General features: G+C 36.7%; 3 protein-coding genes, 1 non-coding gene and 2 pseudogenes across 5 annotated transcripts; all 6 read left to right on the top strand.

Moving 5' to 3' along the window:
• Nucleotides 1-562: 562 nt before the first annotated feature.
• On the top strand, nucleotides 563-8,208 carry LOC142643993 (increased DNA methylation 3). Of its 2 annotated transcripts, none has more exons than XM_075818692.1 (3): nucleotides 563-834; nucleotides 7,214-7,446; nucleotides 7,744-8,208. In XM_075818692.1, exons 2-3 carry the CDS (start codon nucleotides 7,278-7,280, stop codon nucleotides 8,013-8,015), a joined length of 441 nt encoding a protein of 146 aa, XP_075674807.1. In that variant the 5' UTR covers nucleotides 563-834; nucleotides 7,214-7,277; the 3' UTR covers nucleotides 8,016-8,208. The 2 variants fall into 2 exon arrangements, with proteins under 2 accessions (XP_075674807.1, XP_075674810.1); XM_075818695.1 differs by having other exon boundaries at nucleotides 565-834; nucleotides 7,747-8,208.
• Nucleotides 8,209-12,230: 4,022 nt separating this feature from the next.
• LOC142622969 (U2 spliceosomal RNA) lies at nucleotides 12,231-12,426 on the top strand. Its single transcript, XR_012842004.1, has one exon. It is a non-coding gene; the product is annotated as a U2 spliceosomal RNA (small nuclear RNA).
• A 15,756-nt stretch (nucleotides 12,427-28,182) lies between these two features.
• On the top strand, nucleotides 28,183-28,947 carry LOC142619660 (uncharacterized). Its single transcript, XM_075792906.1, has 2 exons — nucleotides 28,183-28,588; nucleotides 28,682-28,947. Exons 1-2 carry the CDS (start codon nucleotides 28,183-28,185, stop codon nucleotides 28,945-28,947), a joined length of 672 nt encoding a protein of 223 aa, XP_075649021.1.
• A 6,841-nt stretch (nucleotides 28,948-35,788) lies between these two features.
• LOC142639586 (putative inorganic phosphate transporter 1-9) lies at nucleotides 35,789-39,456 on the top strand. The gene is made up of 2 exons (XM_075813746.1): nucleotides 35,789-36,676; nucleotides 38,320-39,456. The coding sequence occupies exons 1-2, from the start codon at nucleotides 35,973-35,975 to the stop codon at nucleotides 39,155-39,157; spliced, it is 1,542 nt and encodes a 513-aa protein (XP_075669861.1). The 5' UTR covers nucleotides 35,789-35,972; the 3' UTR covers nucleotides 39,158-39,456.
• A 4,746-nt stretch (nucleotides 39,457-44,202) lies between these two features.
• LOC142619596 (putative inorganic phosphate transporter 1-8) lies at nucleotides 44,203-87,979 on the top strand (annotated as a pseudogene).
• Nucleotides 87,980-90,953: 2,974 nt separating this feature from the next.
• On the top strand, nucleotides 90,954-98,452 carry LOC142619517 (protein FAR1-RELATED SEQUENCE 5-like; annotated as a pseudogene).
• The last annotated feature ends 14,989 nt before the right edge of the window (nucleotides 98,453-113,441 follow it).

Here is a 113,441-nt window from a genome sequence, read left to right as displayed (position 1 = left end):
ATACTATACTTTACAATAGTGAGGCTATCTATAAATGTATAGCATTGATTTGGTTTAGTGACTTTAGTCTCTATGAGCTCTAACTAATTCAAGCTATTAATAAAATAAACTGTAAATCAGATTACAACAATGTTTCTAACTAACTTAGTTCTTATCTTATCCAATCAACTTGTTACAAAAAGAATAATTGTTACAATTACAAATAGTAAGCTAAAAGCTACTACATCACATTGATTTATATTATTACTCGCTAAAAATAATGAATTATATATTAGAGTATAATTGTTTTAAGTTGGGTGCAAGACAAGACAAGATAATTCTTATTTAGTGTGAGTACGGGACAATTATAATCCGACCCTATTCCACCCGTCCTGTCTCGTTGTCATGGTTATAAGCCATGATTTAAAAAAGTTTTTAAGTGCTGTTATGAAAACGTCAAGCCATAGATTATATGGGGTGTCTAAACGGCAGCCGTTTAAGCAAAATAGAACCTTTTTATTTTTATTTTTATTTAAAGTTTTTACCCACAACAATGAATCAAATCAGCAAGCCGTTACACAAAGAAAATCAAAATCCTAATCAGTCATTGCCATAAAAGGGAGTCCTCGAGAAACTCACATATTTGGACTCACTCGCTCACTCTCTTCCCGCCCAAATGGCAGAGAAGAGACGAACGTTGACGTGGCACTCTCCGATTTGCTAATGGCTGTTCTTCACTAACCCCCTGCATTTTTTCTCTCCTCTATAAAGAACCAAACACACTCCCCTCGCAGTGTGAAAGAAAGAGAGGCACTGCTCCGAAACGCCGTCGTTTCCCTCCCGGCAAATTTTCCGGTAATTTATTTTCCCGTTTATTACAATCCTTCATATCTGGTTCTTCGATCTTACTATTTACTTATATATCATGTCCTGCTTTATATTTTGGTTTTTGATTTTTTAAATTAAACTTAGGGTTTCGGTTAAAGCAAGCTAACTCTAATATATTTGGGGGGTAAGTTTGGATGGTAAGATTTAGGTGCATGTATTTGGATTTGAATTTGGGTGATTAAAATCTAAATACCTTGTTTGGATAGTTTGCAAACGGTCAAGGATTTGTTTTTGACAAATCCGTTAAGGTCCTTGAATTTGAAATAACTTCCTAATCCGTAGAATTTTAGAAATCCATATGACGTACTTAAATATTTGGATTTAGAATTAAGACATTTCAAATCCATCACTTTAAAAATCAAATCCAAATTCAAGTATCCAAATGCAACCTTAATAATTGTAAGGGCTAATGTGTCAGTGTTGTTAAAACCGTTAACTGCCCGATCTTGAAGGAATTGGTGTTGATATTTTTGACATTGATTCATAATACAAACACTATTCTTAAATTGTATCACACAAATAATTTTTTGCTTACATAACATTGAATTAGGATAATTTAATATTCTCTGTACTTTTGTACATCTGCCTTTTGGATATATTTTAATTGAAGCATATACTCGGTTATGAATTTTTATAAAACACTGTATAATTATGTCAAAATGATATGTTTAAACTTTTACGTCGACTTTAAAAAAAAAAGTTTCTATGACTAGATTATTACCATATTTTCCAATAATAATTGTTTTCAAATTTACTATTTAAAAAATTTTAAGAAATCGAAACAATTTAGTTAAAATTTGAACTTACAAACTTTGTGCAATTGCAATATTCATTTTAGCTAATAGGAAAAAAAAAATATTACTAACTTTTTTTTTTCCCTTATATGCTGTGCTACTGACACCGAAATTTTCACATAAAATTTTACTTGCTCTCTCACACACTCTCACATTGGGCCCACCACAAAACAAAGGGTGAAAGAAATTATGTGAAGAAGTCAGTGACAATTTTAGTGGTTATAGAATTATTTTTTGAGAATGTGCACTTCAATCAAGCACGTGCTTGTGCTTCGCGCTTTGCACCTAGGCTTTAAAAGGCTTTCACGCTTAAGTGCACTCGATGCTTTTACCAAAGCTATAATGAATTCTACCTCAAAATTACTCCCCCTCCCTTTTAAGAAAGAAATGTGTACATGTGTAACTTATTGATTTAAGCAAAAAAATTTGGTATCTTAATTATTAATTCTGTCAGTTCGGTAGCTTAACTATTGAGATGTCAATTTTGTCTTTCAACTTTTAGAGGTAATCAGAGAAGATCTTAACATTACATATGTAACTAGAGAAGAACTTAATTTAGGATTTCTTGGGCCTTTTTTTTAGAGTTATAAGAAGTGATCATGTTAGTAATGATATAAAAATGATTGTTACTCTCTGTACATTTAATGCCGAACCAAACCTCCCTGTCATGCAATCAATGAGGAAATTGGCTTGATTTCTTTTTATCTTCTTTGGTAAATAAGGAAGCAATTATGGATGTACCTTTTGCTCTATAGCAGCCACATGTCAGTAGAAAAATGACATAAAATTTATGTAATTTAAGTACCAAAACGTGACTTTGCTAGAGTTCAGCACTGCCTGAATGATGTGAGATTTGGTCATTGGGACTCATTCTGTACCCCTCTCCTCTCGGTGCTGCTCTCTTTGGCCCAATTCAGGGAAAGAAAAATGACATGAAATTTATGTAATTTAAGTACCAAAACATGATTTTGCTAGAGTTCGGCACTGCCTGAATGATGTGAGATTTGGTCATTGGGACTCATTCTGTACCCCTCTCCTTTCAATGCTGCTCTCTTTGGCCCAATTTAGGGAGAGAGAGAGAACTATAACACAATTAACTTGGGATATTTGTATTTGTGGGACGTCTATAGCTTATCAATCAAGCCTAATAGCAAGAATATTCTTGACCTCACTTTTGGTGATATATCACAGTGGTTTATGTATCTGATAGCTGGAATCCTCTTGACCTCACCAGTGTTGGTAAAAGCGTCAAGCACACTTGAGTGTACAGGCCTCTTGGATGCTAGCACCAAGTGCATCGGCACATCTTATTAATATAGAGTAACCTCTAATTTATATATATATATAAAACTCTAATAAAAAGATACATAGAGAAGATGGACCCCTATTATAGGGACATCTTTCAAATTGACATTGATATGGAACCCTATTATAGAGAGGATGGTGCATTGGTTAGTTGGTTGGAAGAGACTTACTTGTTGAAAGGGGGGAGGAGGATGATGCTTTTGGAATAGCACTTTGCTGACTTTACGTACTTATTATTTATCCTTACTTATTATTCCAACTAGGGTGGCAAAAAGGATTGCGAGATTATAGAGGAACTTCTTGTTGGGAGATGTGGCAGAGGAATTAAAACATCATTTGGTAGGATGGGATACAGTGTGTACTCTTGTTGCTCAGGGAAGGTTGATTATTAGGAAGCTTGCAACTTTTAACCAAGCTTTGTTGGAGAAGTGGCTTTGGTGCCCTGGGGGTGGAGGAAACAAGTTTATGGATGCTTGTGGTTGAGTAGTTTGGTTGGAGTTCAAAACCTGTTTGAGGAACTCATGGATGTGGTTTTTGGAAGAGCACTAGAGTGGGGTGGGATAAATTTATACAGTACATATATTTTGATGTAGGCATTGGTAGTCAGATTCAGTCTTAGCATGACTGTTGATGGGTTGTTAATACTGAAGATAGGGATCATTTGTTGTTGGTGTAGTGAAGAGATGGTGGATCATCTGACTTATCCAAAAAAAAAAAAAAAGAGATGGTGGTTCATCTGTTATTACATTGCACTGCCATGTTTGAGTTGTGGAATTTTGTTGTTTGATCATTTGGGATTCAATGGGTGTTACTGAATGAGGTCATTGATTTGGTGTTTGGATGGAGAAACTAGCTAGTAAGTGTTCATCAAAGATTTGGAACTTAACTCCATTATGCTTGATGTGGGTTATTTGATGTGGATGTAATTGGCATATATTTGAGGATGCGGAAAGTACTGGGGCCTTTATTTGAGATTTTACTACTTCTTTATGTCCATGGTTTCTGAACTAGTATTTTTCATTAAATTATCAATATCAATTATATATATATTTAAAAAAAAAAGAAGATACATAACATATAATAATAAAGTTTATAAACTCAATATAGTAATAACAGTTGTTAATGGACGATAGTATAATAATCTAGTCAGAGAAAATATAAACATAACATTTCTATATAATCCTCTTTTGTTTTATAATAATATATGACCGTGATAGATACGATCAAATAAAGTATTTGATTTGATTTGATCAAAGTATATTCAAAAGGGAAAGACCAAAAAGCATAAGAATAGTAAATTATCCTTGTTCATGTCCCTTGATATGTAAACAGTAAATTGTTTGTGTAATATAACACCAAGAATAGTTTATGTATATTACATCAATGTCCATGTCATATCCTTCAAGATCGAGCAGTTATTTTAATGGTCCACATATTTTTCAGCAAAAAAATAGAAAAACACACGTAGGTGTGACTTTTGGCTTCTTCAAAAAGTTTCGGAAAAGCGGTTGAGGTCTTGAATTTTGAGCTTTTACAACACTGGACCTTACTGCTGGCGAATTTTATATCTGAAATGTTTAGGTGCTTTCTTTATTAGCTATTTAACAAGATGCAGGCATGCAGAGTTTCTAAAACTAGATTTTCTTCCTTGATATTCTAATATTTCATATATTTGGAAAGTCTATGGTTGAGCTGTCTTTGGCACCCATACACGATGGGTTCAAATGTTTTAGCATCTTGTGATTTGTCTAAGGCTAGTTATTTCTTTACATGGTATCTTCTTCTAGTTACTTATGAGATGAATTGCAAAGCTGTACTCTCTATTTGTTTGTTTTTTTTAATGAGCTAGTACTTTTCCACTTTTCATTAACGAATAACATAAGTATAAGTGCCAAGAGTCTTATAGCTTAGTGGCATTACTTGGTTTCCTTTATAAGGAGACAAGGGCTTGAATTCAACAAACCCCCCCCCCCACACACACACACACACACAAACAAACACTTGTTGTAACAGTTGGATTGAAAAAAAAAAAAAAAGAACACAATTACATGCAAGTCATGCAGCTTAATTGGCTACTAACACAAGCACTGAAAAGACATCAGACAGACCTGCACCACTTAGAACAAAAGAAAAAATCCTCTCAATGTGAGCAACTAAAGAAAAAACTAAATTACTTTTTTTCCGGAGGCTTTTTTGCTAAGGATTGACAAAGGACTATCCCGCTAACAACATAAGGCTCAATTCTTGACTAAATTGCTGAAGTTCTCTCTTGTTTTTACTTGAGCTTTGACTTCCAACTTGATAGCAGAATTTGGGCGTGTGGATATGGATTTGAATGATTAAAATTCAAATACTTTGTTTGGATAGTTTTGAAAGATCAAGGAGTTGGATTTGACGAAATCCACCAAGGATTTTAAACCTTTAAAATCCTTGGAGTTGAAATGTCATCTAAAATCAATGGGTTTGAAATCAATGCATTCCAAATCTTTTGATTTAAAATTTTAATCCAAATCCAAATTCAAGTTTCCAAACGCAACCTAACCTAAGATCAATTGTGATTTTACTTGACCCCCAGAGTCCTTGCATTTCTTTGATACCGAACAGGGTACAGAGTAGCTCCTCAAGCAAGCTTGTAAAGAACAGATTTTAGGCTTTTTCCTTTCAAGATCTTCAAAAATCATTTAACAAATTTCTCCCATCCAGTTTCAAGCCTGCTAATCAGACGCATCTCATAGCCTCCTTCCATAATCTTTTTGCGAATGCACATTTAAAATACAGATGATTCCTGCTTTCCAGACTTCTTCGATAAGCACTTGCTGTATAACCATTGTACCCCCATTGGAGTAATCTATCTTTTGTAGTCAATGCATCATCAAACATGCTGTCTAGGAAGTGCAGTATTTCCAAATGATCTTCCACCATTTTTCCTCAGGAAGTTGGAATCTGATAGCATATCCAGTGTCTGTACTAGAATAATCACCTGACTTGGAAGGGATCCAAATGGGCTTATCTTTTTCATCAATTTCAACTATAGGAAGCTTGCTTTGGATGGATACCAGAACTTCTAATCTTGCAGGCTTCCAGTGCCAGTCCTTACCTTGCAGAACACTCAAGACAATGGTCTCCAAACTATTTGCTACATCATAAACAGCCCTGTAACCTGTTCTCTCTATTTGTTAGCGTTTATTATGGGCACATCTTTTGGACTTTGCAAGTGTTTACTAGAATAACTCATCCTTATAAAAAGGAAAACAATATTCTTTTTATCCTTACATGTTCCATATTTGCCTGGAAATTTTAGAATTTTCTATTTTCGTCATTGAAAATTTAAGATGTTACTCATTTTACTATTTTTTTTTGTCAACATGTAACGATATATATACTTTAGGGATGAAAATAAAACCTAAACAATATTTCAGGGACGAAAAAGATATAGTTTAGGTTGTATTTTTATCCATAGAATATCATCTAGGTTTTATTTTTATCCCTGAAACTTAAACAAGAGTAAACGGAAGGGTAGAATGTGGAACATTTTTATATTATGTTTATTGAAAGGGCAGTGATACAAAACAAAACAAGCCCACAACAGAGGTTTCTTCTTCCTCCAAAACCACCAACAACTTAGGGAGAGGAGAAAGGGGGTGGGGGGGGGGGGGGGGGGGCAAGAAAGAATACAAAAAAGCCCATCTGCCCAACACATGGGCAGCTCTGTTACCCATGATCCAACCAAAAGAACAACTTACAAAATCTTTGGCTAACATTTTCAGGGACAGAAATAGAACTTTTAAAATTTAAGGACGAAAATACAGCTTGAGCTATTTAGGGATGAAAAAAACCAGGGGGGGCAAATCCTTATTGCTACTTTCAACAGGCTTCTTTCCTTTTTTTTTTCAGCCTATAAATTTTGGCCTCGCCATTTCAGAGGTGAGGTAAGATATTCTCCATATAGGCGGCGGACAGTTTTTCTGTTTATATTGTTTATAAATTATTTTTAGCCCAGAAGAAAAAAGAATAAATTTTTTGTTCATGTCATATTTTTTATTGGCGAATAATTTCTTGTACATATATTTGTCAAAATTAATATGTATTCACATAGTTCCCTCTGGACTTGTTTTTCTTAAGCACATAGTAACCTGGGATTGGTAGCAGAAGCAACGTTTTGCCATTTAACATATATCACATGCTTATCTCTTCCTGTTTTTTTCATCGTGATTGTGCACATAATTCACTATAAGTTTCGTTGGCAGCTTTTGTATAGTCTGAAGGTGGGCCTTGAGAAGAGCTCAAAACAGAGCAGCTACAACAGGCAGCATGGATGGGCAAGATTTTGCAGATCGTTCACAACTGAAGCCAGCTGTTGTTTTAACTGGAACAGCAAAGGAAGGTAGTGCTGCACCTCCTATTGGTCTTGTTGACATTGGTGTTAGTGATGGTGCCTACCTATTTCGAGTTGCACTTCCTGGTGTCCGAAAGGATCAATGTAAGTTTGCTCCATTTTCATTATTTATGCATGGCATTCGTGCTTTGTTTTTTTTTTTTGTTGCAATGGAAGTGAGCCAGGTGCACAAATGACACTCGTAGATTTAATCCCTCATCAATTTCTTTTTTCTTTTTTTTGTGGGGTGGGGTGGGGTGGTGAGGGTGGTTGTAAGTTCCTCAGCAGAAGCAAAATCAAAACTCACTGGTGTTTATTATAACTGCTGCATGGCATGAACTTGGGTTTCCTTTTAAAATAGTGAAAAGATAGAGGAGACCAACTGAATTATGTTTACTCTAGCAGGTAAGGTAAAATGTGAGATCCAACGTGACGGGAAGGTTCACATAGAAGGAGTGATAACAGGTGTAGGAGTTCCAAAAGACTCGTCAGCTGTATTCCAGATGAAAGTCCAGCAACTATGCCCACCTGGACCGTTTTCTATTTCCTTTAATCTGCCTGGACCTGTAGACCCCCGATTGTCTTCTCCAACTTTTCGGCCTGATGGCATCCTAGAAGTGGTAGTTATGAAACGCAGAACACCTCCAACAGATGGTGGGTTACCTCCTCAATGAGCTTTATACAAAGAGCTTTTTTCTAAGAATGCCAGAGGAAGATATATAATATTGTTTTTTGTGTGTGTACAATATCAAATATTGAAGAATTGCAAATGTAGACACCTAATTTTGTATTGATTAATTGTCCTTTAATCCTCAAATTCATTATGATGATTATTGAGAAATGTTGGCTGCAAATATTGCAAATTTTGGTAATAATGCATTCTCTAATCCAACATAATTGAAGTTTGGTTTTTAAGAAAGATGGCAAAAATGGAATTTGCTCTAAGAAAGCTTTTTTTTTTTTTTGGGGGGCGGGGGGTAGAATTTGGCCCATGTTTTCTTTTCTTTTCATCAGAAATTGTGGAATTTTGAGATGAAACTAATGTAGTTGTATAATTTTGAAGCAGACATAGGAGTATTTGTATGGATACTAAGCTGTGGTATTTTATACGTAAAATATGTGCTAAGCTGACATAAGTGTAGTTTCGTTTTTAAGGAAGATGCCAGAAATGAAATTTACTCTAAGAAGGCGATTTTTGTAGAAATTGACCTATGTGTTTTCTTTTCATCATGTACTCAGAAAGTGTGGAATTTATCTTTTCATCATCTTTCGTTTTTAAGAAAGATTCCACACTTTTTTTAAGTGGAATTTTGAGATGAAACTAATATATTATCATTTTGAAACATGCATACCAGGCTTTGTATGGGTACTAATTTGACCTGTTTTACAAATAAAATATGTGAAATATGAGCCTTTGAAAGTTATTTTGCACATTAAGAGTTTTTTGGTTTAACATACACTTTTTGATATTTTAAACCAATATTTTTAGGATTTAAATCTCTCCTCTTTTATTGTTGTAAGAATTGAATTCTAAAAAAAAAAAGATGCTTTGCACAAAAATGGACAGATGTTCAACCCATGAATTTTTTTTTTTGATAGTATTTAACTTTAGCACAAGCCCATATTTGTAGACTTTTCTACCCAAATTGAATTATATCACTTGATTCATTAAATTTTTTAAATATGTCACATAGCATTTAGAGTATACTCTAAATCGAGTATGCTTAGATTGAGTTGTCACATAAAATGTTGGAAGAACATTTCTCTAAATCGATTCCAATGAAAACTTTGTCATTTTGTAGCTACCCATCAAAAAATAGTTTTAAATTTTTTTTAGTTGTGCTATTTTTGGAAAATAATTAAAGCCATTATATAATATATTATTCTCAAATAATCTAAACCATCTATTTTATGATTTTTTGTGAGCAAGGAGAAACCTTAAAATTATTTGTTGAAAAATGTATGATTGTATTTAAAGGAAAGTGATATTTTAAAAAACTGTACATAAGCAAATAAGTGAAAAATACTATTAAAAAAAAAAAACTGGTGTCAAACAAGTGCATTGGGTGCATGGGTTAATGAACTAAGTTATTATGGTAATATAATGGTGGAATGCTTAAAATTTATAATTTAAATATCGTATCATATTAGAGAAAATTTTTGATTTAATTTAAGGATGAAATATCTTGGTACAAATTAGTGTCAACATCTTGTTTCAAAGTTAGTGCTTAATTTAACACATTACATGTATGTGTGTCTATATATATATATGTATATATTAAATTAGATTCATAAAATCTTATTCCGAAGAAATTTGTACATGCATGATATGGAGGCCCAGTCCATTGTACGAGCGTGATATAGAAACCCGGCCCATCCGTTTCAATATACCAAGAACCCTGACCCAATTATAGGTAGTAGGCCACACCGATCTAGAAATCTACTACATATCGGGGACATGAATGTTTGGCAATAGTAGTGCCTTGGGGGAAATTGTGCGCCGAGAACCAATTGGTAGCGGGTGCATTCAAGATAGTAAGTGGGTCCCATATGGTCAAGTATAGATCCCAGAAGGGCCTCACCCGCCTAAAAAGCTTCCCTATCATCATAATGATCCCACTAAGGGAAGTTTATAAATAGGGGCCGAAGGAGTGAGAAAGGGGGTTGGAAAAATTCAGGGTGATACACACGAAAGAAAATAGTGAGGAATAAGTTGAGAGGAGTAACTCACCATCAAATAGGGGACCCCTCGGGGGATACACAAAAATGGGTAGGAGGATACAAGCTGGACCATAAACTCTTTCGTTTGGGACGCTAGATTGGCCTCAGGAGGTCTTCCCATTGTAGGAATTTCATCACCCACTACATACAAGTATATTGGGGGCCTGACCTTAGTCCTAGCCAGTCACATTGGGTAACAAGGCCTGCATAATATTATTCTTCCATATTAAAAAAAAATGACAAAAATACGTATTGTGGGGAATGAATTGAGTACAAGAGGCCCATGGGCCCAAAGGCTGTAAGAATAAGAATAAGAAAAGGGAAGCAATAGGTCTAGCCTAAGAGAGTTGCAGAAGGAACAATCCAAGCACCGAGGGAGGGGAAAGCAAAGGGACCTTTAGGGGTAATAAGGTCTGGTCGACTAAAGGATCCCTCTTTCTTTAGGCATATGGCTGAGGAGAATCTTATTCTCGGCCCGTGATTCAGAATATTATCTAATTGAGGGACAATTAAGAAGTACTTGAAAACAAAGAAATACAGTTGACGAACTAGGGAAGGTCATGCCTAAAAACCCAACAACTTTCACATTTGCATTAAATGATTGTACTTATCATTTAGATTGCACTTATCATTCAGATTGCATTTTACACCAAATGACCCATCAAAATAGTGTCCTCCACCCACTTACATCCTCAAAAGAAGGGAGGATACCTCTACTGGGATAAGTATCATTTTTCTCATTCCCCCATCACACAAATGATTGGAGAGAGAAAATTCAACTAGTATAAGAGCATCCACATCAGTGGATGCATAGTCTTCTAAAATACAAAAATCCTTTCATTTTACACATTTTGGCAAAAAGAAAAACCCACATCAGTGGGTGCAAAATTGTGTATTTATACATAATTGTTATAGTAACCGTGCATATGTGCATGCTTATTGTAGCTTGTGTATTTGATATTTTATTTTATTTTTTCTCTCTCCTACCTCTGACTCTCATCTCAACTCTCTTTTTCTCATTTCATCACAGCTCTCTCTTTCTCTCATCTCAACTCTGCACTGCAAGGCCGATTAGCCTTTCCGATCCAACAATCCGATCAGCCTCTTCGATCATCTCAACTTGCTGTTGAACTCGTCGGAGGCATAGCACGCACATGAAAACGACCAGTTTACTCGGCGGACCATGATCTGGCGATCCAAGGCCTTGATGGTTCCAAATCCGGCAAGTTCTAGCCAGAGCTCCGCTACCTTCTTGCTGTTCGGATCTATGGCTTTTAGGTTTTGATCCATTTTTTATTATTTGTTTGATTAGTGGGTTTTGAGATTTCATATGGCTGGATTGGATGGGTTGATGATGGTGGTTGCTTGATGATGGTGGTTGATGATGATGGTTGTGTGGTTGTGTTGGGTCTGTGAGAAAGATGATAGTGTTAAAGAAATAAATATTTTATTTGAATAAATGTGTATAAGAGACAAATTGATGTGGGTTTTTTGTAAAAATGAGAGTGTAAAATAGAAAAAGTAGGTTTTAGATGTGTAAAATGAAAATTTTTTTGCATCAACTGATGCAGTTGCTCTAAATAGAAATATTAGAAAGAGAAAAAAGCCTAAAGTGTAAATCCTAATGAATCTTCATTAGCCAGGCCAAAGAGAGTATAAGGATCTTTGCACAATCTTATTAGTCTTTAATTTAATCTTTTGTGTGGTTCTTACATTGTGAATTCCCCCTCTTACAACTTAGAAATTAGTTGTAACAATCATTTTACTTTTCTTTCATATTTTGACTCATATACATATGATTTTGTTTTGGTTGAAACAATCTGAAAGCCATAAAGCATAGCAGGGTCAAAAAAACCTAATATTCTAACTGATATGTTTTAAGTGGTCAAATGTATTGAATTATTGACTGATGGTAAATCTTTTGGCCGGTTTGGTAAGCAAAAATATTTGATGCTCAAAAACCTCGATTTGAGTCTTTTCTTGTAGTTGAAAGCCACAGATGTTAGCTTGATCACGTTGACAACGGCTTTTGCTCTCGATATTGATGAAAAGTTACATTTCGTATAGCAGGATATCAGTGAAAGTTTTTGTAGTCCCACACCGAAGAAGGGGAGAAGCGGGGAGCAAAGGTGGAGATATAAAACAAGAACTGTGACTCTAAACAACTCATACCTTTCTCAGCCTTTTGGCTAAGATCAAGTGTAGTATCTGTTCTTATCAGTTTAATATATGATATGTGGCCCACCGGGTAACACGATATTAAATTTATTTCTTGAGGGGGAAGGCCCACCACAGTAGCTTGCTATTGAGGTCCTCAAGCGTCGCCCATGTGTTGCACTACTGCATGGGCCTGGCGCACCCCACCAAGTCTAACTCAAAGTTTGTTCTTTTCTTGGTGTTTTATGGAACATTTTAGGGGGAATCTAAAGTTGGGCAATGGAAAATAAGAACAAAAATCCTCATCACTACCAAATATAAATATATAATATATATTTGTGTCGAATACATCATTCATTATTAGTTATTTATGAATGACATGATGTATGGCTGGGTACCTGGGTACAATAATAGTATGACAAGACTAATAATGGTTGGGCCAGGACAAGACTAAAAGCGAAGTCAAACCTAAATTGATTTTAGAAACCTTAAATAATGTGTAAAAAAAATAAATATGAGGGAAAATTATCAAAAGATGTTGAGGTTTGACAAAGTGTTAGTGTACACTAACACGCTAGCATATGTTTAATGGAAAACTAGAAACCACAAATTACCCTCCATAGTAACGATTTGAAATTTGTAAGCAAATAATGGACTGTAAAACAAGTAATTAATAGTCAGTTGGCCAAAAGAAAGGCCATTCAACACTTGATATTGCATTCCTTATCATTTATCCATTTTCATACAAAAATGGTTCTAGCAGGGCTCACGATGGCGTAGTGATCCAATAGAAGGATTTGGAAATGGGTTTAATGGTAGTTTAGATTGTGTATTTCAGCTAAGATAAGGGTCACCAAATCTCCCACAAGCCAACCCGCTAGCCCACCAGGCTAATTTATGGCCCAATCCAATATTGTTGAGGGTCGTGCATAGCTCAGAAACCTAATGGGGCTGGCCATGATTTTTTTTTTTCCGCCCATGATCATCCACTGGGCGGGCATATTAGCCTAACCCGTAATAAAAAAAATTTAACAAAATAATTGGGGTGAGGGGGTTGAACCCGAGGTATGAGAGTAATAGTTTAAGATTACAAACCTAACCACTAGGACAACCTATTTGACTAAACCTGCTAAAAACAAAATAGACATTGCCTATGGGTTTGGATTTTCCCTTGTAGCCCAGTCTGGCTATTCATTGGTTAGAGACTCAATTGGTTTGGCCCACTAAGCCCATGGATCAAGTAAAAAGGGATGGGATGATCTGCCCAACCTATTGATGACCCTTTTTATCCTTGGTTTATTAGAGACAGTGGGAGTTTGGGTATAAATTTGTGCTTGAATGTTGAGAAAAATTCTACAACTATTTGTTTGTTTGTTTTTGTTTTTTGAGCCATGTAATCTTTGTTAGTAATTAGAGCATCTCCAACATGCTCCTTTTAGACAAAACTACTAAGACAAGGGTTTATTTGGTATATTATCAAAATTCATATATCAATTGGTGAGAAAAAAGTTAAGGGGATCCCAGTGAAAGTGTGCAGCAATATTAATGTTCAAGAGGGTATTACTGCAATGTACCTAATTTAAAATTTAGAGTTTATATTTAAGCCACCACAAATTATAGGAGAATTATATAATTTACCAAAGTATTTAATAAAAGATAACCATGTAGTACAATGTTTTATGTGTATTATATAGATAACCAAAGTATTGTGTAGGTGTATATATTTTTGTGCGAACATATATGTTTTATGTGTATTATATATATATATTTATACTTAAGTATTATCCATTCTAAACTTAGATTCCTTCAATTTCAATTCATTACTTCACTTGGGGTCACATATAATATGGTCTTTCTTTTTTTTGTTTGATAAATACGATATAATTTTAACTTATGGAGTTCGTTTCATGATAATTGATTTTTATTATCAAACTAAGATATCAATAAGTTTTAAGTGTAGATGATATTCAAACTTCAAATTTCTTATTTGACAATAATAAACTTTATCAATTGAACTAATTGGAATCTACTAATATAATAGTTTCCTAAATATACACACAAGTGTGGGTAGCCTAATCTCCCGGTCTTACCAACAATGGAGCTACATATAAATGACCCCTTATAAGTTAAAATTGTTTAAATATTATATTAAGATATATAATAAATTTATTTAATTATGTCTTGACATTAAAAAAAAAAAACGCGCACACAAAAAAGAGAGGATAATACAAAAATACACTGTAATTTCCACCAAAAGCTATAGCAAAAGGCAACAAGATTTAAAATTTTAGGCTAAACAAATTATGTCCCCCAAAATTGAATGTTGGCGTAAAAGATTCAAAAAGATAAAATAATCATCTAGGCCATTCCTATGGTCAGTGGTCTCTCCCAAAAGATAAATGCATAGAACCCATTTTAACTAATTTCTGGTGTTACTAGTATAAACTTATTAGTCGGCTTGGTTACCAAAAAAAAAAAAGCTTATTTGTCAACTTTTTCTATTTTTTCAATATTCAAATTACTTGATTTGTTTTAAAAAAATTGTAAGTTTGGCACTTCAACTCTTTGGATTTTTGGATCTAACGTTAACAGTCTGAAATTTTGGGATTTAGATGTTGTTCTAGTATTATCTAGATTACACCTAAATGATTCATTTGGTATTTTTTTGCTTTTTTTAATTTATTTAAATCTTTACATGGAAACATGTTAGTTAGAAAGATATGGAAGTTCTGAACTTTATTTTTACGTGGCAAAACATAACTAAGTTTTTTTTTTAGCTAAAAGAATGAATATATATATATATTTTTTGATAATCAGCTAAAAGAATATTGGGCATGTAATAAAACAATAAAAATGATCTTTATTTGATTTACAGATGATGAGAAAGCGAACTATAATATTTGACTTTTGCAATTATGAATATTGTTCAAATTAGGTTTCACAATATAATGAAAGAAGGTTTTTATATTTTTTAATGGGATAGTGCTGCAAAACCGGGTGACAAATTCTTTTCTTCCATAATTCTTGAAGTTTAGGACCCATCTATGGACTTAATCTTAATTTTAATTTTTTTAAAGAATCAAATACGATGAACCTTTATTTTTTTGCTAAACCAAATACGATGAACCTAATTAATCTGGATGACTTATACCCTTTTTTTTCTTCTCTTTTTTTTTTTGAGAATGTATGTTCACGACATTTTAAATATGCATATGGTTTTCGTTGGATGTTCAATTATTAACTATTAAGAGCTAAGTGGACATCATTATCAAAAAGATCTAATTGGAGTCATTGGACATCGAAAAAGAAGAAGCGCTAATTGAATGAATCTGGCAAGTGGCATAGGCTGCGTATATAGCTCAACCATTGTTCCTTTAACGCCATGGATATCAGGCTTGTGGTTGCGATGTCAAAGACAATCATTACGTTAAATTCGTAAATTACAATGTCATTTTGAGGTCCATTTTTTTACACAGAGGAGATAATATTAATTACACCCATTCAGGTACTAGTTGCATAAAATCAACATCCACTATCATTTCATTTGCCTATCTTTCAAAACGTCATTGAAAATGTTACTATTTTTGTAAAGAAGTTGAAAATTGTTTTAATTAACACACACAATTGAGAAAGTTTAGTCAACTTGGAGTTAAAAATTGGGCAGTTGAAGATAGCGTCAAGGTCGCAAGCTCCACATGACTTCAAAGAATAGGAAATTTCAGGCATGTGGCATCAGACGAATTGGTCCGTTAACTCAACTGCAGACATGGTTCTCTCTTGCTGTCAAATCTCATTGTTTCATGATCATCTAGGAAAATACCTCATTGACAATTCAACAAAGACGGCACTCATAAGGATCTCGTTGTCTTAGAAAAAAAGAAGATGCGCCTTCTGATCGACCTGAACAACATATACGGATCCCCTCAACCCCTTTTTTCATTACGAATGGAAAAATACTATAAATTAACCACCGTCGAATTTCCTCTTTCATAATTTAGATATGTAAAATACTACAAATTACCGTCCACTTTTCTCTTTCATCCTTTGGATACATAAAGAAATTTTTTTTAAAAGAAATGAAATGAATATTATCAGTATAAATTTATATGATTAGTGTAATAAATTTGTAAATTTACATAATAGTACACTTATTGATATGGGTTACTTTTAGGTAAAAATGTGTAAAATTTATGCATTTTTCTATTATACACTAATAGATGTGAGTACTCTTAGTCCCCTAAATTTTAAAGAGCTCATTTTTTATCTTTAAATTTTGTAAATAGTTTTAAAAAAAAAAATTTAAAGGCAAAAATAAGGATCAAAAAAGAATTTTTTTAGTTCAATAGTTTAGGAATGATTTAAAAAAAAATATATACAAGGACAGAAAGTAAAATATTTTCAATAGTTTAGAGATAAAAGTTAAATTTTTAAATAGTTTAGGTATGAATTTTTTTTTTAAAAAAAATTTAAGACGATAGAAAGTAAAATATTTTTAATAGTTTAGGAATGAAAGACGATTTTTCATAAGTTTAGGGGTGAAAAACAATTTTTTTTTTTTAGTTTAGGAATGAAAAAAAAAAATTAAATACAGTTTAGAAATCAAAATAGTATTTTACCAAAATTAAAATTAGGCATAAAGATCACATTGTCAACGAGAAGTAGGTTGGTATCAACATTGGTCAATTTTGAAATAGAAGTAGACAAATTAATAACAGTTATTACAAGCAGACAATCATAGTCAATAAAATGCACAGCCTGATCTCTAACTAAATTCACATTCATCCAAGGAGCTCATCCATAATAGTTAGCAAAAAACATTGAAATTTTTATCAGTGGCCCCGATCCTTCAACCAAACTTTTCCAACGTCTCTCCAATGTGGATCTTTTCTTTTGGGCCACACCCTAAGTAGGTTGCATAAAGGTTAACATGGATGACAGTTCCTTAGGTAACCTTGGACTGACAGAAGTGAAGATCTTTTGAGGGATTTCCATGGGAATAGGAATTGATTGTGGGGGTTTTGTGATGTAATCAAGTCAAATATGATGACCGGAGGGGAATCCCCAAGATGATCAAAACTCATTGCTTTATACCCATGTTCGCTTTTTAGGCAAATACTTTCGATTAGGCTTCTATTTTGAGTTTAATCAATTTTTCTATTTATGGTAATTAACATTTTTGTTATAATTTTAAATTTAAGAGTCATAATAAGGTTTTTTATATTCTAACTTTGTTTCAACAATGATATTTTCTAGAAAATGAGTTATTTTCTATAAAGTATTTTCTAGAAAAATATCTCATTTTCCAATGTTTGGTAGCAACTTTAAATGAGTTGAAAAACAACCTCTTAACTTTCTTTATTTAGCTGGTTGTGAGATAAAGTTGTTTTCCAAAAGAATTTAATGGAAAACAATCTCTAAAAATAAGCCATACTTTTTATGTTGACCAAAGATAGTTTTCCTTTTACTCATCTTTTTTTATGCTACCAAACACTAGAAAATAAGGAAAACTATCTTTACACAATATTTTCCATTGAAACAAACAGAGCGTAAGAGGTTTCTTAGAGTCCACAAGATTTGATTTCATAATTTTCTCAAAATTTTCTATTAAAGATTTTCTAGGGTTTTCTAATTGTCCAATGAGTTCTTTAGAGCTTGTTTGGATTACATTGATTTTATTTTGAGTGATATCACTCAGTTTTCATTATTGAGTTTCCAAAATGCGTGAGTCACACAAAAAATCTTGTGTTTGGCTTGGTTTTGAGTACTTGTTCCATCACTCAAAACTAAAAAAATTTGAGTTTGAGTGATGGAATTTGGAAACAACATTTGAGTGTTTTCAAAAACTGAGACTGATTTTCAGTGGGTGGGGTCCACAGTTTTGGCAAAAAGTTGAGTTATTAGAATGTGATATGTAACTAAGTTTTTAAACCAAACAAGTGTTTTGCATTTTTTGAGTGAAGGTGAGGTTTGAGTTAAGAGTTATCAGTTTTGGATTTGAGTTAAGAGTTTTGAAAACTGAGTTATGAAAATTGAGTTATTTCTAAACCAAACGAGCCCTTAGTATTTATATTGTGTTTTTAGGCTACTTGAATTCTCAAAATTTAATTAATGATGTTAAATATTAGTATTGATACATCATGTTGAATATACTAGTATGGATGCGGAAGCAAAAACATAAAGTATACCTAACGGCCTACATCCACGGAGGAAACCCTAAAGGGCTACATCAATAATATATTAGAGTGTAGTACAAATCCTTTGTTACAATGAACCATAACATGTGTATATATAGTAGACTAAACCCTAAACTAATAGACTTCTAGTACAAGTAGGAAACTTGGCTTGCACACAAAGTAGAATTAGGCTTGGACTTATGCTAGTGAGCTGATATATCTCTAACAAATGAAATTTCAAAGAGATTTCTGTTTTTCTTTTTGGTGGATTCTAAGAATTCTTCTTATTAATTTAATAGTTATATATTTTCTTGAAATATATGTAAATATTTCTTGTGACTTTTTGTCTGTCATTTCATCATTCGGTTAGGGAATACAAAATTATTGCTAGTTTAATGGTAGGGTTATGAGCTGCTCGTCAAGGGCTAATATTGGGTAATTCTATATTTCAAACGTCATTTTTATTAGTAATTCTATATTTCAAACGTCATTTTTATTAGTAGATTCTTCCGTTGGAGGGTTATCGATAAACCCTCGGAGGTTTTTTTTTTTGTTAGGATTTTTTTTTATAACCATATTGACGTGTATTTTATATTTTTATACTTTATTTACATTCCATATTGGTTGCGTATTGATGCTAATCACATATCCATCCAAATCATAATTGGTTAAATAATCAAATCAGACTAATTTGATTAAAAGTAATCAACACCGGTCTAAAACGGTAAAACCCCTCTCTCTCTCTGTTTAAAATATCAATTTTTTTTGAAGTGAGTAAACTAACACCATATAAATATTCTTGATTTAATATTCTCTTTTGAACTTCCTAATTTTTTTTTTGAAAAGTTGAACTTCCTAATTTTATATTCTTTTATTATTGATAGTTTCTTAACATTATGATCAATTAGATAGATTCTTTCATATAAGATTACACAAAACTTAATACGAAAATTGTTATAGAATAAAAAATGTGAATAAAAATGAGACATTTGTATTGTCTTTTAAAATCTTATAATTTTTTTCTTATTTATTTATGAGACTAATTTTGCTTCTTTAAAAATTTGAATCTTTTCAACATTAGAATTTAATAGATCTAATACAAATTTTTGGAGGAACAAGAAAAAGAGTAATTATTTTTCTTAAGAGAAAGATTCATTTTTTCAAAATTTTGGACACATCTGGACTGTATAATTAATATAGTCTTCAACTCCACATAATTAATATAGCTTTCTATTTAGGGTAAAATAAAAGAAAGACCTGAGTCACTGAGTCAATGCAGGGAAGTCTCCAGTCTCCTGCTACCCCCAAAAAAACAATGGCTGTATTATGACATTAACTATTAACTTGTGCCCAAAGACCACGTCGCTGACTTAACTGTAGCATTGTCTCTACTGCTACTGCCAAAAAGAGAAGGCTCCACCGTACAAAACGACTGCATATTCTAAAATGATGGTTTTGTCAAATTTAAATAGGTGAGGTGAATTGGTGATGTTATAATATGTTACGTTCCCTTGAGGTTACGTTATTGCAATGTGCCTATCGCCAACATGTTCCTATACATCTTGTTTTTGGCTGCGGCGTCTTCAAGAATTTTCACATATAAAAATATGAAATTTTACAATTTATATTTCTACGAATTTTTATATTTCGAATTTTTTACATGGTAATTTATTATCAGTATATAGCTATACTCATCCATACATGATAATTTTTATATGGCTGTACTCATCCATACATGAAATTCAGTAGCTTTACCTTTTTTTAATCACTAACTTTATAACAAAATAAACATGATAACAATAGTATACACATACATATAACAAACTCTTTGTATTTCTTAGGTATTAAATCATATAAAGTTATACATGTACACATTCACAACAACAACAACAACAACAACAACAACAAGAACACATACAATCAATATATGACACACACATTCACACATATATAATATAATTTTATAATAAAGAGTGAGAAAAAATATTCACAGTTCATAGATACTCACTCTATACTCTTAAAGTTAGAAATACCAAGATAGTTTTTTATTTTTTATTTTATTTTGAGTAAATAGTAATATTTATTAGAATACATACAAAAATAGCAATATTAGTATTTTAAATCGGGTTTATAATACATTACATAATCAGAGTACAATTACAAAAATACCTAACATTTGTAGTTGTAGATAGAAAAGAGAGATGAGATTTATAAAAATAAGACAATAGATTAGATTAGAGAGAGATATGTGATCTTAGTTGTTGTTTGGTTTTAGGATGGGTTAATTTGTGTTGTTGTTTGGTTTTGTGCTAGGCTGATATGTGATAATAGCATGCAAAAATATTTTAAAGGTAAATATTATATATATATATATATATATATATATATATATATATATATATATATATATATATATATATTAAGGGGATTCATTTGAACCACTAGAGCAACATGCATAGCCTTCCTTGCTTGTTGAGTAGATAAAGTCTATAAACACACAAAATTTGATAAATTTTTTTACAACTGATTTAGCATATTGTCAATGATAAATAAGAAAATAATATTAGCGGTAAGCTTAGATGAGAACTAACAAAAACTTATTGATTTAATTGTTATGACTAATATTGTGAAATCTTTTATATATGTCACATTTGTTTGTGTGAGTATTAACGTGGCAATCATCATATTACGTGTAAAGCAATTGCATCAAACGTGAATACATGATATTTATGAATTGACCAAGCTTAATATATAAGATGTACCCAAATAGTTTTATCATTCGTTTTGATTTTGATGGATATCGGTTTAAAAGAGTTAACCCTCAATTGTACGATTATTTAATAGTCACTAATCACTGTCATCACCTTTTATGCATTAATCACACATTGTGAAAAGTTTTATGCAGAGAGGGTTACTTAACATTCAAGACTTTCTAGTGTGAATGGAGGAAACCCCATCACAAGTTTTTCATGTACTTTAGGCTGATTTAGCCGGTTTATTTCAATGAATTTATAGATTTTCCCCTCAAAAAAAGAAAAAAGAAAAAAAGAAAAACAGAGAGGGTTACTTAAATTCAAACAAACCTGATTCTCAAAAAAAGAAAAAAAAAAGTACAAACAAACCTTTGATAATTCCTTTCATATTTCATATTATAACTTCTGATATATATATATATATATATATATATATATATATATATATATATATATATATTAATAGACAAAACTCAAAAAATGTTTAATTAGAATTTGAAATTAGTATTCAATTTTGTGTCATGTGTTTAAATTTATGTAGAGACCACATTGTAATTATCCACTTAAGTTTGTGCCATATGTCTACTTAAGTTTTTAAATATTTGTACCAAGTGAGTTAATGAATGCAAAATACTAAGAATCTATTATTAATGAACTATAAAATATAAAATAAACAAAAATTAATCACATGTATTTAATAAAAATCACTACACAACAAAGATTACCACGCATTCTATCTTATTAAAAATTAGAGAAAAAAATGATCATAAGTAATATTAAATTTGAGTAAAAATTTTCATATGTGGCTAATTACGTTTACTTTTTTTAAAAAAAATTTGACTAATTATTTATATTTTTATGATAAAAATTGTGTTTAATTTAAAATATATTCATAAGTATACATGAGTTACATGCTATTTTTTTTAATATGCAAATTCTTGTATATACATTAAAAGGAAAGTATGCAAAATGGCATACAATTGATAAGAATATTCATTGTGTTTATATAAGAATATTTATTTAAACTAATCAAATTACAAATGACTATTTTCAATATATATAATCATAAGCTTATATAATCTATGGGAGAGTCGAGGGCCGAGGAGCCCAATCCAAGGACGAATTTGTCCAATCCAAGTGAAGAAAGATAGGCAAACTCAAAGGGTTGCGCCTACTAGAGGAGAGCAAGAGAGCCAAAGGATGATTGACACCTCTTTGAAGCTCAAGGATAAGGGAAATGATAGCAACGGGAGGAAACGAGACCTACAAGGGAGGTAGGAGGAAGCAACCTGAAGAAGACACCTTCCACCTCCGCATTTGATACTTTGCACCAACCTAACTAGTTGCATTAATGAGGAAATGACCCATAAATAGCAACATTACAGCTAACAACTCTCTCTACCACCTTCGAAAGGGTCCTGAAGGGACAAGTCTCTTAAGGAATCACCTAACTAGTACATGTGGAGGGCTGGGATGCTAAGGAAGGGACTATAAAAGAAAGGAAACCCCCCAAAAAAAAGGGATAAATAGTTTCCAAGAAAAAAGAAACAAGTGAGAAAATTAAGGATTACCTTCTAAAGGGACATGAGCTTAACTTATTAATAAGAGATTTATCCTTGGACTCGCCCGAGGAGAGTATTATTTGCAATTGTTGTTCTAAATACACTATTTTAAGTGGGCTTGAGCTTTTATTTTTAGTGCCCCTACATAATCCACACACACACACACACGCACATATATATATTAATTGGCAAAACTCAAATAAAGTTCAATTAAATTTGAAATTAGAGTCCAATTTTGCTCCATGTGTCGAAATTTATGTGACAACCACATTATAATTATTTACTTAAGTTTGTGCTATGTGTCTATTTAAGTTTTTTAATATTTGTGTCAAGTGAGTTAATGCGTGCAAAATATTAAGAATCTACTATTAATGAACTATATATAAAAAAATTTAATCACATATATTTAATAAAAATCACCACACAACCAAGTTTACCATACATTCTATCTTATTAAAAATTAGAAAAAAAAATGATCATAAGTAGTATTAAATTTAGATAAGAATTTTAATATGCGACTAATTACATTTACTTTTTTATAAAAAAGACTAATTATTTATATTTTTATGATAAAAGTTGTGTTTAATTTTAAATATATTCATATGTATACGTGTGTTACATGTTATTTTTTTTTTATACGCAAATCCTTCTATATACATTACATGGAAAGTATGCAAAATGGCGTACAATTGATAAGACTATTTATTTAAGGATATTTATTGTGCTTATATAAGAATAATTATTTAAACTAGTCAAATTACAAATGACTCTTTTCAATATATATAATCATAAGTTAATAAAATCCAAACACACACACACACACACACACATATATATATATATATATATATATTAATAGGCAAAACTTAGAGAAAGTTCAAATAGATTTGAAATTAAAATCCAAATTTGTGCCATGTATCGAAATTTATGTAGGGACCACATCATAACTATCTACTTAAGTTTGTGTCATGTGTCTATTTAAATTTTTAAATATTTGTACCAAGTGAGCTAATGAGTTCAAAATATTAAGAATCTACTATTAATGAATTATAAAATAAAAAAATAAAAAATCACATATATTTAATAAAAATCACCACACAACAAAGATTACCATACATTCTATCTTATTAAAAATTAGAAAAAAATATGATCATAGGTAGTATTAAATTTGGGTAAGAATTTTAATATGTGACTAATCACGTTTACTTTAAAAAAAAAAATTATTTGACTAATTATTTATATTTTTATGATAAAAATTGTTTAATTTCGAATATATCCATACATATACATGTGTTACATGCTATTTTTCTTAATATGCAAATTCTTGTATATACATTACATGGAAAGTATGCAAAATGACATACAATTGATAAGAATATTTATTTAAGAATGTTTATTGTGTTTATATAATTATATTTATTTAAACTAATCAAATTAAAAAAAACTCTTTTCAATATATACAATCACTAGTGTTTTATTAGTCTTGAGAACCCAACCTTGTTCTATTATTTAGAATGCGTATCTCTAATATTAATTAATATGTTAAACCATTTTTTTTTTTGAAAAATCTTTTATAATATATGAATGATATCAATGTTGCATAATCTAACCGGATATAAATATATACACCCACAATAACAAATATAATAATATATACAATTTGCATATTACCATAGCTTTTTTACTTATAAAATAATATTTCTTATAGATAATCTTACCTTGCAATTAATATTTTTCTTCTACCAATTATATTTGTGGGTGGAAGCACCCTCGCCCAAGCATGCCCGAGGAGTAATTGGACTCAATTTACCGTCAAAACTAGGCCCAACCTAGCTAAGATGATGTGCTCATACTAGCTCGACAACTCGAGGAGTATTTTTTCACCCGTGGAGGCCCCATAAAGTGCACCTCATGGGAACGAGGAGGAAGAGAGATAGATAACCATAGAAAGGCATGGTGACAAGTGCAGGCAGAGGAAACTTCCAAGTAAAGCAACCATCACCTCTACATTAAATACACCACAACAACCCAGCTTGCCGCATTAATGATCGAATGACCCCCTGAGCAGTATCAAGCATAACTTGTACCCTAGTCTACCATCACCAGCCATGTAAGGATGGGACAGGTATCAAGGAGAAGATTATTAGCAGCCCTCCAAGTGGAAGGCTGAGATGTAAATCGAAGGGCTATAAAAGGGGGAAGATCCTACATGAACAAGGATTAGAGAAAAAAAAGCAAGAAAGAGGTTTAGGATAGAAATTATAGCTCAAAGTTGTATAAAAAAGATCCTCGGCTTGGTCGAGGAGGAAGATAGATAAGAACTTTGTTTTCATTTAGTTCTCATTATTGTTAACCAAGTCCTGGACTCAAATTTTCTCTTTAATCACCAAGTTGGTAATCCTAGGAACCAAAGTGTTGACCTGCACATCCATCTTTAAGAAATTAATTGTATTAGGATCAAAATCCAACCCAAGCTTGCTACCGAAGGGCCCATCTCGGCTTTTTGCTCCCTACAATATTTATTAGGAGATCAATGGTAATGCTAACAATTAGACATGGTAAAATGGGCTGAAATTTGCTGACCTAACTTGAACTCTCCCGTTTTGGCCCAATCCGAACTCCATTTTTTTGCATGAATTAAATATGGGCCAACCCATGGCCCAATCGTTTTTATTTTGTGGGCCAACCCGACCTAACCCGTGGCCCACCCGTTTTTTTTTTACCTAAAAAATATTTAAAAACTACATGGCAGGGTGTGCTAGACTACTCCTAGGTGCATAACATTATCATAAAAGGCATAATGAACTTGTGTGTTGTGCCCCTATTTATTAACAAAAAAAAGAGTCAAATGAAAGGGAAAAAAATACAGAAGAAAAGCTAACTCCTAAAGCATCTACTGTTTAGTGTCTACACAAACTACACTACTAAGTAAGCAACACTAACTACTAACTAGTACGCTCTATTTCTAGTTGTAACATTTATTAACTAAGACTACTAAATGCTAAGTAAGTTCTACTTCAAAGACTACTAACTATTACTAACAACATGTCCAATTTTGTCTAGCTAATATAGTAATATCTATCTAAATAGCACAAACCCGGCCACAAAGTGACAAAACAGTAAAAAAAAAAAAAAAATTAAAAGAATTCAATAGTGACCGATCAAAAGTCAAAACAAAAAAAATCTCAATTGGACTTATATTTAGAAGAGCTTAGACTTAGCAAAAGGCAAAATCCAAAGTTGTAAGTTCTCTCTTGGTGGAAAGAACATTATAATCAGTTTCCGAAAGCTCTCTTTAATGGCACGAGATCCCATGAGCATTCCAGTAACTATTGTTGCATTTGAATCAAGTTCATTGGAAAAAAATTTCTTACTTCATATTGATAACATCTTTTGCCTGAGAATGTGAAGGTACATTGTGCACTAAAAATTTGGCATTTATATATTTTTTAATGTGAAAAATATGGGCAAACTTGACCCGACTTGACCTAACCATTTGCCATGTATAGGGTCAACACGACCCGAAACCTATATATATATATATATATATATATATATATATATATATATATATATTTTTTTTTTCTTCTAAAAGATATTTAGACTACATGCGAAGGTGCTAGGTGCATAGAGATAAAGACACAAAGCACTGCACTAACACTATAGCCATTTAGTAGCCACGTCTACACTACTAAACGTCTAACACTAATTTAAATGCTCCCTTTGTCCCAGTTTGTTTGTTCTCTATTTCATTTTGGGATGTTTTAAAATATTGTCCTGTTTCTAAAAATAAAAGTTATTAATTCACTAATGTTACTATTATACCCCTACTTTATTTTCAAAAATATTTGAAAAGAAAACTAACAAATATTTAAATAAATCAATTTAATTGGGGCACCGTCTTAGTTGCCTCATTAAGAATAATTATGTTTTTTTTAAAAAGTTGATAAATTTATTTAAGGGTAATTTTGGAAACTTATATATTTTTTTAAGGCAAATAAGATAATAAATGATGTTTTTTTAAAAAGTTTGACGTTTCAAACAGGGCAAACAAATTGGAACGGAGGGAGTGCTAAGTAGTAGAGGAAAGAAATACTATTCAAACCTGCATGCAACCCGGTTGGCCTGTCCCATTTAATATGGCTCGTTTTTTAACCCAGCTTGTTTGACTTGCAACCCGATCAACCTGACTCAAATCCGACTTGACTTGACCATTTGCCATGGCTGTTAATAGTTAAGATACTTCTTTCATGTTTTTATTTTTATTATAAACTTTTTTTTTTTTTGGTGTTAAAATGTAAGGAAATGTAAACCTACTCATCTTCTTTAACATACTCGTACAATGTTTGGAAGTTTATAAAATACGAAATGGAATGAAAAGGGATGCGATTTTATATTCTCTAAGGGTTTATAAAAGAAGGAAAATTGAAAAAAATTTCTTGTTTATTAAATATGCATGAAATTATTATTAATAAATTATCGATTTGCCTCAATTACATGATCCGCAAGATTAGTTTTATATATATACCGCAATTCAACAATTCACAAAATAATAGAAAATAAGAAATATAAATAAACAAACATATGAGTTGGCGTAGAAATGGAGAACAAATGAACAATTTATTCAAAGGAAAAACTACTATGCCGTAATTTGCCCCAAGTAAGGCAAACAAACTAAAAAAAGAGTTTCTAAACTACTTGCAAAAAAGAGTTTTTGGCTTATTCTAAATCCACTAACTTAGAGCATTTACACCCAGCATGCCATATGTCATATGTTGATCCATTTTACTTAAAAGCACCAAAAAAAAAAAAAAAAAACCATTACCTAGTATTGTAATTGTAATTTTTTTTAATAATTGTGTTAAAGTAGCATTTTATCTACAATTGTGTAACAGTAGCATCTTATTTAGAATTTTTGGCTTACGTTGCATTACGTCACATAATTTCTTCCCCTTCTCAAATTGTACCTCATTTACATATCAGTTTTTTTTTGGTTGAGAATTAAGTTACCTCACATCTTTTATGTTTTAATGTGAACCACAAGTTGAGCGTGATCATGAAATAAAGCCATTTAAAATAAGAGATTCATTTGTTTAAAGTATGAAATTTGACACCGTGGGCACAAGCAAGGAAATCTGGAACAAAAATTAAAACTCCAAAGGTAAAAAGCATTTGTAATAGATTAAAGTTTGTAGATTCTTGGTGCGTTGATTCAGTTGGGAAATCTGGTGGTCTTGCTCTTTTTTGGAGAATGGGTGTGGAGTTAGAAGTGGTTTTCTCTGATAAGAATATGATAGTTGCTTTGGTGTATTCGGACCCCCCTGAAGCCCCTTGGCTTCTTTTTGCCATCTATGGTCCGTACCAGAGGTCTAAAAAGAAGAATTTTTGGGTTTTGCTTGACAGCATGGTGGCTGCCTTTTCAGGCCTCTGGGTTGTGATTGGGGATTTTAATTGCATAAAGCGGGCTAGGGAAAAATGTGGTGGAGAATAGTTGCAGAGTGCCCAAATAATTGCCTCAGCGATTTCATGATGAATTCGAGTGCCATTGATTTAGGATTCATTGGCCCTTCCTTCACATGGTCATATAGAAGAGAAGGTTTGGCCAACATAAGAGAAAGACTGGATCAGTGTTTATGTGATCAAGGTCGGCAGACCTTATTCCCCAAGGCAGGGGTTAGACATCTCTGTAACTCTAATTCGAACCATAATCCGATTATGCTGGATACCAATTTGGAAACTGAGAGGGGCTCTCGACCTTTCTGGTTTGAAGCAATGTGGACCAAAGAAGAAGAGAGCAAAATGGTGGTGGAAAATACCTGGCAAACTAGGGTGGAAGGTTCCCATGGTTTTAGGCTAGCAAAAAAACTATCAGTAACTAGTGGTGAGTTAGTGAGGTGGAACAAAAACTCCTTTGGGAATACAAAGGAAAAAATTAAAGACCTCTAAGACAAGCTATTGAAGATTCAACAAGCAGCGCCCACAAAAGAGAACTTGAACCTTGAAGCATCTTTAAATTTAGAGCTTGATGAATGGCTAGCCAGGGAAGAATTGCGATTACGGCAAACTTCTAGAGAGCTGTGGGTTAAGGAAGGAGATTGCAATTCTAGATTCTTCGACCTTTCAACCATCATTAGAAGGAGAATGAACTACATTTCGGAAATCAAGCTGGAAAACGAGTCTTGGATCAGAGATCGGGAGGATATTCATAGATATTTTTTGGATAATACCTTGTGTAACTGACCAAGATAATTTGAAGCTTTGTAGAGTCCCCTTTAGAGATGAGATTAAAAAGGTAGTGTTTGGAATGAAGGCTCTTAAAGCCTCGGGGCCAGATGGCTTCCTAGTGCTCTTCTATGAGCACTACTAGGATATAGTTGGTGATCAACTAGTGTTTGCTGTCCAGGGCTTTTTCTGCAATGGCTGGCTATTGAAGGAATTCAACAAGACCTTTATCTTCCCTATTCCCAAAAAGAAAGGTGCGCACAATTTTAACCATTTTCGCCTTATCAGTCTTTGAAATGTGTGCTATCAAAATTTATTGTAAATAGACTGAGACCTTTGCTAAATAATGATAGATCTAGCTTAAGTGGCCTTTGTGCTGAATAGGTGGATAAATGAGAATGTGGTACTAGCCCATGAGATTGTGCATACTTTCAAACATACGGGGAAGAAAAAAGGTTACCTTGGTATCAAATTAGATTTCCAAAAAGCTTACAATAAAATGGAATGGAGTTTCTTGATAGCAGTTCTTAAAGCCTTTGGGTTTAGCAGCAATTTTACCAAGCTCATCCACCAATGCTTATCGTCAGTAGAGTTTATCTTGTTGTTAAATGGAGCCCAATGTCCAAGCTTCTTCCATTCTTGGGGTCTTAGACAGGGCGATCCTTTATCGCCTTATCTCTTCATCCTTGGAGGTGAGGTGCTCTTGAGGCTCTTAAACAGGGAAGTATCTCAAAAAAGGCTTTCGGGAGTTAAAGTTTCAAGCACTGCCTTGCCCATCTCCAAGCTATGCAACACGGATGACATTATTTTGTTCTGTAAAGCTAAATCTACCAAGATTGCCATCCTTAAAGCTTGCTTGGAGAAATTTTGCTCTTGGTCGAGTCAGCTTATTAGCGTGGAGAATCAATACATTGCCTCAAAACTTGTTGTTTCCCTTCTAAAGGGGTAATTCCCAGTTCATTAGTTAGGTTAAGCATACTTGGGGAATCAATATGTTGCCTCAAAACTCCACCTATCTTGGGGTCCTCCTCTTTCTTTCCAAGAGCAGAATTAAAGGTTTCAAATTCATTAAAGAGAAGCTGGATAACAAGCTGTGTGGCTGGAAAAGCAAAAATTTATCTTGGTCAAGTAGAGCTACTCTCATCAAATCAATTGCTCAATCAATTTTGGTCTATGCCATGTCTGCCATTTTGCTCCCTAAAGGCTTGTGTGACCAACTTGATGCTTCAATTCGTAGATTTTGGTGGAATCCAAACTCAAAATCAAGTCCATATTGGACTCCGATGTCATGGTCGTCTTTATGTTGACCCAAAAGGAGGGAAGTTTGGGTTTTAGAAACTTCTGGGACTTCAACCAAGCTCTCATCTCTAAATTTGGCTGGTGGATTGTTTCAGGAAAGGATTGCCTCGGTGGATTGTTTCAGGAAAGGATTGCCTCTGTGTTTAGGTGTTGAAAGAAAAATACAAGGTTCAAAATAATTGGCTTTCCCTCTCCTTCTAGGGTAAAGCTTCGCCTTTTTGGAAAAGTTTAATGGGCATTAGACATCTTGTAGCTAAGGCAGCTTATTTTCAAGTTGGGAATGGTGCTTCAATTCGAATCTGGTTTGATCCTTGGATTCTCAACCTCCCAGGCTTTATTCCTTCCCCTAAAGAGGGCGCTAACTCAGATTTGGCCTTGGTGGTTTTGCAACTATTAATGCCAGAGCAAAGGAATTGGGACATGGCCAAATTAATTTTTTTTTTTTGAAGAACTAGTGGTTGAGCTATTTCTAAGCATTCCTATCCCTGTTTTCCAAAAGGAAGATTGTTGGGTTTGGATAGTTTCAAACTCCGGATTGTTCTCTGTTAGATCTGCTTATTGGCTCTCAAGAATGGTATCTCCTCCCTCCAATATTGATGCTGTTAGAGGTCAGATTTGGAAGAAAAAATACATGAATTTTTCAAGATGCTTCTTTGGAAAATTGCCGCTAACTTGCTGCCCTCTAAATAGATAATTAGCAGATTTAATGAGAGTATGGATTTATGCTGCCCTCTTTGCAGTTTGGCTGTAGAGACAACCTTGCATCTATTCACGGTATGTCTCTTTTCTAAATCATTATGGTTCCAAAGCTAGTGGGGGTTGAGAATGGATGTTTTAAACTTTGATTCCCCTTCGGAGTTTGTTAGGTTCCTTTTATCTCCGAATTTTGCGAATAATTTGTGCCTAGCCAAAGAAAGGACTTTTTGTTATTTGGTGCCATCCTCTGTGATGTTATTTGGAAGCAAAGAAACTGTTCCATGTTTGAGAACATGGACATAAATTTGGAAGGAGTTGCAGCCAGAATTTTTAGCCTTTTTGTTGAGCATAAAAGTGCTAGACCCCCCCCCCCCCCCTTGTTAGACCTTAAGTTTCTGTATCAGCCTTGGGTTGGAGTTCTCCACCGAGGCATGGCTTAAAAATAAATGTAGATGTTGCAGTTGATCCAAGATTCTCTTTCATTGCTGCGGTCACAAGAGATTGGAAAGGGAAAGTGGTATTTGTTGGTTCAAGGAAAGTGAACACCACCATCCTTCTTCAAGCTGAAGCGAAAGCAATGAGATGGGTGCTCTCTTTAGTTCTGGACTTGAGGTGTGATTCTGTCTCAGTGGAAACAGATTCTCAAGTTGTGGCCAATCTCATTTCGAACACAATAGTGCCTCCCCTTTGGAGAATCAAGGTTCTATGCTCTGATTTGAAGTCCTTTTTGTCTAGTTATAGTAATGTAGTTGTTAGTTGGGTGCCTAGGATCTATAATGAGGCTGCCCACATTTTAGCCAAGTGGTCTTTATTTTGCAAGTTTTATGGCTCTTTTGATGTTAGCTTTAGCCCGGACTGTTTCTCCTTTGTTGTGTTGAGAGAGTCCAGTGGTTTGGTGTAGTTTGTTTCTTTCCTAATAAAAATTTCTGATTATAAAAAAAAAGGAAAATACATATTTTACAATATTTTTATAATTAGATAATAAGATTCGATTATCTAAAACATAGGCTCATCACTATCATTGCTTTTTATTTATTTATAAAAAATTATGAAAAGTTTTATGGAGGGTTACTCTGAAGTTGCTAAACAACTTTAATAATGCCTTTCATATTTCATATTATAATTTCTAATGTTTTATAAGTTTTGACGACCCAACCTTATTCTAGTAATGAGATTACATATCTCTAATATTATTAATATGTTAATCCATAATTTTTTGAAAAATATATAGACCCGCATAACGAATATTATATAAAATTTACATAGTTACATAGTTTTATACTTATGATCAGATGATACTTTTTTTTTTTGAAGGTTATGATCAAATGATACTTGGTTATAGATAATACTAAAGTAGTTAATATTTTTCTTCAACCAATTATATTTATTAGGATACCAATGGTAATGTTAAATTATTGTACAGTTACGATACTTCTTTATATTTGTCCAAGTAGTCAAGGCCCAAGCCTAGACATAATTGGTGTGCAAGCCAAGACATTTACTTGTATTACAAATCCATTAACTATAGTTAATGTAGGGTTAAGCCTATTATAATTACTTATATTGGGTTCACTATAATATATGAATTATACTTCACTCATATATTAAATATGTAGTCCTTAAGAGTTTTGTTTGTGGACATAGATTGTTAGACAGAATACATATTTAAGGATTTCAGTCGAGTGAAAATACAAGATTAGTAATGAAATTGAGTGCTTAGACAGAAACTTTTGGCAAACATTCACAATATGTTTAGTTGAGCCAAAGTTTGGGGATAACAATGGGGCGTGGCAGGATTAGAAGATGGGGTCTTCACCCCATCCGCATGATTTTTTTCTTGCCTTGTCTTGCATGACGGGCAAACTACTTTGCCCCATTTTCGCCCCTTGTGACTCAGCAGGCCTTGCCCCATAAAACTATACTTCATGTTAATCCATCCAGCCCCACACATCTTACAATTTATAAAACTTTTTATTAATATAAATATATTTGAAATTATAATTAAATTAATCACATAGAATCAAACTAATTTTTAGCTTGAACCGGATAAATTGATGTTAATGTGATCTTGGCAACTGGTTTGAAGCTCTCGCAATATTTATTTGGGAGAATGAATGTTTAACTGATAAAGAGAAAAGAAGATAAGAAAAAAAATATAATAATTAAATGAAATATTAAAGATTAAAAATAATCTTGGGATGTGTATTTGAAAATATGGATATATAAATTAAAATAAAAAATGATTTTTAGTGGGAAAAAAGGCAAAAAAATGCAGAAGGATTGTACTAGTAGAAACTCTCAAAATAGAAGAGAACTCACTAAAAAAAAGGTGTTTCTGGGGAAAAAGTTATTACACGCATGCTCTTAGGCACACTTACACACTAACAAAATAACTAAAATTGTGAAGTTTAATAAACACTTGTTACAAATACAAGTCTCTCACAACCCACATGTATGAAATCCATTGATTGTGAAACATCTCGCTGCTTATATGATTATGGAAAATTCTTAGTTTAATTACATTGTACTAACAATATAAACTTATATTGTAAACAAACACTATATATATATATATATATATATATATAAGTCCTATGATAATTATTCCACCCAAAGATCTTTCTTTTCCAGATTGTTTTGAGCATTCGCATTGGGTATTAGAGCATCAACATTCATTTTTTTTCCAATTTTATCATATTTTACCATCTAAAAACCTACTTTATTATTTATATCATACCAATTTTCAACATACACAACATCCAAACTTTTATTCTCTTATTCTACTCTTTAAAATAATATATCTACCCAATAAATTAATATATCCCATTCTTTCCCATTAATCTCCTCTCTCTCATTTTTAACTCTCTTCCTGTGTCTCTCTTCCACTGAAACCACCACCACCTCCACCTCCACCTGCTTCACTACCCATCACCCACCACTGCCAAAACAAAACCCATAAATGACCAACAAAAACCCAACAAAATCTCCATGCCCACGATCCCATGATCAACAAAAACGCCGATCTCCATGACCAACAAAATCTCCATGACCAACAAAAATCCAGTAAAAACGCCAATCTCCACATCCCACGCCCAACGCCGATCACCACACCACACCAAACCCACTTCCACCGTCGACCCAATTGCCACAACAACTCCATCAATCTCTAAAGAAATCTACGAAATCGTGGCCCACTCAGCGAAAAAACCCAGCCACCACCACACAAAACCACCACGACATCGGCTAGCAACCACTACCCAATCACAGTACCCACCACCATGCCACCACCATTCCAACCACCAAAACCCACGCTGATCCGAACCCATGCAACCCACGGCAAACCCAAACAAAACCCACGACAAACCCACAACCCAACGCCGATCTCCACCACACCCAAACACCGATCTCTGCGCCAAACCCCAAACGCCGATCTCCACGCCACCACATTGATCTGCAACTAGAGAGGGAAGAGAAATAATGAGTGCGTGGTGGCTTGCCATGGCCGGTGACAGTGGGTCAGGCCATGGTGTGGTGGCAATGGGGTTGAGTTTGAAGAGAGGAGAGCAGAATGAGAGAGAGAAGGAAGAAAGAGAAAAGAAAAGAAATGATGAGGGAGAGAGGAGAGAGACAATTAAAAACTAATTTTTAAAAATACAATTGAGCTACAGTATCATCTTATTAATAAGATGCTACTGTAGCTCAATTGTAAATTTTTTTACAATTCTAATTGTTTACAAGTTTCATTGCTGGGTGTTTTGGGCTCTAAATGGAAAAAGAGCCTTACATTTGACATATCCCACTTTTGGTGCTGATGCTCTTATATATGCCATTTAGCATCAGTGCCTCAAAACTCCCCATTACCCGGTTTTGCAAATTCTTGCAATTGCAAACAAATTTGTAATTGCGCTACAGTGCTATCTTTATTTTTATAATGGCAGTGTAGCAACTTGTATACATTTATATATTATTTTTTTCCTTAGTGATAGTGGGTAGGTATATTTAATTATTTTTTTATGAAGAGGAAGAGAGAGAAAGAGTTGGTGAAATTAATATTTAAATGAATAGATGAAATAAATAAGAAATAGGACGTTGAGTATATTGTAAAATGATATAGTATAATTAATAAAATAGTTTTTAAGACGTCAAAATAAAATAGTTCAAATGTTCCAAACGTTTTGTTCGGCTTAGATATTGGCCTATAAGAAATCCATAGATATCATATAACGAGGTCCGTGTTCTGTATTCAAAACTGACATTTTGAAAGAACACCCCTCTCCGCCTTTGGGCGGAGGGCCGGCCGAAAAAAGAAAATAAAAGCAAAAAAGAAGAAGCCACATCCTATTGTACATCTATCAAAAGCCGAAACGCGTTTGGGGGAAAAAAATAAAAATAAATCAGAACCTGGTATTGTTGTATTTTAAGGACATAGTGACCAATAAGACCATAAAGATATTCATATGCCATCATAATCATAGTCATATACAATGTATTTATTTATTTTTTAATGGGGCTAACATTGTTAAGGTAGAAAATCCCACGAATCAAATTAAATAGGAAACCATAACCTTAAAGTTGTCTCAGGAAAACAAAACAAGAAAACTCACAGCAATGCAATTAGTGTTAGAAATTAATGACTGAGAATACAATTCCATCCCTCAAAAAGTCCAACCCTTTGAACAAATAGAAGCAAAGCAAATAGTACAAGAAACATGAGGCACCGTAATATATACAGTGGTACTCAGATATATTTTTTTTGGGAAAGGTACAGTGGTACTCAGATAATTCAATATAGAAATATTCTTGAAATTATGGGATCCGCATCTTCACTGGAATATAATAGACCCAAAGAGGTCAATAGTCCACCCTTCCATCACTGTCAACGAAACAACCTGATGCCATCGAGTTCAACTTGAATTAACCTATCCTACTTATTTCAAAGTTTTAATTTATATAAATATACCCGTATATATAACTAAAACCCTACCCTGTTAACAAAAGAGAAAAAAAAAGACAACCCCATTTTTTAATTTTATTTTTTCAGTCCAGAAATGGGTTTGAAGGTTCTTTCAGCGCTTGACACTGCAAAAACTCAGTTATATCATTTCAAAGCCATAATCGTAGCTGGGATGGGTCTTTTCACTGATGCATATGACCTATTTTGTATCCCTCCGATTTTAAGACTGATCGGAAGGGTGTACTATGAGCGAGCCAAGCCAAAGTATCAGAGCCCACCTGGGGTTATGTCAGCTACGGTGGCGATTGCTCTGTTGGGCACCGCGATTGGTCAACTGGTGTTCGGTAGACTCGGGGACCGAATAGGAAGGCGGCGCGTGTACGGCATAGCATTGATGATAATGGTGGTGAGCTCGCTGGGCTGTGGCTTTTCGATTTGCAAATCGAGAGAGTGCGTTCTGGTGAGCCTCTCGTTTTTCAGGTTCGTTTTGGGGGTTGGGATTGGTGGGGACTACCCTCTGTCGGCAACGATTATGTCGGAGTTCGCTAACAAGAGGACACGTGGTGCCTTCATAGCCGCTGTGTTTTCGATGCAAGGGTTTGGAATCTTGGCATCATCGACGGTCACGATGGTCGTGTGTGCCATATTCGACCATGTGTCGAAGTCAAACGATGGTACAGTTTCGGTTGATCACACGCCCAAAGGAGTTGATATTGCATGGAGATTGATACTGATGCTGGGTGCTGTACCAGCTGCATTGACATATTATTGGAGGATGATGATGCCTGAGACTGCCAGGTAACCACTAACCACACACATTTTCCTTAATTATCTTCTTATTTTTTTATTTATTTATATTTTTATATATGTTTTGGTTGACAATTCAATTCATAATTTCATATACATGTCTCCTCACACTGTACCTTTCAGGGTTTAAGTATTTGGTTTTAGAGTAATTAATACTAATATTCCTCTAAAAACAAACAATATAGTATATATCCCATAAAAAATAAAAACATCAGCAACTATATATGTTAAGTTATTTTTTTAAATAAATATATACAGTATTTTTTAATTTTCAGTTATAATTTTTATTTTCAAGTAAAATATATATGACCGGTGAATGAAGGAGCTATAGTATTTCATATATATATATTCATTCATTTACTCACCTAGCAAGAAAATTTATTTATTATATCATGTTATTATGATTTGAATTATTTTATTATTTATATTTATTGTATATGGTAATAAGATCAAATTGTTCCAATTATATAAAAACCCTAATAGATAAAAAAAAAAACAAAGATTATACTAAAATTACGAAAATGTTTCTTTTAGTATATATATGGTAAAATATGGAACTAAAATATTAATTTTGAAATTTTTATCGTCATATATAAGGACAAACCTTAACAAAATAAACAATTAAACTGTTGATAGGGGTATTGAAACTCAGTCAAGTTGAAGGATTTTTGCACAAGTATTGAATTTATTAAAAAAAAAACTAAATGAAAGAGAAATTTCATAATAATAATAATAATAATAATAATAATAATAATAATAAGAGAAGCTTACAAATAATTAACAGCAACTCTTATACATGTAAATTAATAAAATAGCTGAAGAAGGAGTAACATTAACCAAAGTCTTACACCAACCGCAATTCAACGAAATTATATATGTGACTAAACAAATTAACCCCACCAAAAACACAACCAAGAAAAAAAAACGGATGAAAAAATATCGATTTGGAGAAGAGATACTGACCCACACACTAATTTATAAATAAAAAATAAAAAAATTGGAGAAGAAAGGTTGACGAAACAAATATATTGGCGGGCTTAATTTGAACAATAAATTTTTTTGGACCAACCTACCAACCGCTCATTAATTTTCTACATGGAATTGGAAGAAAACAAAAAGGAAAACAGTCGATGCTATCAGATTGAATTGGAATTCTATGGCCCCTTTGAAATTTGAATCAAAAGTGCTCTTCCAATGTATGAGCTTTTCTTAATTAGTTAGTTACTTTTGACTAAGAACAGGACCCGAATGAATGGTCCAGACTCCGGTGTATGTTAATTAAATTTACTACTTTGTAACAGTTTAAAATTTTAATATAATCACTAATTTATCACTTCTCAAAACAGGAAAATCCATTTATATATAGAAAATATAATAAATAATTATCATAAATACAGTAAGTTTTTTTTGAAAAAGTGATATTTTTTAGTAACCAAAGTACGAGTTCTTGTTATCAAGAGCTTTATAACTCAATTAAATGACACTTTTTAGTATATTTATGACATTTAGAGTTCAAATTTTACTTTTTCTATCGCAACTATTGAATTTATTTAAAAAAAAAGAAAAAAGTATGAGTTCTTGTTGATCGGTGCTTTGATATAAACTATAATAATTCATTTGTACGTTTATGACAGATATACAGCTTTGGTAGAGCTAAATGTTCTTCAAGCAGCCAAGGACATGGAGAAAGTGTTAGATGTTTCAATAAGTCAGATTGCAGAAGATGACCCGCAGCCACTACATCAACCATCCTATCCCCTCTTCTCAAAGCAGTTCTTACGTCGCCATGGCCGTGATCTGTTCTCTTGTGCCGCCTCATGGTTTCTTCTTGACATTGTCTTTTACAGCAACAATCTCTTCCAATCTCAGATATATAAAAAGTACCTTGGTAACGAAAATAATATGAACGCCTATCAAGATGCTTTCAATGTAGCAAAACTTCAAGCAATCGTAGCAATCTGTTCCACAGTTCCAGGTTACTGGTTCACTGTCTATTTCATTGATCGCATTGGAAGAGTGAAAATTCAACAAATGGGTTTCTTATTCATGGCAATTGTTTATTTAGCAATTGGAATACCCTATTACTCGTATTGGGAGCATAACACAAATGCAGGTTTCATGGTCCTCTATGGGCTCACCTTTTTCTTCTCAAATTTTGGGCCCAACACTACCACTTTCATAGTGCCTGCGGAACTTTTTCCAGCTAGATTTAGATCTACATGTCATGGTATTTCTGGTGCTGCTGGCAAGGTAGGGGCAATTATTGGGTCTGTTGGATTTTTGTGGGCTTCACATAACAAGAAAGATCTAGAGGAAGGTTATCCCAAAGCAATTGGAATGAAAATCTCGTTGGTAATTTTGGGTGTAGTTTGTATTATGGGATTGTTGGTAACAACTTTTTTCACAAGAGAAACCATGGGGAGATCATTAGAAGAAAATGAGAATGAAAGTGAGAATGAGAATGAGAATTAGAATTGAAATTTTTAGTATACTGTATATACCCACTCATATTCATATCTCAACGAAGCTGGGGCTGCCTGGAGCTCTTTCTACGTGTGTACTTTTATATCAAAGGCATGATGAGTCTCTTTTATCTCCTCCGGCCTCACGCACAAACTAGGCTAGAGAAATTTGTGTAATTTAGATTTTGTGCTGAGGTATGGCAGAGAGCTTGTAATTGTATTTGAAATGACAAAGTTCTTGTATATAAAGCTGGAAACACGTCTGACAGAGAGTGAAATGTTTGCCGTGATAGCATCATTTGTCTGAAATTCCTAGTCTTAGCTAACACATTCCTTTTAGTTTGGTCATACAGAACTGGAATGTTTTAAAGAAGTTGTGCACAAATGCGTCTTTGACCTCATACATTCTAGAATCTGGATAGTACAAGCTATTAACATAAAGCAGTTTGTATATAAATACTTATGCCGATACTGTGATATATATCGGAGGAAGGCAGATACACGGTTAGATTCTAATAACACATGGAATTTAGAATTTCGAAATCTATATTCCACTTGAAAAATGGAAAATAAAAAACCGAGATATTACTTATAATAGGTTTCTCTATTTTCATTTTATAGCTTAGGGGCTAATTTGATGTCTCATGTCTCTAAAAAAACATTTTATTCTGAGTAAAAACATTTCTAAACAGATTCTAATAGATTATCATATAAAGACTTTGACTTAAAAAGTCCTAAAAATATCTGAAATGAAGAAGATAAATACATAATAACAAATTAGGAAAATGACAACAATAAAAAACAAGTCTTTCAATAATGTGTATGACATCCTAATTCATGATTCTGAGTCCAGGTTATGGTACTCATGCTAGTCATTTTCAGAATGACAACATGCCTGATAAGTGATAACTACACAATTCTTTTGATAGAATCTTTTTTATTTTTTAATCGATGACTTAAAACCTATTTTGTTTTGTTTTTGTTTTTTTTTTGGGTTGGTAAATAGGAATCATTTTATTAGAGAAACAGAAAGAGGACAGGAGGAACAGCCCATTACATCTTCAAGGGCCCAAGGTAGGACCGTAATGGGTCCCCAGATCTTACAAAAAGAAGCCCAACAGGCTAAATTGTGAGTCTAACCAATAATAGGATTTGGGATCCAAAGAAACAAGAAAAATAAGATCTGATGGCAGCAATTGTGGACTGGAATTCCCAACCTAGATTCGGGCTTGAATCATTAATGGAATCAATAATAATTTTGGAATCTCTTTCAAAGTGGACTGATTTGTAACCAAGAAGTGCTGGTCTCCAGTTGGCTAGGGACATGGGTTATCAAGATATAGTGCTGGAGGGTGATTCTTTGGTTCTCGTCCGAGCTATCTGTGGTCTTTCTTCGCCTCCCTCAACAATTGATTCGCTGGTTGAGGGGATGAAACTCCAAAGTGCAGATTTTTGTACGGTCTTTGTATCACATGTTAGGAGGCAAGGGAACAAACCTGCCCATATTTTAGCCAAGTATTTTTTCAGCATAAATGATTCTACTGTATGAATTGAGGAGGCTCCTTCTTGTATTGAACAAGCCCTCATCCAAGACTCTGTAATTGTTTCTAGTAGTTGAATAATATTGGCTGATTTCACATAAAAAAAAAGAAAAAAAAAAGAATTGCTGCTGAAGAGTGTGCAAGAAAGAATGCTTCTGCCTCGGCTTGGGCAGGGGAACTGCAAAGAATTCTGAGTTATGAACCAATAGGTTCTTTTGATATAATTGATAACTTATAACCTATTGAGTTTTGGACCAATAGGTCATCTATTATATGTTATTGATTTCTAATTTTCTATAAAATAATGGTTAGAATTAATTGCACCATTTAAATTTGGGGGCAATCACTGTTTTATCCCTTTCGTAAGATCCTTCCAGCCAAAATTGTAAAAGAAGTTTGTATGCTTGTGTGATTGTATCTAAATATCTAATACCACAAACAGGGCATTGGTTAGTGGGATGGGAGAGAAATTTGAATTTCCTAATTCAATCCCCTGTAGAAATACAAGAAAAAAAAAAAAAATCATTGAAGAATGGACTTTGAGCTTGTCAAATTTTTAGCATTCAATTTGTAGTGTTTTTGTAGAGAGAAATTAGGTTGCTATCATGCAACACCACTCTCTGCAAGGAGCACAAATAGCCTTATTAGCAATCACTCCCAACCTCTAAATCACTATTTTCACATCACTCCAAGCATCCCGATCACCCTGAAAAAATTCTAGGCACCATAGAATCATCACACTTTGAACACTTCCCGATTCAACTCTAAAAACTTCATCCATCAAGATCATTATCTCAATCTCATCATGATGATGAATTATTTAAGTCATTTTCAAGAGTCTTCCATCCACAACGTCCAAAGGCACCGGGTCACACATCACAAATCAACAACATACAACAAGAAGAAGCACAATTCCCTTTACTGTGCAAGTGAGAGATTTGGTCCAATTAGGAAGTAAGGGCAACGACTTATTCTATATTTTTAAGCATATAATCTGCAAGAGGATTTGAATATAGCTAAGGATTTGAATGACGATTTTGATTTTCTTTGTGTCATTTGGACGAGGAGAAGAGGAAACCAAAAAAGCATATGTATCTAATGTATTGAAGTTGTTGGAAAAATAGCATGGAGTGAATAAGAAATTGATTTTTCTATGTTCACTTCAAGATGCTATTAAAAGTAGTAAAAATCTTGAGTTCCACATAGGAAAGAAAATAGATAATATATGAGTTTATATGCTCATGAGTTGGACATTGGGTTGGACTTTTGGCATATGTGGACTGAGCCTACTTGTCCAAATAATAATATTTTATTATTTTAATTTTTGAGTCAGTTAGTCTGTCCACAGCAGTTATTACTGAAACAGAGTATTTGTTCAGTAACGTATAAATTTACATAGTCCCTCATTCATAAAAACTATTTTTCAGAAAAAACTCTCCAAGTGAGAATTTTTTGTGCATTTCATATTGTGTCAAAGAGAGAGTAAAAGACATTGAGTAGTTCGCAGAGTACGACCTTGTGTGCTTCGTTTTTATGCTATAGATCATTTTATCCTAGGAGGCAGACGTCCGTGAGTCTCAAAGCACCACAATGATTGTATGAGGGGCGAAATCTGCTTTAAGGAGATTGTGTCAAACACAAGACTTGATCTAAATTGTTCATCCTTCACGCATTTGGTCTGTGAGTTTTTAATTATTTGCAGATTTCTTTTTATATATATACATATTCAGTATTTGTTTATTACTATTATCTTGTACATCTATTTGTGTTATTGCTTATTCTTAGATTTGTGTATTGTTCCTTTTGCTTTATCACAAAAATAAATTGTTGATATAAACCCAACAGTCTTTAACGGTGAAAGGAATTTGTGTTTGTTGTAAAATACTAAATCGGTAACAGTAGATACATTGCGCGAAACTTAGAAAACTGGTTTTGTGTCTATCATGTACTTGGATCTTTTGATTATGTGGATTACGTGCTTGACTGAAATTGGTATAGTTTGTTGATCTTCCCTTCTTCCTTTACATAATAATTTAAAAGAGCCTTTTGTCTTAAATGAATCTTTGGTTGATTGGCTTTGGTGTTTGCAGTGTTTATTTTTGAAGGATAGTTGGTTTATATATATTATATTAAGATATTTGTATTCTTTAATCTTTGTTTGACTGAGCAATATATATTTGCAGGATTGTGTTTCTAAGAAACACTGAATGTAGAATTCTTCTCTCTTAAATATCTTTTGTATAATAATATAATATTCTATTTGATGTTAAGCTTGTTTGTCTTATTTGCTTGGCTGTGCTATGTTTAGAGTCTATAGTTTAGTGTATGTGTACTGTGTGGCTCTTTTCCTGCAATCCGGTATATTATATATTATATATGCTATGATCTTTCCTTTTCACATGGCTCTGAACCCCTTACTCCGTTGGCTGTGTATTGTCTAGTTTTCTAAGTGCTTGTCAGTTGTACATATCCATGTTCCTTTTGAATTTTGATTGTAGTTCTTTGGTACCTGTGTAAAACACTTTTACCATCAAGATTTTTTGTATATTCTGACATTGTACAGAATTTAGATGGTTTTTTATATTGTATATGATTTTTACTTTAAAGTGATTCTAGAATGCAGTGCCGTATGTTATACATTTTGGTTGTTGTATATTTTGATTATTGTGTAATATAAATTAATGCTTCAGTTGGATTTTGAGAATTCAATCTGATGGAGTTTCATTTTGACAGAAATGTCGAATGAAATTGCGTCTGTTGCTGCCCTTATTACTGTTCCTGTTAATCATAGAGAAAAACCAGAGAAATTCAATGGTACTGAGTTTAAGGGATGGCAACAAAAAATGTTGTTCTATTTCACAACCCTGAATTTGGCAAAAATCTTGTATGAGAATGCTCCAAAACTCAAGAAAAATGAGATAGATAGGCAAGTGGTTGCTGCTGTGGAAGCATGGAAACATGCTGACTTCCTGTGCAAAAACTATATTCTAAATGGATTGGACAACACATTGTATAGTGTGTATAGTTCAATCAAGACATCAAAAGAATTGTAGGATTCCTTGGATAAGAAATACAAGACAGAAGATGGTGGAACTAAAAAGTTCCTTGTGGGCAAATTTCTGGATTACAAAATGGTGGATTCCAAAACTGTGCTTAGTCAAGTGCAAGAGTTTTAGGTAATCTTACATGAAATACATGCTAAGGGTATGTCTGTAAGTGAATCATTTCAAGTGGCTACTATCATTGAGAAACTGCCTCCATTTTGGAAAGATTTCAAAATTACCTGAAGCATAAGCGCAAGGAAATGCGGCTAGAAGACTTGATCATAAAATTGAGAATTGAGGAAGACAATCGCTCTTCAGGAAAAGCCATAGGGAATCACTACATGGAATCTAAAGCAAACATTGTGAAGCATAATAAGAATAAGAGGTAGTACTCTGGTGAAAGCTCAAGTCACGGAACTAGTAGGGGTGACTTTACAAAGTTCAACGGAAAATGCTATGTGTGTGGCAAGATGGGGCATCGTGCTAAGGATTGCCATAAGCGTAAAGATCAAGGGACCAAGAAAGGCTTTCAAGCCAACATTACTAAAGTGGAAGATCTTTCTAAAGATGTGGATGATGTAAGTGTACAATTTGTACCCAGACCCAAACGAGTGATGGGCTCAGGCCCAAAGAGCCTTATACAATAAAATTTGTAGAGTATGGGTTTGAAACCTAGGTTAGGGATATTGGAAAGTTAATAAACAGGCTAGAATGCCATAATCTATGCAAGTAATAGATGAATATGACAAAAAACTCTCCTTGGACGTAAGCCGATGACAACTTATATAGCCTTTCTTTCTCTAAGCAAAAGATTACAATTATTAGTTTTCAGCCTCCCGAAAAAGTCCCCTTCTTCTTTCCTCTCTTGTCTTCTTATACCCTTCTTCTTCTTGCCTGTTTCATCCATGTATAGCACAGATCTTCTTCCTAGATACTTGTCCCATCCACCATCTTCTTAAAGTCTTCAAATAATAGCTGAAAGGCTGAATACTACAGTTCAGAGGTCATTTCTCCATTAATGCGGCCAATGAGGTAAATGCAGGGCCTTTAATGCGGTGGTAGCAGCTTTTTCCTCAGATATTTCTCACACGTTCCTGCTTCTAACGGGTGCTTGGATCACGCCTTTACCCAACAGATCTTCCATAATTTTGTCTCTAAACCCTTTAGCAAGTCCCCTAGCCTTTACTGGGCCTGTCCGAGGAGATACTCCTCCTCGGACAACTCCTCGGTCCCTTGTAGCGCGGACTGACCTGTGGGCCTTGAAGACTCTGACCGAACAGACTTATACCAACAAACCAGGCCCAAGGCCCGAACGTACATTTAAGCATTTTTACCCCCCACAAATGATATAGACCTTTCTGCAGTGACTTCTGAAGTGAAATTGGTAGGAGGAGATACCAAGGAATGGTGGATGGACACTAGTTCTACTCGCCATGTATGTATAAATTAGAATTTATTTTCTTCATACTATCTTGTGGACAATGGAGAAGAAATATTCATGGGGAATTCCTCAACCTCTAAGGTTGTAGGAAAAGGAAAGGTAATATTGAAGATGACTTCAGGTAAGAAATTTACTTTAAATGATGTGCTGCATGTGCCAGATATTCGTAAGAATCTTGTTTCTTGCTCACTTTTGAGTAAGAATGATTTTAAATTGGTCATTGAATCTGATAAGTTTGTACTAACAAAGAATGGCATGTACGTGGGAAAGGGTTATATGAGCACTAGGCTGTTCAAAATTAATATAGAGTGAATCTGGATTATTGCAAGTGTGGATTTAGTTTATAATAATTTAAGTGTAATATTGTAGTTGTGTAATATATAGATGACTTATATTATTATATATATATATATATATATATATATATATATATATATTCAACCAGCTTGTAGTTAGTAGTTTACGTACCATGTATTGTAAAGTCGACTTATATATGTGTTGATATAAATATCTAGACTACTTTATTACCTTTTGGCTTCTCTATATTTGTGTATAAGACTCTTTCAACTTTCTTCTTGTCTGCTTTTTAGAGAAAGTAGCTTGACATATTACATAGGAAAAGGAGTTCACATGGCCTAGACATTGACCGGATAGACTTGTAAGATTTTTAATATGCTTAAGCCACGTGAAATTATTCAGTGTCAAAGTGAGGCATTAAAGGGAAAACAGTCCCACGTGTGAAAGATGTTGGATATATTAAAAGGAAGTGTTCCTTTGCTAATATTATACTCTCTAACCTCAAAGAAATTGTGTAAGACACTATGGATTATGGAAAGATCAAATAACCTTTTTAAAATTATTTAAATGTGGGGGTGTCTTCTTAAAAAGAAGGTGGCTTATTTAAAGAAATTTTGATTGAGAAACAAAACAATGACATGAGAAATATGCTACCTTTTTTCTAAATGTGTAATTACCAATTAAGTGTATTGGTAGTACACATAGTTATGGTAGGTCTTGACATATTTGTTAAAGACATATTACCATGAGGTAGTTGCTCTCAATTGGAAGTTGTTCCAAATTACAAAACGGATCCGTAATTAGTTGTTTGAGTGGAGAGCAAGTAAACTACTCATCGAGGGGAATGGGGTTAAAGCCTATAACCTAAAGTTTCCATGATAGTAACCCCACCTAGTTGATTGAAGATCCCAAGATCTAGGTGTTCAAAGGGACAACAAAATTGTGGAGACTAATTATTATCACTATGGAGATAACATCTCCCACCCATTCCTATGATGAAATAGTGATGCCTGTAAGCGATGTTTAGGGTAAACTTTGCTTTTAATGATTCTTATATCTTGGAATTCCAAGTGGGGTATAGCAGGATACTCTTAATAAAAATCACCTATATGAGTGTGAAGTGGGTCGCTTCCATGAGAGTTTCAAGGCTGAATTCTCTAAAGCACTTCATGAATTTACCAGGATACGTTCAGGGCCGAAATGAACACAACTATAAGAACGAAATATGTCTGAAAAGGAGCTGTGTGAATTCTATTGTCTTGGTATACACAAACGGCTGAACAGTTCAAGACATCATGTTTACTGGTTAGCTAGTATATCTGATAGTATTTCACAAAGGAAAGTCTAAAGCCACAAGCTACTTCTTCTGATACTGTAACTTTTCTTCTACTCTCTTTGTGTTTGCATCATCGTTTGCATTGTGTTTATTGATTTCTATTCATGTGGGAGATTGTTGGAAAAATAGCATGGAATGAATAAGAAATTGATATTTCTATGTTCATTTGAAGATGCTATTAAAAGTGGTAAAAATCTTGAGTCCCATATAGGAAAGGAAATAGATAATATATGAGTTTATATGCTCATGAGTTAGACATTGGGTTGGACTTTTGGCATATGTGGATTGGGCCTATTCGTCCAAATGATAATATTTTATTATTTTAATTTTTGAGTCAGTTAGTCTGTGCACAGTAGTTATTACTAAAACAGAGTACTTGTTCAGTAACGTATAATTTTACATAGTTCATCATTCATAAAAACTATTTTTTAGAAAAAACTCTCCAAGTGAGATTTTTTTGTACATTTCATATTGTGTCAAAGAGAGAGCAAGAGACATTGAGTAGTTCACAGAGCACTACCTTGTGTGCTTCGTTTTCGTATTGTAGATCATTTTATCATAGGAGGCAGACGTCCGTGAGTCTCAAAGCACCACAATGATTGTGTGAGGGGCAAAATCTGCTTTAAGGAGATTGTGTCAAACACAAGACTTGATCTGAATTGTTCATCTTTTACGCATTTGGTCTGTGAGTTTTTAATTATTTGCAAATTTCTTTTTATATATATATATATATTCATTATTTGTTTATTACTGTTATTTTGTACATCTATTTGTGTTATTGCTTATTCTTAGATCTGTGTATTGTTCCTTTTGTTTTATCACAAAAATAAATTGTTGATATAAACCCAACAGAAGTAAAATTGGGTCAATTTGGTCTTCCAACGTATCGGTATTGGGTGCCAACTATGACAAAATCAACTGTCTCGATGGTGTAAAAAATGCCCTCAAAACTAATTGCACTGAACCAATCACCCCTGTTTAGCCTTAAATAATCATATTCTTATAAACTATTTGTAATTTTGATAAATTGGTCCATACTGAAAACTAAACATTCTTGTATTCTTGTAAATAAAAAAACGTTATTTATGTCTAGTGATATAATTTATTCCACAACTTGTTGAGGTAATTAGTTGTAAAATAGTTAAAAATAAAAGTAATATTATTGATAAGTGCATGTGAAATGATTGTCTACCAGTCAAAAATTATCAGTTGCCAATCTCAACAGGTTGTAAAAGAAGTGGTGTCTCATTTAGGCGAAAATGACACTATATGACCTTTAGGCGAAATATATGAAAATCTACCACAGTTTCGGAAATAAGTAGCAATCTATCATTTTTTTGATACTCGAGTTCATGGAGCTCGAGTTTCTTCAAAAACATTTCGGCTATTTTGAAGGCTACTTTTTCAAAGAACTTGAGTTCATCGAATTTGAGTACCATTTAGAATTCGATTTCCCCAAACTCAAGTACCAAAAAAGTGGTAGATTCCTACATATTTCCAAAACAATAGTATATTCATATATATTTTCATGAACAGTGGTAGAAGGCCATTTTGACCGTCTCATTTAGACATTTTTATTGGTTTGTTAGTCTCTTAGTAGTTGTATTAGTTGAGGATATGGATGAAATGATTATTTTGAAAACATAATCAAATTTGGATGATCAAATTGAAAAATCTCAAACTTGTGGAACCAAAATGAAAACAATCTAAATTTTAAAGATAAGAATATAATTTAGTATTAATATAAAAATAAAGAAAAGAAAAGAATGAAAGATAGATGCTGAAATGGTTAAAGCCTGAAACTAGCTTCAATGTTAATTCAGATACCACCTAGATCTAGTGCATTATAGCATTTAGTGCAGTGGACCTAAGCTTAACCCAGTCAACTCATCATTCTCCGAAAGTCCAAACCATCCAAAAATGAAAACTGAAACCCGAAAACTATACACCAAAGGTGAGTTAGAATAGGTCCCAGTACCATCTTTGTACCCTTATGACTTATCAAACCTAATTTTTTGGGCCAAGTTGTACCCTTTTCACACTTAAATTATAGTAATAATACAGCTATCAATACGGAAAGGATCTGAAGTTCAAAGGTTCAATCCGGATATTCTTTGGAATTAATCATGGACACAAATGGTCAAGTCCACTCTTTGGCCACCATCAAGGAAACTACTTGGTACCATATATATAGACCATCAAGGAAACTACTTGGTACCATATATATAGACCTTAGTGTAAACACAAAATTTCCCAATTGCAAAAAATCAAACAATTGAAAAGAAATATGGTTTGCAAATGTAAATTTGTATTAATGAATAATGAGTACAATCTTTATTGCAGTTCTTTTACAAAAAAATATCCTCTGATTCTATCTTCATTAAACTTGACTCGAATAAGGAATCTTCTTGACTTTAGTTGGAAGATGGATTGAATGGTCCCCACAGCAAATCTCTAGCTTTGAGCTTATTAGAGATTTATCGTTCTTTAAGTCTTTAAATGTGAAGGCTTTTAGGTTGAAGTTCTTCGAGTGAGGCTTGATCCGTTGAGCTTCAAAGATTTGGGGTTTGTTGAAGTTTATGGAGGCTTTTTGTAGCTTCAAAGAACTTATTTAAATGTTCTTCATATGTTCTTGAAGCAGAATTTCTCCAGAGTTTTGACGTCTTAGAGAAACTCCCAGAAGGGATGTCCTCTATTTATAGTGATTTCAGAGGATAAGTTTCCCTTTGAATTGATATGCTTGAAAATATGTAATAGACTCTTGATTGGTCCAAATTTTGCTTAGAGATAATTATTTATATTTATCTATTTTGATAAATATCACATGTTGATAAAGATAATAATCAACAAAGATAAATAATTATCTCTATTTAATTTATTTTATTTAATAAAGATAATTATCCATTAATTTTGAATAGAAAGTTTATCTTTATTTTATTTTATTTATTTTAATAAAAATAATTATCCACAAACTTTGAATAGTGGATTTATCTTTATCTTGTGGGCCCAGTGACACGTGGCAAATTTCAATAAGCCAATGTAATATTAATTTGGATGACACATGTCATCATTTGATTAAGTTAATTTAATGACATATTAATCTAGAATTTGTCACTAAATTTTTGATGTGGCATTTTGTAATTGGTTTGATAATTTTTTGCCTTCTACACTCAGCCAAAGAATTTCAACTTCTTTCTCTTCTAGGCCATCGTTGTAGCTGGCATGGGCCTCTTCACTGATTCATACGACCTTTTCTGTATCCCTCCGATATGAGATTGATTGCTAGGGTTTACTACGATAATGTGTCCAAAGAGTACAAGATCCCACCTTTTGAAGTGTCAACCATGGTGGCTATCGCTCTTTTGGGTACCGCGATTGGTCAAGTGGTGTTCGGTAGGCTCGGTGATCAAATTGGTAAGCGCCGTGTGTATGGGTTTGCATTGATCATCATGGTGCTGAGCTCCTTTGGATGTGGCTTCTCTGCGTGCTCTACAAAGAGCTGTGTCTTAGTGAGTTTGGGGTTGTTTAGGTTCTTTTTGGGCATCGGGATTGGTGGGGACTATCCATTGTCTGCTATGATTATGTCGGAGTTCGCTAACAAGAGAACACGTGGTGCTTTTATAGCAGCCGTGTTCTCAATGCAAGGCTTTGGGATTTTAGCTTCTTCGACGGTGACAATGGTGGTGTGCAAAATATTTAATCGCTTGTCCATTGTGTTGCCAAAAGACCAGACGCCGATGAGGTAGATATCACATGGAGGTTAATACTAATGCTTGGTGCAATTCCAGCTGGGTTAACATTTTATTGGCGAATAATGAAGCCCGAAACTGCCAGGTATTCCATTATTTATACACTGTGTTATGTTAGTTTTTAATTTTTTTCTCCGATGATAAGTATACTTTAAGTTATTTTTAGCCAAAAAAAAAAAACCCAGAAAATTTGTTCTCAAATAAACTATATAGGTTTATGTTTAAGTTACTTGTATTTTTATAACGATCATGTGAGTTTTATTTAACTCAATTAGTACATCGGTTTGTTTCTGAAAAAAAAAAAAAAATTTATACATCAGCCTAATGATTAAAAAAAACTTGCTATTGTCATTAATTTTGAGTGTGTTAGGACTCGTTTGGTAAGAGATTTCTAGTAACGTTATTTAAGAGTTATGAAAATACATGTGAGTGAAAAGTGTTGTGGAAATATGCGTACTATTGTTTAAATACCAAACATGCTCTTAAAATTTCGTACCATTTCTTTTGTGTGTGTGTTTTTTATTTTTTATTTTTTTTTTATTTTCAAATTTCTAATCTCAAGACAATAGTTTCATAACTTAATTGATACACATGTTTCTAACTTTTGAAATTTTTTTTTTTTACATAACAAAAAACTTTTGACATATTTTTTTTGAAGTTTCAACTTGACCTCTAAAGTTTAAATTTATTTTTAATTTTTTTTATTATGTAACTATCAAATTTATAATTAAAAAATGGTAATGTTAGGGTGCTTCATTTTTATTTTTATTTTTATTTTATGGGGTGGTTCACTTGTAGGGGTGGCAAAATCCGACACGACCCGCGAACCTGACACGACTAGCCCGTTTATAAACAGGTCATGGGTTGAGGTTGAACGGGCTTGGGTCATATTCGGGTTGACACTGCTGACCCGTTTATTAAATGGGTCGTGTTCGTGTTCAACATATTTAACCCGTTTGATCCGATTAGGTTATAAAAGTTATTTTACCATTTTACCCTTATAACCTAGGTATATAAGCTTAGATATTTGGTCTTCCCCTCAGAACCAAACCTCACGCCTCTTTCAAATCTCAATCTCAATCTCAATCTTAACCTCGTGTCTCTTCGTTTTCGTCATCAATCCTTACTCTGTCTCTAACTCTTGTTCTTCTCCTCAAAGCTCTAATCGCCCCTCTTTCATTTACACCACACTACGGATACAGATCTATAGATTGATTCTACACTATAAAATCAAAGCCTTCCCATGTCTCTCAACCTTCTACTCTCTCTTCCCCTCAAATCCCTAGCCGACCCCTCTAATTTCTCTTCTCTTCAAAATCGTGGCTGCACTCTATTCTTTTTCTTCAGCTTTCAATCACCGAATCCACTAGCAAGGTATATATGTCACATCAAAATAGGGGAAAACCAAACCCTATTCTGCAGAAAAACAAATACTGCAGAAAACAACACAGCAGGAAAACTACATTGCAGAAAAATAACACTGAGCAGAAAACATCACTGTGCATAAAAACAGACACGGCATAAAATAACACTACAGAAACACCACTGTGCAGAAAATAGACACTGTGCAGAAAAACAGACACTATGCAGAAAATCTAGTAATTTTATTGAATTTGATAGTATGGAGGGTGGAACCTTTTGGACTAGTAATTTTATTTTGAAGGAATGAAAGAATTATTTGCTTTTGTTATTATATGAATTTTTATTACTTGATTTATGGTTGAATTATAAATTTAGATATATGAGAGTTGATAACAGGTTATTCACTTTAGGTTTAATTAAACAGGTTGTTTGGGTCATAATCAAACGGGTCATAATCAAACAGGTTGTTAACAGGTTATTTTTGTCGACCTTAATATGACCTACTAATTAAATGGGTTAAACGTGTCGTGTTGGGTTACCCGTTTAATAAACAGGTCGTGTTAGGATTGAGGAGTCCTGACCCATTTACTAAACAGGCCGGGTTCGTGTTGACCCATATAACATAATACTTACAGCTTAACCCGACACGAACCCGGCACGTGAACACGAATTGCCACCCCTATTCACTTGTGGGACAACCAAATCCCTTTTTCTACAAGAGGTAAAAAGTCTATCGTGGACGTTTTTGTTTTGTTTTGTTTTTTTTTCCTGAAACTGTCGTGGATGTTAGTTGGGTTTAGATTAGGGGTGTCAATTCAGGTTAGCATGTTGGGTTCGTGTTGTGTTGAGGTAAGAATATTCGACTAAATGGCTCAACCCTAACCCGACCCATTTAACAATCGTGTCATGATCTTTCAACCCTAGCCTGACCTGTTAATATGTCGAGTTGACCTGACCTAACCCATTAGACATACTTAATAAACGAGTCGTGTTGGGTTGACACGAATGTAACACAACCCATTTCAACCTGCATAATATTTAATGTAACATCCATCGAGAAATAATTTTTTTTTTTTACATCCCAAAAACAATGCATACACTTTAAGTCTTCAACTCACATTCAAAATAATGTAGGTCAACAAAAATATAACATATATCTAGAAATAAGTTCTTTACACTCTAAAAGAAGTGCATACACTTCAACCCAAATTCAAAATAACATAGTTTAACAAAAATAACATAGTTAACAAAAATAACATAGTTCAACAAAAATAACATAGTTAACAAAAATAACATAGTTCAACAAAAATATAATATCCTTGGAACTCGCCAAATGCTAAGTACCAATATTGAAAGAATTGGAGCAAATAGTAGACTAATCCTGACCATGACTATGATTATCATCCATATATATATATATATATATATATATATATATATATATATATATATATATATATATAGAGAGAGAGAGAGAGAGAGAGAGAGAGAGAGAGAGAGAGAGAGAGAGAGAGACAGAGAGAGCAATAACCGGTTTGAGACTTTGAGTTTGAGAATTGGGCATGAGACTATAAGATAGTAGAGTGAGTAGTACAGCTGAAATTAAAAAATTAAATAAAATTAGATATTTATAAGAAGGTTTAGAGATTTAGGGTTTGTAGGGTTTAGAGATCTAGGGTTTGTAAAGTTTCAATTTCCAATTAAAATATATGTTGGATATAAAACGTATTTGACAAATCTAAAATAAAATGAATATTATTTTTTATACGAGTTAAACAGGTTGTGTTAAGTGGGTCATTTTGGGTTGACATAAATAAATTGACGTGTCAATTGTGTCTATTGCGGGTTATGCAGGTTGATCCACTTATGACATGTTTTTTATCGTGTCGCTTTCGGGTTAACTTGTTTCTAACCCAAACCCATTAAGGCACAACCCTAACCTGCAAAAACTCATGTCGGGTTCGTGTTGTGTTCGCGGGTTGGGTCAAACATTGACACCCCTAGTTTAGATAACCTGTTGACTTTTAGAAGGAAGATGTGTAAGAACGTGCGCTAGCTTTCATTTAAAAAAAATCGACATTATTCGATTTCTTTTTTGGGGTTTAAAAATAAATCGAATAATGTCAATGTTGTGGGGTTTAAAAAATCGACATTATTCCATTTTCTTTTTTGGGCACCATTTCTTATAAAAGTCAACTCTGTACCTGCTACCAATATTTCTATTAGTGAGTCAGATGCTAAAATGCTTTTTAGAGCATTCACATCGGAAAATGTTATCCCATTCTATTTTACCATCACAAAAAAACTACTCTATCAATTATACCATACTATTTTACAACACCTAAAATTCCACCTTTTATTTTCCTATACAACATATTAAAATAATAGATCTATACAATAAATTTTTTTTTTCCTCTCAATCTCATTTTTCTCTTCCTCTCCAACTCAACTACTCATCAGTCATCACCACCTAAAACCCATACCCAAAATTCCCAATACAGAAACTCATCCCAAACTCCAAACAAACCCCCAGCACAAAATCTCAAACCTAACCATCATCAACACAGCAAGCAGCATAGTGAAATCAAATTAGAGTGTGAAGCTTAGAACAAACCACGACAAGGAATGTGATGCTTAGAACAAAGCAAGCAGCACAGTGAAATCAAATCAGAGCCGTTAATCTCAAATATTCATAAAAAAAAATTAAAACTTTTCGCGAACCTAAACCCTAAACCCAGTCTAAATTCGTTCATTCTTTCTACAATTGCTATCGTCTGAACATTAGGTACTGATTATCATCGAGCATAGGGAGGAGAGAGAAATGAAAAGTGAAACTCGATCTCGAAGAAGAAGACGAAGCAGAACCCAGCGACTCTGCCAAGCCGTCGAATTCCTTCTTGGTACCGAGTAGCGACGATGATGATGACGAAGACGAAGCAGTGAACGAAGATTTGAGCCTGAAGATCATCGAGAAGGCGCTGTTGATGCGCGCCGCCAAGTTTGTTCTCGACGTTGCCGCACCACCTGCCCACGTTAGTAGACCCACACCACCGCACCACCTGACCCACGTCGTATTCTTTGAGATACACCAACGCATAGGCATCGATCCACACAGAGAGGGACAAGAGAGGGGGAGGGTGAATTGGTTGAGCTACAGTGCGATGAGAGATGAGAGAGAGGCCATTTGAAGCTTCAGCGATGGAGATGGGTAAGGGTGAATCGGTTGAGATACAGTTCAATGAGAGATGAGAGAGAGGCCGTGTGAAGATTCAGCTAAGGAAAGGGTGAGAGGCTTGGTGAAGCTTCAGCGATGGAGAGAGAAATGAGAGACTGTTGAAGCTTTAACGATGGAGAGAGAGAGATCAGAGATCGTGTCGTGTAAATGGAGAGAGAAAACCTGATATTTTGAATAAAATACTATATTTTGTTTTACAATTGTGCTACAGTGCGATTCTACATTTAGAATCGCACTGTAGCATAATTCCAAATATTTTTACAATAGTAGCTTTTTAGAAGTTTGGATGCAGATGTTGTTTTGGGCTTTTATGCTAAATTGAACCAATATATGGCATATAGCATTCCCAATGTGAATGCTCTTACATTCTTTGCATTGTTTTTTTTTATTTTTATTCTGCAGTAGATTTTAAATTTTTTTTCCTATTTCTTATTCTTTAAGTTAAGATAAAAATTCTTCTAGAAAAAAAGTTAAGATAAAAATTCCTAAAATTAAAATTTATCATTCTACACTTTAATTTCCATTCTTGTTAAAACTTAATAGGACTCACAACCTAACACATGTTTGATAGAAAATTGTTATCCCTCGGATTCTTGGTGTTCAATGGGTTTGTTGTTTGAGGGAAAAATTATCTTGTGTGATCGTTAGATAGTAGTGCTTTCCATATGTTGTAAGGGGTTATACAAGATAGTTTCTCACTTAAAAGGGAGGAGGGACTGATTAGAGAGGGTTAATGGACTTTTTATGAGTAGCTTGTAAGGCTACTCAAAGACTTACAAATGGACAAACCTCATGAACCCAAACCTCTCATCCTAGGCAGCAGCAGCAAAGGCTCCAGTGGCCTCGACGACGACGCCCAGATCTCCATAGCTCCGATTGCACATGTGGCATCAAATTTGGGTGAAAAATAGTGCAAGACAAGTGGGTGTAGCCCCAATTCAAGATTTTCAAAGTTATCTACACTCTCATTCTTACAGATTGTTACTTCCAAATCATACAATGTAGTGATTCTTTGAACCCCTGCAAAGTGATGGATAAATGCATTTAGCTAATTAAACAAAAAAGCAACAACAAAAAATAAGGACTTCAATACATAATGATAGGCCAAGAATGTATTGACCCATTGTGATAAATTAATTGATTAATTAGTCAAGTTTATTAATTAATCCAATTAATATGCAAAACGCGTGGAAGCACAAACAAATCACCAACTAAGTTAATATGCAGTGAAAAATAAAGTTGATACGGTGATTTGTTTACGAATGGGGAAAACTTCCAAAGCAGAAACTCCACTGAGTGATTTTAAGGCCACCACTCTCGAGAATCCACTATTATCACAACAAGCGATTACAAGTAAAGGAATCCCAGTACCTTATACTAACCTACAGTTGAACCCTTACCCCCAATACACAATTGGACTTATTCTGCATGGCTCCCAGTACGTGACTAACCAAAAGATGCGCGGATCCCAGTATGCATCTTAATAACCAACTTGAGAAAGATGTTGGTTGAAAAGTTCTTTAGTTCATCAATACGATGAAGATTATGAAGTTGCTTGGTCACAAAACCCAACGGCGTACAAACGCAGTAACCTTTTCAAGAGAAAGAAAAACTAGGGCAAATTTTATCTCCGGTCACAATTTGCATGAACAACACTTTGCTCTACACTCGTGCAACTCTGCAACCTTTTTCAGCCCTTAAAATAATCTTTATATATGTTTAGGGTTGTGAGAAAAGAAGACCTAAACATGTACACACTGATTAGAGTGAAATCAGATCTGAAAATCTGATTTTTATAAATCTCGATAGATAGCTAATCTATCGAGTAGCTGTCGAGCATTAGGCTAAAGCTGGCTTTTAAACCTCGATAGATTCTATTTGTCGAGCTTTAAAATCCAGCACTTCTTTACTTGATTCTTGGACAGATTTGCATGGCTTTAACACTTGAACTTGAAACCTTGTTCCTTGAAGTATTAAACACATCCTAGATCTACCCAATTACATGTAAAATGCGTTTTGTCAAATGATTAGCTAATTCTATATTGACATATGTTCCTAACATCATTGACATATGTGCTAACACATAAAATTGAAGTAGAATTAAAAGAGTAATAATAGTATAAATCAGCACCTTCTCTTCGTTGAGCATGATTCGTTGAAGACTGCGGACCTCCTGCATTGGAAAAGCAAGAGAGGTCCCAGGGTCAAGGTTGAGGATGAGCAGTTCATCCTAAGACACCTTCCATGCTGTCACACTCTCTCTGATGGCGATTATGTTGCATCTGGTGTTAGTTACAGCAAGTTCCACACATGCAATCAGAGCTATAGAGGTCTGTGTCGAGGCCATTGGAGCCTTCGCTACCGCCGCCACCGCCACCACCTAGGATGAGGGGCTTGGGTTTGTGAGGTTTGGTCGTTTGTGGGTCCCTGAGTTGTTCATGAGGTTTTGTTTTTAGGTTTTATGATTTTGGTTGAAACTATGTCTTTTAGGGAGAAGTTTTTTTGTTTTAAGTTCTAGCTTGAAAAGATGTAGTTTTGATGCATTCCAGCTCTTCGCTTGGTCATCACTAAAATGATGTAGTTTTGAGGCTGATTTGGCAATAATAAAATACATCAGCATGATGATGTGTCACTTAATAGTAGAAATTAATCGTGGGTGGTACTTTCATGGTTTACCAGCTAGACAGTTCATGCTGACCATGGACCAAAATAGCATAAAATTGAAATTCCAAAGGGAAATTTCTTTCTAAGTATTATAATCCAATCAAGAAGCCAATAAAGATATAAAAAAAATGGTAAAATATCAGTTTCATCCCTAAACTTTCATTAAAGATTGTTTTTCGTCCCTAAATTTTCAAAAGTTTCTTTTTTGTCCCTAAACTTTACAAAATGTTTTACTTTTTATCTTTCTATCTATGTCTGTTAATTTATGTCCTATGTGGCCTAGCAAAGTGATGATATGATATTTGACTTGGACCAAATTATTTTATTAATAAAATTGTGGACACATGGCAAAGAGTTATTATCACATATGGATTAAAATAAAAGGGTCAAATTTTAATGTAAGAATTTATCAAGTTTTAAAATAAAAATTCAAAACACCAAAAATATCAAAATCCCTAATTTAAGCCAACTATTCATCTCTTCCAATCTCTCGCTATTAGCACCGATTCAAGCTCTAATCTTTGGTAACCACCACCCACCCATATCCTCATTAGTTTCATTTCAATCCATCCAAATGTTCATCCTTTTTTGCAATGATGACGAGCACTAGAGAAACAAGAAGGAGAGCACTGAAGAAAGAAGGAGATGATGACGATCAGGGGCGTAGTCAGGAATAATTACTTGGGGGGCCGAGTTGTAGTAGAGATATACTAAATATAGTTCAACCAATTTTCATGTGATTCAAACCATGAAGATTGAAAACTACGACGATGATTTTTCGGTCCTTTGTATGGATACTCTATGTTTCTAGGTTGATATGGACCGGCTATAAGATAAGCACGTCGAATTTCATCTTATTCGCTGACAGGGAATTCATATATTTGTTTACGTGATCCTGGATCATGATCTATCCCCTCAGATTGAATTCTTGAACATTTTGAGGGACGCTCATCAGACATTAAAGTATCAACATTTGTTTTTACAGATTACCTAAGTTTTGAATGACATACAACATTTTTATAAAGAATGCATCAATTGTTTGTCGTTTGCTCATTATTTGGCACAATTTCAATCCAAAAAAAAAAAAAAATCAATTCAAAAAATGATAAACTTGGGAGAGAGATATAATAAATTATCATTTAAAATTCATTCTTACACAGATCACGACCCTCACCCCAATTTCCTTCCATAGATTTTTTTTTCTTTTATAATTTACTTACTTTACTACCCAGTTGCACAATTCAAGCCCACTCGGACCCACTCAAGAGACAAACAGCACAAAAACCAAAAAGGCTAAGTCTCAAATTCAGTGGGTCAAGAATAACGCATACAATAACAATAAACACAAAAAGACAAAGTCAAATAAATATAAATTGCTTTACTGGCAAAGGGATATCACATACACATATTTGATAATTATATTATGCTATTCAGTATTTAGTTCAGTTCTAGAGAAAAAGAGAGAGAATTGAGATGAGAATGACTGAATGAGATACCTTGAGGAATTGAGGTGAGGGCTTTAGGAGTCAAGGTTGAGTGATGAAGGCCAAGTGAGCTCAGCGGCTAGCAGGCTGCTAGTGGAGCTTCTGTGTCATGGAGAGTCGGCGAGGCATGACCGTGTGACGTGAGGATTGGGAATCCAAATAGCATGAACTGAGGCAATCAAGCAGATTACAAAGGCGTGACTGCATGAAGACTGGGAATTCAGGTAGAGGCATGAGATGAGGACTAAAGAGGAGTTTGTTTTGTTTGATTAGGATTAGGGATGTCAGATTTTTGTTTCATTTGAAGTTGTATAGAACTGGAAAAATTGTAGAAAATAATGTCGGGGGGGGGGGGGGGGGGGGAGGGGGTGGCCCCCCCAAGGAGCCAAGTGGCTTTGCCCCTTGATGATGATGACAACTAAATAGCAGGTTTCTTAGCAACCAATAAATAGTGGCCTTTACAAATTACAAAGACTTTAATCCTTATCCATAAAAAATTTGCCATTAGTTGCACACCAATCCACTCTACAAGAAAATTTGGTGTTTTCTCGAAAAATAGAAGAAAAAAATGTTGGGTGCACGTGCATGGTCCAATCCACATAAATTTAAAGCCCCTCTATGGATTTGTTTTGTTCTGGCCGTGACTTGCGAGAATCCTAATTCTAGTTGAACTAGTATTCGTGTGTAGTAGGTGTGTAAGGCGGCTAGGTTACATAATAAACAAGGTTTATTCGGTTTTGGTGTGTACCGCATACGGTGAGCTGAAAAAGGTGCTGCACGAGAGAATTGAGAGAGCAGCCAAGAGGGAGCCACTTAGAGAAAGAAGACAGCCAAGAGAGGGAGAGCTGTGCGTGGAGAAGAAAATAAAGAGGAGAGAGCAAAGTGTTTCTACCTTTGATATAGATAATTAGTGTGTGTGAGAGCAAAGAAAAACAAGAGAAGTTTATTTTTTAGCCATGAGTAAAGATCTCCTGAAGTCTTGATAGTTGTAGACACATCTTAAACTCTAATATTATTTTCTCTTAATTAAAAAGGAAAATTGCATAAAATTGTCAAACCCCACTGGATGATATGTCTGAGGCCAAAAAATTTCAAATTCTCAAATCCTCAAATAACTTAAAAGAACTTTCAAACTTGGAGCACTCTCCTTGTTTGCACCCAACAATGTGATTCCTAAATATGACCGCATTTCATTTCTTGATTGCCTTTGGAGACTTAATTTGACAATGTTCAAAAGAAAGAAGCAAATTTGATTACATGAGTTTAATGGTCTTGATCCTTCCTAATCGACGAGATTTGTTTGATTCTTAAACACTATGATTTTCAAAAATGATTGTTCAAAGGATCACCTATTGTTCATTAAAAAAAATGGAGAATTTAAAATAAAATAAAAAAGAAGAAGAGAAAAGTCATTTCCCAAAAAAAAAAAATTCTCTTTCAAATTCCAGTTCTCCTGAACTACGTCTTGACCTGATCCTCTATGAGAGAGATACGTAGGCAGTCTTTGAAAGGCCTAGTCTTAATCACCCAAACAACCTTAGGGCTCAAAGTCAAAACAATATGATAAAATTGTTTGGGTGCATGTTTTGCATCAAGCATGCTTAAATTAGAGGCATTGGCCTATTTATTTTGTGAACGGATATGTCCTTGCATGAAAGCATGTTTTCATTTGAGGCATCAACTTGCCTCTTTGTGAGCATGTCCACACTAAGGGCAATGACCAAAAATATTTTCATCATAACTGGTTTCTAACAAGCTAGAGAAAGAAAGCCATTTTGCAGGAACCAAGGATGGAGGATCGTGATCTTCTTTCATGTTCCCCAATGGTCGCAACATCAAACTAACTCAACTTCCCTCCAAGCATGGAATATGCCCCAAACTAGGGGCATTGGCTAAGTACTTCCAATTTCTTGTAATGAATGATTCCATTGCTAATTGAAACTTGATTTTTGTAAAAAATCAAAGTGAAGGATCTATTATCTTATTCAACACATGTTATCTCAAATATGCACACTTATATAGCCAGATAATAGCATGAACTATACACTATAAGATCGACAGTAGTTCTCTTACCTTCAAGGGATCAACCTTAGTTCTCTCGAAACTCATAGGATCAACCTTAGTTCTCCTATACACTGTAGGATCGACACTAGCTCTCCTACCCTCAAGGGATTGACCTTAGTTCTCCAAAAACTCATAAGATCGACCTTAGTTCTCCTATATACTGTAGGATCAACAATAGCTATCCTAACTTCAAAAGATCGACCTTAGTTCTCCCAAAACTCATAGGATCGACCTTAGTTCTCCTATACATTGTAGGATCAACAATGGCTTTCCTACCTTCAAGGGATTGACCTTACTTCTCTCGAAACTTGTAGGTTCGACTTTAGCTCTCTTATATACTGTAGGATCGACAGTAGCTCTCCTACCCTCAAGGGATTGACCTTAGTTCTCCCAAAACCCATACGATTGACCTTAGCTCTCCTATACACTATAGGATCTACAATAGCTCTCCTACCTTCAAGGGATTGACCTTAGTTCTCCTGAAACCCATAAGATCGATCTTAATTCTTTTATACATTGTAGGAATGACAATAGCTCTCATACCTTCAAGGGATCGACCTTAGTTCTCCTATTTAATGTAGGATCGACATTAGTTCTCCTACCTTCAAGGGATCGACCTTAGTTCTCTCGAAACCCATAAGATCGATCTTAGTTCTCCCATACATTGTAGAATCGACAGTAGCTCTCCTACCTTTAAGGGATCGACCTTAGCTCTCCTATGCACTGTAGGATTGACAGTAGCTCTCCTACCTTCAAGGGATCAACCTTAGTTCTCCCAAAAATCATACAATCAACCTTAGTTCTCCTATACACTGTAAGATCAACAGTAGCTCTTCTACCTTCAAGGGATCGACAGTAGCTCTCCTATCTTCAAAGGATTGACCTTAGTTTTCCCAAAACTTATAGGATCGACTTTAGTTCCCTTATACATTGTAGGTCGAAAATATCTCTCCCATCTTCAAGGGATCGACCTTAGTTCTCCCGAAACCCATAGGATTGACCTTAGCTTTCCTATACACTATAGGATTGATAGTAGCTCTCCTACCTTCAAGGGAACGACCTTATTGTTAAGATTAGCGCCCTAAAATCTTATTGTGTGCTACATATGCCATTATGTATGACATTAGTTTCTATGTAATAAACGTGTTTTATTATTATCTAAAATAATGGTAGCATGAATGTTTGGACATTATCATATAGTCCTTGAAATGTATAGTATGTAATTTAGTTACAGAAGATATAAATTACAAGTTCTTTGTAAACTCAAAATCGTAGTTCATAGTCAGTGATGAAATTGGACATTTTATCTACAAAGACTATAACATGTCAATTAAGATGATTTGTCTTGATTACAGAAGTGGACACTTCTAGTTGACATATTAATATGTTTTAAGTGTATAAAAAATATTGAACTGGATCACTGTGAGATTTATTGATATTCTATTAACAATTGTCAAATAAATAATAAATCTCACAACTTCTCATTTACATAAACTCTCAATCTTGAGGGAATATTGAACCCGGTCATGAAATGTAAGTTGTTTTAATATATCAGGAGTGAGATCTAGATAAACGGTCAAATTCTCAATATGTTGGGCAACTACACGTAATGTTGAAGGAACACATATTCTTAAGATGGAATTTATAGTCTCTTTACAAAGCTGTAAAATATTCATTTGAGATAAGTTTAATGGGCTTGGTTATTTAGAGTATTAGGCCTAACCACTTTAGTAAGACGTTACTAAAGTCTATGTTTTATGAAATTAGATTTCATAAAATATATATGAATAATTTAAAAGATTGAACCGGACACTCAATGATCAAGATGTAGTAATCTTCAAAGTGACAGCTATATATTATGACTTTGTATTACAACAAATATTTTCATGAAGGGGTTATATGGTTAATAAAGTTTTGGAATATAATTTATTAATAAATCCTAGAGTGCGATTATATTTATATAGTGATATTAAATATAATTAATGGTAACTTTGAGCTTGTCCATAATTGACAGATAAGTCTAAAGCCCATTAGAGTTAGAGCTTTATTTTGTCCCTTTTGGTCCCACTCCAAGCCATACACTAAAGCCCATCTGGGCTGGTCCAAAAGGCTAATCTAATTAAATAATCAGTTATTTATTTAATAAGAGTTATTAAATAAAGAAACTGCCAAGTGCAAATATAGATTTATGATTAAAAAGTGAAAGATTATGAGTTTTTCTTGAAAAAGAAAGCCGTTTGGTTATTCTCTTGAAGAAGTACATATAGAATTGATTGAGAGACCACACATCTTGGGCACACTGTGGAATTAGAGTGAAGATTGAAAGGCTTCCTAAGTCCAATCTTCATTTGTTTTGAATTTCACTGCATGAAGGTACGCCTTTCTTGTTTATTGTTTCTAGAATTCAAGGTTACATGTTGTCTATCATGAATGAAGTAGATTCATTATGTTTCACTGTGTGTTTTTGTATGAGATACAAAACTGTATCTTCCATGTGTTTTCCCAACACTTAGTTCTCCTAAAACTCATAGGATCGACTTTAGTTTTCCAATACACTGTAGGATCAACAGTAACTCTCTTGACTTCAAGGAATCGACCTTAGTCCTCTTAAACCCACAAAAAAGCAAGCCTAACATCAAAGTATTCATCTCAAAACACGTCCAAGCATTGCAACATGCCCCAGACTAGTAAAATACGACAGTACAACCCAATAATTCTTAGTTTACAGCATAGTCAGCATATGTTTTCAATATATGTCAAATACACACACACACACACACACACACACATATATATATAGATATATATGAGATGGGTTCAAGTTACACCTGGTGTAACTCTTGAAAAGTTACACATTTTTTAGACCGTAGATTTTTAAGAAATCTAATGGTTAGAAAATCACTATAATCAATGTAATCTTTAAAATTTATTGCTTTCCATATTAGCTAACCTAATTAATTTGAGAGAATATTATATTATATTATTTTCTACTTTCTTTCTCTCTCCTAATTAATTCATCCCTAACCTTGCACAAGTGCCTATTCTCAACGTTTTTGAGTTGCAGATTTTTTTTTCTCTGGACAGATAGATTTGAATTTCCAAAACCCAAAAAAAAAAAAAAATCTCCAATATTCAAAGACAAAAAAAACAACACAGCTAGCTATCAAGCAACGTGCAGGTATGAAATGCTTCTGAGTTATCCTTGGCTTAAGACGTCAAATCTTGGCACAAATTGATATTTAGTACATCAAACAAATAACGTTTTGTCAAAATTTCTCTATTCTCTCAGAGCCGCCTTGAATATTTTATATTTGCTTAGACCAAGGGAAGACATGGTTTGTTCACACTGTAAATGGAGCAAATATGTGGAGATCGCATAGATCTAATAAGGGTATACTTCATTCTAGTAGTTGTAGGCTCCTTTTGAGTTCCAACTCTCTCTCTCTCTCTCTCTCTCTCTCTCCCTCTCAACGTTTAAGGAGCCACCATCCAATAAACAAAAGTTTAGGATTATCTAAACTTCATGTAATACCAAATAAGAATATAAATTCATCTGTCCATGAGAAAGAAAATCTGCAACTCAAAAACATTGAGAATAAGCACTTGTGCAAAATTAGGGATGAATTAATTAAGAGAGAGAAAGTAATTAGAAAATAATATAATATTTTCTCAAATTAATTATGTTAGCTAATATGGAAAGCAATAAATTTTAAAGATTACATTAATTATAGTGATTTTCTAATCATTAGATTTTATAGAAATCTATGGTTTAAAAAAGGTGTAACTTTTCAAGAGTTACACCAAGTGTAACTTGAACCCATGTCTCTCTCTCTCTCTCTCTCTCTCTCTCTCTCTATATATATATATATATATATATATATATATATATATATATATATATTACAAGTGTAAGATTTCTCTCTGTAGAATGAGAGTTATTTAAGAAAGAGCTCAGCCTCAACTCCCATAATCTTATTGCTTTGAACCAACACAAAATTACGGAGTTTGGAACTTGAGTCAATCTTAATCGTATTTGATGAGGATGATTTAGTGTTGGGCTCTTGACGAATCTAAAGGCGACGGGTGTGGAAAGGTCGTCAGCTTCATGAATTGGCTACCTACTTCACAGCGTCATTTGTGGTGTGGTAAGCCAAAGGTGATAAGGTGACGACCTTGAATTTGACGACCTCAAGCTAATGACCTTGGCTTGTCGGCCTTGTGCTATAGACAATGAGCTGACGATCCTACAATATAAACAAGGTTGAAGGTGACGGGAATAAGCCGAAGAGGTCGAACAAAATCTCCGTCCATGACCTTGCTTGACCTCCACACGTACGTGCATAAGGAGAATTCTTGCATTACACGTTTAGCCCTAATTGAGAAGATTCCTATATGGAAAAGAACTCTAAGAGATATGCAAAATCCACAAATTACTCTCCTAGAAGGAAAGTACTTTCTCGCTAAGGCGCTTATTTCGGCCCTACACTACTATAAATACCCCAAAGCCCTCATAAACCAAGGTACACATTATTCACCCCAAGCTCTGGCACTCTAGAGTTGCAAACAAGAAATTTCTTTAACTTAACCGTCGAAGGGTATTTGGCTGATACCACATCGGCACCCCTCTTAAGGTCTTCAGTTTTTGTGTTGTGTAGGTACTTCATCAGGAGCACGTGAGGACTGTGTGGCTTACTGACGATTTTCGGCATCATCAGTTGGCGCCGTCTGTAGGGATCTAAGCGACTTATAAAGCCGTGCTATCGCATCCCAGACAAAGAGTTGCATGGTACTCACTCGCTTGGTGGCGACTACTAACAACGTTCAAGGAGACGAACCACACACGACGACACTCGGGAGGCAAGTCCAAACTCTGGCCGCCGCTGTGGAGCGCCTCAAACAGAACCAAGACTTGGAAGAACAATTGCGTCAGAGGAACGCAGGTGCTAACACCCAGGAAGAAGATCAAGAAGGAACCAACGCGGAAAGAAGGAACCGGGAGGGGCCGGAAGGCAGCAACGCCCCTAGTAGGCCGGAGCGGCAAGACACGAATCGGCCATCTGTCACCAATACTGTCCCACCCCATATAGTCGTTGAGATGCAGATGATGAAGGAACAAATGGAATGCATGATGAATGACCTCAAGGGACAGGTGTCCAACGACCTTGATGATTTGCTCTAGCGAACCGACTCGCCCTTCACAGCGTCTGTTAGTTCTTTCCCCCTTCCACAAAAATTTTGCATGCTGCAGGTAGAAAGCTACGACGGGTCTAAGGACCCCTTAAATCACTTGGAGTCGTTCAAGACCTTGATGCACCTTCAAGGGGTGCCAGACGCAATCATGTGCAGAGCCTTCCCCACCACGTTGAAGGGACCCGCGAGGATCTGGTTCAGTAGACTGACGTTCAACTCCATTGGTACATTCAAAGAGTTAAGTGCCCAATTCACCTCGCATTTCATTGGAGGCCACAGGTACAAGAAGTCCACCGCATGCCTGATGAACATTAAGCAGCGGGAAGACGAGACGTTGAGGTCTTACATAGCTCGTTTCAACAAGGAGGCCATCTCGATTGATGATGCAGACGATAAGATACTCGTAGCAGCGTTCACCAACGGGGTGCGGAAGGGTAAGTTCCTATTCTCCCTGTATAAGAACGACCCAAAGACCATGTCGGATGTGCTCTACCGAGCGACCAAGTACATGAACACAGAAGACGCCCTGTTGGCTTGAGAAGAGAAGCCCAAAAAAAGGGAAAGGCAGGAAGACACGCGCTCGGATAGGGGGGAAAAAAGGCTAGAACTGAAGAACGAAGGGATGATCGACGCCCTAGACCACCCGCGAGGAGATTCACAAGTTTCACCCCTGTGGCCGCTCCTATCAACCAGGTACTAATGCAGATTAAAGATGAAGGAGCCTTGACTTTTCCCAGCAAGCTGAAGGGAGATCCCAACAAAAGGCCAAGGGACAAATATTGCCGCTTTCATCAAGATCATAGACATGACATAGCTGATTTCTACGACTTGAAGCAGCAAATAGAAGCTCTTATTAGACAAGGAAGGCTGTAGAGGTTCGTTAGCAAGGAGAGAGCAGACCCACCGCAAAATCAAGCTCCCCGACGGGATAACGATCGCCCCAAACAACCCCTAAGAGATTAAGGATGATTTTAGGGGGCACCACGGCCGTTGGGTCATCAAAGAAAGCCCGAAAGACATACCTTAGAATGGTTCAAAACATCTAGATGACGGGTTCCGTACCCAAAATGTCGTGGATTGACAATCCCTCCATTGGATTCTCAGAAGAAGATGCACGATCTTTTCACCATCCCCATGATGACGCGCTCGTCGTCACCATACAGGCAGGAGACTACAACATGCACCGAGTCCTCGTCGACAATGGCAGTTCGGCAGACATCCTCTACTACCCTACTTTCCAATAGATGGGGATTGAAAGGGAGCGACTAGTTTCGACTAATGCCTCGCTCGTCGGCTTTGGAGGAACGAGGGTATTTCCCCTCGGCGCAGTCACTTTGGCTGTAACTGTTGGAGACTACCCACAGCAGATCACCAAGAACATAGCATTCCTCGTGGTTGATTGCTCGTCAGCATACAATGCCATCATAGGACGTCCCACCCTCAACTCGTGGAAGGCTGTAACCTCAACCTACCATTTGATGATTAAATTCCTTACTGATTATGGAGTAGGAGAATTGAGAGGAGATCAGGTGGTCGCATGCGAATGTTACGTAGCTATGATGGAGATGGATGACCACCACTAGACCATGAGCATAGAAGAACGTCGGGCAGCAACGGAGCCTGTTAAGAGACTTGAAGACATATCTCTCGACGACTCCCAACCAGAACGGACAACCAAAATCAGCACCCTTGCAGACCCGACGGTGCGTCAAGAACTCACGACCTTCTTAAAAGAAAATCGGGACGTGTTCGCATAGAGCCATGAAGACATGCCAGGAATTTACCCATCAGTCATGGTACACAGGTTGAATGTGTCGCCATCTTTTCCGCCCGTCTGCCAAAAGAAAAGAGTCTTCACCCAAGAGAGAGATCGGGCGGTAGCAGAAGAAGTCCACAAGCTACAAGAGGCGGGATTTATTAGGGAAGTTTACTACCCTGATTGGTTGGCAAATGTTGTGATGGTCAAAAAGAACAACGGAAAATGGAGGATGTGTGTCGACTTCACGGACCTAAACAAAGCATGCCCTAAAGATAGCTACCCCCTCCCGCGGGTCGACATCCTGGTGGACTCTACGGCCCAACATTAGCTGCTAAGCTTCATGGACGTGTTTTTCGGATACAACCAAATCCAAATGGAAGAAGCTGATCAGGAGAAGACTTCGTTCGTAACAAGCTAGACCTTTTTTGTTAGAAAGTCATGCCCTTTGGCTTGAAAAACGCTGGCGCAACATATCAACGGCTCATGAACAAGATGTTTGCACAACAGATTGGAAGAAATGTCCAAGTATATGTCGATGACATGTTAGTGAAAAGCCAAAGGGAAGAAGATCATTTGGGGGATCTCAAGGAAGCCTTCGATATTCTTCGCTTCTATAACATGAAGCTTAACCCAGGCAAGTGTGCCTTCGGGGTGACGACAGGAAAGTTCTTAGGGTACATGGTGTCCTAAAGAGGTATCGAGGCTAACCTAGACAAGATCCGGGCCATAATGGAGATGGCGCTTCCTAAAAATATAAAGGAAGTACAAAGCCTTAATGGCAAGGTCGCCGCGCTTAATAGATTCGTATCAAGGGCAACGGATAAATGTCTACCATTCTTCCCCACACTGAAGAAATCTTTTGAATGGATGGCCGAATGTCAACAAGCGTTCGAAGACCTGAAGGCCTACCTCTCGTCACCACTGCAATTAAGTCCTTCACAACCAGGAGAAGAACTGTTCCTCTATCTGGTCGTCTCCCCGGCGGTCGTCAGTGCGGCCTTAATCAGAGAAGACGACGGGGTGCAAAGGCCCGTATACTATGCCAGCCGGGCACTTCATGGCGCAGAAGGAAGATACCCACTAATGGAAAAGCTTGCCTTCGCTCTAATCACGGCAGCCCGCAAATTAAAGCAGTACTTTCAAGCCCATACCGTGGTTGTTCTGACCGACAAGCCCCTACGGCGAGCAATGAGCAGCCCAGATGCCGCAGGACGCATGGTCTTATGGGTGATAGAGCTAAGCGAGTTTGACATAAAATATCGCCCACGCACCTCCATCAAGGGACAAGTGGTCGCCGTCTTCATTGTGGAGTTCACCAATGCATGGCCTTATGGGCGATAGAGCTAAGCGAGTTTGACATAAAATATCGTCCACGCACCTCTATCAAGGGACAAGTGGTCACCGTCTTCATTGCGGAGTTCACCAATGCCGAAGACCAGGGGCAGAATATCCCCAATGGAATGTGTTCATGGACGGATCGTCGAATAAGAGGGCTGGCGGAGCGAGGGTCGTACTTTAGTCTCCAGAGGGTGACAAGATCGAATGCATGGTTCAACTTGAGTTTCCTACGACTAACAACGAAGCGGAGTATGAAGCCCTCATAGCAGGTTTGGATCTAGCCAAAGCCGTAGGAGCCGCAAACATGGTTATCCATTGCGACTCCCAAGTCGTCACTAATCAGATAAACGATGACTACGAATGTAAAGGAGAGAGGATGAAGAAGTATTTGGAGCAAACAAAGAGAATGATGAATGAGCTACAGGCAAGGGTCGTTCAAATCCCAAGGGGAGAAAATGAGCAAGCTGACCGCCTTGCTAAAGCTGCGTCAGCAGAAGACATGATCGCTCCTGACAAGGTACTATCCTTTATTCAACTCTCACCACTAATATATGTCATCCACGTACAGGAAGTAGGATTCGAAAGCAATTGGACCACCACTTTAACTTCTTACTTGAGAGACAGCACCCTGCTTGAAGGGAAGGAAGCCGCAAGGAAGCTGAAGGTCCAGGCGTCGCAATTCGTCTTGATAAGGGACGTCTTGTACAAAAGGGGTTTATCCAGACCATACCTAAGATGCCTAGGACCCAAAGAAGCAGATTATGTCATGAGAGAAGTACACGAAGGGATTTGCGGCAATCATTTAGGATCAAGGTCGCTGGTGCACAAATTAATCCGGGATGGATATTTCTGGCCGACCATGCAAAAAGATGCTCAGACGTATGTCAAAACCTGCGACAAGTGCCAAAGGTTTAACAGCATCATCAGGTAACCAACGGAAGAGCTGATCCCGATAACCGCCCCGTGGCCATTCACCCAATGGGGACTGGACATCATGGGCCCATTCCCAATAGCAGTAAGGCAGTTGAAGTTCCTAATAGTCGGCATCGACTACTTCACCAAATGGGTAGAAGCTGAAGCCCTGGCCACAATCACCGAGAAGAACGTACGGAGCTTTGTTTGGAAGAACATCATTTGTAGGTACGGAATTCCAAGGGTCTTGATCTCAGACAATGGTAAGCAATTTGACAATGACTCCTTTTGAGACTTCTGCTTACAGCTAGGAATTAAAAACCACTACTCCTCCCTTGCCCATCCCCAAGCCAACGGACAAGTTGAGGTCACGAACCGATCCCTACTTCGAATAATCAAGACTTGGCTCGAGGGGGCAAAGGGTGTCTGGCCGGAAGAACTACCCAGCGTACTATGGGCATACAGGACGACAGTCAAGACTCCTATGGGAGAAACTCCGTTTCGGCTAACGTACGGGAGCGAGGCAATCATCCCAGCTGAGATTAGATTCACAAGCTACAGGGTGGACAATCACAATGAAGGAAGAATTGACGAGGCCATACGACTACAACTTGATCTGGTTGACGAGGTTAGGGCGACAGCTGAGCAGAGGCTCGCGCGATACCAAGACCTCATGGCAAAACACTACAACTCCCGAGTCAAGTATCGGGATTTCAAAGTCGGTGACCTCGTCCTAAGGAAAGTAATGGGCACCGCCAGAGATCCCGCGCAAGGAAAGCTCGGCCCAAACTGGGAAGGGCCCTACAGAATCACGTCATGGCTAAGGAAGGGCACCTATCACCTAGAAACACTCGACGAGCAGAAGCTGTGCCACCCATGGAATGCCGAGCATCTAAGGAAGTACTACCAGTAAAAGATAGCATGAAGAGCACTACTCCTCATTTCCAATTTATGTCTTTTAATTATTTGTCCTAGTTTATTCTTATCTACAACACATTTTAAGCCCAAAGGGCTAAAGGTTTATTCTTTCTGGAACAATTTTCTACTTATGCATTCATCATAATAAGAGGAGTTTTATTCAGAAACGACTAGTAAATTTGTTATGTCTTCAAGGAGACAGCATTGCCAAGTCCACAAAGTGGACGACCTTATCACTACGTCCACCAAGTGGATGACCTTATCATTAAGTCCACAAAATGGACGAACCTACTGCAAAGACCACAAAGTGGACGACTTTATGATTAAGTCCACAAGGTGGACGACTTTGTCATTAAGACCACAAAGTGGACGAGGCTAAGCCAACAAGTAGACGGGTTCAGTATAACATCCAAGAAGTAGACAAATCCGTTATAAAACCTACAAAATAAATAAACTTACTAAAATCCATGAAGTGGATGAATAATCAGCAAAGAGAAAAGTTGAAGCCGCCACTCACAAAGTTGACGGGTAAATGGAAAACGGCTTTAAATAAGTTAGCCGAGAAAGCTGACGCTGTCACATATAAAGTGACGGGTATATATATAAAAAAAGAAAAAAACAATAACAACTCTAAATAAGTTTGTCAGCCAAGAAAGCTGACGCCGTTACATATGAAGCTAACAAATATATGGCGGCAACTTAAAATAAGTTATTAATTAATCAGCTAAGAGAAAGCTGACGCCGTTACATATGAAGTTAACGAAGTATATGGCGGCGACTTAAAATAAGTTATTGCCATTGCCCGTAAAGCTGACGGGTATAGAACAACAAAGTTATCAACTGAGAAAATTGAAACCGTCACATATAAAATTATCAGGCACATAAAGCTGACGTCGTTATTATTAAGCTGACGGGTTCATCACAAGCAAAACAGACAGCTTTGTAGAAGAGAAATATGGCTCGAATATAAAGCAACACATTGAGAAGTAATACAGTAATATTTTCACAAAAGCCCAAAACAACAGGCATCAAGCATTAAAAATTCAAACTGTCTTTTACAAAAAAAGAAAAGGCCTAAGTTCATAGAATTAGGGGGGTCTTGGGATGTCCTTTCACCCTCAACAAGAGTAAGCTGAATGCTAGAGGTAGGAGGCTCTTCAGCATGATGGTCGTCGCCTTGAGGGTTTGCTAATAGAGTCAAAGTGACGGACTTGTCCACAGCTGGCTGAGCAAGAACAATGCTATCATTCTTTCGGTTTGCCTCTAGTTTGTTAGCATCGTCACTTTCCTCATTGATGGTGTCGCCTGCAGGAGTCGACGGAATAAGCTCGTCCATGGTAATCTTGGATAAGTCCAAATCGGGATAAACGGACTTAACTTGTTTCAAGCAGTCCTCAAACCCGTCACCATAGTAGGCGGCACAAGCGTCTATAAAGGATTGCGAGTCCTTAAACTCTGTCACAGCATCGCTTCTAGCCGTCTCCACCTGAATTAGGATGGACTTTAGCTCATTCTCTGCCGTCAGCTTGGCTTCTTCTTCCAACTTTCGCTGACAACTTTCCTCCGCTAACTTCTCCTTTAGTTCCTTCAACTCCGTACCAAGGACATGATTCGCGTCCTTATATTGTGCTTGTCCGTCGGCTAAGTACTTAATACGCTCATGCAGACAGGTAATTACCCCTCCTTGGCAACACACCTCTCTGACAAAGCCTTCATGCGAACCATAGCCTACATTGCCAAGGAAAAAAAGACGTCAGATCATTAAAACTGGGCGAGCACCAAAATAAGAGAAGGCATACCCGAGTAAGATTAAACAGGCTTGACGCTCTTATCTTGTCCGTTGCCTGCTCGGCACAGGGGTCCATCTCCTCATCTTTCATAATGGACCCCGTCACCTCCACAACATAATCTTTATGTGTTAGAAGGCGGTGGACGAGTCCCTGGCTGATGGGGCCTGATGATATCATCAGCCCTTTGCCTGCCCCATGGACGGACTTGGGAGGTGACGGCTTCTTGGAAGGTTTATCTCCAGGAGTTATGGCAACCTTCTTCCTGGAACAATCATCCTTGCCGTCAGCCTTCCTCTTGGCTCCTACCTTCCCGACGGACTTCGGGACTGACGACGGTGTCGCCTCCCCTTTGGCTGTCTCATATTCTTTCTTCTTGGCAGCAGCGGCAGCCCGAATTCTTTGCCTGGCTGACTCCATTTCTGCAAAAGATAGAGAGGGTTAGAAAAGAAACAACGTCAGGGAGCAGATGGAAGAAATTGGAAAATGCTCATGTCGACGAGAGTAAGCGTTTAGCTTGCAAGCCTCCTCCGTCGGCTCTGGACTACCACAATATAAATGTAAAGTGTCTAGTGTGATTAGGTCCCGACACTTCTGCTTGTCCAAGGAAATAGCCGTCACTCGATGGATGAAATCCTCTTGTTCCGCGTTAATGCGCGAACGGACGTTAGCTGAAAAGAAAAGGAGACGGGGTTAGGAATCAAACAGGGAGACTAAGTAAAAAAGCAGATGGGGTCAACCTAAGCTCCTGACGTATGCCCAGGTGTTGTCAAAAGAGCCATGAGGCATTGACTCCCACTCCTCTTGACGGCATACCCAGTTCGTCCCCTCTACAAAAAAGTATCTGCCCTTCCACTTTCTATTAGAATCGGGCATGTCCGATACCAACTTTAACTCTTTCTCCCTCACTGTAAAATGATATATCCCCTTTGACGAGGAGATGTGCTGAGGGCGGTAGCACCAAAAGAACTCGTCCAGGGTTAATTGACAGTTTCCACCACTCAGACGACCTTACAAGATCTCGGCACCAATGAATGTTCGCCAAGCGTTAAGGGCAATCTGGCTGACGGATATTCCCAAAAAGTTAGCCAGCTGACGATGTAAGGCCGTTAGTGGTAATCTTAAACCGGCAGCGAACATGGCATCATATATGCCCACATCCGCGGTTCGTCTCGAATAATATCTTTCACCCTTCTCGGGGAGGCGAATTGGGATATCGTCCAGTATTTGATAATGGGCCCGCAAATTTTTGAAAATATTTTCTGACATTGTCGGAGAGAATTTGTTGACGGACCATTCTGGGGGTAGGATAAAAGGACGATCGTCACCAGAAGCTCCCGAGGTGCTCTCTAAGGTTTCTTCGTCACCGTCACTCCCACCCCCGTCACTGGTTCTTTCCTTTTCCTCTTCATTGGTCCTTTGGTCTCCGTCACCTACCCTTTCCTCCTCTTTGCCGTCCTCGCTCACCCCACCTCCTCTAGAACTCCCTACTTCTTCATCAGAAGAATGGGTTGATGTTTCCCTTTCAGACGACCGGGATAGGCCCTCCTCGGGCTCACGGCTTGATTGGAAGACATCGTCGTAACCCGCTCCTTCGCGGATCGACAATTGTTCACTCGTCGCCTCCTTAGACATCTGACTACCTACAAACGACGGGTTTATTCTAAGAACCTAGGCCGACGACCTCACTAAAGGGCACTACTAGAAAAATAAAAGAAGGTAAAATAAAGGCAGAGAACTTACAGTTAAAGGAATCCTCAAATAAAAGGGCAGTCCCAAGAAGTTGACGGCAGAAGTTGACAGCAATTTAGTTGACGGAGTCAGAAGATCAGCGAATGAAATAAAGTTCAGAGGTGACGTTCTCTCTTTCTCTCAAAATCAGCAAGGTGTGAAAAGTTGGAAATAAGAGGGGAAATGAAATATATATAGGCGAAAGAGGGCACGGAAGATGAAGTGACACGCTCGTCCAGACACCGAACCAATCTGTCCGTGACACGTGTTCTGGCATTTAATGAAGGCGACTTGAATTACCACGCGTAAATGACCTTTCGACAACATTAACTCCATAACCTGTCAGCTATAACTGACGGGGTCATGGAGTAGGGGGCAGCTGATGATGATGATTTCTCTTAACGAATCTAAAGGCGACGGGTGTGGAAAGGTCGTCAGCTTCATGAATTGGCTACCTGCTTCACAATGTCATTTGTGGCGCGGTAAGCCGAAGGTGATAAGGCGACGACCTTGAATTTGACAACCTCGAGCTAATGACCTTGGCTTGACGGCCTTGTGCTATAGACAATGAGCTGACGATCCTACAATATAAACGAGGCTGAAGGTGACAAGAATAAGCCGAAGAGGTCGAACAAAATCTTCATCCATGACCTTGCTTGACCTCTACACATACGTGCATAAGGAGAATTCTTGCGTGACACGTTTAGCCCTAATTGAAAAGATTCCTATATGGAAAAGAACTCTAAGAGATACACAAACTCCACAAATTACTCTCCTAGAAGGAAAGTACTTTCTCATCAAGGCATTTATTTCGGCCCTACACTACTATAAATACCCCAAAGCCTTCATAAACCAAGGTACGCATTATTCACCTTGAGCTCTGGCACTCTAGAGTTGCAAACAAGAGATTTCTCTAACTTAACCATCGGAGGGTATTTGGCCGGTATCATACCGGCACCCCTTTTAAAGTCTTCAGCTTTTGTGTTGTGTAGGTACTTCATCAAGAGCACGTGAAAACCGTGTGGCTTACTGATGATTTTCGGCATCATCAATATTGAATTGAGTTTTAAGAAGCTCGGTGAGGGGTGTCTTCTTTGGAAGAGAAAAGGATGCTTTAATGGTGAATGTTAGGATATCTGCCAAAGGTTTTTCTTTTCTCTGCTCTTTCAAACTACTCTATGGCGATTTCTCTCTACTAATCTTGGTGACTCTCACTATTGTTGTGTTGCTCTCGTTGTTGTGTCTTCCTTCGTGAATTATGCATACTCCTATTTATACACAAATTTGAGGGCCTTCCTACCTCTCTCTTCCTCTGATTTACCAAAATTCTTGTGGTACACTAAATCTATTATTCTACTCTTTTCCTGCCGATTCCCATTTTTCACGGGGTTTGGGATACGGCGAAGCAAGACCCAACCTTTCTGATGAAGCAGTATCTCGTTGATTTGCTTGGATTCATCCAGACGGCTCCTGTAAGTACTCTGACGAACCTGTGGAGGCAGGAATTTACTCAAGTGGTCACCGGTGTGGTGCCTGCCACAACGCCTCCGATGATAAAGTCAGTATTGAAGAAGATAATGATTGAAATACCAGAAAAAATGATTCAGGTGGTGATGTTGTTTTTTTATGTACCTTATATTGGTGTTGTGAGGGTTTTATATACCCTTGGGGATTGTAGCCGTTGGAGTGTTAATGACTCCCCGATAACGTCTCTGGTGGAGTTATGGACTTTAATGTGTTCCCGTCGGTTAGTCCAGCTGGTCCTATAACGGTTGGAGCTTTATTGGCAGCATTGAATGGCATTAATTCTTTTTGATGACGCAGATATTGGTCATGTTCGTCCGTGAAGGCAACTTCGTCTATAATTATACTCGTCAGTTACGTATTCGTCAGTACCATCAGATGCCCCCGGGCTTTACGGTCGTCAGTGACGATCGTGGAAGCCGAACAGTTTTTTTTTTTTTTTTTTTTTTTTTTTTGCAAGTATCTGATTTTTGTTTTTTTCTTTGTGGTTCTCCCTGTTTGTTTCTCTCTTCTTTCTGTGGGAATCTTAGTATTCTTCTTTGTAGACTGGAAGTTCATGGTCAGTAATTTAGAGGTTAGGGAAAACTGTCCTTCAATTTCTTTTCTTTTTGCTCGCTTAGGGGGGTCATTAGGTGTTTTCCCCAATTTGAGGGGCTTTGTTTCGAGTAGCAGTTTAGGTGTTGTTTTGGGTGATTTATACCCATTGCTCCGAGAGTCCGTCGATTGGTTTTCAAGATTTGGTGAAGAAGCTTAGGTTGATGTCAGAGGTTAGGTCTAGTGACCTCGATACTGGGTTGTCGTCTAGCGACGGTCCTATGGAGGGAGATACGGCCGTCTCGACTTTTAGAGAGGTTAGGGCTTTCCATGCCCTCGTGGAGCCGTGCGGATTAGATTCCGACGCCGTCAATCGGTTTAGGGATAGATTTCAATTTCCAGAGAGGGTCCGTGTTCGTCGCCCCACTGACGATGACAGGGCTTGCTCGTTTTTCCCCGGTGAAGTGTGCTTCTATGAGGCCGCTTTCACTTGTGGACTTAGGCTTCCCGTCCACCCGTTTGTGATGGAGCTCCTGGCATATCTGGGGATTGCCCCCGGGCAACTTATGCCCAATTCGTGGAGAATAGTGGTCAACTGTATGGAAATATGGTTGGCCGCTAACGGGGATATGATTAAGGTAAACGAGCTCGTATATTTATACCGTCTAAAAGAGTCCAAAGAGTATGGGTATTACGAGCTAGTACCTTGGGAGAGAAGAACCAGGATCGTCAAGGGCTTACCTTCGTCCTTCAGATACTGGAAGTCCAGATTTGTGTTTGTGTCTGGGGACAATTTTGAGACTCCCTTCAGCCAGGACTGGGGTGAGATCCCCAGGTTGCTTCGTCGGTGGGGAACCCCGACCTTAGGTGCGTCAGTCTTCTTTCTCGCCCCCCTTTTTTTTTATATATTTTTGGGTGATTGCTGCTAATTTCCTTCGTCCTCGTGCAGCTAAACGAAGACCGAGGTTGAAAAGCAGGTACAAGGAGCGCGTTGAGGCGGCCATCACTTATTCCCAATCTATTGACAATTGGGACGACTTGGTAGACCCGAGGACACTCGCTTTCTACAACCTCGGCCCCGATCCGTCTTCCTACGTCTTACGAAGCCTTGATATCGAGGGAAAGAAGAGTAAGCTTCTAAGTTCGTCGGTCTTGACCCTGAGGCTGTACTTGTCCAATTTACTCTTTCTCTTACAAATTTTTCCCTTTTGCAGAGATGACGACGAAATTCAACAAGGGCATGTATGAAAAAATGAGGTCCAAGAAAGACGAACCCTTGTCGAGCCTCGGGAAGAAGGTGGTTCGAGTGAAGGGCAAGGTTACTTCCGTTACTCCGACAGTCTCGACCACACCCGTGGTTTCGGGTGCCGAGACGACGAGGACGGCTTCTCCAGCCACTTCGGTAGAAGAAATTCCGACACCCGCTTCCAAGAGGCCTCGCACATCGGACAAAGAAAAGGATGCAGCCGGATCGTCCTCGATTTGGGATGACGAGAGGTTGGCGACGGATCGGGCTCGTGGGGTAGTGAATGCCGAGGACCTGAAGGTGCTTTCAGGTTCGACTCCAGCTGAGTTGATGGGTCGTCATGTCCATAAACTCGTCCAGGTAAATCGTTTGTTTCTCGTGACGCCTTTACACATGAGCCTCTCTCTTTCTTATTTATTCTTTTGCATGCCCTTTTTTTTTTTTTTTTTTTAGGTGTTGGGGGAAGCCATCCATTTTTCAGCGGAGTATCAAGCTCAGGAGGCCAAGGTCGAATCTTCGCTTTCTCGGATCAAAGTCCTGGAGATGGAGAACTCGAGGCTGAAGAGGGAGCTGATAACCGCGATGGAGGATGTTCACCAATACAAGGACGAGGTCAAAAAGCTGGGCGACGATCTTAAGGTTGAACAGCAGCTGGTTCTGGAAAAGGACGAGCAGCTCGCAGCCGCGAAGGAAAAAATCAAAGTCGTCGCCTCTAGGGCCATCGAGGGCTTCTGCAGACCGAAGAGTACAACTCGTGCTCTTCGGTGGTACTTTAAGGGGTTTGAGCTCTTGAGGAGGTATTGCATCAAGCATCCTTCCGGGGTGGATCTGGAGGCGCTGGATATGGAGGAGGTCGACAAGGAGATCTCTGCTGACGAGGCTGCCCTAGCCGCCGCCGCCGAAGTCCCTGAGGACGTTCCTGATGTTCCCGTCATCGACGCCCCTGCCCTTGATGCCCCAGCTGGAGACGATGCCGACCCGGTAGTTTGAACCTGTAATCAAAAAGTTTTTATCACATGTATTTTTTTTTTATTTTTTTTTTTTGAGGTGCCTGACATGTTTTTCAGGCTCAATTTCCTGGACAATTAGAAATTTTCATGTGTATTTTTATCCCAGTGTTTATGGGTTTTTTTTTTTTGTTGTTGGAACAATGGCCTCAGGTTTTAGGCTTTTATAATATTACATCTACTTGGATATATTCTGTTATAAAAGTATTTTTTTTGTGTCCGTCAGTAATGTTCGCCCACTGGATGGGAACGTGATCACTTAAGCCTTCTCCTGTACTTAGGCGTTTTTCTTCTTCTCTTTTTTTTTTTTGCTTCGTCAATGATGTGTCTCCGTCTATGCGGGACCTCATTACTTAGACAAAAGTTCTTGGCTTTAGTATTCGTCAGTAATATACTTCCGTCTAGGCGGAATCTTATTACTTAGACAAAAGTTCTTTGCTTTTGTGTTCGTCAGTAATGTACATCCGTCTAGGCGGAATCTTATTACTTGGACAAAAGTTCTTTGCTTTTGCGTTCGTCAGTAATGTACATCCGTCTAGGCGGAATCTTATTACTTGGACAAAAGTTCTTTGCTTTTGTGTTCGTCAGTAATGTACATCCGTCTAGGCGGAATCTTATTACTTGGACAAAAGTTCTTTGCTTTTGCGTTCGTCAGTAATGTACATCCGTCTAGGCGGAATCTTATTACTTGGACAAAAGTTCTTTGCTTTTGTGTTCGTCAGTAATGTACATCCGTCTAGGCGGAATCTTATTACTTGGACAAAAGTTCTTTGCTTTTGTGTTCGTCAGTAATGTACATCCGTCTAGGCGGAATCTTATTACTTAGACACATTTTTTTTTTTTTTTTTTGACTCTCCGAGACTTGGTACCTGTATGAGCACATCATTCGAAAAATCATTTCATTAATTTTCAGTAATTAGTACATTCTTGATCTATGTCTGTTGGTGGTACTTCTTCAAGTTTTCTATGTTCCAAGGTCGCGGGAGTTTTTGTCCTTCCAGGGTCTCCAAGTGATAGCTGCCTTGTCGTGAGTAGTACACAACCTTGTAAGGTCCTTCCCATGTTGGGCCAAGTTTCCCGTGGGCGGGTTCTCTAGTTGCAGTCGTCACCTTACGTAAGACGAGATCGCCAATTTCTAGTCTTCTGAGCCTGACCCTTTTGTTGTAGTATTCAGTCATCTTACGCTGGTACTTCATCGTCATGTTCGATGCCTTGTCCCTTACCTCGTCTAAGCAATCCAGATTGATTCGAAGCTGGTCGTCGTTATTCTCCTCGCGGAAGACTTCTCGCCGAGTGCTGGTTATACCCACCTCGACTGGGATTACTGCTTCAGTGCCATAAGTGAGCCTGAAGGGCGTCTCTCCCGTGGGGGTTTTTGCTGTCGTCCTGTAGGCCCACAAGACATTGGGCAATTCTTCTGGCCACGCGCCCTTAGCTTCGTCTAGTCGTGCTTTTATGATCTTGAAAGCAAGTTGTTCGATTAGTTACCTCCGTACGTCCGTTAGACCGCGGGTGCCCAGTGACGAGAACTTATTCTTGATACCCATCCCGAGCAAAAGTCTCTAAATCCCCGGGCCGTCGAACCGCTGTCGGCCATTGTCCGAAATGATCGTTCGTGGGATCCCGAACCTCGCAAATTATGTTTCTCCACACGAAGCCGCGGATTCTTGCCTCTCGTGATCGTTGCTATTGCTTCGCTTCAACCCATTTAGTGAAGTAGTCGATAGCGACGAGCAAGAATCGTACTTGTCCTTTTCCCAACGGTAACGGACCGACGATGTCGATCCCCCATTGTGCAAATGGCCGGGGGAGGTAATCGTTGTCATCTTCTCTCGCCGGCAGCCTCTCGGACGTTCCCGAACCTGCGGCACTTATCGCACCTCTCGACGAGCTCCATAGCGTCTTCCCGCATAGTTGGCCGTAAATACCCGCTCTAATAACCTTACTTACCAAAGATGCGGGCCCGGCGTGGTCCCCGCATATCCCTTCGTGGATTTCGTGGAGGACGTACTTAGCTTCTTCCTCGTCGAGACACTTCAAATAAGGCAAGGAGAATCCTCTTTTGTATAAGGTATCATTCAAAATTGTGAATCCGTCGCCGTTGCTTTAATCTTCCTGGCCTCCATTGAGTCATGAGGAAGATGTCCGTCTTGAAGATATGAGACGATCGGTTCCATCCAACCACCCGTGTTCTGGATGGGGAATACCGGGACTTCCTCGATGCTAGGGTATTTCTGAATCTCCATGAGAATCTCCTTGTTGGTTGGTTCTTCTATAGACGAGGCCATTTTGGCGACCTCGTCTGCCTCTGCATTTTGGCTTCTCGGGATCCTGACGAAATTCAACTTGTCGAACCCATGAGCTAGATGCCTGATCAACTTGAGGTACTTCTGCATCCTTTCTTCCTTCGCCTCATACTCTTCCCTGATCTGCCCTATCGCCAGTTTCGAGTCACTCTGAATGAGCAAGTTCTTAATCCCGAGAGCATTGCCAAGTCTTAGTCCCGTCAGTATGCCTTCGTATTCAGCCTCGTTGTTCGTATTCAGCCTCGTCCACTGTTCCGCCTCGTCCATGACATCACCATCATCTGGGAAGGTGAATTCTGCTATGAAGTCCGCTAGAGCTTGCGCCTTGATGGCCGTTCTGGGATGGTATTCGATGTCGAACTGGCTGAGTTCGATTGCCCACTGGACCATTCTCCCAGCTGCTTCAGGCTTGCTCATGGATTTCCTGATGGGTTGATCCGTCATTACAAGGATAGGGTGTGCTTCGAAGTATGGTCGTAGCTTTCGCGAAGCCACTATTAGGGCGAAGACGATCTTGCCGATCCCGGGGTATTTGGCCTCTCGCTCCTTGGAAGGCTTCGTCGACATAATAAACTCGGGAGCCGCTTCTTGTCTTCTTCTCGGACAAGGCGGCGGCCGACGGCCGTGGACGAGGCCGCCGTATAAATAAAGGTTCTCTCTGCTTTTGAGGGACTCAAGACGGGCGGCCGCTCAAGTAGCGCTTGAGTTCTTGAAAAGCCGCCTCACACTCGTCGGTCCTGTGCGAACGCTTGTTTCAACGTTTTGAAAAATGGGAGGCATTTGTCCGTCGCTTAGAGACGAACCTATTCAAGGTGCATTTATTCTTCCCGTGAGCTTTTGGACATCTTTGATGGTTTTGGGGGATGCCATGTCGAGTATCGCTTGCACCTTCTCCGGATTTGCTTCTATTCCCCTTTGGGATACCATGAACCCTAAGAACTTTCCCGAAGCTACCCCAAAAACACACTTACTAGGGTTGAGCTTCATCCGGTATCTTCTGAGGGTATTAAATGTCTCTCCTGTGTCGTCCGTGTGAGTTAACTCTTCTTTGCTCTTGACGAGCATATCGTCCACATATACTTCCATATTTCTCCCAATTTGCTTGCCGAACATCCCGTTCACCAATCTTTGGTACGTTGCCCCCGCGTTCTTCAAATTCAAGTGGCATTACCTTATAGCAAGTAGAGTCCTTGGCTTCGTGATGAAGGCGGTTTTTTCCCGATCTTCCTCGGCCATCTTTATCCGGTTGTAACCTCGAAAATGCGTCCATGAATGTTAGTAATTTATGTCCAAATTCGTAGAGTCTACCAACCGATCTATCCTCGGCAGGGAAACTATCTTTCGGGCAGCTTTGTTTAGGTCCGTGAAGTCTACACACATTCTCCATTTTCCATTTGCTTTCTTCACTAACACGACGTTGGCCAGCCATTCGGGATAATAAACTTCTCGGATGAAGCCTCGCCCGTAACAATACGGTAACTTCCTCCATGATTGCTTGGTTTCGTGCTCGGGGGCAAAGACCCGTCGTTTCGCCGGACGGGTTTCTTCTCAGGATCTGTCTTCAACTCGTGCTGGATTACCTGGCATGGTATGCCCGGCATATCTTCGTGACTCCATGCAAATACGTCCAAATTTCCTTTAAGGAAACGGACGAGCTCATTCCTCATCTCGGGGCCTATAGTTGTACCTATTCTCGTCACCTTCGAGCTTTCCCCCTCAACGAGTTCTACCGTTTCTAGGGCTTCCATGTTGTCTTCTTTTTCTCTTTCAATCGTCCATGTGTGGTTTTCTCCTGCAGCCAACACGGCTTGGTAGCACTCTCTGGCTAAGACTTGATCTCCTTTTACCTCACCGACCCCTTCTTCAGTCGGGAATTTTATCTTTAGGCAGTAGGTGGACGTTGCTGCCCTCCATTGGTTGAGCGTGGGCCTTCCAATGATCACATTGTACGAAGAGGGGCAGTCTACAACCAGGAAGTCCAGATGACGAGTCTGCTGCTTCGGGTATGCGCCTATCGTGACTTTTAGTGTCACAATGCCCTTGGGGTATACCCGGTCGCCGCTAAAGCTGACGAGGGGGGACTCAAACGGACGCAATTTACCAGGGCCTAGTTTCAATTGTTGGAAGGCCGATAGGTACATAATGTCCGCAGCTACCGTTGTCGATGAGGATCCTTTTAGTATTGAACCCTTCAATTGTGAGTGCTATCACCGCCGGATCGGCATGGGGCTGCTCGACTCCCTCGCGTCCTCTTCGCTGAAGAATATATCTTGGTTCGTCCGTCTGTGTTTCAATGGGGGTTCCATGTGGACGCTGTTTACTTGTCTCTGGTACGTTTTCTTGAGGGACCTATACGATCCCCCCATGAAAGGTCCTCCTGCTATCGTGCTTATCTCCCCGATCACTTCTTGTGGTTGAGATCGGCGACTCTCGTTTTTGGACGAGGGCTCTCGTTGACTCGTGTCGCCCTCTCTGAACCTGCTGGATTCCCCCTTCTTGACAAACTTCTGAAGTTTTCCTTTCTGTATCAGTTCTTCTATTTGTCCCCTCAAATCTCGGCAATCTTCTGTGTAATGGCCGTGGTCCTTGTGGAATCGGCAGTACTTGCTCTTGTCCCGTACACTTGGTGACGAGTGCAAGGGCTTTGGCCACTTTAGGTGGTGTTGATCCTGGATCTGTGTCAAAATTTTGTCAACAGGCATAATTAGGGGTGTGAATTTTACCGGTCGTGGAGCTTTCTCGTCTTTCCGTCTGTCGGTGTCACCTCTCCGACGGCTCGGACGCTCCCTCTTTTGTCCCCTGCGTTCGTCTTCCTTCCTTCCTTCCGTCTTTAGCTTCCCCTCGTCTACGATGGCTGCCGTTGCGTCCTCGCCGTTCATGTACTTTTGAGCTTTCGCAACATCTCCGCCATCGTCCGGGCGGATTCTTTGCTAACGAGACGACGAATTCCCTTCCGGACTTAAGCCCCGCCTTAAATGTCGTCGCCGGACCTTATCGTCGGCATCGTCCACCTCTGTGGTCTCCCGAGTGAAGCGTTTCACATACGATCGCAAGGTCTCCTCTCTCTTGCTTAATAGTGAGTAGGTGATCCGCCGGTCTTTTGGGTCGTTGCCCCCGACGAAATGGCGCGGGAAAGCACTACTTAATCGCTCAAAGTTATCGATGGACGAAGTGGGCAATCTTGTGAACCACTCTCGTCCAGCCTCCCTTCGTAGTTGGGAATGAACGACACATGATCTCGTCAGAGGTCGTTGAAGGCCTAAGGTCGTCTTAAAGGTGTTAAGGTGATCTTGGGGGTCCTCGTGCCCGTCAAAAGGCTCAAGCCGAGGTAGCCGAAATTTTGCCGTACCGGTCTTTCTAGGACTCGCCATGGTAAAAGGAGAGTCCGTCGCTTCCGACCATTTTATCCGGTGCTTCGATCGGTCTTCTCTTTGATGGCGTTTCTTAATTCATCCATCTCCTTCCTCATCTCTTGGAGGATGTCGAATGCCGTCTTCTTACCGGGGTTACCGTTCTCCGCTCTGGCCACTCCTCCCATGACTATCCCCTTCGTCTTCTTGAACGGCTCTTGACCGGTTCTCTTCTTGCCGTAACCTCTCGTCTCATCTCCCCGATTCGTCTTGTAAGTTCTTCGACGGTGGCTGCGAGATTCCGGACTTGCCGTGCCAAGGCCGCCGAGTCCGGGTTGGATTCCATCTCGGAGCCGCGGAACCTTGCGTTCTCGTTGTATGACAAAGTCGTTCCCACGTACGGCGCCAAACTCGATGAAGCCGGTATCTCGTTGATTTGCTTGGATTCGTCCCGGACGGCTCCCGTAAGTACTCCGACGAACCCGTGGAGGCGGTGAATTTACTCAAGTGGTCACCGGTGTGGTGCCCGCCACAACGCCTCCGATGATAAAGTCAGTATTGAAGAAGATAATGATTGAAATACCAGAAAAAATGATTCAGGTGGTGATGTTGTTTTTTTATGTACCTTATATTGGTGTTGTGAGGGTTTTATATACCCTTGGGGATTGTAGCCGTTGGAGTGTTAATGACTCCCCGATAACGTCTCTGGTGGAGTTATGGACTTTAATGTGTTCCCGTCGGTTAGTCCAGCTGGTCCTATAACGGTTGGAGCTTTATTGGCAGCATTGAATGGCATTAATTCTTTTTGATGACGCAGATATTGGTCATGTTCGTCCGTGAAGGCAACTTCGTCTATAATTATACTCGTCAGTTACGTATTCGTCAGTACCATCACTTTCCTTTTCGCCACTTGATGTCCAAAATTTAGGAATTTTTTTTTGAAACCAAAATTTAGGAATTGAATTTAATGCTCCTATGCCCTCTTTGTGTTCAGTGACTCTCTCTTCCTTATTACCCTTTATTTTCGGGATTGCTCAGAGCCTCCAATCGTTCGTACCAAAAGTCTGGGGGCCTTCTAGGCCTGGTTTAATTCCTTGGGCCATTTTGTAGAAGCTATTTTTATGGGCTTCCACTTTCTTCAACGTATTTTGGGCCATTCTTGGACCCGCGTTTGCTTTTCTAATAGGCTTCGTGGTGAAAATTCTTTTCTCTCCTTTTTCTCAGCCACAGATGGCCAGGCCTCTGCTGATTATCTCATCCTAAGGTATTTTGCAACGAGACCTCTTCTCTGGCCACTAGGCCGATTCTTCTTTCTTTCTTTTCGCTTTATTCTTGGGCATTTTCTCATCGCTGGGCTTTGGATTTTGTTTGCTGGCTCATGATGTTAAAAAATGGGTACCAACAAATATAAACATCAATCACATATGGAAAGCGTCTTGAACACGGGGTGAGTTTTGGTTCAACTTTTCTAGTTTATGCTAAATCACTTATTAAAGCTCACCTGGTATAATGCACAAACCCAAAAAAAATGCATCGAGTCCAAAAAGTAATGACTTTACCAAAGGTATTAAATTATGTTTTTTTTTTAATTTTTTTTTTTAGAAAGGTATTAAATTATGTTTTGAAACTGCAAACTTGGTTTTTTGCCCAAAATGTGGTTATCAATCGGGAACGTATGCTTTTTTTTGTGTGTGGATATGAGGCACCTATGCATTAATTCTTGCATTAGGTTCGAATTCAATCCCCATCTTGATGTAACCATGGACACAGTTGTCAATAATTCCCCCCCTTAATAACCTAACTACCCATCAACTTCAAGGAAACTACTTGACACGTACTGTTAACAATGACAAAGACATCCCATCAAAAAAAGAATAATAATAACAAAGGCGCTAACGAAATTTCAATGCCGTTTCACAATCCGAGACTTGTCATTAAACCAAATGGAAGAAGGTAAGCTTTTCAATTTTGCAAGAAATAAGAATGGCGTTAAAAGTCCTTTCCGCCCTTGACAGTGCAAGAACTCAGTTATAACATTTCAAGGCCATCATCATAGCTGGCATTGGCCTCTTCACTGACACCTACGACTTCTTCTGAGTCCCTCCGATTATGACGCTCATTGGACGAATATACTACGAGAAGAAGCCCGACAAGTATGTGAACCCACCTGAGGTTGTGTCCACCATGGTGGCCATCCCTATTCGTTTACTGGTGTTGGACATGGAGAAGGTGATGGAAGTTCCAATGAGTCAGATTGTAGAAGATATGCCACTGCCGCCTACTCCACCTCATTATCCCCTCGTCTCCAAGAAATTTTTTCGTTTCCATGGTTGTGATTTATTCTCTTGCTCCTTCACATGGTTCCTTCTTGATATTGTTTTTAACAGCTAGCGGCAATTTCGATCTTCATGTCTCGTATATATAATCATTATATCCCTCAAATAATGAAGCTGCTTTTGAAGTTGCAATATTCCAAGCGATTATTGCAGTTTGTTTTACACTTCCAGGCTATTGGTTCACTGTTTATTTCATTGACAGGATTGGAAGAGTCAAAATCCAAATGATGGGTTTGTTTCTTCCTGGCATTGCTTTTCTTAGCACTTGGGATACCCTATAAAAAATATAGGGACAATGAATCCAACAACAATAAACTCAATAAAGGTTTTTTAGTCCTCTATGGCCTCACATTTTTCTTAGAAAATTTTGGACCGAACACAACCACTTTTATAGTATCAGGAGAACTTTTCCCGGCAAGATTTAAATCAACTTGTCAAGGCATTTCTGGGGCTGTTGGGAAGGTAGGCGCAATTATTGGGTCTTTCGGATTTTTTTGGGTTTCACATGACAAAAAAAAAAAAGAGGATAAAAAGGAGAAGGTTTATCCTGAAGTAATTGGAATGAATGCCTCATTAATAATACTTGCCGGAGTTTATTTGTTAGGGATGGTAGCGACTTATTGTTTATGTGTGAGACTATGGGGAGATCATTAGAAGAGAATGAGAAAGATAATTAACCCAATTAGCTTTGTTTATTGGGAATAAGTATGCAATAACATTCATTTTGTATGTGTTTTATGTCAAAATATATTAATACAATATGAAATGTTTTTTTTTTTTATGAGTTCTACTGATAGCTTAGTGGTAATGACATTATTTGTGGCGTTTCATGTCTGTGGTGGAGAATCTCACCTCTTTCTCCTTTACTATCTATTCAACAATAAATATATATAATTCAAATGATAGGGTGTGATATTATTATGAGGTGGCAAACTTTTAAGTTGCAAATGAGGTTTTTGGTAAGAAAACTTATATATATAAACTAGTCTCATTGCATGCCTGTAGCATGCTTAAAGGGTTTTTTATTTTATTTTTTAATGTCAAAATTTTTCATTCATTTCAAAAAATTGAAAACATCCAGACACAACCATAAGATTTCAATGCTATTTCAATGTTCATTTATTTGGTGCTAGCATTATCAACTATATCATTAATTTGCAAATACATGATATCATTAGACAAATGCGTAAAAGTTATATTAAGATAAATAAACAATTTTGACATTAAACCAAACAAATGAAAAGCCTTAAGCCTTCCAAGCACGAGTGTAGGACGTGCCATGAAGCTAGTTTCAAATTATTGAAGTAATTGGTATTTTTTTTATAGGCTAAAATGCAAAATCGGTCTTCTAAGTTTCACTACTTTTCATTTTAGTCCTCTAAATTTGAGTTTTGTCATTTCAGTTCTCTAAGTTTTATTTATTATCAATTAAGTCTTCCGTTAACAATCTATTAACTACAACTGTTATCTATAGCAAAACGTCATTTAGTCTTTTTTATTTTTTTATTTTTATAATTTAATTATTTTTATTTATTAATTAAGAAATCGCTAATTAAAGAAAAACCCCACAAATTAAGAAGCATTGATTTAAATCTCTTCCAAGAAAACCTAGCCTCTTCTCCCATATTTCTTAAGCTCATTGCTAATGAAACAGAAGGAGGATTGAATAAATGGGTTTCCAATTTCCACATATATCCCTTTTTTGTCTAATGCTTTTCCCACTTGGAAAGCAAACCCAGCTCCTATGGAATGACATGCAATACATACATTGTTGCTTCCATACCTATCAGCAACCGATTTCAATGCCTCCAAAGCTACTTTGAACATGACGAAGCCCTTCAAGCTCTCCCAAGCCAGAAAGCGGAGGTCATCTTCAAAGTCCCTTCACATTGTTGGGTTTTGAGCAACGTTCCTCTAAGTACCAAGACAGCCCTTGGAGCAACACTAGGTCTCATAAGTACTAAGTCAGCCATTGCTGCAAATCTATCCCATTCTAATTTTCAAATTCGTATTATAGTTGTTTCCTCTCGGTCTCTCTTCTCCCTCTTTCCCCCTTTCGATCTCTCTTTCTCTTTCTTTCTCCCTCTCAATCTCTTATGGCCTGTTTGGAAGTTTAGAGAGGGAGGAGAGTAGAGGAGAGGAGAGTAGTGGGGAGGAGAGTAGAGTGAAATAATTACCCTCCACCTTGTTTGGATGTTTTTAAAATTAGTAAGGGGGAAGGGAGTAATTAGTCCTTCTCCTTATTTGGATGTTTTTAAAATTGAGATGGAGAGGAGAGAAAATGATTAAATAGACAAATTTACCCATATTTGAAAATAAATTGCAATATTGGTCTATGATTAATTGGTTTGTAATTTTGTTAATTTAAAAAAGGTAAATTGGAGAATTCATTTGGTCAATAATTTATTTACTCTACTCTCCCTCCAAATCTCTCCAATTTGGGGAAATTAAAAATGAAGGGTTAGAGGTAGTTGAAACCCCCCAAACCCCTCCAAATCCCTCCCCCTCCTCCCTTAAAAAACTTCCAAATAAGGGATTTAAATTACTCTCCCTCCCTCTACTCTACTCTCCCTCCTTTTTTAAACATCCAAACAGGCCATTAGTATCGGGCTAGGGTATTAGGTGGGGATTCAATTTTGTTCCTCAATATTGTTCTCCACATACGATGCCGTTTCTTAATATAATTTCTGGTTTTTTTTTTTTTTTACATTTTCTTATAATTGATAAATTAATAATAAATTCAAATAAAAAGGACAAAATGGTGTAGTTTTGCTATAGATAACAACATCGACTAATAGATTGTTAACAAAAGACTTAATAGAAATTAAATAAAGCTTAGAAGACTAAAATGACAAAACTCAAATTTAAAGGACTGAAATGAAAAGTGGTGAAACTTTGGCTCCGTTTGTTTCGACGTAAAATATTTGCAAAAGTAAAATATTGTACATGAAAAATATAATATTTTACTGAAAATATTTTCATTTTACAGTGTTTGGTTTGCATTCCTGAAAATGCAAAGAAAATGTATGTTTCAACAAATTGAAAAAAATTTAAGAATCTCACAACCACCACCTAATCTGGCAAAATCCAACCCACCACCAACCACCCAAACCATAACAATATCTGCACAAACCCACCTACCACCACCCTAACACTCCACTGACTGACTGACAACTCAAATTCACAAATTGGAGAAGGAAAAAAAAAAGGCCAAAGTCGGCCAACCACCCACCATAACCCATAAACCATTCTAACCACCCAAAAACTTAGCCATCATCGTGACCCACAAACCATCCCAGCACCCATTGCAACTCAAAAACCTAGCCACCCACCATAACCCATAAACCAGCCAAAAAGCCCACAATGGTTAAAAAACCCAAATTTGAGAACCAATGGGTGAGTTGACAACAATGGAGGTAGAGTCAGTGTGATGGGGATAAATGAATCGGTGGTGGAATCAAAGACGGTGTATGGTCGGACTGAAAAAAGAATTGATGGATTTGAGTGGTCAAACCAAGAATCAGTGGGCAGAGGTGTAGAGTCAACGATGACAGAGGTGGAGCCAACAATGAGAGCCATCGGAGATGGGTGGCGTTGAGAACCTGATTGGTTTAGTGTCTCTAGTTTGTGGTGGCAGAGGTGGAGCTGACGATGGTAGAGGTGGAGCTAACGATGAGAGCCGCCGGAGATGAGCGGTGCTGCGAACCTAAGAATGGTTTGGTTGCTCTAATTTGTGGGAAGGGAGAACTGAGAGTGGGAAGGGAGAAAGTCATGGGAAATAGCATGAGAGGTACTGAGGGAGAGATAGCGTTAGAGAGACTTAGGACTGAGGGAGTGAAAGCATCAGGGTCAGACCAAGAGAGCAAATGTAATATCTTTTACCAAAATTTTAAGTGTAAAATATTTTACATAAATTTGTCTAGTTGATTTGGTTGATTGAAAATATTTTACTTTTGACTAAATATTTTACTGCAAAACAAACACAGTAAATTGGAAACTCTTTTCCTAAAAATATTTTACATCAAAACAAACAAAGTGTTAGAGGATTGATTTTGTATTTTAGCTTTTTTTTTTTAATTTCTTTTTTATATAAAAACCCTAATACCCAACACCACTATTTTAACTATTATGACAAACAATTTTCCATGGTACAGCAGTTCTAGGAACTCTGCCCCTATTTGCTCTCTGCAAATAAAAAATATTTGCAGAATTTCATGCAAATTCATGGTTCATGCTGATCATGGACCAAAATAGCATAAAATCGAAATTCCAAAAATTAAATTCTTTCTAAGTATTATAATCCAATCAAGAAGTCAATAAAGATATTAAAAAAAAAAAATTAGAAACAAGTTTATTTTGTGAAAGTTTGAACCAAAAATATATAAAGTTAAAAAAAAAATCGTAAATATGTGAAGTATATTGAATTTTTGTCCAATCAACTAAAACGTAACTTTCTAACTATTGAATCATTATGTCGAGATTCATTAAAAAAAAAAATCATTACTTCCGGACAAAGTCAGTGAGGCCTAAAGGGGGCCAGGCCCGCCGACCTTGAGGAAAAAAAGTACGTATATTTTCATCAATTTTATATTTGATCTCATTCTTCTAAAAATCTAGGCCCCCACCTCCTAACATTTTACATCGATTTTATTGAAGAGCATTTGTACATTTTTTTTTTTTTTTGCTGCAATAAGGCAATATATTAATACAAAAAAGAAAAAGAAAAAAAAAAGAGCAGAAACAAACAGAAGCAAGGGAAGGAGAGAAATTCAGCCTACACCTCATTCCACAAACCCCAGAAACTACAGGGAAAGGGGAGGACCCAAAACTGTTACAAAAGTATGCCCATTGGGCTAGGGAATGAGCTACAAGAGCATTTGTACAAGTTGTAATAAGACATCAAATTTGTCTAATCAACCTTAAAATATACTCACATCAATTTATGTATCATTATACAAAAATATATTTATGCTACAGTAAAAATATATTTATTGTGTAAATTTACACAATAACTATACAAATGAATATTTTAGTAATTCTTTAAATTTACCTTCGTCATTCCACCCCACAAATCTCTTCAATTTTCCTTGTTGAATTAAAGTTTCAATTTGACCTTTCAAATCACGACATTCGTCCATATCATGTTCATGATTTTTGTGGAATCGGCAATATTTGTTCTTGTTTCTTACCTTTAGATTGCTTTTCATGGGTTTGGGCCACCTCAAAATGGGGTCATTCTTCACTTGCATTAGAATTTGGCTAGGAGGCATTATCAACGGGGTGAAGTTTGGGAATCACCCTTTGCTGTCCTTCTGCAGGCTTTGTATAAGTTTGCCCTCTTTTTTTTTTGCGGTTTGAATGATCTTCACTTTCTTTCTCCTTTCTTTGCCTCTTCATAATCCCTTTAGAGGCCAAGACCCGCATTCATGTAGTTTTGTGCTTTGAACAAAAGGTCAGCCATGGTCGCTGGCAGGTTCTTTGTTATTGAAAACAAGAAATCCTCTGATCTTAGTCCCTCCTGGAAGGCCATGAGCAACACTTGATCCTCTACTTTGTCCATTTGCAAGACTTCTTTGTTAAATCTTGTCATGTACATTCTTAAGGATTCTCCTGCTTCCTGTCTCACACTTAACAAATGCGAAGTAGGTCATCTATACCTTTGGCCACCAATGAAATGACAAACGAAAGCTCCACCTAGTTCGTTGAAACTTCCGATTGTTGAAGGGGAATCTTGTAGAACCATACTCTAGCTAGTCCCTTCAAAGTAGTTGGAAAAGCTCTACACATGATCTTGTCCAGGATTTTCTGCAAGTTCATTAGACTTTTGAAGGATTCATATAGTCAAGTGGGTTTGTCGAACCGTTGAATGAGTCGAGTTATGGGAGCCTAAGTTTTTGTGGCAGTGGCAGGTCCAACACAGTTGCGATATAGGGTGATGCATTTTATTTGATCATTTTATCGAGGTTCTTCTGATCCTTTCCTTTCACTACATTATTCAACTAGTCCATCCGTTTCTTCATGTTTTGGAGTTATTCTTCCATCCTGCTTGGAAGTTTAGTCCATTAGAATGGTCTTTCCTTTGGCTATTCTCTTCGCTATTGCTTTATTGTTCCCTATTCTCTATTCTAGGTGGGCATTGTCGCTTCTTTGCCTCAACTCCTCATTTTGCCTAGTTAGTTATTCTACATTCACAACAAGGGTTCGGATCTGCTCTTCCATTTGGTTTGAAGAACTGGGATCCATTGGAAGAACGAAAAACTTTTGTAGCAAGTTAAAGCACTGGTTTCAGATGTCTTTCTTATAGAAGGTGTCAAACTGATAATGCCTAAAATCATTAGTATTTTATTTGTCTAATGGAGCCAACGCCTACTTCAAATACTTGTAAAATAAAGAGAGATTTTGGTGAATAAAACACCAGTGGGGTGTTTCCTTAAAACCCTTTGATGATAAAGTCAAAATTATAGCTTTAGCTAGTGACAATTAAGTAATCAAAGCTTCTTTTGAGTTTCTAGAGTATTTTTTGTGTACTTTTCCTTCATTTGTTTAGTTCCTTTTATAGGAACTGCAGTATGTCTGCTGTCATCATTATGTCATTTACTAACGTATAAGATGATTGGATTCATCATCTTTATTGATTAGTGGTTTCAAAAACTGATGAAATGTTCTTCCGTTACTAATACGCATAAATCACTATTGGAATGATATCCTGTGTAATACCTATAGTATTGCAAGGTGTGTAATAGCACAATTCCCAGTCGTCCATTTAATCCAATGACTCATTATTTTGACACCTCAGCAAAATTAAAAAGACCCTTTTACCCTTAAAATTTTTGGAGTCCCACTGTTGCTGATGTGTGTGAGTTGTGTTCTTATTTGATAAAAATAAATCTCTCTCTCTCTCTCCTGCGTCTAAGCTCCTCTGCCTCTCCCTCAACCCACCGTTTCTTCTGCCTCTCCCTTAACCCATCGTCACCGCTACCAGCATCACCTAACTTAGACCCATCAGCCTAAACAAAGAAAATACTACATCTTACCATATGGAATTTCTTAACCCCCAAACACACACTCACACTCTCCCTCTTTCTCTATCTCCAAGTGTCTCAACCTACCGTCACCGTTGCCAGCATCATCCAACTTAGACCCATCAGCCTAAACAAAGAAAATACTGCATCTTACCATCTGAAATTTCTTAACCCCCCAAACACTCACACTCACACGCTCCCTTTTTCTCTGTCTCCAAGTGTCTCAACTCTCAAGGACTGAAGCTCTCTCTGAAGTAGCCAATGGCATATTGGTGGTTCCAACGGTTCTTGGCCATTGTATCATTGGAAAATCCCTAAAATCCCCCAAGTCACTGCGGGTCCATCTTTGATTCCTAGGTTTCTTCCAACATCAAACGACTCAAGGAGGTGAGTTCTCTCTTTTGTATACATTGAATCCAAATAAAAATGATTTTTTGGGTAAGTGGAGAGTTGGGTCCAAGGTCAGGATAGTTGGGGTTTGATTTTAGTTCTACTAGTGATATATATATATATCACCATGGAATCATTATTTAGTTTATGTTTTGAAGAATATTTTTGGGTAGTTTTTTTTTTTTTTTTTTTGCTGCAACTTGAATATTGTACATTTTCAAATGGATATGTGAAATATGGTCTAGCAAAATTATAGAAATGGATGGTCAGTGGTACATGGGATATAGCTAAAATTCCTATTTTACTTACTTAGATGTTACTTTGGTTGAATTCTATGCTTTTAGGTATAATACACTTAAATAGTTTCATATGAAATTTTAGCTTGAAACTGTCCTTTATCAATTGGGTCATCATCTCTCATGATCATATATTGGTCTCCTGTAATTCTTATACATGATAAGCACAATGTTGATACAAAAAATTTCAGCTTTCATTTTCAATTAAAAACATTCATTCTTCTATATTTATAATAGTAGATAATTTTGTACATTTGTTAATTACAGGAGTATTCTTTAATTCATTGCATAGTGTGGTGAGAGAATTCTCTCAAAACATGGATGCCCAAGCAGATTTGAATCCTAGAGTTGGTATGGAATTTGATACATTAGAAGAAGTATGGGAATTTTGGGTAAAATATTGAAGGCAAGTGGGCTTTGATGTTAGAAAACATTACATAAATAAAAGTAAGAATGATGGTAAGGTAACATTAAGGGGATTTGTATGTACAAAGCAGGGCATTCGTGGTAAAGAAAAAGAAGATATGATTTGCACTTGTAACCGAGATGATACAAGGACTAATTGTCCTGTAAGGTTATATGTTTCATTAGTGCGAGAAAGTGGAAAGTTTAAAGTGCCTAATTTTGTTGGAGAACATAATCATACTCTTCATCTATCAGAAAAAGTTTATATGATGAGATCTCAACGAAAAATTTTAGAAGTTCTTGCGAGATTGATTAAGTTAGCATCCTTTTCTGGAATCAAGCCAAAAGCAGTACATGAGTTGATGAGTAGAGAGGCTGGTGGGGGAGCTAATCTTGGATTCACTGAGCTTGATCAGAAAAATTACCTTAGAACAAGATGGCAAAAAAACTTAATATATGGTTAAGCTGCATGTTTATTAGGGTACTTTCAGGAACAATTGACTAAAAATCCATCCTTTCAATATGGAGTACAATTAGATAAAATTGAGCAGATTGCAAAAAAAATTTGGGTTGATGCTAGAATGGTTATTGATTATGCTAATTTTAGTGATGTGGTGACATTTGACACTACATATGGTACTAATAAAGAGCTAAGACCATTAGGGGTGTTTACCAGTTTCAATCACCATAGAGAATTAACGGTTTTTGGGGCTGCTCTTTTATATGATGAAACAATAGAATTATTTAAGTGGCTGTTTGAAAGCTTCTTAGTTGCACGTGCAAGTAAAAGACCTAAAACAACTTTTATGGATCAAAATCCTGCAACGACAAAGGCATTGAGTGAGGTAATGCCTAACACTTACCTTGGATTATGTACTTGGCACATAATGCAAAATGGGATAAAACATTTGGGGAATTCGATGAAGGATGGTTCATCTTTTCTTCAAGTTTTTAAAACTTGTATGTTTGAGTTTAATGATGAAATTGAATTTGAAAAAACTTGGGAGGACATGATTGACACATATGTTATACATGATCGTAGTTGGTTGGATACTATCTACAAATTGAAAGGAAAATGGGCAAAGTGTTACATGAAGAATGAATTTACATTGGGAATACGAAGTACCCAACTTAGTGAAAGCTTGAATGGAGACTTGAAAGATTACTTGAAATCTGATTTGGATGCGGCAAAATCTTTTGAACATTTTGATCGGGTGATTAAGCAAAAAACGAGAAAGAGAGTTACAAGCTGAATTTATTGCTGGGCAAAAATGTCCCCAGTTAGGCTTGAAAAATTCTCCATTGTAGAAGCAAGCAGTACAAGTGTACACACCTGTAATATTTCGAATGCTTCATGATCAATATGACCTTGCATCAGCAGCAAGGATAAAAAATCGCCAAGAGGACTTGTTAGTGCATACATACACTATTGAGTTTATGCATAAGGCTGGTGAGTTCATAGTCTCTTATGACACTGTAGATAAGACATTTTCATGTAGTTGTAGATAGTTTGAAATTGTTGGGATTATATGTTACCATGTTCTAAAAGTCTTTGACTTCCTTGATATAAAGACAATTTCTGATATGTACATTTTGAAAAGATGGACAAGAGAGGCAACAAGTGGATGTATCTTGGACAATGGGAGAGCAAATGTCGAAGAGGATGTCAACTTGAGTGTTACACAGCGATATAGAAGATTATGTCCCAAGTTGGTACCATTAGCTTCTTGAGCGGCAAACAATAAAGAGGTATTTGCTTTAATAGAGAAGATGATAGAGGAATATGAAAAAAAGGTTGAAGACATTGCAGTAAAAAATGTGGCTGGTCATCAATTGTCCCCATCAAATGCCATTATGTAGTGGTGCAAAAAATCTTGATCCTAAGCAACATTTGGAAGATTTGGTTGAAAGAGCAAAAGAACTTAAGAAAAAATAAGGTCGCAAGGGTGGAAAACGAAAAAAAAAGTTGGGTTGAAAAGCAAAAAAAAGAAAAAGGGTAGAGCTGAATTAAATGATAAGGTTAGCCAACAGTTTTCCAAAGTAAATTTTATTTATTTATTTTTATCCCTTACTAAGTTTCCATTGTTTGTAAACTTTTATATTGTTATGGCTAATAATATATATTCTCATATAGGATCTTGGTTTTGCTCCTAACATGCAATGCAATAATTATGGCTCACATGAAGAACATTATTCGCATCAAGTAAGAGAATTTTTTTATTCGTAGTGGAATGACTTAATAATTTGTGAAGTTGGAAGTTGAACTACACTTGCCTTTTCATTTGTGAATTTATTAATAAGGTTTTCTTTTTTGTGTTATAGCGGACTTATCCTATCACTTTTTCCATGCCAATGATGACAGCTGAATTGGGACCAATTCATAGTTACTAAACTAGTTTCACATCATTCTTAAGGGTAAACATATTTTTTAAAATGTTTTGCACTTATAAGTAATTAGATGATTTCTTAAACTCTCTCTTATAATCATTGTGATTACATAGGCACCATTAACTCCATTATTGTTTCAAGTATCAAATCTTGCGGATGTTAGTCAGGTAAAATGTAAATGTTTTCATACATGAAATTTTGAACAAACTTACATGTTTACTTGTTTTGCAATTATAAGTAATTAGATGATTTCGTAAAGTATTTCTCTTATAATCATTGTGATTACATAGGCATCATTAACTCCATCATTGTCTCAAGTATCGAATGATGCAACTGTTTTTCAGGTAAAATGTAAACATTGCTTTAAGTGACTATCTCCCCTCAGATGAGCTCTGCCAACCTTCCCTACCATTTTTTTTTCATGAACTTGTTAGATTTGTGTGATGTATATTCATGTTTTAAGTGACTATTTAGAAACTTTTGAATTGGTGGATTTTAAGTCTGTTTTTCTTTTCTGATTGATTTGTATTACGAAGTTTCTGTTGAAGTGGCTTTATGCATAAGATTTAAGTAGGTCTTGGCTGCCAGTCAAGTAGTTGATGGGTTGGGATATTGTTATGGCTTGGCTGTCTGTTGTCTTGTTGACTAGTGATTTGGGTTAGCTCTTTGATGGTTGATAGTGATAGATGATTTGGGTGTGGCTAGCTATTGATCGTCTCTTGGCTATGCATACTTGGCAATGGGTGATTTGGGTTTTGGCTTGGCCTGTGGTGAGTGACTTTATTAAAAGGTCATTCTTAATTGGCCTTTTCTATGAGTTCCACCTATAACAATTTGGTGAGTGAGTTATATTTTTGGTTGAGGCAAGTTTGGTTTTGGTCCCTCAAATTTAAAATATTTAGGTTTAATTCTTACTCACCAAATGAATATTGGTCAAGTAAAAAATAAATCCATGTGTTTATATCCTCTCTACTCACCAAATGAATAAACTTATTTGTTTATATATATACACAGGGAAAGGAAGTTAGGTTCAATTATCGACTAATTCCATGTGTTGAAAATACAAATGCTTGCCTGCAAACACAACACTTTTTTGGTATGTAAAAAACTAATAAATGGTAAGTTCAATTATAGTGAAATTTTCTCATGTTTGTTTAAGTTTAAAATGTAACTTGATTTTTTTTTTTTTTGACATATGTTCAAGCTAATATTGATTTTGCAGTATGATGGATAACATTTTTTGGACAGTTTGTTTGATAGTATATTAGATAGTGGACATGGTAGCATATTGCACAGTGGATAGCATTTTTGGACAACTTTGCCTTGGACAATTTCTTGGATAGCAAATCTGACTATTTAGACAACTGATTGCACATGTAATAAATTTTTTGGATAATTTTTTGTAACTAAAGAAGTTGGTCAAACATGTTAAATATGTTAGATTGTACAAGTGAATGTTTGAGTAACTTCTAGTTAAACATTAATTATATATGCAAGTGATTAATATTTTTAAATGCAATGTCATGTACCAAATCTTGTACATTTTTTAAATGCAATTAATTAATATTTTTATGCTTCATCACATATACATGCTTGATTCTAGAAGCTCCTTGAAGATAACTTGTTTAGGATATTGATAACCAATTTCTTTTACATGCTCTTACTTAGTGGAATGCAGCATCTCTTCATACCATAACTTTTGTTCCCTAAATTTGTTAGTACATGGTAGAATGAATGAGAGATTTCCAATTTCATATTAGATTTGGTGCAATACTGCTATTGAGGCCAAAGCTGGTTAAATAAACTAACATAGCTCTAGAACTATAATAGGAGAAGTTTGATCTAGGACTTGATAGTTTCTAACTCGAATATGGCAGAGAATCTATACACTACTCTTTGACGGTAACGAGTATGTACATCGATTTAGCATAGAAAAGAAATGCAAGGACATAGATAATAGATGACCAAAACAATATTATATTATTATTTTCAATTTTTACTATCTATACCCATATATGATATATATAATTTTTTTTTTAGCAAGAATGCTTTCTCTGGCATTAAAGTACTACTAAGCAAGTTTAGATTACTGTTGAAACATATTTGATTTAATCCATCTAAATAATTTGAGGAACAAAAGGCAAAGTCAAGGAATCTTCCAGAATGAGAAAAAGAGTTTGACCTTTGAATATTCAGAATATCCATGGCAGTTTTCATCAAGCATAATAAAGCTATGTAAAAGGGTTTGATCTTTGGAAGATGTACAATTCTAATATACAGTTTTTGTATCACGTTGGTAGATTTTTAATTTTGACAATAGAAAGAGTAGCAATATAGGATGACATGCAATAAACCACATTTTCATCACTATGGAAAAATGATGCTTGCTACTAATTATTTGAGGCACTAAGAAACAGAACCATCTCCAAAGCATCCAGCTAAGTGTTTTCCCTATCTAAAACTCACTCAAAACACTAAAAACTAGCAAAAGATGATACAATAAAAATTTGAAAAATAAAAATAAAAATCATGAACAACGCCTACTTCACAGTAGGTTGAGTAGGCTTCATGGTAGGGGCTTGGGCCGCTTAGCTTCTATGTCATCCTGTAGTGTTGAAAAACAATTTTCAATTAGTACAAAAACCATGGAATTTTTATTTCTTTTTTTTTTTGTTACAATCATTATAGTCATTAATAAAATCACCAAATTTTGGAAGATGATTTTGAACCAAGAACCCAGAATATTTTGGCCATGCACTAACAAACATATAAAATATGTAATTCATTACCTAAAATTTGAGCTGAACTTATAAAGTATGACTAGTAACAATTCAAGATAGCAAAAACATTCCTCACAAGTTCATCTGTCAAGAGCCATAGATTTAATGTATAAAATGAACTGCAACTGGCCAAACATACTATCCTACCAGAATAATACATTGCTGCATAGGGCATGGTTAATCCAAATTTAGGAAAATAACATGCACTTAAGAAAAATTAGGACAAAAAAAGAAAAATTTCAGAAGGATTTTTAGAATAGCTCATGACCAAGCAATAGAATTTCCAGTTTAAGTCAAAGAAAAAAAAAACTCCTAAAATTGCTCAAGAGGTAACAACAACAACAACTATAACAACAACCACAAGAAGCAAGGCAATAACAAAAATCAAAGCAAAGGGAAAAAACATCAAGAAGATTAATACACTCACCCATTGAAACTTTTTTACACTAATACAAGCAAAGCCCATCCAACCACCATTCATTGGTTTCAAATCCAAACAAAAGCTATAACCATTACACCAAGGACACATATAGGCTCACCATCAAACAGAAATTCAATCACAACATATTCAACTATTATAGGACCAATTTAAATCCAAAAAAACTAAGATTAAAGAACCAATTTCATTATAGAAATTATAACTAACAAACTTCATGGCTAATGATCTGCATCTGTAGCAGTCTCTGGGGATGCCAGGAAAATTGAAAATCTAAAAAAGTAAATTTTGTATAATTAAGAATTTGCTACCCATTTAGTTTCTTCTATATCTAAGGAGTGACACTTGATATGAATCATTCAACACAATAAAAGCATGCATTTTAACAACACGTCTACAAGAAGTCTTTAAATTCAATTTTATGTAATTAACTCCCAATGAAAATATGTGCTGTCAAAAAATTTCTGTGAAAGTCTTTCAGTGTATTGTACATTCATGCTTTGGTTAAATAGCACATAAAGGTTCAAACTTTCATCATTAGGAACCTAATAATAAGCCCATTGAATACAAATTACAAGGATTCATGCATTTTTAAACAATTGACAAAAATTCAAGCAATATAAGACTTGATTTCAATTCCTAAGCTAAAAACCCAAAAAACAAAAAAAACAAAATTAAATTCAGCCCTAATGAGAAAAAGAGTTTGACCTTTGAATATTTTCAATATCCATGGCAATTTTCATCAAGCATAATAAAGCTATGTAAAATCTACACTAAATTCCTCTAGAGTCCTTAAGTTGAGCAGCCACAATCACTATTTTTGGAAGATGTATAGTTCTAATATACTGTTTTTGTATCACGTTGGTAGATTTTTAATGCCAAAGAAAGCATTTTCAATTCCATAATCACTATTTTTGTATCAAGCATTTTAAACAATTGACAAAAATGCAATCAATATAAGGCTTGATTTCAATTCCTAAGCTAAAAACCTAGAAAACGGAATTAAATTCAGCCCCAATAAATCAATCAACAAAATTGTGACACCATTATTTACTTCCCTTCCTTTCCTAGCAACCAAACATAGTTTATTAAAAAAAAAAATAGAGATAAAAGAAAACCCTACCGAGTGGAGGTCTCTCTTTGAAACAAGCACAAATTGGCAAGGATAATTTTCATCACAACCACCAAACTCTTTTTCAGGTTGCTTCTTCTCTCTTTCCACCAAACTCTTTTTCTTTCTCTCTCAATCTCATATCCCTTCTTAGATCAAACCTGAAAAAGCATCAACTTTGCTCTTGCCCGATTCTTTCCAAACCCTAACCCTTATTTTCTCTGATATGGGTCTGAAAAGCATCAAATTCTCGCTTAAACACCCGATTCTCTCCAAACCCCAACCCTTACTCTCTCTTTGATCTGGGTCTAAAAAGGATGTGAGCGTTTGGGGGTCGGGATCTCAGATGGTGAGCCGCCGTTTTTTATTTGTTTTTGCTTATGGGTCTGAGTTGGGTATGTGGGAAGCGGTGACGACAGGTTTGAGGGAGAGGTAGAGAGCAAGCGTGAATGTTGAGAGAATGGTGGAGGCGCAGTCATGATTGAGAGAGTGGAGCGTTAGGGAGAGTGACAGAGAGCTCTGTTGAAGCGAGAGAAAGGAGAGAGAGTTTTAGCGGAATTCAAAAATGGGAAGCTAAAATGAAATCTTGAGTGAGCACTTGGATTGCCAGCGTGTCCTGCTGAGGTCTAAAAATAATAAGTCATTGGATTAAATGGATGGCTAGGATTTGTGCTATTGCACACCGTGCAATACCTTAAGTATTGCACGAGATCTCAATCCCATCATTATTAATGCTTATTTATTGCTGTTTGAGCGTCACATTCTTTGGTTCTCATATACTATAACTTTATTATTATTATTATTTTAGTTCTCATATACTATAACTTTTTTATTATTGCCCCAAGGGGGTGGCCTAATTGGTGTGGGATCCCGCATGCAAGCATGAGGTCCTTCGTTCGAGTCGTGGCGGGTACTATGTGGGGGGTGGGTCCCTAGCTTACATTGCGCCCATCCGCTGGCTCTCTTGGGATTCTAGGGTGAAGTCTGTGGCACTTCGGTCACAGTAGCTATGGCTCAATCCAACATTCCCTAGCGAGGGGTGCTCCTACTAGGTCACGCCTTGGGGGTAAGTCACATATGGTCGCCCCCGCCTCCCTTTTTTGTTCATAAAAATAAAAAAATAAAAAAAAACTTTTTTATTATTTATATATATATACTATAACTTTTTTTTGAGGAGTTTCAAACTTATAACGTCTGTTCTTGATGATAGCCCTTTATCATCAAACCAAGACACCAATCAGTTTTTGGTGTAAGCGAGGATTGAACCTCAAATCTCTTATACAACCATTAAAAACTTTACCAGTTGAGCTAACTGAAACCCACACACACACACACACACGCACACACACACACACACACACACATATATATATATATATATATATATATGTATATATATATATATACATATATATATATATATATATATATACACACACTATAACTTTAAAATAGTAGGATGTATACTACACTAGGTGACTTTTTTATATTTTTATATTTTTGCTTTCGTAGGGGGGAAAAATGTTTTTTATATTTTTGCTTTCGTGGACGTTAGTTGGCTTTAGATAACGACTTTAATCAAAAGAATATATTATATGGGTCAGACTTGAGGCCAGATTTACATTATTCGATTTTTTTAAAAAGGGGACAATTTCTTTTAAAAGTCAATTACGCAACTGCGCGCTATAATGTTTCGATTAGCTTGTCGGTTGTGACATCAGTTTGTCTTGTGTTTTTTAGGTTGATAAAATGACACGTTAACAATTTATTAAACACATCAGTATTTTCTATGAGGCAAATGAAATTTAAAATGAACTTGACATTGTCTCAAAAATACTAAAATGAAACATGAGAAAAAATTAAGGATCAAAACGAAAATACTCCATATTTATAGGGACAAAAAGCGATATATTTGTCAAATGTTTTTTTTGGGGGGGGGTTCTTTGATGGGTTTCCTTTTATGAATTTTCTGTTGATATATGTTTTTATATGATAACTGATAGAGTATAATCTCTTTTATATGAAAATTCATTTAAAAAATAAAAATAAAAATCATTCATATTTTAACACTCAAAAATTGTAAATAGAAAATGAGGATAGAAAATGAAAATGAATCAAAAATAAAGAAGCAATGGTTTTTAACAAAGAGAACGAAGGAAAAAGAACATTATGGTCACATTTTAAAAGTGATAAAGATGAAGAAAAATGAGTTCAAATTCTTCATATCATAATTTATTATTTTTCATTAGAATGTGTGTATAAGTAATAAAATCGATAGCTAATTCATAATAGATTCCAATTTCTGATATTATTCTCGATCTAGTTAAACTCTGTTGGTGCAAAACACAATGATAATGGAAATAACACTAAGAGAAACTGAATAATACTTCTGAATTTTTATTAGTTTAAAGAAAGAGATTACACAACACTATTTGGACTGAGGCGCGGCACTCGCTCTCTTTAAGGAGATTCAAGCCCTTAGTTGGCTAAACTTTGTAACCGGTGCAAACCATTTCTGACTTGTCTCCCCCAGGATACAACAGCCCAACAAGTGTCGTATGGCTAGAACAACCTCTGCACAAAGTGTTCAAGCCCAAAGCTCCACCAGAAAGAACACCATTCCTTGCCAAGAATCTCTCTATTTTTTGTGTGTATATTGCAGTCATCTAGATTGTATCTGAGTGGGTCTATTTATAGGCTCAATGGGCCTCACGAAATTACTACCCAAATTAATCTGATTAATTAGGTCCATTATTCTAATATAGTGGGTGTTAAAAGATTAATTGCTGGATATTATTCTGATGGGCTAGAGTTACACAATTAATGGTGAGATAAGGAGTTTTCTAAATAATGAAAAGGCCCAAACGGATAGTCCATTAAGTGGGTTAATGGCTCATTATTTTCCATAATAAAAATGAAATATTAATTCGGGTCATTTACTCACCAACGGATATGGTAATTACTCTGAATGGACTGTCAAGTAGGAGGATCCAAGTTGCTGATTCAAGCCCAAAGCTCCACCAGAAAGAACACCCTTCCTTGCCAAGAATCTCTCTATTTTTTGTGTGTATATTGCAGTCATCTGGATTGTATCTGAATGGGTCTATTTATAGGCTCAATGGGCCTCACGAAATTACTACCCAAATTAATCTGATTAATTAGGTCCATTATTCTAATATAGTGGGTGTTACAAGATTAATTGTTGGATATTATTCTGATGGGCTAGAGTTACACAATTAATGGTGAGATAAGGAGTTTTCTAAATAATGAAAAGGCCCAAACGGATAGTCCATTAAGTGGGTTAATGGCTCATTATTTTCCATAATAAAAATGAAATATTAATTCGGGTCATTTACTCACCAACGGATATGGTAATTACTCTAAATGGGCTGTCAAGTAGGAGGATCCAAGGTGCTGATTCATTTCCAAATTTGACACCTCCACCCTTCACCTCCCCCTTGCGCACGTATCTGGCCTAATATTTAAGACAATTCATGTTAGCCCATTAATCACCACAATTAAAAAGAACAAAATAGTCTCTCTCCTTTTCAATGTGGGATTAAACATTTTCACTAACTCCTCATCTTCCACATTCACTCCCACATCTTTACATTTATTTTATCACATTTATTCATTTTAATTATTTAATATTAAAATGCTCCAACAAACTCTAAATTTGAGGTGTGTATATATTAGCTAATAGTATAGTTCTAAAATAGTTAGAATTTCATTGTACAAATTAACCAAAATAACAAAATTCACATGTGTAATACTTGGGACCTATCTAGCAACTAAAAATTCTCCATTTGAATTGTAAGTGGAATATTGATTCAAATTTATGGTGAAATAGTTTATTCACACAACCACAAAAAAAGAAAGAAGACAAAGAAACATCTAACAAAAATTCACAATGGATGTGGTACCAGGGACGGAGCCATGCTTTGGCTTGGGGGGGGGGGGGAAATCAGTATATATATATATATATATATATATAGGTATTGATTTAGCATTTTTGTTCAATAAAATTACACTTAGGCTCCCTTAAAAATAGCAGGCTCCAAAAAAAATAAGCCCAATAACAAAATCACCAATAGCAAAGTTACAAAAATTATTAAGCCCAATCTACCAAAATAAAAAAGCCCAACCCTTTAAAATTTTTGAAACAAAACTAATCTATAAATTTAAACTTTCGATCCTTCCATCAAATTCCCAAAGGAAAAAATAAAATAAAAATCCCTTACTGAGAGAGAGTGAGAGACACTGAACTGAAAAGAAGGCAAAGAGGCAGAGTCGTTAGAACACAACAAAATAGTAGATTGAGCATACAAATACATGCATAATTGATGTTTTGAAGGACAATTGAGAGAGAGAGAGAGAGAGAGAGAGAGGGTTTATAGTGGATGAAATAAAGAAAAATAAAGAAGATGAAATGAAGAAAGAGAAACAAGTTGAAGAAGGAGAGGGGAGAAATAAAATGATTGATTGCGTGTGATGATGCTAAAATCTTCAGTTGATCAAGTTCGTCCAGATGAATCAGCACGGGCTCGTCCTCATTCCTGTAAGGTTGAGAATAAGAGTCTATGTGGTCACCGGTGTGGTGCTGGCCACAAAGTCTCTGATGACAAAGTCAGTGAATGGAACTTGAATAACCAAGAGGGTTTAGTTGTGTTAGGACATATGTGGAACTTGTTAGAACATATGTTATGTAAAATTGGCTAATCCTTTGATAAAATGAACTTTACTCGTAATTGGGTAGATTTAGGATGGGTTTAGTACTTCAAGGAACAAGAGTTCAAGTCTAGTATTGAAGCCATGCAAATCTGCCTAAGAAACAAGTGAAGAAGTGTTGTTCATTAAAGCTCAACAGATAGGTATCTATCGAGGTCTGATCATTATGCTCGACAGGTGCTCGACAGAAGTAGTATCTATTGAGAATTACGAAATTTAGATTTCTAGATCTATTTTCACGCATATCCAAGTGTATTTGTGTATAATTTTTTTTCTCAAAACCCTAGACATATGTAAGGATTATTTTAAGGGTCGTTTCAAGTGATGCAAAGTGATTGCTCATACATATTGTGACAGGAGACAATTTTCCATAGTTCATCTTTTTTTTGGAGAAGCTACTGCATCTTTGTGTAAGGGTTTTGTAACCAAGGAGTTCCTTGATCTTCATCGTTGGATGAACTAAAGAACTTTGCAGACAACATCTTCCTCAAGTTGGTGTATTAGTCACATACTTAGATCCGTGTATCAATTGGTTAGTCATGTATTTGAAGCTGTGCATTGAAAGGAGAGATTGTCACTACATTACAAGTCCAATTGGGTATTGAGGTAAGGGTTCAACTGTACGTTGATATAAGATACTAGGATTCCTTTACTTGTAACCACTTGTTTTGATAATAGTGGATTCTTAGGAGTGATGACCTTAAATTCACCTGGTGGAGTTTTTCCACGATGGTTTTCCCCATTCGTAAACAAATCACCTGTGTTAAATTTATTTTCTGCTGCATTTAACTTAGTCGGTGATTTTTTTGTGCTACCACGCTTATTACATGTAATTGAATCTAATTAATTAACTTGGCTAATTAATTGATTAATTTACCAAAGGGGTCAATACATTTTTAGCCTATCAAGTTGCAAGAGCAAGAATAAGTAGTCAAAATGAAAATTTGTCCCTCTTCAGGGATTTCGTAGATTTGTATATATAGGCTTTTTTCACTAGCAGTTGTTCTTCTTAAATGGTGAATTAAAGCTCACTTAGGTAACGTCTTTGGTCTTTAACTTGGTCTTTATGAGAGTCCTAATGGTCTTCTTGCTGATATGTAACTTGATAGGCCAAGAATGTATTGACCCATTGTGATAAATTAACCGATTAATTAGCCAAGTTAATTAATTAATCCAATTAACATGCAAAATGCGTGGTAGTACAAACAAATCACCAACTAAGTTAATATGCAGCGAAAAATAAAGTTGACACAATGATTTGTTTATGAATGGGGAAAACCTCCAAGGCAAAAACCCCACCGCGTGATTTTAAGGTCACCACTTTTGAGAATCCACTATTATCACAACAAACGGTTATTAGTAAAAGAATCCCAGTACCTTATACCAACCTACAGTTGAACCCTTACCTCAATACACAATTGGACTTGTTCTGTAGTGACAATCTCTCATTTTCAATGCACAGCTCTCAATACGTGACTAACTAATTGATGCGCGGATCCTAGTATGCGACTTAATCACTGACTTGAGAAAGATGTTGGCTGCAAAGTTCTTCAATTCATCAACACGATGAAGATCATGAAACTCCTTGGTCACAAAACCCACAAACGCAGTAGTTTTTTCAAGAGAAAGATGAACTAGGGCAAATTCTGTCTCCGATCACAATTTACATGAACAAAACTTTGCTTCACACTCGCGCAACTTTTGATGGCCATTAAAATAATCTTTATATATGTTTAGGGTTGTGAGAAAAGAAAGCCTAAACATGTACACACGGATTAGAGTGAAATCAGATCTGAAAAATTGATTTTCATAAATCTCGATAAATAGGGTATTTATCGAGCAGCTGTTGAGCATCAAGCTAAAGCTGGCTTTTAAACCTCGATAAATTCTATATGTCGAGTTTTAAAATCCAGCACTTCTTTACTTGTTTCTTGGACAGATTTGCATGGCTTCAATACTTGGACTTGAACTCTTATTCCATGAAGTATTAAACACATCCTAGATTTACCCAATTACAAATAAAATGCGTTTTGTCAAAGGATTAGCCAATACTAAATGACATATGTTCCTTACATCATTCACATATGTCCTAAAAATCTCCCCTTTTGGCAATCCTAACAATCCCAAGCTGCTGCCGTGGCTCTCGAGGATAGCGCGTTGAGTGAGGCTGGCCGCGGGTTTGAGGGTGCTCCTCCTAATATGGCTGGTGGTGACGAAGTTGCTACTTAGCTGTTTATAAATCTATCCAGATTTTTCTCTTTTCATTTTTCCTTATTTTTATTTTATTTTTCCAGTATGTTTTTTGGGGCTTTATATTCTACTTTCAAGACATTCCTTTTGCCCAGTATGTTTTTGGGCTATAAACGTTGATCGTGGACCAACCTTTTTACATATTTATGCTATGGTTTATTCTTTTTTCCATACCTTTGATGGTTACTCTATTTCTCTTTTATCCTTCTTTAGTCGTCATTTCAACGTTATTGGTGATCCGTGTGTGATCTGTGCCTTTGCAAGGATTCTTGTTTAATTTCGTCTATGATATGCTTTCATTGAGGGGATTTTATCACTTAACTTCTATTTGGGAGATCCATTTGAACAAATGGTATCCCTTTGCTCTTTTTAGTGATTTACATTCATCTAAGGAATTTTATCACTTTAGCTTCGTCAGTGATTTACATCCGTCTAAGAAATTTTATCACTTAGCCTTTTTTTTTTTGGTGATTTTCATCCATTTAAGGAATTTTATCACTTGGTTTTGTTAGTAATTTACATCCGTTTAAGGAATTTTATCACTTAGCCTTTTTTAGGTGATTTACATCCATTTAAGGAATTTTATCATTTGACTTCGTCAGTGATTTACATCCGTCTAAGGAATTTTATCACTTAGCCTTTTTTAGGTGAATTACATCAATTTAAGGAATTTTATCACTTGGCCTTTTTTAGGTGATTTACATCCATTTAAGGAATCTTATCACTTAGCCTTTTTTTTTAATACAAAATTCATTGGAATATTTCCTAAATAGTACTTTTATTGCTTTATTTCAAATGAAGGCATCACTATTGTCAATACAATTGTTCTTTATCTTTACTGATAATACTTTTTCAAATGCTCGATGTTCCATGGGCGTGGTAATGTCTTCCCATCCATGGATTCCAAGTGGTAGCTACCTTGTCTCGAATAATGGATGACTCTGTAGGGTCCCTCTCAGGTTGGTCCGAGCTTCCCTTGGGTTGGATCCTTTGTTGCCAGTGTAACTCTGCGTAGGACAAGGTCTCCTATGTCAAGACTTCAGAGCTTCATTCTCTTGTTGTAATACTCGGTCATTTTCTACTGGTACTTCATCATCTTCTAGGATGCTTCTTCTTTTACTTCGTCCTGGCAGTCCAGGTTGACTTTCAACTAATGATCGTTGCTATCCTCGTGGAAGATTTATCTTCTCATGCTAGTGACTCCTATCTCGATTGGTATTACTGCGTCAGTGCCGTAGGTAAGTCTAAACAGCGTCTATCCTGTCGGGGTCCTCATGGTGCTTTTGTATGCCCACAAGACATTGGGCAGTTCTTTAGGCCACACACTTTTCGCCTCCTGCAATCGAACCTTGACGATTTTCAGCAGTGTTCGATTTGTAACTTCCGTCTGCCCGTTGGCTTGTGGATGTCTAAGAGATGAAAACTGGTTCTTGATCCCTAATCCTAAGCAAACGTTCTTGAAGTCTTAACTGTCGAACTGACGTCCGTTGTTCAATATTATTGTCTATGGTATCCCGAACCTGAAAATTATGTTTTTCCACACAAAGCTCTGGATCTTTGCCTCTGTGATCATTGGCGATGCCTCTGCTTTGACCCATTTAGTAAAATAGTCAATCGCGACCAATAAGAACTGTACCTGTCTCTTACCTTGGGGTAGTGGACCCATAATGTCGATCTCCCATTGAGCAAATGGCCACGAGGAAATTATAGGCGTCATCTTTTCTCCTGGGACATGTTGAATATTCCCAAAACCTCTGACACTTGTCGCATCGTTCGACAAACTCCTTCACATCTTTTTGCATAGTAGGCTAGAAGTAACCTGTTTTGACGATTTTACTTACTAGGGACCTCGGGCCTGTGTGATCTTTGCATATTCCTTCGTGGACTTCCTCCAGAATTTACTTAACTTCATCTTCTTCAACACACTTTAAGTAAGGCATAGAAAACCCCCTTTTAAACAATTCATCGTTTAGGATCGTGAACCTAACTGCTCTTTTCCTGATTTTTCTGGCTTCATTAACGTCCACTGGAAGTCGTCCGTCTTGGAGGAAGGACAGGTTAGATTCATCCAGCTGTTTTTGCTTTGAACTGTGAAAGTGTGGAATTCTTCGATGCTTGGATACTTTTGAACTTCCATATTCTAGTCTGGGGACATTAATCATTCTTCAGACGACACTTGCTTTACTAATTTGTCTGCTTCTAAGTTTTAGCTCTTGGGGACCTGCGTGAAGTTTGCGCAATCAAATTCTTAAGCCAGGTGCTTTGTTAGCCAGAGGTATTTCTACATTCTGTCCTCCTTTGCTTCATATTCTCCCTTTATCTGCCCTATCACCAACTTAGAATCACTTTTGAAGGAGTAGGTTTCTAGTGCCCAATGCCTTTCCGACCCTGAACCTCATTAGTATGGCCTCATATTCCGCTTTATTGTTAGTGGCGGGGAATTGAAACTGTATTCCGTACCTGAGGGTATCTCCTTCAGGAGTGATGATGATGAGCCCTACTCCCCCTTTTTTTCGGGCTGACGACCCGTCAGTTTGAATTGTCCATCTCTCCACTTCGTCTTAGGCTTTCTCCTCATTGGGAATTATGAATTTGGTGACAAAGTCTGCTAACGCCTGCGCCTTGATCGCTATTTTGGGGTGGTATTCGATGTTGAAATGGCAGAGTTTGATTTCCCATTGAACCATTCTTCTTGCAGCTTAGGGCTTGTTCATCGATTTCCTTATTGGCTGATCCGTCATTACTAGAATAGAGTTTTCTTGGAAATAGGAGCGTAGCTTACGAAAGGTGACGATCAAAGCAAATGTATTCTTTTCAATCCGGGGGTATTTAGCCTTAGCTCCTTAGAAGGCTTGCCTAACATAGTAAACTGGGAGTTGTGCTTTATTCTCTTCCCAAATCAAAGTTGCACTTACTACGGTGGCTGACACTGCGAAGTACAAGAATAGGTTTTCCCCTTCCTTTGACGGGCTTAGGAGTGGCGGGTTGCTCAAGAAATGTTTTAGTTCTTGGAAGGATTTCTCGCATTCCTCCGTCCAGACAAAAGCTTGCTTCAGAGTCTTGAAGAAGGGGAGACACTTGTTCGTCACTTTAGAGATGAATCTATTGAGAGCTGTGATCCTTCCGGTTAATTTCTAAACTTCCTTCACTGTTCTTGGTGAGGCCATCTCTAGTATGGCTCGTATCTTTTCTGGGTTAGCTTATATTCCTCTTTGGGATACCATGAATCCCAGGAATTTTCTAGATGCAATCCTGAAGATGCACTTGCTAGGATTCAATCTCATATGGCATTATCTAAGGGTTGTGAAGGTCTCCTCGGGGTCGTCCAGGTGGGTGGCCCCCTTTCTTGCTTTTGATGAGGATGTTGTCTACGTATACCTCTATGTTTCTCCCTATCTGTTGACTAAACATCCTATTTAGTAACCTCTGGTAGGTTGCTCTTGCATTCTTCAAACCGAAGGACATTACCTTATAACAGTAGAGACCTTGGCTGGTGATGAATGCGGTCTTCACTTAATCTTCTTTTGATATCCTAATTTGGTTGTATCCTGAGAATGCATCCACGAATGTGAGGAGCCTTTGTCCTGTCGTGGATCTATAAGCTGATCTATTCTTGGCAGGGGGAAGCTATCTTTCGGGTAGGCTTTGTTCAGGTTTGTGAAGTCCATGCACATTCTCTATTTTCCGTTTGCTTTCTTCACCAAGATGACATTGGCCAGCCAATCCGGGTAGTATACTTCTCGGATAAAACCTGTAAACAGCAACTTGCTTACCTCATCCGTGATGGCTTTGTTTCGTTCAGGGCGAATACCTATTGTCTTTGTTGGACAAGTTTTCTCTCAAGATCCACATTTAAGTGGTGTTGGATTACTTCGGTTGCTATGCCTGGCATATCCTAGTGACTCCATGCTTTTTCTTCATGTGGATGCTCAAGCTCGTCCCTATCTTCATGTTCTTTGATGGTTCTCCATCCACTAGTTCCATGGTTTCCAAAGCTTCCACCTTCTCTTCTTCTTTTACCTCGATCACTCATGTATGGTTTTCTTTAGTTGCCAGTACTACTTGGTAGCATCCTCTAGCCTATACCTAGTCTCCTTTCACCTCGCCCACACCATATTCTGTTGGGAACTTTACTTTTAGACAGTACATAGATGTTGCTGCTTTCTAGCAGTTTAGCGTGGGCCTCTCGATAATTACATTATATGAGGATGTGCAATCTACTACCAGGAAGTCTAGCTGACGAGTTACCTATTAGGGGTGAGTCCCTACTGTGATAGTCAGAGCCACTATGCCTTTAGGGTACACCCGATCTCCACTGAAACTAACGTGGGGG

The sequence above is a fragment of the Castanea sativa genome, chromosome 1 (genome assembly GCF_040712315.1).
Source record: "Castanea sativa cultivar Marrone di Chiusa Pesio chromosome 1, ASM4071231v1".
Lineage (NCBI taxonomy): Eukaryota > Viridiplantae > Streptophyta > Magnoliopsida > Fagales > Fagaceae > Castanea > Castanea sativa.
The sequence above is the reverse complement of the archived record's forward strand: the minus strand, read 5'-3'. Positions and strand labels throughout refer to the sequence as shown.

Bases quoted from the DNA above. Each gene is read 5' to 3' on its own strand.
- LOC142639586 (XM_075813746.1), top strand. From the start codon at position 35,973: ATGGGTTTGAAGGTTCTTTCAGCGCTTGACACTGCAAAAACTCAGTTA. The intron at 36,677-38,319 runs GTAACCACTAAC...CGTTTATGACAG, and splicing joins ATGATGCCTGAGACTGCCAG to ATATACAGCTTTGGTAGAGC.
- LOC142619660 (XM_075792906.1), top strand. From the start codon at position 28,183: ATGTGGTGGAGAATAGTTGCAGAGTGCCCAAATAATTGCCTCAGCGAT. The intron at 28,589-28,681 runs GTGAGTTAGTGA...TTCAACAAGCAG, and splicing joins AAAACTATCAGTAACTAGTG to CGCCCACAAAAGAGAACTTG.
- LOC142643993 (XM_075818692.1), top strand. From the start codon at position 7,278: ATGGATGGGCAAGATTTTGCAGATCGTTCACAACTGAAGCCAGCTGTT. The intron at 7,447-7,743 runs GTAAGTTTGCTC...TGTTTACTCTAG, and splicing joins TGGTGTCCGAAAGGATCAAT to CAGGTAAGGTAAAATGTGAG.